The following is a 128190-nucleotide window of genomic DNA, read 5'->3' on the forward strand; positions in this document are numbered from 1 at the left end:
ACTGTCAGAATTGCTAATGTGAGTCTACATGCTTTTCTTTCAACACTTGTGTGTAACTTTGAACCTTGTCTTTGAAAGGCTGAGCAGTCTCAAATGATGATGCCTTGACATCTTATATTAAGATCAGACATCGCAGGCTGAAGTTAACCTTCTGCCATGCTGCTGTGGGGAGTTTTTCCTATGCGTCTTGTAGTAACTATGGCTTAGTTAGACCTTAGTAAAGAAGCTTGTATTGGAACAACTTCAGCAATAAATTGTACATCTGAAATAGCTGAAAATCAAGCCTGCCTGCTTCCTCCCTACTCTGTCCTTTTGTTCTAAGATTTTGCTAAGGACCTGTGATGGATGGCAGCATTCTCAAGTGATGCTTGAGTAAGACTTCCATTGGGGTCTGCCACTTGCATTAGTGAAGTTCTGTGGAAGCATTTGAGTGTTGGATTCCTGAAAATATTTCATTAGGTGCCTAAATAGAAACTGGATTATTTGTGTAAGTCCAGCCTTCTACCCTTTGTTCTGTGCTTATAGATGGTACTGCTGTGGGCCTTGTGTACGTCCCCTCCCGGGCATGCACTTACTTTTTTTTGGGGTCTTGATGAAGACAGGCCATCATAACACAGTGATGATAATGCCTACTCAATTTGAATGATTTAAGCATCCAGAATGCTTACAATCAGCCAGCAAATTGAATGGATACAGGAGGAGACCATTACTTGTACACAGACCTCATTGACTTTTTTCAGCAATGAATCTTGCCTACCCAGGACAGGAAGAAAACACCAAGACCCAGCAACCTTCTACAATAAAAGGCTTTCTACTAATTAGACTTCAGGAGGTCTAAAAATAAGACTTTTCAAATATATTACACTTTACACAAGATTACCATATCAATTACAGGGAGGCCTTTCCCATCCCTCTTTCTGCAAACTTTCTACTCTTGTGTTCACAATAGGGATTTTTGTGGTTCAGGAGTGAAGTTGAAGAGGGGAAAGTATTCTTTGGTAGAAATTCTTGTGTAGTTTGACAGTAGCTCCATGTTTCAGTTTTAAACTTTGTGCTGATCAATGTCTTGTGACCTAAACAATTTTTTATCTATCCCTTAGACTTCTCATGGGTAAAATGATGTGAAAAACTTAATTTCATCAGCTGTATCGTATAGCACATGGTTATCTTATATGTTGCAAGCTTTTTTTCTTCTATGAAACCATGGTTTACTTCAGCTCAAGTAATGCTGGCTGGTAAATAGTTTTTACCATTGTCCAGCACAATTTGAGTTATTCTCTTAACCACTAACTTATAGTGAAACTTTTTAATGCTGTAGAGGTGTATGACAAACTGCTTTTGGTTCTTGTTTTGAGATTCAACTTAAATTTCCTCTTGAAACTTGCTTATGATAGCATTTGTCTTAAGTGTGGTTCTAGTGACTGGTTTTATAACTTACTGCAAAGTGGTCAAATAGTGTAGAAAACGTGCATGACTTGGGTTTTTTTTCATCACTTGTATGTTTATGCACAGCATGAAGCTTCAATAAAATATCATGGTAGTCTTTTTTTTAATGACTTAGGGTTATTTTTTGTTCTGTCCAGGTTTCTATTCCAGAAAACATCTAATTTCTAGAATCAAGACAGGACAAATTAAAGCAGATTTTTAAGATTGTAGAATAATACATAAGAAACATTCTCTTAACAAGGAAATAGAACATATTCAACTGAACATAAAGCCCTTGTTATAAACCATTGATCAGAAAGGTCAAAGCAGTTGCTTTTAAATTAGCATAAAACTTAAGATTCAGACCAGCATTGTAAATAACTAGGTGTTTAGCCTGGCCTAAATAAGTGCTGTTCTATGTAAAAGGTAATGGAACTGATGTGAAACCTCTAGTCTGGAGGAGATGAGGCTTTAGATAAGCCTGAAGTGTGATGCTCAAGTTAAAGCTTATTTGAAATAGCAGAACTTCTCTATTACCCACCTTCCACTGTTCAGCAGCCTCTTTGCCAGCAGTGCTCCAGTGCAGCACTGTTAGGATCTCACATTTCTGTCTGCACTGGAGATAACATACCATCCTCTAGGCTAGCACCCTTCCTTGTTCTTAGCACAGGCTACAAAGGTGGCTGCAGCTTAACAATGATTTTACCTGTAACCAGTATCTACCCAGAACTGTGTTGCAGCTGGTTAAGTGCAGGTGCATCTATCCAGCTTCAGGAATGTTTGATTTAAAATATCTGAATAGAGTCCTGACCTCATAGTCATCATCAACATTAACTTGACTGTTTGTTAACAAGTAAAGATTCTGTCACAATTATTTATGAGAAAAATAGCCACCTTCTGCATTCCAAGCAATTTAAGATGAATGTTTCAGTAGGTAGGCATATTTTTCAGTTCAACTGGTTTTGCTGTTACCACTGTTCTACTTCTTGCATTACTCTCAAACCAGAAAGCACACAGCTGTAATTCTGCAGTCAGGAAAAGGTAACCCAGATGAAAACTCAGAAAGTTTCAGGAACCCAGCTTCAGGTTTTTCAGCACTACACTGAAAGACAATTCTCTGTTACTTTTAAGTCAGTTTTTACACATAGTTTTTACACTATCCATACATAGTTTGACCAAGTTACAGGACTGGTTTCCAGGGCCCCTGGCTCCCTGTGAAGTTTCCTATTGAGAAAGTCTTTTGTTTTTTGCTTTGTAATTCATACTTTGTACAGAATGTTTATCAGTGAATTACAAGAGTATAAAATATTCATAGAATCTTCCTTTAAAGGTCACCTAGTCCAACACCCTTGGAGTGAGCAGAGATATTTTCAACTAGATCAGGTTGCTCAGAGCCCTGTCCAACCTGACCTGGAATGTTTCCAGGGATGGGGCCATCCACCACCTCTCAGGACAAAAATATATTGATCATTTAATACCTCAGGATCTGTCATTTAAATATACAACTTGACATTTTTATAACTAAATAGAAAAAAAACCACACCTTCCCCCAGTTGTTCAATATAAGTGAAACCTCAAGATGTCAAGGACTGGTTTTTTTTTTCTTCCTATAGCCAATCAATTAAGTTTCCTATAAGGCTGCATGCTTATTAAACTTAGATTTATTTCAGCTATTTCTAAAAAGATCCCAGTGAATGCTACCTATATTTAAGCTTTTAGAAGTTTAAGAAGTAAATTTTAAAAACATAAATACTTGCCTTACTGCAAAGGTATCTTCCTTTGGGAGTCCAATCTTGCAGCCTCTGCCCTGACTACTCTAAGTAAGCTGAGGGAATTCCCTTCAGAAGTATTTAGATAGAAGTGTCTACAGAGAACCTTTGTAGTGAAACATTATTTTCAGCTCATTATAAGATGTCACACACACACAAACTTTGCATGAAGCAGCACACAGTTCTCTGAGAATAATCAGTTTTACTATGATTTACAATAAAAACCATTTACAGCATCTCCATGAAAAATAATGCCATTTTGAGACTGGCACAGATGTTTTCCGTTATCAAAGAGGAAGCTAATGTAAAATCTTTTCTTGTGCCTTAAAGACTTTATAAAGTAATTTAAAAAAAAAAGTCTCTTTAAAAAAGTCTACTTTACACAACACTAACAAGTCAGCATGCAGGCAAACTTAATTAAACTGGACCAGCAGTGCTTGAATTAACCTTTTAAAAAATAACAACAATCACATGAAGAGAGAAGGCGAAGGTAACTACCTACAGAAAAAGTCCTTTAGATATCACCGTTCAATAAGCCTAAACTCTGCTAGCAATGGCAGGTGGTCAGAAGAATTATTTTCATTGGGAAGACCATTAACAGTCCAAAGATCTTTCTCTGTTAGAAGTGCCAGCCTGCCAAGAAGTTTGAGACCTCCGTGAAAAGAATCTTCTGCTCCTGGTTAAAAGGAAAAAAGAAAGTGGAAACTTTTCATCAGTGTGGGCTAAAAGTAACACATTCATACATATACAGAAGGAGGAAAACAATGTGGCAGAAATAATCTTAAGTCATTATTGTTTCATGCAAAATCACCAATAAAGTGGTTTGGGAATTCTTATTTACTATTACACTCTCACAGCAGGACTTCTAATCAGTAGAGCTCAAAGTATGCAGGAAGACACTACCCCTCCATTTTGCAGAGGGATAAATTGAGGTAGGAAGGGAAAGGGATTTACTTGTTCATTGTAATCCCCCTGAAAAAGCCTCACACAGCCCAGTCCTATACCCTAGCACAACAGCACTGCTAAACAGAGCTGATGCTTGCAAAATTAAGGATCATTTGAGAGTTACTGGTTCACATAACATTTTATTTCTGCATCCTCAAGCACACAGCTCTCCAGCAGAGAAGTCATACAGGAACTCTTGCTCATAAGGATGAAAGCCCTCTGGCATTTCCCTTCCTAACTGTTCATCATAAGAAGTGGATCTTCCTCCATTATTTCCTGCTACCTATTTCTATAATCACCTAAAGGAAAAAAAGTGAAACAAAAAACCAACCAGACAACAAAAAGATCTGCCACTGCACAGGCAGAAAAAACACCATGTTGCTCATGGAAGAGGGGAAGATGACTCACAGCCTTGCTATTACTACACTGTACTTAAAATACTTGCGTTATTAAAAAAACAATTATAAAACAAACAGAAAACAATCAGCAAAGAGTAACAAGCTTTTTCCAATTCAAGTAGAGACATACCATACACTGACATACCATGGAAGGATCTCGTTCTCAAACTTTTAGACTTTTTGAGCAATCTACTTCAGTGAGATGACTACTCAGCAACCCTAGCTATTGCTTTCAGAGCACAGAGATGATACTGCACAGGTTGAGTGCTTTCAGGACCAGCACAAATGGCAGCTGTAACTTTGACAAAAATATCTTCTGTATGAAAGAGGCCAGCAATTTCAGAACTTCCTGCCTGAACCTGGTACTGACTTACCAGTAGGTATATTTTAAAAGATTATCCAGCAACTGTTAAACTCCTCAGATAGTTCAACAGCTTCACCTCTTTGCCATCTGCCAGCTTTCCAGCCCTCTAACAACCCAGCAGCTGTTTATCGCTGCTCTGAAGAAAAGCTTTTTTACTGCAAAGATGTCCTGGTAGCTCTAGAGCACATGGCCACCCAGCTCTTGAGCCAAATCTATCATTTGGCACAGCACCTGCATGTCTACAGAGCAGCAGTTTGTTGCTGCAGAGAGCTTGGGCTGCATGCAGTGATTATTTTCAGCTCAGAGCACTCTGGGAACCGGCAGAATCGAGTCCTGCAGGACTTGGGTAGGTACTTAACCCTGCTTTCACAGCAATTCCTGAATACCAAGCCAAATACTTGGCTAAGCATGACACAGACTAAAGCACAAAAGCTTTCAAAAACACCCCAAAACCCTTTAATTGGGAAAAAATGTAATCAGTCAGCCTAGACCACATTTAATATTAACTTGTTCAGAGTTTGACAACTTCTAATACAGAGGCCCAGGTCATCAGAAAACTGAAAAACCAGACTATTACTTCGTTTCTAAGAACTAATGAATAAAAACCACACCAGTTTAAACTACTTGGAGAATTCAAGTTTGGTCCCATTCTGTACAATGATGTGGGGAGAAGAATCTATCTGAAAAATAAGTGCAGAAAGAAGAAAGTGCTACAGCTCTGCTGGGGCAATGATAGTGCAACGAAATACATAAGCAGGTGAATTAGGATTAAGTTTTGCACAGGGATGCACTCTGAAATCACACAGCATTCAGAAGTCATTTAGATACTTCTCATATCCTAGTTCTTCAGTCAAAGCTTTTACTTCTGTATTGTGAGGCTTTTATATGTGATATTTTACACCAAGATAGCGTTTACTGTGCATGTTATGACAAATGTGACTTTTGTTCGTTGACTCAATGAATTTTAGCAATCTAGTCTCAAGGTATGAGGGATGGAGGTGGTATTTTCATTTCACATACTGAAACCAACGTTAATTTGTAAAAATTGGTTGCCACCTACAGTGGGAGCAGGAGTGGAATCCAGGTTTCTGTTTTCTGAGTTCTGCAGCGCCATTCATCTGATAGCACCGCACCGTGTGATGATCTTTGACGACGGCATAAACGAAAGAACTAACGATGGCATGGAAAGCGTACTGCTCAAAAGTATCGATGGTAAGAGCACAAATGCAGTAAAGGATAACGTTTGGTTACCCATCAAGAAATACACCCGCAGAGGTACCATGTCTGTCTTGCCCCATCTGGTGAGTTTTCGCTGCAACTGCAATCCAGAGAGTGACAACTGGGCATGTGCAAGTGACAGCTCTTAGAGCAAAAGCCACAGAGGTCATTTACTTCACAGACATTACATCAAGACTCTCTGAAAAGAAACTTTCTAAGAAACAGTTCATTTATCAGTTTTAATGTACATCATAAACTGCCGTTCCCCATTTTGTTGATAAGGTGATTGGAACTACTGCTTTGTTGTAGGGCCAGCTACTAAAGTCCTGCACGAGCTACTGACAGCAGTTAACTTCTCAGGTGCTACTTACATTGCTGCTTTTCTGCAGCCTCAGTTCTTGCCGCCATGCTGAGATGGCAACTACAGGAACGTTCAGTTAGGTGAAAAAGTTTGCCCTGTGTGGCACTACAAGTCCAACTGTGGCAAGCTGACACGGCCAGCCACGTTTCTTGGATTCAAAGCACCACCACAAGCCTCTGAGGTACTTCATATGGATTAAATTATCACTACACTTCCCTTAGAACAGCATCCAAATGTTCCCATTTAGCTTTTGTGAAAAATAATTAAAAGTTGCTTTCTTTACCTGGCTGGGCAGCAGTATCATCATTTGCTGCAGAATAGAAAATATAATCCACAGTGACAGCACTTCGGGAGTGGCAAGTTGTTACTTCTGGTATCCCAGTGTCAGGAAAGTAATGAGAATAGACTGAAGACAATTTAAAACGGTGCTGCAATTTTGAAGATAACCTAAACATGAATCAAAGAAAAGAATTTTGTTTTCCTCTATTTCCTAGAAAGAATAGGCAATGAAGAAATACCAAATAGTTCTTGGTTACAAACAAAACGATTTCTCTGGATATGCAAACTAGCGTTTCTCTCATGCAATCAATCCCATCACCTCTTGCATTAGGGACCTAAATCTCTGAAGGCAAAATGCAAGCAGCTTTTTTTCAGTAAAAGGCAGATACCTAAAAGCCTATAAAAAAATGGCTTAACTGACACTTTAAATATACATAGCTTTCACCTCCTTCTACACTTTGTAAGATTCCACGTGTCCTCATTCAGCAGTCTCTCCCTGACACATGGGTAGAAGTGTCCAGAGAGCATCTTTTATGAAAGCAACAAACTATGAATTCACCAATCTAACCAGGCCCTCCAGCATATAGAGAAATTAAAAAAAAAAACCACTAAAAATCTTCTCCCCTAGACTAAAGCTAGTAATTGTTTTCAAGTTAGTCTACACCTAATCTTCTTTCCTCCCTTCAGGTTACCATTTTGTCTCTCCCCATCATCAGTCTGTTCCTCTTCAGTTCAGCCCACCTTGTCTCACCTGTTTTTTCAATCTTGAAAGCAAACTGCAAAACCACACCTTTCAGCAAAGGAACTCCTCTCTCCCCCCCAGCCCTTTGCTCCCATCAGTGTGGCAAATCATCCATCCCTCAGCTGTACCTGCCTCACCTTGCATGGCTGCATTTTAAACCTCAGCTGCAATGTGTTCTGGTTAAAACCCAAGCAATTAAAAATAAAGTATCAGCATGTCACCTGCCCTGATTTAGAGAAGAGACAGGCAAACATGCCAGTTGGTACAACACAGAAGGGTAGCAATTTCTGCTTGTTACATGACATCCTTTTTAAGAGGAGGCAAAATCCCTGCAAGCAGCATTCAACATGTGGCATGCTATGTATTTACACCATAGAATAGGGCTTCCTGTCTTGTTATCTGCTTCTTTCCTCAGAAATGCCATTACTTAGTTATATTAAAACCGCTTGGTGATTCTTGGTGATCAAAAGTGCTATCTGCAGTGATACCAAGACCTCATTTCTGGTAAGAAACAGCTGACTTGGAGCCTGACATCACAGATACACAGTTAGGGCAATTTCCTTCTTCTGTGCCTTAACTTTATATGCCTTTACCAGTTTGGTAAATGCAACTATCTTCTTCCTTTCAAAAAGCAGGTGCATCTTCCTTCTCAGCAGCCTAGTGGTAGCTTCCTCCTTCAGTTTAATAAGCAAATGTTTTGATCTGAGTAACAGTTGTGGTACCAAATCCATAATATTCCAAGTTTCTGGCATTCAAAGAAGTTAAATTCTCCCCCAGAACTTCTGGCAAGGAAGATTTTATGATCTTTCCAGTTCCTTTCCCTCCTTTATCCCAGCTGCACATTGTATTATAGGATTTTGTTAGCATCCATAAACCAGTATCTCAAAAACAGTAAAAAGAGAGAAAAGTGCCAACACTTAAGCAGCTGGACAACACTGGGGTTTTTGTTGATTTATTTTTTTATTTCCTCTCAAAACCAACATGGTTTCTGCAACTGGACTGAAATTCACAGCTTTCCTATGATGTCACTACAGAGCAAGATGTTCTATTTATGCCAAGAAGTGACCAAAAAAAAAGTCAAAAGCATTCTTTTAATAAGCAGACAGAAAGTACCCTCTAAACAGCACTGACACCTCGCCTCTGCATTCTGGAATAATATCTGAAAGTTCCCACAAGAACACGCACTCCTTCATTACTTCCAGTTCTACTCTTTTGCCGTCTGATCAGCCTTTTCATGTTTAAATGGGAGTTTATTTTTTTGCCAGATGAGTTGGGTAAGCATCTTGTATCCATGTCTGGAATCAGATAAAAGTTTGGTCTAAAACCAAAACAAACCCCCAAAACTAGGAACCAGTCAAGGGTTTCCATTTCCCGCCCCCCAACACATACTTTTCAGATGCTATTACAATCTCCTGAGTGTTGTCCAGTTTTGCTGCTTCCAATTTTTCTCCTGCAAAATAAAAATACATTCAATCTACACTAAAATTAGGATGTAGGCAAGACCAATATTAAACAGCTGCAGAAAAGAAAAGGTACAGAAAAAAAAAATCTTTAAGTGCACTTATTTTTTGCAACAGGCAAGACACAATTCATAAAGCTGGATTAAGTTCTTCTGTTCCATTAGTAAGATCCCCTCCAAAGACTCTTTCAAATTATGTGCCATTCATTTAAAACTGTTCTTTTTTCTGTCCAAGAAAAAATGGCAGATGAAAGTTGCAATAATACTCGGCAAGGAATCACTTGCTTTTCCCATTTGTTCCACAAAGTGCTTGCACTATAATATATAAAGATTGAAGCGGAATGTAGGTTCATGCTACATACATGTGCTGCATTCCTCCAGCTCTCTTTTTCCAGTCACAGCACCACCAGTTTTCAAGATGCAAACACAGTAGTTTAAATATTAGACACCAGCTCCTGCATGGCAATGTCTAACTATTATCTTGTAAATATACAAAACTTACATAAACAAATAACTTTACACTCTAATGAGCACAGCAAGGAAGTTTTGCAAGCTCAGGACTTACTGTTTTTCCCCCACTAGAACAGAACATCTGTGTTTCAGTGCTACCTGAATGGTATTTTCAAAGGACAAAATTCATCAACCCAGAAACTGACCTGCATTTTCTTCTTTTTGTTGACGTTTTATTTCATATACACAGTTTTGTGAAATACCTAATTTTTTTGGCCAAATTGGAATAGATAAGATTCTTTGTCCCCTTGGAAACTGTTCTTGTCCAGAGACCTAAGACAGACAACATGAGCTTTTCTCAGATGGAAGTTCTGTTTAAAAAAAAACAAACCACCCAAAAACCCAACAAACCACAAAAAAAAATGCAAACCTGAAATGAGTGGACATTTTTTGTAAAGTTGCAAAGAAAAGCCCCAGCCCCTTAGAATATTTTTTTATAATGGTTTGTCAAATCTCTGTAAAAATAGTAAGACCCCTTAGTCCTTTGCTTACTCTCATCAAGTTTTTTGCAGTTACCCGATTTTTCAAGATAGCTCTTGTGACACTAAGCTGAGACTACCAAGAACACTTTTACCAACGTAACTGGACTGAGTATATAGAGCTCCCTAGCAGACACTGACTTTATCTTCATGATGCTTATTCTCTTGGGAGCAAGGCAAGTCAAAGCAGGGATTGAAACAACTACCCACTAGCAACAAACATCAGTGGGGCTTTTTTTTCTTATTTTCTCATTGTATGTACTCCAGTTACCTTCTATTAAACAGCATTGACAAGTTACATACAAGACCTTACAACAAAAAACAACTAACCTGAAACAGTTTAGGTTCAGCATCTAATTCAATTTTTGTTTTTACAATTATTCTAGACACTGTAATCCAAAGTTTATCTAAAATAAGAGTCATCTTTCCATAAAGTACACAGCAGGCATTTGATTAAGTAGTTGTTTTATCCTACTTTAAAGACTGGGACACTTAAACACAGTGATACCATCATCCTGTGGATAACTACCTTTCAAGAACAACTAATTTCTTTGCAAGTTTTTAATTTCAGAATGCTAGAAGTGGATACAATATTCTGTAAGGCACAGCTGATATACCCAAGCTTATTTTAGTAACTCCATAGTAACTTTCGTTTTGCAGACTGCATAAAGGGCTCTAAGATCGGTACTGCAATGGAAATAAATCACAGCTCTGGCATGCTAATATTACTCAATTAAATATTTCTCTTTAATCAGCATTAACCCTTTTTTGTGAGAAGTGAAAAGCATAGCCTACCTTCCCTATAGCAAGTCCTTCATAATTTAACTTTCCTTCATTTATAAATCTGTACAATGGAGAACCAGGAACAGAATTGAAGTCACCACAGATGATAATCGGACAGAAGGTACCATCCTTCTGAGGGGCAACACTAGCAATCTCTGCCAGGAGCATTGCAAGCTGGGTCAGTTTGATGTCCCCTCGCCTTGGGTTATACAGCAGATGTGTATTGGCTATACAGATTGCAGCATTTGTTTTACAGTGAAATCTAGGCTGCAAAAGCAACACCAGTCCAACATTGTCCCTGTCCAAGAGTGGAATATCATGGCGAAAAAATTCCACAGGGTTTGATGAAATCAGGCTAAATTTGGAAGTTTTGAAGCAAATAGCACAGCCATCAGGTTTTCTTCCTGTCCTCATTTTATACTCACAGTGATACCCTGCAAGAAAGGCAATTAAAAACATAAAATACCATTGTATAGAGATTATTTTTAAAAAACATTAGAAAAACCTCACAATGCTCTTCTCACATGGCGGTCAGCACCCAGTCTGAAGGACTAAAGACTATGTGAGGTTCACATAGAGAAGTGAGCACAAGAGTCTCTCTGTCCTGTCCAGCTTCAGTTTGGAAACTACAGGAATCTGGTCTAATACCTTTTGTGATGTGTAAGCATCTACATACTTTAAGATACCAGGCATGTTCTTCTCTCCTCACATGGAAAAAAACCCAAACCAAAACAACAACAAAAAACCCCCACAAGTCACATAAAAGTGGACTTGTGTATTGAAGGTTTTTCTGGACATTACCACAATGGTTTAGGAATAACACCAGTGAAGCATTGCAATCAAAAGCAATGGTCACAATAAGTTATAAATCACTGTCTAAAATGATTCATAGAATAAAAGTCTCAAACATATTTACACAATTATGTAATTATCCAATTAGCAGCAAGCAGCAGGCTTTCAACAAGGAAACTGAGACATATTAAATGACAGTATCAGAGTTCAAACAAGTACATCTGAAAACAGTAATTTGCCAAGTTTTTCACTTTATGTAGAGGTGAAATGCAGATTTTAATGAGACCTTATCTATGTAAGAAAAAACTAATTACCTTGAAACTATATCTAGTTTTTGGCACTTTAAAATGCTTCTCTGTCCCGCCCATGCCATATGAATTCATGAAGTACAGCCCCATGAAGTGGAATGAGTGAACCTCTGAGCTCACAGCAGTGCTAGGACAGGGGATTCCCACTCCTCTCTCCCAGCTCCAGGCCAGGTGCTCCTGCCACTTGTTGTGGCACTTACTATTAACTCAGTAAGCCAATGGAAAATTAATCCAGGAAAATAAAATTAGTCTGCATAGTATGCTTCTGGACTGGTGGATTTCACGAGGGTAAAGGTCTAGTGAGTGCCAGAACTAGCCCAGAAGAATGGGCAAGACATGCATCTGGGAACTAGGGAGGGGAAGAAAGAGCTACAGCAAAGCTCCAGATCCCCACATATAGCAGCAGGGAGCTGTTACCCACACGAGCGTGGCCTTACAGTGTTATTTCACATTTCAAGTGGATTTAAATCAATACTGCTGTTACTCTAACCTTCTTTACAAACACTCAGTTCTGGGAGCTAGACTACCTCCAACTAACCAAGAAAGAAAAAAAGTATCACTCCAGTGCTGCTCCTTGAACTGGGTCCTTCTGGCATCAGACAAGTACCAGTCCAGGAAGAGAGCAGGGCCCTGGGACTGGAAGGAGGTATAGGGCACAAGAGATTTAGATCAGTTTAAACCACCATGGAATCACACCCCTAGCAACCCTTCCATAAATTCACATGGGAGAGGCTGACTGAGAGTACTACTGTAAAAACTAATGAATATAAACTGACCATGGATAAAATTTAGTGCTGATAATTGGAAGGTTTCAAGCCAGAAAAACATACCCTAGAAAAGCTGTCCAACAGGAATACTAGTAGAAAACAGTAAGGTAGTTTCAAGAGAGCACTAGGTGAAATTATAAAAGGGGGTACACAACATTGTTGCACGTGATGGCAGGAGACTTAATTCTATAATCTAAGAGAGGGGGTTTTTTAGGAAAATGGTACTGGGGCAGGGGAGAACGCAATGTATTGGTCAGAAGAGTTTCATCATACCCAGGGATTCCAAACTTGACTTGATCTCTGTTCTGTAGTGGTCTTCTTGGACTTCTTGTAAACAGAGCACCTAAGGCAAAGTTTACCATTAGAAAATATTAGTAAGTACACCAAAATATTACTGTGCCATATCTCTGCTGGACAGTCTGTATAGGTATTTAAAAAAAAAAAAAAAAAAAAAATCAGTGGCTTTTCACCTCCGTAATCCCACAAAAGGATTCACTCTCCTCTAGAAAATGCTCCTTCAGATTCTGAAGGGGGCCCCAATTCCTCCCACTCTCAGACATACAATTTTCAGATGTGAAATTTAATTAAACTAGTCACCTGCTAATACATTCTCAGCAGTTTAGGGGAGGCCTAAATGCCAGAGCAGTGGAATGAAGAGTCCAAGGGCACACTTTTCATCAACTACAGAGTGGACAACAAGCTTCCAAATTAAAACAGCTTGAACCAAAGATCAATCTCGAAATACTCCATTATTGGAGTATCTTGGAGCCTTCTCACAGAATCATTAAGGTTGGAAAAGACCTCTAACATCATCAAGTCCAACCATCAATACAACACCACCATGCCCAGTAATGTCCTGAAGTGCCACGTCCACACATTTTTTGAACACTTCCAGTGATGGTGACTCCACCACCTCCCTGGGCAGCCTGTTCCAATGCTTGACCACTCTCTCAGTAAAGAAATTTTTCCTAATATCCAATCTAAACCTCCCGTGACGCAACTTGAGGCCATTTCCTCTCATCCTATCACTAGTTACTTGGGAGAAGAGACCAACACCCACCTCAACAACCCCATCTGGATTTAACTCCATTCACCACAACTCTCTGGGCTCGTCTCCCTGCACACTGCAGTAACACACAGACTTATAGCCACCTTGTTAGTCTGACAAAGGACCGAGTTCCTGATGGGTAATGGATTAGCGCTGCTTGCTGAACTGCAGCAACAGACTCCACTTATCCAGCTGACGCTAGCACATTCAAGGCCTCAAAGGAGAACCGAATCTCAAGCAACATTTTGAAGTCTCTGCTGTGCTTTAAGGTTACAGTTCAAAACAACGAATCAGTTAAAAGCCTATGTCCTTTAGCAAGAATTCCTTTGCACAAAAGGGCACCTGCACATACTAGGGTCTGTGCGCAGCTGCTCGCCATGACTCAATACACACAATACAAGGCATCACCTCTTTACCCCAGTGCTGCATTGGGTGGCTCTGAAGACTTTAGAAAGTACCCTGAACTGAACTGCTCTTTGCTAGAGGGGCTGGTTTTGGCTCCAACCCTTCCATCCTGGAGAACCATCTGTTACTGCTAATAGCACCAGGCAGATCCTCACCAGAGTCCCTCGGCTGAGTGCTCCTCCCAGAAAGCCCACTAGTGTATCTCACTATAAAGATAAATACATACAGTATGTAGAACATTATTAGGAAGAAAGGAAGAGCTTGAAGGAGATTTTAATCTCCAGCTTCCTGGCTAAGTACTAATGTAACTGCATTTTTCAAATGGTACAAGGCAGGTTTTCTGTGGCTTCTCTAATACAACTACTTTGACTTTTTTTTCAGTACTGTTTTCTGACACAAACAGGTTGAATTCTATCAACAAACTTTTATTGGCCTGAACAAGGACTGAAGCAAAAAGTTTACTGACTTGACTTCCTGATTAACAATAAGTAGTAAGTGTCCTCAAAAACCAAACAAAAAACCCTACAACCAACCAAGAACACAGTAGGGTATTTTTTCAGACCTCAATACAAGCAGAAGTTCAGAGTTACGTCTCAGTAGAGAACAGCAAGCTTGTTCACATGTCAAATGGTGCAGAGTACCAGATGAAGACAGAAATGAACACCTGAGAGGAAGACTTTTGGATCAGTCTCCCATGAATGCTACTAACACCTGCATCTTTCTCTCAGCCTTGAACATTAATCTGAAGAAAACAGAGATCCACACAGAAGTCTCATTGCTGCAGTCCTCACACTCAAAAAAGTAAAACATTTGAGTCTGCCTTCCAAATAGCAGGTTCAGATGTGATCCTAAGTTCTCCATTACCTGGTCTAACAAATGGCTCTGAAGGATTAGCAGCCAGATTTTAGAAAGGGACTTTTGATTCATGGAGTATCCAGACACTGCCTAAACAAATATGAAGCCAAAGTCATACACCTGGAAGCTAGAAAATGCCAGTCCTGGAGGTTGCCTTAATTTGACCCTCCCATGTGCATGCATACTGTTTTTCCTCCACAAAGGCCAGGCATGCAAGATTAAGTGTTTGCAAATAATGATGAACTATTCAATATTGCACATCCTTTGCACTAAATAACTCATGCCACAGTTAGAGAGAGAGAGCCTCCAGCTTCACAGCTTCCTAAACCATACAGTCCCAGAAGCTAAGACTATCCTGGAGAAAGGTACCCCGTTCTACACTAAGCATCTATCATTAGCTACTACTACAAACATTACCCTAGATTAGGTGGACCTTTGGCCTATGCAAGTATAGCTGTTCTTATGTCCAATGCCTTATTTACAGCACTCTAGCCAGGTGTGCTCTAGGAACAGACTGAGAAAGATTTATGTGAAGGAAGAAGGTTTTGGAGTCGTAAAAAAATTGCAGTGTATCAGCAGAACATCAAAGTCGCGTCAAAAAGACCATTCCAGGCAGTTATGGACAAAAAAGGCAACTATGAGTGATATGTACTGTAAAGTTTGCCTTTGCTGTAAGTTCGGATTGCACAGAATACACTAATTGCATAAGCATAAATCAAAGCTACTGTGAAGCATGACATAACTAAAAGCTCAGTTGGATTCACTAGACAGCTCACCCATCAAAATAGAGAACAGCAAGAATTTGCTACTCCAGTTAATCAGTTCTTAAGAAGTATCCACATGCTCATTTTCTACTCACATCTGCATCCAGCTGTTTGATTTCTTGCAGAATGTTGGGAAATCTGTATGTCCAGATTAACAATCGTTGCCTGCAGTGTTTGTACAGGTGGGAGTTATCTTCTAACAAATTCTGTGAGAGGATATTGTAGGACATGACTGTAAAATCAAATTTCGCCTCACTTTCTGTATTGCTTTGGTCAGTTTCTTTATTTTCAAAGATTTTCATTGTTCTACTGTGCTGACAGAAATATTCCCAGTGTCTTTTGACAGTTCCTGTTAAAAACACATGAAGCAGAAAAAATTATGTAATACATCATATGACTTCTTACTGCTCTTGAGAAATCATTCTACTGACAAGTTACTGTCTTTCAAATTCCTTAAGCAATTCTAAAAGCTTATTTGATTAGCAGTGACTTAGACCTTCTGTTTTAAGATTAACTTTATATAAGCATCATTAAAAAAAACCCAACCCCAAAACACAGCAGAACACCATTATATGCCCTAGATTTCAAACTGCTTTGAAATTTGGAAACTGGCATGTTCTAAGGAGATGGTTGCAGTCAGACTACACCATCCTGCTCTCTGCAGAAAGGCTGGTAAACCAAATCCAGTCTGTAGACACAGTCTTACGCTGCCTTCTGCCACTACCTCCTCAGTGGAGATGGGGTATGTCAGTCTGGGATGCACCCTTTAGAGCAGCATATGGGCATCTTGTTGATCTCTCTATCTGTGACTAACAAAGGGTTGGGAATCAAATAAAGGGTTCACCTCTAGCCTGTCTACAGCCTGAAACACTCAGCCATAAGCTGCAACAGGGTCCATTACAGGGGTCCCAAAACCTGATTTCCCTCAGTGAGGTTGAGGAATTAAAAAAATTAATAAGCCTCAGAATTACCAAGAACTTATTTAAAGGCTTATTTTCTGCCATTCCTAGCTTCATAATTATTATTATATGAAAGTTTGTAAGAATGTATGTGCCCACCATTAAACATCCAATTATTTTTCAGATACATATTTTTCCACTTACAAAGCTCATGAACAAAGATGCCTTTCAGCCTTTATGTCCAAACTGATATGAGAGCATGCTGAGGTCCAGTTATCTGTGCTATCAACCACTGGCAGACTGCAGCTATAGCTGTATCTGCCCTATTTGGGGAATAAATTGCATCACTGTGCTTACATTATTCAGGACTTTCTCTAGTATTTGCAATGAATACAGCAACGCTTTAAGTACTGTTTCTATAGCGGGAGAGAGGCTGCATTGCTCCTCAGTGGGCATCTTTAATTATCACCTTACAATATGTGAACAAAAGATAGCTAGGAAGGACCACAATGCTAACCACGCTCTCAAATAAAGGTGTGTGAAGGAGGTTAAGAGAGGATTGAGTAACAAAGACATAAAGCAAACTTCAGCTCCTGAAGATGGGTATAATGCTTCTAAACCTTACGGATATTTGTGTCCAAATATCCCTTTGGGAAGCTGATGGCATCTGTCAGCCTTTTCAGTCATAATACAACTTCCAGTTTATGTTGTTAAGGAAGTTATTTATGCAAAAAGGACCTTAATTTTGATTATGCCCCTCTATTTGTTTCACAGTAGACAAAACTGTTAATATCCACAATACTCAGTAAAACATTTGGATGCTATGTAGAAGATTACATCTGTAATAAGCTTAGGCAGACACTTTGAAGTCTCATGAAAATCCATTACTGAGTTGAACAGACATCTTTGCACTTCTTGTTGCACTTATCTGGATAAGTACATTTGCTGTTTGCTCTGCCAGTCATGGTCTGACACAAAACTTGCTAACATGCCAGTGACAGAACACAGTTGCAAAAACAAAAACCGCACAATCACACTGGAAGCAAACACCATTAAATCTCAGTCCATTAATTCTCCGTTATTCTAGGTCACAGATAACTCAACCAGCTCAGAAAGAAGTCTATTCAGGTCCAGCAGGGCTTATGAGTTCAGGTACAGTACAAGGAATGAAGCTATAAAACTGCCAGCCCTGCTGAGCCCTACAGCAAGTTAGTGGAATCTTTTTGCTTTAAGCATTCCCAAGTTAACAGACATGATCTGGTGACAGACACCTGAGGCAGCATTGTCTGAATCAAGCTCAGGACTCCCCAGCTGGGCAAGCCCTCACATAATTGACTGTGTTCTACCACTGAGCATAGTGAACTTGGTTCCAGTAGTCTGTTTAACAGGACAAAATAGACGTTTACAGACTAAACAGCATTACAAAACTGTAACATTTTTAAGATAGATGTTTTCTTGAGAGAAGTGCCAAGAAAAACAGTAACTCAATAGGTGCAGGCAATATTGCTTATAACTTGTTAGTGTTTAGCATTACAAATAAACAAGGAAAATGAGCAAAGAGCATCTTTTACCTTTCCTGCTGCTATGTTTGTCTTCATTCTGTGCTACAGAAAGACACAATGCTTCTTTCTGATTAGAGAAGTTTGTTTCTTCTTCAGGAGTTGAAGTATCATGGTGGCCACCGAGTCTTCTCTTCTTTGTCAATGGTTCTTCTCCCTCAGATTTCATACTGGGGTTAGGTAGGTGAAAGCAAGAGCTTTGCATGAAGTTATCAAGCTGCCAGTTAGAGTTCTGAAATTGCCTCCAAGGTCCAAAAAATGGAGGGAGTCTCCAGTTTGCTGAGAAGTCAACTGGAACAGGAAGTGGAAACAAGGTCCAGGGATAGTGTCCGGCCCATCGCACACAGCTGGAAACTGGGCTGTTCAAGGCGAGTATCTGAGAACCGTTCCAGTGGGCAATCCAGTCTCTGCCCAGCCTCTGCATGTGACGGGGCAGCATGGAGTGTCTACAAAAGAAAGCACAGGTTTCATTACTTACACACAACTATATCCACCTGTAGAAGGCTGTAAGTCTTCCTGGTTGTGACTTACAGAATATATTCTCTTTCTAGAATTTAACACACACAAGACATTCAAACCTTTTTAGATATATACAAGATATTTAAACCTTTATATAAATAACATGCAAAGTGAGACTTTACAAAGCGGTGTCGTATCTTTTTTCTTCTTCAGATTTACAAATGCCATTTAATTTCCAAACTCTATCCACCTGAACAGCTATTTACAAAAGGTCATTTTTGCATACTGCATTAACTTTGTGATAAGGCTATCTGACAGGAATCAAAAAATCACTTTCCTTCAAGCAGTTGGAAATTTATTTGAAAAAGCCATTGACTTGGCTCAAACCACAATGCCAACAAGACAGGGAAACAGAGGTACTAACTCCCATGGCATCTCTGGCACCAGCTTATAGACTGTATCTGTATTCTCATTTCTTTTCCAGGTGGGAAAACTGCAGCTTAGTGATTAAAGCCATGAAAATAAGATGGTTTTTGCCTTTTTCCAGAAAAAAAACCCCCAAAAAACTGGCTCAACAAAAACGCAAGAAGGAAGGCCAAGTGACATCAGTCTGCCTCAGCTTCCTCATTGTTTAAATAAGGTGGCGTATTTTAAGCTTACAAGCAAAAGATACCAAAGCTTGGTATGCCTGAAGTTGAACTAAAGCGAGAACCTCCTAGCTGCCATTCAGCCTAGCAAATAAGCCTAAATACAACTTTCAGCAAAACGAGCTTGTCCCGAGACAGCACTTTGCACCACAGCGCACCAGAAGTAGCTCAACACATTCCACCTAAGTCACACACGCCCCTGGGCACCGCCGCGTTACGATGCAGCCGAGAGGAAGGGGCGCTACCCGTTTGCAAAAACCTCCTGGAATACCTATTTTACGGAAAAAAGCGCTGAGAAAGGCTCCCTTCCTAAAAGCCCAGCCCCCGGCGAGTAATTCCCCACAACCACCTACACCCGGCAAAGGAGAAGCCCAACCCGCGCTGTGTTTTGTTTACCGCGGTCCTGCTCTGGCTAATGGCGGGTACTGAAAACAAGTGACTGTCATTCCCCCCCAGACCCACCCCGCCCGGCCGGGCCGGGCCGGGGTCTCTGCTGCGGTGGCAGCGCCCAAGCCGCTCCCCGGCCGCCCCACGCCCAGCTAGGATGTGGGGCTGTCCATTAGCCGGCGGTTCCACGCACGACAGCGCCTAGGCGGCTGCCGGGCCCGGCCGAGGCCCAGCGCCCCCCGACCCGACCCCCGCGCCGCCGCTTTACCTCCCGGCGGGCCCGGATGCGGGCCCGGCCCAGGGGGGCCCCGCTATCGGCTCCGCGCAGCCCCGGTGCCCCCAGAGGGGGTCATTCCAGGGCAGCGCCAGCTCCGCCCGCCGACCGCCACGCTGCCGGCCCGCCGCTCACTCCGCACGGGCGGCGGCCGCGCCGCGTCCGCCCACTCGCTCCTGGGACTTGTAGTCCGGAGCCATATTTGATCCGGGAGGCCGGCGCCGAAGCTAGGACGCCATCTTGGGCCTGGGAGCAGTAACGCCCTGGCAGCCCTCTTGGCTGCAGGTGGCCTGCCGGGGTGCCGCGGACCCCCGGAGGGAGCTGTCCCGGGGCAGCGCCAGAGCGGGTTGTTGACTGTTTGATTTCAGACTTTTGAGTCTTTTAAATGTGCTAATGCAGCAGTTTCCATATGTGGTCTCCTCCCTGGCATTACCGTGTGTCCCCATAGAGCCAAAGGGCCTCAGTGAAGAGCTGCTGTGTGTTTCAAGGTGCCGTTTCAGGGCAGCAGCACCACGTTTACCGTTTGCAGAAAAACAAAACCCACTCACCTGAGACTGTTTTAACATTCTCAGGTTAAAATGCACCTGAAGACACTCTGCAAAGTGACTGCTGCCCCTACACAGTCTGAGGAGGGCTGGCCTGAGGGGTGGCTGGAAGACTTGCCCACCCCACAGATGGATCCACTGCTACTTACCAGCTGTGCAAACAACCCTCTCTGTTGATGTTGCTTGAATAAGCAGTTAAAACACTTTCTTGAGGTCTTCTGAGGACAGAGCAAATGCTGGATCTGTTCACTGTAAGGAAATGTAGTACAAACCATGAAATACGATAGTGCTGTGCAGGAACTGTAATCAAGTAAAGTATCATTTCTCTGCATTCCTTTTACTTGTGTCATAAAAGTGGCTTTAAATAACAATAATTTTCAAGTTTACCCCGGAGTGGTAGGGAAGTCTGGAACTGGAATAATGGAGTTATGTTAACAGCGTGCTAGCTAGGCAATGTGTCAAATCCACTTTGCGTTTTCCACTTCTTGGACACGAGTTACTTACTGGCAAGAGGTAAAAATACCCATCTATTTTCTGTTAGTTTCTTCACACTGTAATTAGAGAGCAAAGCTACTAGCTCCATGATACTTGGGTAGTAAAAGATCTCCCAACTATATTTTCCAGACCTATGTTATTTTGGTAATTTGCTCTTTTCTATATTTTGTAAGTATTCTTATGTATTACATATATTTCTAAGATAGAAGACAGTAACCCATAGCTATAGCAACAACAACAACTGCTGTTATTTTTAGGAGCAGAGGGAATCTTTCCATGGAATGCAGTTATTTTCTATATTTTGACCTGCATAAGACACCCAAGTTACTCTGTCACTTCAAAGGTTTATACATAGCCGTAATCTCAGTATTGATGCTGGAAAAAGGGAAGGATTGAAACTTCCAGGTTTTTTTTAAGATAAGCCTTAATGAAAAGTAAGATAAAAAGTTAATTGTGTGACAGACAAAATAGAAGATAGGAAAAAGATTAACCTATTAATATAATGCAAATTGTTTCTCATCTCAATGTTGCTATTAGTTCTTGCCTTGACCTAGGAGAGTCTTAATAAGCCAGTAATACTTAATTGCAGATTGTTTACTCTATTTACTATTTTGTGTATCTGGGTTGGCTGTACCATGTTAAGAGATATTCTTCAAAATAGGTATCTCCAAATCCTGGTTTGTAACTAGAAGCCAAATTATTTTATGAGTCATTTGAGCTTTTGAAACTCCCTAGTGAATGGAGGCTACTGACTCACTGAGGGATATTTTGATTGATTATGCTACACATATGAACAGCCATGGTGGTTCAGATCAATGGTCCACTGAGCTCAATTTACTGCTTTCTAAAAGCAGTTAGCAGCAGATGCCTAGAGATGTGCAGGGGCTGGGCAAACCTCAAATGAACACTTGCCCTGCCTTTAGCTGTTTTCAGCTCAGTAGATTTCCTAAGCTGGATGTGTTTGCCTCTCTATTTACTCTCAGGGACTCCCCCTCCCAAGTACTTGAATTTGCGAACTTTCTGCATCAGAAATATCCTTTGACAAGAGTCCTGCAGGCCTAGCAGTCATTATGTGAAGAACTATTTTATTATTAATTTTATGACCTCATTCATACCAGCTTCACTGGCCTCTGGTTCTTGTGTTAAGAGAGACTGAACAGTCCATCCCCATCCATCTTCTCCATACCACTCATGATTTCATGGACCACTATCATGTCCCCTCACATTATTCCTTCTCACATGCTGAAAAAACTCAAGAGTACTCCATTGTTCCACATGAAGAAGCTATTCCATATATCTGATCACTTTTATTGTCCTTGGTTCAGCCATGGAATTATACAGCTGCAATATATTCTCCTCTGTCTTGCTCTCTACTCCTACTGCTTTTTCTCCCTTCCTCCTCCCACCAAATTGCTAACTTTTGAGTTAGATGGCATTTCAAGATGATTTTTTTTTTTCAGAAGATGCCTCAGTTGGCTATTGAAATTTAAATGAGATCTATCATATAATTCACTTGGGATTAGTAAATGATGGCTTCAGTCCCATTGATCTCTGTTTATACCATTAAAACCTTAAAACTACCACATCTTATGAGATGTTACAAGAAAGTGCTGCTTCATAAGCAAATTTATACCAGAACTGGTTGTCTAATCACATTATTACACTAGAGGGTTATATGAGCTGCACGATGTATCAAATAATTAGTATACCATGCAAGAAATGTTCCTTGTTTACTTGAGCAAGTGTATTTTCAACCAGCTGTTTGTTTTTTGGATGTGATGCAACTATATCTGAGTAGCTGCAAGCTTCCTATAGCTAAAATTGGAGAAGATGAGAATAAAAAAGTATCCTTGATATCATTCTGTCCAACCCATCACTTCAGATCTAAACAAACCTTAGATTAGGGTCTCTCATTTGTACATTAACATGACTCCAAACAGAACATCTCTTCTTGAAAAGTTTCTTTCAATGAAACCTCAACTGCATCATCATTGGTATAAGAAAACAGTCACCATCTAATGCAGTTTGATGGGTATCTTACAGCTTTGGGACTTAGAAACTTACTTTAAAAGAATGATGATCAAGACCAAATTATCTCTGAGGTGCTCCTTTTGATAGTTACTTCCATGAAGTTAGATGTACCAACACCTTGTCAAAAGATGTGAAAGACACACTCTTCCTCTCTCAGAAGGTGAGACTGGCAAGTGAGCTTCTAACAATGTCCTCTCTCTTCCCCATTCCTTAAGAAAATGCTCTCCATGCAAAAGAGACTAGACCTACCAAGCAATTCTTAGTGATAAAAAAAGATAAAGAATCTCTCTAGTAACTTGATAGCTGGGAATGTCAAAGTAATGAAAATTGAGAGGCAGGATGCTATAAAACTCACATTTGGACTGTTTCTGTCCTATGACATGTTAGGAAGAGTCATTGTGTTCTCCCACAGAAAATGACCTTTCTCTGGGATAGCACTATTCAAAGGAGCAGCTGGATCTGGATGCTAGAGCACTTCTATGTGCAGCTCCTCTGATCTGACTTTGCTATGCTCTCCAGGATTGTCAAATCAACTGTTTTCTGTCAGACCAGCCTTAGGAAGGGAACAGCTGGTCCACTCATGCCTGTTTCCCTGACTCTGCATGTTTGCAGGACCACCTTGCCTCTGGCATGCAGGTTGGAATGCCATTATAATGAGATAGAAATTGAGTGAGGGCAATGTTGAAGTTAAAAGTAACAGTAATCTTGTAATCACTAGGAATAAGGACAAGGTGCAGCTGTGGCCATACTTCCAAACAGCGCCACACTGAAACTGTTTAGAAAGTCTCAATGGTGAGCTTGTGCTCCCAGATCTGCGGAAGTGAATCTTATCTGGAACTCAGAAAATGAACGTGATTATAGAAGATGACCTTTCATTTACATAACAATAATTGGAAACGTTGTAAAGGTTCACAATGCAGTTCAGTCATCCTTAAAGGAGAGACACTTGCATACTATGAGCTTCAGTACAAGAGTCTCTCATTTTTTACAAAGAAATGCTACTAAGTATTTTTCTTTATGTCAAAAACCTGCATGAGATCAGAGATATTAATAACCTGGTAGTGAAAAGCTGATTTTTTAACATCTGCTACTAAATGAATGAAAACACAGTGATAAAAACGCAAAATAATCTTACGAGTTTATATAATCTGAAATGTGATCTCTATTTGTATAGATCCTACTACAGCCAAGTAGTTGGAGGTACCTGTAAACTTGTGAAAGGAGGAAGTCTGGCAAGCGCCAAGTTGCGCTCCTTTGAGCTGAAGCAATGCACCTCAAGCCCCGGAGGGTTTCCTCACACCAAAGCGTTTCGCGGACCTGTGCGCGCAGGAGAGCCCACCTGCAGGGAGAAGTCCAGGTACAGCTTCAAGAGTCTGGAGGAGACATGAAACACAAAACATGGCAATCTAGCGACCATCAAACTTGCCTTTCTGTTAACATTGCTCTTTAAAATCCTTGAGTCGTTTCTGGGTTACAGGCATCTAGATTTAGGGCAGCGTATCTTAAAATAGCCCGCGGCAAATGCTGGAAGCGGTGTACCAGCTCTGTCAGTGGAAGGCCTTACTACAGGTTTGTAGGTGCCGTGGGGCACCTGTATTTGAAAGGGGCTGGGTGGTCTCTGCTGAGTGTAACTCCCTCACGGCCGTGCTCTAGCAGAGTACCTTGCACTGGGCTGGACAGCCGCAGGGCTGCGCCTAGGTGATATGATGGCGACACCTTGGCCCCACCCGCGGCAGGAAGACTTTCAGTCCCGGTCAGCGGCGGCCACATCCAAGCTGCCTGTGAGGAACGGAGGATACTCAAAACCGGCAGCTGGAAGCGGTGTTGGAGGGAGAGGGCCCGGCCCTCAAGCGGGCCGTCCCGCACCCAGGCAGCAAGCGGCGCCCGCCTCAGGCCCAGCCGCCAAACCCAGTTCAAGGACACCCACAGAGCGAGCGGCGCACTCCCCTCACGGCCACGGCCGGGCGGGGCGGGCCCGGCCCCCGGCACCGCCCGGGCGGGGCGGGGCGTTCCTGGGCGCCGCTTCCGCCTCAGTGGGGCTCCGGCCCGGCCTGGCCCGGCCCGGCGCGGTGGCGCTGGCGTTGCGGCGGGCGGCAGCATGCTGGGCCCGCGGGAGTGCGGCGGGGACCTGGCCCGCTTCTACACGGTTACGGAGCCGCGGCGGCACCCCCGCGGGCACACCGTCTACAAGGTCACGGCGCGGGTGAGTCAGCGCCCGGCCGGGCCCCGGCCTCTTCTGTGCCGGCTGCCCGGGCCGCCGCCCTGCCCCTCGCCTCCTCCCTGCCCCTCGCCTCCTCAGGTCCCCGGGCCTAGCCTGCCTGTAATTTGGTCTTTAAGGGCGCCGTTGCGTGCGGAATAGAGCCTGTGGCTGGGCTGCCGGTGGGGATCCTGGCGTGTCCTGGGCGGATGAGGCCGGTCGCGACGTGGAAACCCCCCTCAGGGACAAGGATGGGTGGGAGGGAAGGCAGGGACACGGCGGCTTCTCCTGAGCTGAACCTCGGTCCCCTTCTGCAAACTCGTAGCTTCACGTAACGTTGTAATTGCCTCAAACGTGCTTTGCAAATAACTGTCAGTTCCTTTCTTGTGGCAGGGCATAGAGAATAGCCTAAAACCAAACAGCTCTGTCTTCCCCCCTGCCTTCTTCCCAAACACCCTTTGGATAGGGTACAATGGAATTGCTCTGCCTTGCCGCCTGCCCCGCAGTGCAGTCGGCTCCGGAGGAAAACCGAGGGAGCAGAGTATGTGGGTAAGCCCACCTACGCTGGAAGCACAGGGCTGCTTGAATTGAATATTTAGACAGCCCCGTTCTTAAGGGCTGTGTGTGCCTAGTCTTCAACCCCGTTTGGGCAGAAGAGGATCTGGCTGAATAAGAGAGGCCTACTAGGAGAAGGAGGAAAGCTGAAGCAGATAATTAGGTGTTGGGAAAGCTGGCTTGGTTCTAGTTTTGCTGAAAGCTCCTTCTGTTCCCATAGGGAAATTTCTTGCTTTCTTTTCTCCTCCACTTTCCTGTTTAAGACAAAAAGGGAGGGGAGTAAGGAAATATGTGGACATAGGTGCAGGAGGAGTGGGAGTTCTGGTCACAAGTGTGGTGGGATATATTGAGAGCATCAGAAAGTGTCATAGAGGGACAGAGTTCATTTAAATGACCTGTGATCTTGTAGACGTTCTGCCTGTAAGCGCAATGTATGTTTATATGCACCCTTCCCTTAATTCAAAGAATGCAGCATCCGGTATGTGTACATATATTGTAGCACTCAGGTTGTTCGATTATGATCACTTTGTGTGACTTGTGAAATTAAAAATTTTTTTAATTCTTTTTTGTGAAATATATCTACACAAGTCCACCAAACACAAATATGGGACACGTTTAAAACATACTTTTTAGTCCAATAAAATGTAGTATTTGTTAAGGGAGAAAAAGAAAAAAAGAGTTGTTTTTCCCTATGATGATTTAATCTAAAAAGCCTTTCCTGAGATAGAGGCAAGGAGGAAAACAGCGCCATCACATCTTTCTTCAGTAGCTCATGATGGGCCAAGTCTGTGTGTATGTTTTAAAAAGTTGTGTCAGTGCAAGAGAGAACCAAGACTGATGCTTATTTTATTGTGTTGACTTTGTTCTTATCAGCTAAAGCCAGTTAAAATGCTCTGTGATATGCTGGTTTATGCAGAATTGTTCAAAAGCAAGTTGTGGCTAACTAGTGAGGAATGTCCCTTTCTCTCCATGTCCCATAAGTTGTAGATGCTCTGGTGCTTTTCCAGGTGAAGCAATGTAGAATCAGGCGGTGTGCTGACTGAGTGTGATTTAGTACAGAGCAAGGAGCTGATCAGTCTGTGAGCTGTCCAAATTAACCTGAACTCGAGCTAGCCAGAGATCATCGTGTTTTGATATCTAAAATTCTCAAAGTGAAAAACATATTTCTCTCTTATGCGGCGAAGGATGCTTTGGATTCACAAACGTACAAGTATAAATAACTTTTGTTTCAGTAGGGCAATGGTAATCTGTCATGTAGTACTTGAAGTGAGGATTTGTGAAGTTAGATGCTGAACAAAATGATTTAAAAATAATTCAATGTACATATCTGTTACCCTCCCTTTTTCTCTCCTCCTATTCCTCCCTCCTGTTCCTGCAGTGATCTGGCTCCATGGTTGATATCGCAGCACTACAGCTGTATTTGCTGTTCTGATGCTCAGCAACTTTGGGGGACCGCCAGGAAAAAAGTGAGGTGGATCTTCCTGTTGTGTTGCATACCCTTCTGTCTGAGATCTAGAGTACTTGGTACATGCTAGTGGAGATTTTTGGTTCCTTTCAGTGGTGCATGAGTGAATTCTTTGTGAAACAAAGCTACAGGAACTTTCTGTTCCAATATAATGATAGACTAATAATCATGGATGAGAAAACACTTGTTTAGTGTGTCATGAACATCTGACCCAAAGGCACAACTACCTGTCCAGTCTTTTCTGAGTGCTAAGGTGGTCTGTCCTTATTGCAGCTTTTTCTTAAAAGTTTTGTTTGTATAGCAGAGAATATGTATTTTATTTACAATTGTGAAGTAATTGTAAGTGTAGACAAGATTAAATGAATATTGTTTTTTTAATATCCATTTCCACAGGCTAAAGAACAGAAAGAGGTATCAGCAAGTTGCAAAACTAGGAGTGTTCTTTAATGATATCTGAAAATATAGGCCACTAACAGAAGTTCAGATAATTTAGAAGATTACAATTATTAATGATAACTAAAATTCTGATGAGTTATGTTGGATATCTGTAGGTCAGACAAGGAACAGGATAATCTGAAATACTTTGTTTTATGGTGAGGATCCTTGTAGGATCTCTGTTTTCAGAGCCTAATGCAGTAATTGTGCATTGCTTAGCTCATCGGTGGATATCCTAATGATATTTTAAAAAATAGATTAAAGTTTCATGCATTACAGATTTGCAGAAGGAGCTGACTGCAGTGATCCCTGTGGGAGGGTTGAAAAAGTGCACTGAAAATTTGGGGGATTGGATCATCTTTGCCAAGTCTCTAGGTTGATTATAGGTTGGATTGAAGGAGCAGACTTCTTCTGAGGTTGACCTTCAGAAAAGGATATGAAGAACAAAATAGGACAACACATAAATTATTACGTACTGACTTAAAGTTGGCATGGCTGGTAGATATAGAAGGCGATGTAACATTAGAACAAGTGTGAAACAGGGCCTCTGGGTTTTATTCCAGATTCTTACTAACTGGCTGGGTAATTACTCATCTCTCTGTGTCTCCTTCTGCCCATCTGGTAACTTACCTAGCTGCCAAAACTGTTGCAAGGCTTTAACTAAAGGTGAACTGCAAAGCAAAGCAGTTGGTGTGTGCCCTTTGGTGTTCTTCTGTGATGTGTAGCCATGCCTGTGATACCTTCTTCCCCCAGCTCTACAGGCTCCTTACATCAAGTATGCCAGCTATTAGAAAAGAAGGTTAGAAATATTTCACCAATTGTACATATGAACTGTCTGGTAGTGAATGAAGGAGCAACAGCTGCCAAGGTTAAGATTTGGTGAAGTTGCCAAACGTTAGATTACTCAAGAGTGAGGAAAAGTTGAGGAAGGTTTTATCAATGTAGACTACGTTGGAAGAAGAGGACTTTGATGTGCAAGGTGAGAGAAAGAACTTAGACTTCCAAAGGAAAATGTTTTAGGTCTTTTGGGAGGTTGCTAGAGAAGATAACACTTCTCTTTTCTGTCTCGTCTCCTCCAAAATGCATGAAAGATTACAGTGGCTGGGGTGTGTTGTAAACTGGTGTTACAAAGTCTGGGAGGCTTTGGCAAGGATTCTTGAAAAATGAAAGGGAGGAAGAGAGCTAGTTTGTGGGGAGTATGAGGGATATGTTATTGCCAGTTAGCAAGAGGAAAGTGTAGATTCAGCGACTTCCATCTTAGAGCAACAGCTGACTGGCGCTTGCAGTACAGCGGGATGGTGTGTTAGTCTCTGGGGTGCAAGTAGTGTGGACTCCTTGTGAGTGCCTGTATGCATCACCTGTTCACAGCACTAATTATTCTGGGATGTGTCAGTGTGTGGATAGTCTCAGTTTGAATTGAGAATGCCCTACTTTGCTTTAGCCAACAATAGGCTAATTATTTTGTTAAACAGCTTTGGCTGGGTTATAATGAAGAATATACTGATTTGCACAAGATAATTGCAGTTATGAATTAAAGGTGTCTTTATTTGATTTGTTTGTTTGTGTGGATATGCTCTTACTGCTGTTTATAAGCCCAATACAGAACTTGGATTACAAAGGCTTTTGCAATCAATATTTATTTAAAGAAGAAAAATCCTGACAAAATATAGGCTTCTTTATAATGTGTAGCCAAGCCTCATTTTCACTGCAATTTTCCTTTGGACAAAGTAATTTATCATTAATAAGCAAAGAGTGTTTAAGGAGAAACAAATACACAAGGATAGAGTCAGACGTGTGTGCCCATTGATGGCTGCAAGTAAAGTGGAAATACTGTCTTTAGTAAATGCAAAGCCTCTTATTCACAGTGAGGTTGTGTGCAGCTTATATGAAGCCAAGTAGCCTTAATTAGCTCTGCTTATTGGGGATAATGTGGCCCTAATAAGAATTAATAGGAAGAGACTGGAAAGATGATGGGCAATGTGCTCTACGTAGCTTTGTTTTGTGAGATGCCTTCTGTGCCCCCCTAGAATGTATGTCTATTTTTAATCACAGCAACTGACTCTCCTGCTAAAATACCTCACCGTGTTGTATTTGCATATTAGAGTTCTATAAGACATTATAGAATGTCTTAAATTAAAACATTTCTGAGCACAGAGGAACATGCAACTGTGTGCCTTTTTCCAGATTTTTCTCTTCAGCAACAAATCATTGTGTGTTACTCTTTTTAACCTCCAAACTGAAAATCCAAGTGCTTATATGTTTGTTTTTTTTTTTCTTTGTTTTGTTTTTCAGATTGTTTCAAGAAAAAATCCAGAGGATGTCCAGGAGGTAACAGTTTAAACTTGTGCAAATGTCTTTGTGTATCACACTATGCCTTTTGAAGCATCTTTGATGTAATTTAGCAATTTCTGTGTGTTTTGTCATTGTAATTGAGCAGTTTTTGGAAGTTTCCATTTGTCTTTAGCTGTCATAGTTGAAAACAGTAGCTAGTGTAACATGTTGCAATTCATTCCTCAGTAATGAATTGTGACTTGAAACAAAGTCTTGGGGAGTAAAGTGTCTTCTGATGATAAAACTGCTTTGATAACTTTGCAAGCTCTTTTCTCAGGGATGGAATTGGCACATTGATGGTTACTTAACTCCTACTGGTAAAATTAGAGATCAGTCCACAATCCAAGTCTTAGGTCTCAGCTGTAGGTACTCTTTTCCTCTTTAACCAATACTTCACTGAAAAACCTACATCATTACTGTCTATTAGTGAAGAGGGAAAATGGAGGAGTGTAGGAGTAGTTGAGAGAGATTAGTCTGCAAGTAATATATTATTCCTCTCTCTCTCAGGCTTCTTAAGTGTTTTCCAGTGATATACTTTGATAAGACTTCAAAATTGCTTACTCTTTGCCTCTTCCGAAAAGGCTCTGAATAAGGATCTGCTGTATTCTTGTGCCTCTTTAATACCTCGAAAGACTGTCAGGAACCATTTTATTGAGAAAGAAAAATACATCATGTGTTTGTGCGTTGTGGGGTTGGTTTTTTTTTTTTTTTTAGATTAAAAAACCTTTTTTTCTCTTGATTTTTTTTTTCTGGCCTAATGACTTGACATTGATACTATTCTACTATGTCCATGCAAAATCTTCCTTCAAAAGCACAACCTTAGGGCTTCTCAAACGTTATGTAACATATGCATATGTTCAATTTCCAGTGCAGTCTCTTACTACAGTTGAGGAGAACCTGTATAGTTGATGAAAGAAGAGCCCATAAATGAATTAATTGCATCTCTGTGTGGTCAAACATGAGTTACTGATTAGTGGCTTGGCAGAGGTGAGAATTAGCTAATACACCTAACACCCCTTTGTTGCATCCTCTTTGAAATCTTGAGAATCAGACAAACATGAACATTCATGCTTTTTGCATTTTTTTAATCTCTGGAAGATTAAAACAGCCTATCAGAATCAGATGATCATGGATCCAGTTTTAGAACTGCATTACTGTAGTTTGTAGCTTGATGTTCACCTTTTCCAGGGAGACTCCTGAATTGAACCTATCCATGAGCACATTCTGCCATTACCTTAATCTTCATTTGTGGGAAAAACACTATATAGCAGCTGTTGATGAACCATTCATCAGAAAAATATATTGTAAGTGTCTTTCAGCTAGAGTATTGCATGAATATAATATGTTAAGTAGTTTTGAAACTGTAGCAAAAGCGTATCTTTTAGTCATTGCTTTGGTCATTGCTTTGTTTGATCTGTGGCTGTAGGTTAGCCATGCAGGATTCCACTAATTCTAGTCTGTAAGAAGACTTAAATGTTCTATGAACTTGATGATTGCCCTTTTCCACCCTTCACTGTATGAAATTAATTATTTTGCATGTGATAGCATGTTAGGTGTGGTGTGATTCTGTTATAAGCAAGCATCTAAAAGTTCCTAGTTATTAAAAGGAATATCCTAGATGGGAGTTGCCGTAAGGGTGAATTTTAGTCAGAAAAACATGTAAGTTGGGAGTGTTTCTGTTATACTGGCTTCCTATGATAGAAAAAGAATTGTGGGCAGCCTTTGAAAGCAAAAGAATGTGCTCCTAATCTGTTCCCACTGAAAATACCTCAGTTTTCCAAAATGTTCAATTAGAATTTCAACAGACAAAATTTTGCGCACACAACCACCCTCTTGCTTTATGATCTGTCTCATGCAGATGAGCCCTTCCTGCACCCATACAGGACCACTTAACTGTGCCTGCCTACTCATTCAGAAGTCTCTTTTAATGTCACTGATGTTAATACATATGTTACATATGTACAACTGTACATAAGGCTGTGTACTGTGACCTCAAGGCTACTTTGCCAGTTCTCTGTCACCTCTTTTAACTGCTCTTTGGAATACAAGCCTTTAATGCAGGATCTCTCCCACTGCACCTAAATACCGTTCAAGGTATCCTCAACTGTTGTTGTGGTACAGGAGGATAACCTTGTAAGGGCTTTCTTCTCAAAGGATGAAATAAATTAATGTGAAGTTGTGCATGGAGGAGTTAATAGGTACAGAAAGGCTAGCTGACTTACCTCTAATTTCCTTGCTTCTGGGGATTGATGCTGGCAACATGGTGTGTGAGGCAATTGTAGCTAGGGTAGTGGTGTGGTCTTTTTTTTTTCCCCCCTCTTACTCGTTCATGGAGGAGAAGGGGTTGTTCGTTGTGGAACAGATGAGTCACATGAGTTAATAGAGATCTACTAACTCTAGCCATGACAAGTACCTTATTGTGTTACAAGTCTAACATATGTTTTATGATATACTTGCTGTGCTTTGTTGGGCCTCAAAGTACAATGTATTCTTCCTCCAAATCTGATTTCTAACGAATATGTTAGAGTGGGAACTTTGCTAACTTTGAGCTGCACACATGCAAAGGCATGATTTCCATGAGCTTGTGAAAGGTTTTAGGATGACCTTGACTGCTTTTGCTATGCAAGCTACTTAATGGCTATTTATTTTTTTTCCTTTTGGCTATAGGGAGATCACTTGCAGCAGTAAAAAATGATACTTTTTTAGTGAAATGGAATCTCATGTTCTTATTTTCTGGCAGCTTTTCACGTTGTCTCCCAGTACTGACAATACAGTAACTTCATGTTACTTCACCATCTTAAGTAATTTTATGTTCTATATGCACAGTGCTCAAGAAGTGCTAATCATCCACTTTCTGGATGTTGGATTAGATGGAAGTACAGCACTGAAAAATTATTGTTTCTGATAGCAAAATTGCTAGTTGGCCATCTTGAGAGATTTTGATTTTTCTTCCCACATCTGTTGAACTCCACCAAGTACCAGTTGTAATTGAGTCCTGGATGTCTGTGCACAATAGGTGGGGCTGAATCAGGACTGCTAGTTTCAGTATATCTAAGTTTATAAGGTGGATAGAGTGGTTGCTGTATTAAAGCTTTGCACACCCATTGTTAACAGTCCTGTTACCTCATGCCTGTAGGTAGGACTTGCATCTGCTGAAAACTTAGGCGGCCTCTGACCTTAGTGTTGAAAAAAAACAAACAAAAGCCCTCCAAAAACACCACCAACAAAGCACCCCTGTAAAATTAAACCATTTACTTATCTCTAAATCTGGTTTGCTTGAAAAGAGTAGTTTTTTTAATTATGATCACTCACGAGAAGGCAACCTGTTAAATCAGTCAGAAATATTTGGAATCTTTTAAATTGTGTTTAGTTGTATTAAGCTAATTGAGACATTTGACTGATGGAACACTGCAATCAACTGCTGAATGCATTGCAGTCTTTTTTTCCACTTGTTTTACTTTAATCACTTTACGATAGTGTTGAGGTTTATTATGTGGCTTAGTGAGTCTGACCAAAACCGAGGCCAAGATATAAAATGTCTTTGTTCTTTTTTTTTTTAATCCTGATACCAAACCTGTTAGCAGTCAAGTGTAAATTTTATTGCTCAGTTCTTTCCCTGGCTTGATTTTCCTGTTGGGTTCTCCTCCTTCCTTGAACAGAAAGAATACAAAGAATGAGATAGAAGAAGGATAAGGCAGATACCTGGCTGGGAGGAACCTGGCTGGCAGATAACTGCTTCTGTCTGGAAAGGATGGATTGGGAAAGCTGGTGTAATGAACTAATGCTCTCTTTGTGTTCCTGAAGTCAGAGATTTTGTCTAGATTACAAAAGGAACGTATTTAATTTTTGGTCAGGGTTATTAGTAATAAACCATTTAAAATATGGGCTTGCATTTACATGTGATTAGCATTTTACATCAACACACTACAAACTGGTTTGTAGTCCTGGGCGCTTAATGTGCTGTCCTTAAGAATCCCTTACTCGTATTGATTTATCTTCCCTCATTTTCTCTTTTGTTGTGTCTCTTCCCCATACCTGCAGCTGTGCCAAACACAGCATGCTATTGAGTGTTGGATAGTGCAGCACTACTGTTTGGTGTTGTTTCTTCTCTTACTGGTTGCCTGTGTAGCTCTGGATTGCAGTGTGACTGAAACAGTGCTGCCTTTGCCCTCTCTGTTTCCTCTTTTCAGCTTGTACTTAGTATTTTTTTTTCTATGCACTGTGGTCTTGTTAGTCAAAAGGGAGGTTGAGGACAGATAATGACCATTTTCTTAATGGTTGTTACAGTTGTCAGTTCAGATTGTATATTTTTGAAACATATTTGCTGAATGTTGTGATTTGATTTGCTTAAAAAAAATCTGTTTGTTGTGTGATGCAATGTGAACAATGAACCTCACTAATGCTTCTCTCCTCTCCCCTTTCTTTGCCTCAGATAGTCGTTTGGAAGAGATACAGTGACTTTAAGAAACTGCACAAAGATCTTTGGCAAATTCATAAACACCTATGCAGACATACAGAACTCTTTCCACCTTTTGCCAAAGCAATAGTGTTTGGTAAGCATAATTTCTTTCTGACTTGCTGAAATTCTTTGATAACTCAGTATTTACAACTGTGTCTTGTTCTGTAGCTGCATGGAACTTCTCCCTGTGCTTTTACTACTCAACTTTTTGGTTTTTTGGTCTTACTTGTAGGTGTGCTGGTATCATAACTTGACACTTTTATTTATTTTTTACCAGGAGTAGTTATGTCCTTGCTCCCATATTAGAGATACTACCTCAGATGTTTATTGATTTATATGTTCTGTATCTTTACAATGTACATTCCCTGTTTTCAGGAGCATGAAGTCTATACTAGCGTTGTGAACAGCACTTGAACAATCAACAAAGATTTTCATATATGAGCTGTCTGGGATTTTTTAGTGATGAGTTACAGTAAAGTACCAGGCGGTTATTGCAAAAAATAATTTTTTATTTTAGGAATTTGATTGTAATTATAAATTTTATTTAGGTAGGCTTTTGAGATCAGTTTTACATATAGCAGTTAACTGTTTCACCAAAACAACCTGTAAAAGGATTGTAACTCTGCATGAGAAATACATGGCAGAAAGTAATTCACTCTTAAAAGCCAAAGGTCTTAACTTAATCCTCACGAATGAGCTATAGGTGGACTTCCAGTGAAGTGGTATGACTCCATATAGAACTCCACCAACCACACTTTTTTTTACCTATGTGTTTTGTTTATTTTAGCAATGGGTTTTTTTTTTGTTTTTAGTGTGTGTGCTTTGTGTTTAGCACAAACTGTTGCTGGTTTTTTTTTGTGAGCATATATATCACACAATATCCAGTGTTTTTTTTTCAGCACTTTTTTAATGTGTCCAGCATGTTTGGCTTCTTTCTTGCATGCATCTACTATGTGTTTTGCTTGTGTTTCTGAGGTGTTGCTAACTGTCCCAAATGGGTTTGGTGCTTTTTGGTGTGCATCTACCACTTGCTTTCGAGCCATTTTCCAAGCATTTGAATCTTTTCTTTTTTTTTAAGGTGTCCAGCAAGTGTTTGTAATTTCTTTGCATGCATCTACCATGCGCGTTTGGTTTGGTTTTGGATGAGCTTTTCGTTTTCTAAAGTGCTTTTGGGTTACTAAGGCATTTCTATGGCATTTAAGAGTTGTTCTACTGTATTCTTTTTTTTAAAGCATCCAGCCTGTTTTTATGCTTCTTTCCTGTATGCATCTAGCATGGTGTTTGGTGTTTTTGGCATGCATCTCCCACATGTGGTGTTTTGTGGTTTTCTTTTTTTTTTTTTTTTTTTTTTTTTTTTGGCAAGGTTTCCTATGTGGATTTTGGACAATATTTTTGTTGTGTTTTTTTGGTTCCTAAGGCGTGACTGGGGCATTTTTTTGTGTTCAAGATTTCTTTGGTGTGCATATAGCACACAATTTTCTGCAGGTTTTTAAGTGTCCAGCATGTTTGGACTTTTTTTGGCATGCATCTACTAATTTTTTTTTTTTTGAATGTTTCTAAGGCATTTCTAAGGCCTTGCTGACAGTCCAGGATGTTTGGTGTTTTCTGGTGTGCATCTACTATGTGTTCTTTTTTGGTGTGTTTTTTTGTGGGCTTATCAGTTACTAAGGCATTTCCATGGGTTTACAAGTTGTTTTAGTGTGGTAGCTTTTTTTGTTTGCCTTTTTTTGGTTGTTTTAGGCATACAGCCTGTGTTTGGTTTGGGTATTTTGTTTTTTGGTTGGTTTTTTTTTTTTATGTGTACCTTGTGTGGTTTTGAGCATCCATAGAATTTTGGACAGCATTTTTTGGCAAACACCTACCATGTGCTCTCTCTTGGCAAGGTTTCTGGTGTGAATCCTGTACTTTTTTTGGCATGGCTTTTGGTTCCTGAGGCGTCATGGCAGTGTTGTGGTTTATTTTTTCCTCTTTTTTGGTGCCCAGCACTTCTTAGGTGTCGGGTTTTTTTTCATGTGTATATTGCATGATTTTTGGTGGGTTTTTAAGCATTTTTCAGCATTTTTTAACACGTTGAGTATTCTTTCAGCATGCATCTAACCATGTGCTTTGTGAGTGTTTCTGAGGTGTTTCTAAGGCATTGATAACTGTGCAGAACAAGTTTGGTACTGCTTTTTGGTGTGGGTTTTTTTAAGTGTCCAACATGTGTTTGGCATTTCTTTGCATGCATCTACCACATGCAATTATTGGTCATTTTAACAGTTTTTTAAGCATTTGACATGTTTGGCTTTTTTTGGCATGAATTTACTGCATGTTCTTTTTTGATGTCATTTTTTTCTCAGGCTTTATGATTTCTAAGGTGGTTTTGAGGGTCTTTTCAGTTTGTGAGGGTTTTTTTTTGGGTTACTAAGGCATTTGTATGGAGTTTGCAAGGTTTTTTTGTCTTTTTTTTTTTAACTATCCAGCCTGTGTTCATGGGTTTTTGTATGCACCTTGCATATGCACCTTGCATGGTGATTAGTGTCCAGCACGTTTGGTGTGTTTTGGCATGCATCTACCATGTGCTCTGTTTTTTGGCAAGGTTTCTTGTGTGGATTTGGGGCATTTTTAGGTGTGGTTCCTAAGGTGTTCCTGCAAGCATTATTTCTGTCCAGGATTTCTTTAGTAGTTTGTTTTTTCTTTTTTTTCATTCATATACTGCATGATTTTCAGCACGTTTTTATAAGAGGTTTTTTGTGTGTCCAGTATATTTGGTGTTTTTTTAGCATGCATCTACTGCGTGCAATAATTGGGTGTTTTAACAGGTTTTTAAGCTTCTGACATGTTTCTCTCTCTCTCTCTCTCTCTTTTTTTTTTTTTAAAATGAGTCTACTGTCTACCACGTGCTTCGTTCTGGTGTGGTTTTTGGCAGGCTTTTCAGTTTCTAAGGTGTTTTTGGGCTGGCTTTTCAGTGTCTAAGGCATTTTGGGGTTATTAAGTCCTTTCCCTGGTGTTTACAAGTTGTTTTAGTGTGGTGTTTGGTTTTTTGTTTGTCTGTGTTTAATCATCGAGCCTGTGTTTATGGTTTTTCGTGTGTACCTTGGGTGTTGTTTAGTGTCCAGCCTGTTTGGCTTTTTCTTTGACTGCATCTACCATGTGCTCTTTTTTTGGCAACGTTTCTGGTGTGGATTTTGTGGGGTTTTTTTTTGGTGTGGTTGCTAAAGTTTTGGTTGCTAAAGCGTTGCTGCGGCACATTTGGCATTACTGCGGTGGTGTTTTGAGCATCCAGCATGTTTGGCATTTTTTGGCATGCATCTCCCATGCAATCTTTTTTTTTTTTCTTTTTGGCCAAGGTTTTTACAACTTTTTTTTTTTAACTTTTTTTGCTTCTGAGGCATTGTTGTGGTGGTGGTGTCCATTGCCATGGTGTTTCTAAGATGTTTTGATGGGTTTTTAAACAGAGCACACTTATGGCATTTTTTTGAGTGTGCATCTATGATGTGCTTTTAAGTGTTTTTAGCATCCAGCATGGGTTTGGCACTTTTTTAAAAAATCCTGCTACCATGTACTTTTTTTGTGTTTTTTCTGTATTTCTTGCTGAACAGTGAAAATGCTAGAACATGTTTAGCATTTTTTGGCATGCAGGTAATGCTTGCTTTTGTGTGTTTTGCCTGTTTTCCATGTTTATCATGCATGTTTTTTCCATGCGTTGTGCACATTTTAGCATCCAGTCAGTGTTTTGTGTGTTTTGGCATGCATCTAGTGCCTGTTTTTGCAGGTTTTTAGTGTGTAGCATTTTTAGCAGTTCTAGCAGCATTGGGCCTGCATCTAGTGCACATTTTTCCACATTTTTCCTGTGTGTTGCACATGAGCATGTTTTAGCGTCCAGTGTTTGTTTCGCATTTCTTGGCATACGTCTATTGCATGCTTTTACATTTTTTTTATCTTGTGTCATGGTTTTAACATGCCTTAGCATCCAGTGTGCTTTTGGTGTTTTTTGGCATGTTGACTACATGCCATACATGGAAAAATGTGCAAAAACATTTTTAGCATTGTTGCATGTGTTTAGTGTAAGCTTTTTTGTTTTTGTGCACCCTAGCTTTTTTTGTGTGTTTTTTTTCTGCATTTTTTAGGTTTTTTGTTGTATATAATTTTTTTTTTTGTATTGTGCTTTTTTTGGTGTATTATGCTTTTTGATGTGAGTTTTTTTGGCATCTACTATTAGTTTGGTATAGTCAAGCCTGTCAGTTTGGGAAGTGCCAAAATTGAGGTTGTTTAGTCAGCCTTTTTTCCACCACTTTATGTGACAGCGTTATAATACTGCCTGGGGTTATGGTCCTGCAGCAGTATTTGCTGGCTGCCCTCCTTTGCCTTGAGTGCTGGAGAAACTGTATGAAACTCCCCTGGAGGCAAAACCTCAGCCTGGAAATCGCAGTTTTTCCTTTTGATATTCAGGTATTCAGGACCAAATACTGCCACAGACTTGTAATTTTTGCTACTTAGTGCTACGGTGCTTATCCTTGATGACTACTGCATGTAGGCATGGCACTGAGATGCTTTAAAGAATATACTAACATAAACAGCTTTGAAGAGTTGAAATTAGCTTATAACTCAAGTCCAAACTGCCCCTACAGCTTTGGAGGAGCTCTGACTTAACCCCTTCTGTGTGGACACACAAGTGAGAGTCAAGGAACTGAACTCTGATGCAGATTTTATGGTTCTCTGCTCAGAGCTGGGTAAAATTCCTAGTTTAAATAGTCTTTCACTATTCACGGCTAAATTGGATCCAACTTTTATGTCTTTTTATTTTTGCTTATTTGTGAAGCTGGAAGTGGGGTAAGCTTCGGTGCTATGCCGGAACTTGTGCATTAATGGTTAAATAGAGAATGTAATATTAGTTTTATCCTGGGATGATTTTATATCTGATTTACAGAGTAGAGTGCTCACTGCACAAGTTACTTAAAAAGCTAATATTTGCAAAGCATAATTTAATTTCAGGTAGAAGCTATTCATAGGGGAGGAGAGAGAAGGGTAAAAAGAAAAGAAAATCAGGATGGAAGAGAGTATGGGTTTCTAGTATCTTAAATAATTTTAAATTGCAAGAAATGCAAATTAATTGTTTTTACACTAGCTCTGTAAGCAAGGGAAGAATTGAGTGAAATCCCTTCTGAAAGACTTCCTTCTATTGTATGTGGTGAACAAAAGTGACTGCAATCTACATTATTAGAGAATCTACAGAAATATTCAATGTAGTTATTTACAAAAAGCACTTTGAAATAAAAAAAAAACTAAACCAAAATCCACTACGTAAGAATGAAGCTGAGCTACAGAAGAATACAGGAAAGAGGAGGTAATGTAAAAACAAATTTTAAATGATTGATACATAGCTGAAAGGAACAGAGATGTATTACTTTTCACTTTAAGAATTATTTTTCTATTTAAAGCATAAAATTTTACCGTTTATCCTTCCATCTCACTCCTACACACAATAGTTGCTGTGTGTTTTATTTTAATTTAAAGCATTTACTTCAGATCAGACCTAGTGTTTTTTTGTACTAGAGGAAAAATGTAGTTTTAGGAGATTTTAAGTTTTTGACAAACTTAAAACTTTAACTTAAACAGTTAATAGTGAGCTGCAAGATCCATCTCTGTTAAGATCGTTAGTTTTCAAGCTGCTTTAATGGAGCATTTCTGCAGTGTTTATTTCCTGTGGTGATGTTCCACTTGTTGAAGCTTTTAAACTAGTTAAGTTCACATTGCCAGTAGTTGCTGGCAAAGTGTAGATTTGGTGGTGTTTTGTTTTTTTTTTTTTTTTAACTATATGGGTGCTTTAAATAATGTGAATTATACTCTCCACAGAACAACATGTATACAAAATGAGCATTGGTGGTTCTGACAGTTGAACTTACGTGTAGTAGAATTATTAAACCGGAGCAGAACCGCAAGTTCAGCATTCAGAGTTTCAGGAGATGGTGTGGAAAGCTGAGATGTATTTAAAAACGAATGGGTCATGCTGTGCTTCCATATTTGATGCAACCAAAGACTTGCCACATCTGCAGAACTAAACTGCATTGCATGTTTTACACCACAGTTTTTGATAATTATAACATGAAAGTGCATGTATTTTTATGTTGTTACAATAGAGCTGCTTACATGAAAGCATGAAACTTGTTGGTGGGGAAAAAGAAATCACTTTTTCTGCACTTCACTTGAACCTTTTCCACCCATCTTATGGAGAAAACTTAATGTCCTTGAGCATAGGAATCTAAAATGTTGTAACAGATCCAGCTCTTAAAGCTTCTCTGAATTGTGATGCAGCAGTTATTTCTGGGAAGTGATTACTTTCCTTCCCTAATATGCATGAGCATTTCTTCAGTATTTTCAAACTGCTTTTTTCTGTTGGACACTTTAAGTATTCCCGTGTGTTTGGTATATGTGGCATTTTACCAAAATGGTAAATCTGTACTCAGCATTTCTTGTATCTAACAACTGTGGAAATGTACTCTAGTGTAAAAAATACTCTCCTTCCTGAGGAAAAGAAACCAAAAAACCCCAGATACTAATAACTTGCTAACAGTGACTCAGAAAGATGATTTACATTGTAAAGTTCAGATAAGAATATATTTGGGATTTGAAAATACCGAATGGAGTAGCATATTTAAGAATTTGATGTCGTGTACAGTTGGAAGTCTTGTGAGAAACTGATACATGAACACAAACCTTGGTAGGTGCTTTGTTGTTCAGAACTGCTCCAGAAAATGAAGTGTGGATTCTCTTTACAGGAATTTACATTTTGTAAATGTATATAAGAAATTTTGAATGGATCATTGCTGGAGGAATAGCACAACTGTGCTAATGCATTGGTTATATGCTAAGATTGTAGTTGTCACTTCCTACAACCCTGGAAAGACCTGATCCTATAATGAAGTTTCCATGTGTCTGAGAGATTTAAAGAATAGCAGAAATAACATTGATTTAGATGCAGAAAGACTTCCTGATAGAAATGTCTGAAGAGTCAGCTGGGTATCTAGGCACCTTTGAACATCTGATTGAGAAGGGTGATAATGAAAGTGTTGAGCAATGGAAGATTGCTTGAAAGTATGAAAAAAGAGAGAGGGGGAAGGAGTTAGGCAGGGTTGTCTGGGAATGAAATTGCCAGCAAAATGCCGGATAGTCTGTAAACTAATACTGAATTATGTTCTTCCTTCCCCCAAACTCCCCTAGTTCTGTAAGTGGTTGTCCTGAGAGTGTATCATGATGCTGATGAGCTGGAAAATGTGACAGTGACTAATGTTTCGATGGCTCTGTTCAAACATGTATTTCAATCTTTTTTTTTTTTTTTTTTAGCTCAGCTTCCTAAGAAAATAAGACTTATGTAATTGTGCTGTCAGAACATCAGTCCTCTTACTCATGTGGCTAATATCAGCTAAATTTGAGAGGGAAGGTGTTTGCAAATGTGATTATGTTTCTGCATAGTATGTGAAATGGCAGCTGAGTAAGAGGAGAGTGCACGCCGTGGTGCTACCAAGGGCCAGCCAGGCTCCACTCATACCTGTGAGGTTTGCAGCTGCCTGGGCGATCGGTGAACGCACGCTGGTCAGCCTGGCAATGCTGCTCCTGACACGTCCTGTCTGGTGCCCAGTGGAAGTACTGAGAAGATGTGGATGAGGAAAAATAGTTTTTATTGGATTTGATGACAGAGTAGATTGCGGAGAGAAAGATCCCTTGGAAACCAGGGAAAATGTCTTATAGAACTACTTGCTTGCAAAAGTTACCTGTTTCTGGCCTTGTTAAGTGTATACTTCTCTGCAATTGATTTTCTGTTTCATTATAACAGTGTTCATGTTATTTTTTAGATTCATTTAACTGCCCATGCTGCTGCGCTTTACTGAGGGATGTTTTTTTTTTTCCATGATGTTCTCTTTTTGTGTGGAATGAAACAAAAGCCCTAATGCACCTACGGTGTTGCTCTGAAGACATAGGAAGTTTGATGAACAGTTTAATAGAGCCTGATTTCAGTTGTCACCACTCAATGTGGTAGCATTGCCTCTGCCTTCTTTCTGCTTGCTTGTTGCTCGCTCTTTTGTATGGCTGCTGTTTGTACAGCTGAAAGGGCAGAGTGAACAAGTCACGGAACTGATGCAGCTGAAAATTAGCCCAATGATGTCTTTCCTTTCCTTTCATGGATGAATAACCCCCAAAAGCTTTGTTTGTGATCTTGTGAGTATGTGTGTGTCTTTCTAGTTTTATTTTCTTTTTTCTGGTACCACATGGGCAGGAGCTATTTACTTGAAGAATTTCTGGAAAGAATCCTGCTTTGATACTTTCTTCTGGGATTATGTTTTTGCTTGCTCTGAGTATAAATGAATTTTGCTTCTGTATTCAATGTTTCTTTTGTCCTCTTCAAAGGTTAATGCCACAGAGCTGTCACAGGTGGTTCTTATTTTTCTGCTCATGCTGTTACAGCAATACTGTGTCTTGAACTTGTCTTCCCAGTCTTTTTTTCCCCTCTGTATAGCTATTCCAATATCTGTTCCATTCTCCTCCAATTATTACTGTTAACCTCTGCTCTTTTCCTTTTGTAAACTTGTAACTATTTCAACAACAAAGTGACATTGATATGAAAAGCTAAAAGAAGTTGCATGCAATTGTGAAGAATGTGAATTTAAGGTAACAATCCAAGGGTTCTTTCTCCTGAGAAGCAAATCTCTCAAGTGAACTGTGGGATTGTTTTTTGAATACGTTTTTTCTAATTGGAATGTCTTGGGTGCTGGCTAGGGAAAAGGGAAGGATCATAGGTTTTGTTAAATGAGCTGCTTCCCAGCTCTGCTTACACCTTGAATCCAGGAGGAGTGGAGACCCTGTCTGCATGGAGCTACTTCAGAGGAAAGCTTCAGAGCCTTGTAGCAGGGCTTCACCATCTCCCCTACACTCTGTCTTCTCCATAAATGGCACGTTGGAATTGATGATCTGTTTGGGGGCTTTTAGCAATACTTTGTTTACTATCTGCTCATACTGTGTGTTGTTCATGAGAATATGTGAAGAATGCTCAGCTCCTTACAGGATTTGGGCCATAATCAAGGCTGACACTGACTGGCATATTGTCAAATTGTGCATGTATCATTTGTTGTTAGATAACACTGGACACCCGTTAGTGTCTCTTGGCTAATCAAGAGTGTTGCCTCACATATTCTTACAATGAGAGGGCGAAGAATTCTTGTCGTAGCTGCCAGCTTTCATCATCCGAGTGGATTGCAGAAGATGGGACTCTAGGGACAATTGAGACTAGGAAGTTTGAAGATTTACTATGTTCTCCTGAAGCATGGGATGACTTTCATGGACTCAGGGCATTGTCTCCAGAAGGTTGCTTTTGTCTTGATTTTTTTTGTGGTGGTTATTATTGCAGAATAAATGTGTAGTTATTTCTAAAACTGTCAATCTGTGTGTCTGTTCCAGGGCGATTTGATGAAACTGTGATTGAAGAGAGAAGGCAATGTGCTGAAGATCTGTTGCAGTTTTCTGCCAATATCCCTGCTCTCTATAACAGCAAACAGCTTGAAGAATTTTTTAAGGTTTGTTAGTATTTGCAGAAGTATTTGCTTTTTACTGATATGAATAAAGTGTAGTGTTGATTCCGCTTTATAAACTGCGGAGTGACAGTGAGCTGATCTGACACGCTTAGTGAAATGGCTGTGAGTTTTCCATTCACCCCAGAAATGTGGCTTTAAAAAAAACCCATACCACACCTCTGCATGGTAGAAAGTTTTACAGGAATGTCAGGTGGAGGGATTTGGAATTTTTGTTTCTTGAATGATGAGCAAAACCTGTGGTATTAAAGCCACGTGTTCAGTGGGGAAGCAATAAAAATATTCTCACTGTTTCTATATTTTATGTCAGTATTTATAGCTTCAAACCAAAGGATGGAAGACTGTCTAGACTGTTTTCTTATGGCCTGTTATGGATTCAGGTCTGTGACAACAAATTGGGCATATAACTAGTCAAATGCGCTGCTTGTACAGTGTTGTGAGAACCACTCTCCATAACATAATTTAGGACAACATGTTGATTCAGACTTCTTTATTACATCTGAAGCAGTTTGTTTTCAATACTTCCTTCAAACCTCTTTTATTTTCAGTAGCTTATTCGAACATTCTGCAAACACGTAATCATAAATCTACATGTAAATGTGATAGTAACTCCCTGGAATTAAGGAATGCTCATACGGCTGAGATGGGACTTAAGTGTATTGATGTGTTAAGTATATTTAAATAATACATATGTAAAGGCAAAATTACAGGGAAGCTTAAAAATCTTCACTTATTTTCATGATGCGGTTATTACAGAGCCCTTTAAAGTACTTAAAATAATTTCTTGAAGCTTTTGTGGCAACAATGAATTGGAGGCTGAGTTAGAATATTTTACTTTTCAGTTTACTTGCATTTGTACTTTTTCAGTTCTTTGGAAATACTTCTGTTGTTTTGGGTATTTGTTCAGAGCTCTTTTTCCCTCCTTTGCTTAACAAAACTATTAGTTTTAGCCTTCCAGTCGACCTTTTCTGGCTTTTTAAGGCAATGAATAAAACTAGAATGGTATTAATTTTTATAGGAGCAAGTATGTCTATAAGGGGAGTTATGCAAGTGTAATAATTTAGGCTTGTTTGTTAGGTGACGTTGTATCATGTTTTCCTGTAAGAAAGCCTTAGGTTTTGATCAGTCACCAGTTCAGCCCGTGTCCTTTAGCTCTGCTCACAGGTGGTTTTGTTCCTTTTCAGATTTTTGTGCAACTAGCCATGGAGAGATAGCCTTGGATAATGAAGTCTTAGAAACAGCTGAAGGGAGTACTGTGTGTGCCTGTGTACTATAAACTACAGAAAAATGGGCTGGCTAATGTGAAAATGCGCTGGGCTTGTTCTGAGATGTGAAGCAGAAATAACTAAAAAAAAAAAAATTAGGTGGTTTCTGGTGCAGTTAATTGTTCCTGTTGTTACTTTACTTTACCTTTGATTCCTTCCAGGCTTGGGAGGGAATAAGGTCCTCCTTATATGCTGTCCTGGACTTATCTTCCCTGTTTGTCCAGTCTTGACTATGGCTGAGCTCAAGATAGTGTGTCATGGGTAGGACATTACTCTGATGGACAAACGCTCCTATGTGAGGGAGCTGCTGAGCTAGGGACTACCACTGAAGGGCACAGACTGTATGTACCACAGGAGAGCAGGAGCATTGCTGTTCTCTCCCTGTTAAACTCTGGGATTTGCAGGCAGGCCTGCTGCAGCCTGTATGGTTCAGGACTCTGAAGCTGCAGTAGGCTAACTGTTTAGATACCTATACAGGCTGTGGCAACCAAACATGGCCTAACCAAAAGCCCTTGTTTAATTTGGCAGGCTTATCTAGTTTAATGGAGCATTCATTGGTTAGGAAATTTAATTTTGACTATCACTTCTATATAATGAGACTTTTCATAGAGCACAGCAGCTAAATAATTCCTTTTCCTCTTTTTTTTTCAGGGTGGAGAGGTGCATGATGGGTCTGAACTGATCGGTCCTGTTGAGCCTCTTTCTGACTCTCTGACAGACAACCTGTCTGACTGCAGCTCTGAAGGTTTGCTTACTTTTCTTGTGTAACCTTATAGTGTGATGTGTTTTGAAGCAGCATGTAAATGACAAGTGCCGTATTTGTAGGAGTGTTGGCATCCAGTTTCTGTTTGCTTGGTATGACAGAAATGCTAGAGCTGGGATTAATAAAAGACAAGTTGGGCTCAGCAGAGCTCTGTCTGAACTGCTGGAATTTTGCCTCTAACAGGAAACTTTCTAGGAGTTTGTCTAGTGCATTCTAGAAGTCCTAGTGCTCTATTGCTCAAAAAGAACTGCATTTGGTGCCAACTGAACTGTTGCCTCTGGTTTAAATGTACGTAACCCTGCCTGCTTCCAAAAGGTTGGGGAAACAGTGTGGTAGTGTTCACAACTAATCATGACCCAAATTTCTAGCTGTAAAAATTTGCTGAGAACTTTAAAACCATTTTGAGATTGACTAATAAATACAGAGATGACTGCCTGAATTGGCCTAGAGCATGAAAAATATGTCTGAGATTTGAACTGCCCCATTCATTTTGGGGGGTTCTCATTCAGCTGTTCATGCTCTGGGTGTCACCATGCTTTTAGTGCTTAGCAAAATCCAGAAGAGAGTTGATACTGTATTTTAGAAGTTTAAGTATGTCTTCCGGATTGAGCATATGGGAGTGGGGAATGTTAAAGCCTACTGCAGGGCTCAGGGAGATAAGCAAGTTGTTTAAGTCTCTTAGAAAAAAGTGCCAGTATTTTTTTTTTTTTTCTTGAAAAGAACTCCCTGTTCTTGAAAGTCTGAGGTGTTGCATGTTAGAGCCAGTGCAGGCTATGCTCAGTTGAAAACTGGAAATCCCTCCCTTAGTTGATGTTTTCTGGTTGTGCTATGCCAATGGAGGGTACGTCCCTTTTCCTAAGGTTGCGTTTTCTTTGCACCCTGTAGAGATGCATGTGCTGGCTTGGATACCAGATAGAGAGTAATTTGTGGCACTTCACTTGCACTAAAGCTGTAAGGTAGGGTCAGTCAGACCAAATAAATACTGTGCTATGGCTTCTTGTCTGCTTCTGGAGGCTTAGCTAGCTTAAGCATCTCTGCTTATAATCATCTGCCAAGTACCATGCAATCTTCTAGATACTTAGGTATTTCTGAGTTGTGTTTGGGTCCTTGTGACTTCTAAGAAATTCTTTTCCGAGCCTTCAGTTTTTCCTTTGCAACTGTTTTACGCTGATACATAAATATGCAATACTATGCAAACACTTGTAAAGCTTATTTGGGAGGGCTTTTTTTTCCCCTGAACTACTTAATTTCCTCCTCTGGTCTCTCTCTGGCATAGAACTTGCTTTCCTAAAATTCTGCTCAAATAACAAGAACTGCTTGTGTTTTCTAGTAGTAGTTTGTTTGTTTATTTTTTGCTTGAGGTTGTATGACTTTCCACTGGGGTATCTTAATGTCAATAACTAAGCACTTAGGTATATAATATGTTCTACATGTGCAATGAGTTCTGCAATTTATTTTATAGTACCTGCTGTGATGTTAATGAACTAATGCAACCACAATACTTGTTCTGTGAAGGGAAGGTATAAAGCTGTTTAGTTACAAAGGGTGATTATCATAAATACAGGTAACTGGTATTAAAGGGGCACTATTTGTGTGAAATTTAACATTCCAGATTTTGACAATGCACACATTTACACTGTGCCTCATAAAAGAAAAAGTTATTCTAAAAATGCTTAATGGGAACATTTCTATTCATTATTCACAAGGGCCTCATTTTCAGAAGAAAAACACTTCCTTTCTGTGAGAAAAAATATTGAAAAGAAAAAAAAAGTAGAAACATTCTTTGATACCCTTCCTCTAAATTGGCTGGAGTACTTTTAAGGGGGTACTTTCAACAACTATGAGCATAGGATTTCCATGCCAAATGTGACTTTTGTGGAGTTACATTTTTCTAAAAAGCTATGTGTCTTCCAGCTCATATTTTCTTACGTTCAAAACCAAATTTTGGGCAGGCGGGAGAGGTCTAGGGAAAGAAACATCTGTTTTTAAGGTCTCTAGATGGCAGTGGCAATACTGGGCTCTGAGTCCTCTCCCTGCCTCTCCTCAGGCCATCCTGGCTGCACCTAATTTTTCTGCAGTCTGATGATCATAGTTAGCGGTGACTAGTTCATTGTGTGTGTTTTTGTGAGCATTCAAGGGCCTCTGCATGGGTGCTGCTCCTTCAGGCTGTTGTACTGAGAAGTATCAAGCCCATTCCTTAACAGGGTGCTGGTGTTTGCTTGTAACGGTGGGTTGTGTTTTTTTGCTTTTATCTGTTTTTTTTTTTTTCAGACAAAGTTCACTCTGCAGAAGGTGTGCAAATTAATGGTGGAAGATGCAAATTAATGGTAGTGGAAGTGTTTTTTTCACCAAAATAAGCGCTGTCTTGCTTGTAAGCGCAGTTTGGCAGTTCATGATTTCACAGGAATCTGTGTGCTCTTCAAGAGGCCAGGCTTTCCACCAGTTTTTGGAAACTGTTTTTACTCCTCATATAACTGATGAAATTGCACGAGGCAGAGACAAGTACAGGAATTTATGTTCAATTTCATGATACTCATCCTGACAAACAGTCACTCTGTTTTCTTGTCTGGATACACGGGATATCAATATTCAAATACCCAGTGTCCTCTCCAAAAGTCTTACCATACCAGTCACCATATTCTTTAGAGAAATCCCCCAAGAAGCTAATCTTTTTTTTTTTTTCTTTTCTTCCTCCTGTTTTACCATGTTCATGGTATCTCCCCAGAAATAAGCATATGCAGTTCAGACTCTGTCTACCCCTCAGGCTGATAGGAAGCCTCATGTCTGTTGTTGTGTGATGCCAGACCTGGGCTCTAAACTTGGCCTTAAGCAAAGTTTATTAGCTCAGGCTCGGTGCCATGCTAGCTGTGTTCATAGAGCTTCTGGTTAAGTGGTCTACAAGAGCAAATGTGGTTTTGTTTGGACTGTAGGGAAGGGAACTTCGGTCTGTCTGAAATCTGTTACTTGCATGTGCTTTAATTCATCTAGTGTGGGTGGCCAACGTGCTCTTCCCACAACACCCCAGCTTTTCCATTCATTATCTGCACCCTTTGTCCATCAGTGAGCTCTGCCTCCACCTACACATTCCCTAAATAGCAATTTCTCTTCATTGAACAAAATAACTTGAGTTCTCTCGATGTTGTTTCATAAATGTTCAGTCTTTTGCACCCAAATTTGACATTGCTGTCCCTAAATTGGGCAGGTAATTGTCCCGTTATTAATACATTAATTATGTCTTCCTCCAACTGTTCTGTTGTGAGGTTGCCTTCTTTCTTGCAGAACTTGGGGCTACACAGGCAGTTTTCTTCACTGCATTGACACCTTGCTTTATGTCCCTCCCCTGAAAAGGCCAAGGAGCATTGTCTTCTGTGCACCCTGTCCCCTCCTCTTGAGTAGTCTTGTGTCACTAAGTATCACTATCCCTTGCTTTTCAAAGAGAGTTACTGGTAATCCGTTCTCCTTCCTGTCTTTCTCCTCTAAATCCCATTAAAGGAACTGCTAGCTTTTAGAAAAGCAGTATCTCTACAGTGCCTTCTTACTCTTCTTCCATAAATTATGAACTCCCTCTAAGTCTAGAGTTGCAAAATTGAAAGGAAGGTTTGAGTTAGTTGCCTTTGAGTCAGCTCCTTGCTATTGCCACATACTTTTTGAAGATAAGTCAGAATGCTTTACCTGATAATGTGGATAAACTCTTGACTGTTGATAATACAAAAGAAAACAGGTTTTAGCTCAGAATTTACTTTCTCAGTGTGTACAAACAGCTAAATGTCTTGACCTTTTTGCCTGTTTTATTGCCTCAGTGGGTACATGTGCCAAGGTGATAAAACAAACTGCTACTTGATATCCAGGTGGCACTGCCAAATTTGTGGCTCACTCCATATGTCTCATGCAGGGTACTCTTCTGGAATGACATTTTTGAGACTGAAAGCTGGCTTTTTTTTTTTTTTTTCTCTTGGTTTGTAGATCCCAGCTTTGAAGGCTCTCCTGTTCTAAGTCTCCTTAACTGTAAATCATCAGAGCAGTGAGAGTTAGGGATTAAAGTGCTGTTGCTATTGAAATGAGGTGAGTTGGAGCCCTGAGGTTTGAATTAGCACCCCCCTAAGCAACCACCTGTATTCTGGTTTTTAACCTCAGAGGCAATGAGAAATGGCAAATCTAGTATCACTTTCACAATTTTAATGGTGCATTACCAAATGGGTATCTCTGATAGCCGGTCAAAGAGCAGTTTCATATTATGTACTTTTACCTGTAGTAGGGTCATGCCCTTTCATTTTTATGGCAAGTGAACATATAATCTGTTGTACCAAAGAATGTCAGAAACATTTTTGTCGTTCTTGTCCCTTTCAGTTCGAAAGGATTTAAGTGGGCTTGATGATGTGACACTTATGAGCCAATCGGAATGTGGAGGTGAGATCTAGAAGTCGTTTCCATTACATTGTGGAATTTAAATTATTATAAAGTCATAATTATGAGTGAATGCTTTTTGTGAATGATAATCCTTACAGAACGAAATGGTGTATGTGTAAAATACTTTTGTTGCCATTTATTTCCAAATAACCCTGCTAAGTTGCTGTGATTTAGTTACTGAAGGTTGGCTTGCAGTAAGTATATATGCTTTTAGATTATGGCAAATGTAAAATAAAATGTGTTAGCTCAAATTTCAGTGAAAGAGGTGTAAGGTAATTTGTTTTACCATGTGTTAGCAGTGAAAGAAGAGTATACATGGTAGATGTTAATGCTGCATGATGCATAAGCTGACAGTGTTAATTCAAACTCCTAATTTACTGTTTTGGGGATGCTTCATCTTACTGATTTAAAACATTATGTTGGGATTTCTTGCCACAGTAATCTGGCTCCTGCTGATTGACTTTTCTAGGAGCACTCACACAGAGAGGGTTAGCTTTGCAATTTCCTGGAGTCCAACAGTGTGTAGGCTTTGAAAGTTTAAGTTGGGTGTCATATGTTGGTCTCTTCATTCCCAGTATTAAAATGAAGTCCAGTTGCTCTGTGGCATTCGTAGCTAACTTTAAAAGCCCCAAAATAATTTTTAAGTCAACTTTACATGCAGGGAGTTCCTGTGCACAAAGTCTCAGGAAGCTGCATAAGTGAAAAGCAAGCTAAAATCTTTGGATGGGACAAAGAATTTTGGAGGTTCCTGAGTTATATGAGCAATCTAGAGTAATGGGTATCTTTCTGACTGTGCTTTCAGGCTTCTCCAGCGACAGCGACCTGATCTCTCTGACAGTTGATGTAGACTCTCTTGCGGAGTTAGATGATGGAATGGCATCCAACCAAAGTTCTCCCAGTAGAGCTGTTGGCCTTTGCCTTACTTCTGAACCCCTGGTACAAAGCACACTGGCACCTGAGCAGGAGTGGAACAAACCCGAAGGAGAGAGGGAAAGCCATAGTCTGTTTACTGGAAGCTTAAAACCCAAGCCTGGTAAACAAGATTACTTGGAGAAAGCAGGCGAGTTGATAAAACTGGCCTTGAAGAAGGAGGAGGAGGAAGATTATGAAACTGCCTTCAGCTTTTATAGAAAAGGAGTTGATCTGCTTCTGGAAGGTGTTCAAGGTATGGGTCTTCCCACTATGTTTGCCTTACCTTTGGTTAAGGGTAATTGTTTATGGTGTTTCCTTAGTTAACATCAGCTTACTGTGTTGCAAAGAGGCAATACAAAATGCAGAACGATGTGTGCCTGGCTTTTATGTGCCTGATAGCTGCTGTACCTATGAGAGGGAGAAATCTTTCTCTCCAAGACAGAATGGTAATTTAGGGTCTCATCTTCCAAGTGCCAAATATCTCCTCTTTTAAAATTGCGGCACAACCTCCGACTTGCAGGTAAGTAGCAAAGTGCTTCACTTTTGCCTCTTTCCTTTTTATTACCTAGGCATTAATTAATACGTGGCACTTGCAGCACTGTTGAAACATTATTTAATTTACATGGTTAAGTGAGGATTAATTATCCCCATTTTACGCATGGGGAGAGGCAGACTCAGGTTAACTTCCCAATCACAACAGGATTAGAACTATTCTTGGCTCACAGCCTCTTGCTTCTTCCACTAAACTGTTCTCCTTTTTCTAGCTAAAGTATGCATACAAATTTACATGCCTGCACTGCTATAGAGGAGAACAGGATTTTTTTTTTTTAAAAGGCTTTGGTGTGTCTGTCAGTATGTCTGCAAAAGCTGCTGTTAGCTGACCAGATGCAACTACATGCGAATTTCTATGGAGTCTCCTTGCACCTTGTCAGTCAAGGAACAATTTTTTTCCCCTTCCACCTCTAGTTCTTGAGAATCTAGAGTGATAACCTCACATATTTCCATTTTGTCCAACAATGGCTTAAAACTATAAAGCACAGGAAAAGATTTGTTCTTTCCTGGAGTGAATCCAGGGTCTGTGCATTGTGCTCCCGCTTCACACAGGTCAAATGAGCAAAATTGGAATTGTGGCTTTGCTTGACAGTATACAGCAGAGATGCATTATGCTGCTGCAGATCTGAACTTAAATGCTAATGTACCAAAGCACATATAAGCAGAAGCCTTTGCTGCATCTCAGTAGGATGCACGGCAGTGGTCCAGACCCTCTGAACAGTTTTAGAAATGGAAGCTACCAGCTGAGCTGCTTTGACAGGGCCTGGAAAAAATTAATGCATGGGTTACTGATGAAAACTAGAGGTGTGGGCCAAGATATGTGCATAGCCTTCTCTTAAAGTGTCTTAGACTTTTAGGCAAAAGTAAATCCACCTCTTTCTTTTAAAGTCCCAGTGATGTCAGTAGGGTTGCTGCTTTGCTGCTTGTTGTGGCTTTTCAATAGCATCCTATCTTTCCTTGCCCATGCTATCAAAATGCTTTTCATTCTTGACATCGAATGTGCTGGCAATCCTGCTGTTGGAAAGCCCAGCTAGACTTTCTTTACTAATACTCTTCTTCATAGACCTGTGTGCCATTCAGTTATGGTCTTCTGAAGAATATCCTGTTTTGTCATAACCACTTCTCTCTTCTCACTGTGATGTAAGGCTGCCATGATGCAGTTTTAAACTGACAGTTAAAGTTTCAGCTTCAAAAAAGTTTCTTTATTAAACAGTTTCAAGCTGTTAGGGCATGAACAGGAGTCAGGCTGTTCATCGCACATCGTATCGCACATCAGTTGAGCTGTGGTAACTATGCATGTGTACTTGAGTTGTGGCAGTGGTTAAACATGTTGGCTTTGAATCTGTGGTAATCCTTATGGTAATATGTTTACCTTGAAGTTGTGAAAGGCTGTTCTTGCATGTGTTGTAGATGACTTGCTCAACTGATGCGTAATAACTTGTTAAACCAGAGTGCGTTGAGCTTTTTACTTATGTTTGCTAGCATTTCCTCTAAGGATGTTTGCTGTTGACCAACTACTCATCCAGCTACCTCAGACAACTGCTAATCCTTTTCTCTCGCCCACTGGTATCTGTGCTTTTCAGGCTGGGAAAAAAATCAAGGAGTCTTATAAAAGTGTGATATTCTGCTCTTTCCCTGATGACACTCAGATAATACAGTAGGGGCTATTAATACATTTATAGTGGTGGTACCTCTTTGAGTGGGTAGGGGTGTTCCTGATGGGTGAAGAGATGTGTAGCCAGCACCTGCAACAACTTCTGTTCAGTCCCTGACATTGCATTGATACAGCACAGGGGAGGGAATAACAGCAGTGAGTTGCTTTTTAACTGCTATCTTATACCTTGGGAACATAAATGTACACAGGCTTGTTCTTCGCAATCAGCTCTTCTTTCTCCTTTCTCTGTGTTACCCTGCATGGCTGTGGAGGTGGAGAGGAAATAAGTGATCATCCTCTGCTGGGCACTTACAGTAGATTTGGCTAGATCCAGCTCATTTTGTATCCTTTTTCTCTGGAGCTTCTGCAAGCTGGCAAGGAGACGCTGATGTCCTTCTCTGTAATGATAGGCCTGATTCAAACGCCTTCTTAAAAGTACCTGCCTTCTCAGGATCCACGAGGACAGGAAAAAAAGAAAACAAAAAACCCCCAACAAAAAACCATGAATAACTATCTGTATCATGCTTTTTGATCTAGCTACTTTATGAGGGTGATAAATGTAGTGTTGATATGTGAATGCTCGCTGTATGTTGCAATGAAAAACCCCCCAACCTTACCTAATCAATTCAGCTATTTAAACACCCCTGGTTATGTATTTCACATGGATAATAACACGCTCCTTTCAAAGATAAGGATGGTTCAACTGTTATGAAATGCCTCTGGTCTTCTGCCATTCATTATTTTTAGCCTATTTTATGTAAATTAGCTTTTGTAATATCTGACATTGCCTTTCTGTGTACAGCCATTGCAGAATGTGTGGCCTCTCTTTAGAAGGGGCTGAAGTGGCTTTTGCATGTTAAATGGTAATACATATTTTTGCCACGTGGTGGCACCAAGAAAATAGAAATTGATACTGAAGGCTTTCAACCAGGAAATGTAAGCGATGTACTGGGGAAAAAAGAAACATCATCCATCCTCCCTGTTTGAAACTTCTGTCAGAATTACCTCGGAAATGTAGTGCCTGTGTAATTTGATTAGATGTATCTGAAAGATAAGGGTCTCCCTGTTGCCAGCTGCTCTTTCAGGCTTGGTGCAAGAACTACTTACTACTTAAGGCTGCCTCATCAAAGTTGTGTACGAGTAAGTTTATTACTGTGAGTTTATAGGCTTGTGGTTTTTAGTTTGAAGTGGCTGGCTTCCATAAAGGTAGTTAGAGCACCCTTGAGTTTGTTACTTTCCTGACAATTTTCCAGTGCTCTGACCTCACGGCACTAATGCTAGGTGAGGCAGGTGTTGCATATGCTTACACCAAAGAGATGTCCGTCTTGACTTTGTTTTCAGCTGCGTGTGCATGCTTGCAGAAGTATAGTGTTGTTATTTATACCATGCACAATGCGTATGTATTTTCCTCTGCTAGTCTCTTGCAGAGTTTTAGGCCATTAAAAGATTTAGTACTATTCATAGTCCTGCCAAAAGACCTGATCTGCATGTCACTTGGGGAATGAAGGCAGTCTGCGCTCTGAGAGGCTGGTGTATACCTTGAACTCTGAGCATCTGCTCTTTATACATCTTGGGCCTAGTTCTGCTCCCTACATGCATTAATATTAAACATCTTTGTCAGTGGGAAGGAGAACGAATTCTTGGACTGGCAGTAGAGCCCTTGGACTGCCACTGAATTACCTGTACCTCTTGCACCTCCTTGTTTCATTTATACCAGAGCTCCCTCGCATGTGGTGAGAGGGAATAGCTGCCATAATTTCCTTTTTCCTCCGAGTATGTACTGATTCTACTGCCCCTCTTGTGTTTTCTGGGCATTGCTGTGTGCAGGATTTTGGAGCTTTTGGAAGGCAGGTCTGCAAGGGTTGTGTAGGATGGTTAAACAATTCTCCAGGAACTGAAACCTTCTGGAATTCAAATTTTCTGCCTTTTTTAACAAAATAAGTGTACTAACTGATAGAAACTTTGGCTCACAATTACAGCTGTTCCTTTGTTTTATTAGCATGTCAGAGTACTTTGAGGTCAACGCGTTGCTTCAGGCCTCATGATGGAAAAAATGCACTAATCGATAGCAAGCCACCGACTTCTAGGCTGGAAGTTAACTGTGTTTTGTGTGAAGTAGTGCTTTCCCTGACTTTGATGTAGGGCATAGCTTATCTCAGGAAAAAATAGATCAGGAGACTGAAATTGTGGAAGGAGTTTTTTGTAATAAAGGAGGGAGTCCTGTTTGTTTAAACTGCTCCTGTTTTTCCAACTCCAGCCATTCTGAAGTTGTATTCATTATGGATCTGAGTAGTCTGAGCTATGTGATAAACACAGAGTTAACACTATTGCTAATTGCTGGGTTTCAGTAATTTCAAGGCACATGATGAAGCAAGAATGCTTCACAATATGGTCAGTCTGATTTATGTAGAAAAGTACAGGCTCTGTTGCATGTGATTTAGAAGGCAAATGTGTTCGTTGCTGGTCTGTTACATACAAGGCTCCATGTTACACATTAACATCTGAAGGGAGATGATCCATTTACTCTGTCAGAGATTTGGGATGTTTGTTTTCACATGTGTAGCAGCTGTGGCTGGGCACAATGAATAATTTGTTTTAGGAGTCTGGTTCAGCTAGGCAACATGGACCTTGTTGCGTGAAGTATGTGATGCCTCTTAAATCACAGCAGCCACAAGCTGTTTTCCAGGTATCTGTGTTTTGTGTTAAGTATCTACAACTTCTAGATAAGCTGCTGGTGTCTTTGAAAGCGGGCTGCGAATGTCAGTTTTGCACTGCTTCATGCTATTTTAATGTTTATCCAGTAAAGAGAGCTGGAACAAAAATTACACGAATTACTGGAACCTTGCTAAAATGACTTTGACTTTTAACCCAGAAATGCATATACAATGAAATGCTGGGAATACTTTGGACAACTAGATGATATTTTTGGATATACTGAAAACAAACCAACTTGTGTCTAATTACTGGGATTACGATGGGCTATGATTTGAACTTGTGATGGAGCCAGGGATGCAAACAGGAGCGTGCTTGACAGAATGCCAAGAAGACAGTGTTTTATGAAAAGGGGAACAGCCATGGCTGTTCCACGAGTGCGTTTCTGGCTTCCAGAGTGAAGCCATTGTTGAATGGCACTTATGAAGACAACTTCTGTTACAACACAGTAGCTATTTTAAGTTCCTTTCACTTGTTAAGTCCTCCAAGTAGTGTTTCTCATTGAGAGTAACAGTCTCTTAGGCAGTTTCTGAGCTACCCAGCAGCTGTGCCTGATTGGAGCAACATCTTTGAGGAAACAACAGACCTGTTTTCTGAGAAGAGTCATTGGGGCGTGAGCTGATGTCTGCAGAAAAACCCTTGGAATTGTGCTGGGCCCCACAGGGAAAGGTTAATGACAGGGTGACTGACAGAACTGTAATTCTCCCCCATCTGATCTCAGACCTCTGTGTCCCTATGGTGTATCATCACTCACCTTATTTGCTGTTGTAGTTTACGCTTCCACTGAGGCTGGAACCAGTCAAGACAGAAACCTCCTGCCCCGGTTCCTTCCAAAGGAGCTGAAAACAGTCTCTTTTTCCTGCTGTTGGACTGTGAAGATGCTGTAGGACTGTTTGGGTTGGGCTTTCTAAGCAACCATATGAAGTGCTCCTTCTCTCCTAGTGCTGCATGCATCCTGGACATCACAACTGCTGTTTCAAAAGGTTGAGTGTGTGTAGAAGGACTTATTTATTGACAAGCAGCTAGATTAAGAAGGGCTTTAGATACCTCATCGTGGCAAAGCAGTAAAATACTGCATCTGCCAGTAAAGTGTGGTGAAGTTGGTTAATGTACAACTATGGCCAGATTCAGCTATGTAAAGGAATACTCAAGGCAAAGTTCCACTTAAACTGCAAGACTTCTCTGCACCAAGAGGCTAATAAAGGTCTGCTGCGCAGCTTAGAGCCTTACAATACATGTAGAGGTGAATTGTAGCAATACCTGTAAGCCAACATGTAGGACATGATGCAGAGATGACAGAATGTGGTTGCTTAGCATGTGGCTGTTAAAGAATGAATAAATATGTGATGAGGGGAGCCTTAAAAATCTATTCTTTCTCCCTTCTTCTGGGGAACACAGCTAGCTGCATGGGCTTGGTGTTGATCTGACCTTTCCAAGATTCCGGAGTCTGTCCTCATAGCAGCTCCTTGCCAGGTTGCTGCTTGTGTGGAGCCTCTTTGACAGACATCCCTGCCTGCCTGCACAGCCTTTTATCTCAGCTCTTGTTAGCCAGCACTTAGCTGCAGCTAAGTGCATTAATCTTTTTTTGACTGTTGCTATGTGGGGTTTCTACCTCCCATCAGAAGACCTAGTAGGGTTGCCACACCTCTTCCAGCATACAGTGTGGACAGGACAGGCTGATCTAGGTTACAGTGCCGCTTCTATCCATAGGTGAGAAAACTGAAGTGTCTGGCTGCAGAATTAAATGCCTGGGGCAGTGTAGGTGAATTGAGGCAAATTACTAGCTGGAATAGAGAAATTGCATAGATATGTTTAAGGGCATGAAGCTGCATGATAATCAGTGCTCTGATTTCCACCCCATCTCTCCTAAACAGTTCTTGCATATACAGCTTCTCCCTTTTCACATCCTCTTTTTCTCGTCCTCTTTCCCTCTTTTCACTTCCAGTATCTTAAAATAGCCCCTCCAGCTTCAGAGCTGCATAGGAGGGGTAGTATAGATTTGATCTCTGTGGGGCCTGCTGCTGGCTCTTCTGGTTTAGAGATTTTAGTGATTGCTTATTGAAAGAGACCATTTCCCATAATACTATATAAAAGTACATAGGTATGAATACTATTAGACCGTCAGGATTGATGAATCTCATAATTGCAATAATAATCTCATAATAACTGTATTTGTAATTAATTGTAATTGTAATAATAATCTCAGTCTCTTTTTCTTATTTCTGCAATACTTCGTGCTTCAAACTGCAGTAACTTGTTCTTACTTGAAGGAGTAGGCATCTGTGTGTCTGGGTTCCCTCTGCTCTGAAACAAGGAATGTTTGTGGTTGCTAATTCTAATTTGAACTTGGCCTTTTAATTAAGAAGGAAGAATGCATAGAACTTGGAAAATCTTTTCCTCTCTTCTGTGGTGGTGGCCTGTGTAACTTCTTTCCTTGCACAGACTGTCAGTGCTCTTCTGTTCCTGTGGTGCTTGTTTTGGAGGACCTGCTGCTGCTGTCACCATTTTGTTTCCTCATCAGTGCTAGGATGCCACTGCTTGTCCTTCTGTCTTGCAGTGCTCACAGGGCTTTTTTTTTCCCTTATTCTTAGGAAAATGTTTTACAGGAAAATGTTCAAGACTGTTTCTCATGTTGGAAAGTCTGTCTTTGGTGAAATACCTTGCAGTTGAAGACTACAAGTTGTACCAGATGGATGGAAAGTTAAGATTTTCCTCCCTGAAATGGTTTGTGCTGTGTGACCATTCGTTTTAGTTTTTTCCAGATAGTCATACATGCACATGAAAAGCTACCACCACCTTGTGGATTTAAGAGGAGAGTTTCTGTATAAACAGATGTTTGTTGATTAGTGTTTCTGGAAAGTTATGTTGCTTATTATCTTGAGTGTTACTGACTCCTGTTTTACTGGTCACACAAACATATTTCACTCACACCATTCTTCTATGTAATCTTAGCTTTGGCAGATATGCCAACACTTTTTTTCCAGAGAGGTGTTTACCTAGACATTTACACCACTGGTGTGTAACCTTAGGTTTTCTACAGGATGCAGAATTGGTAACTTCACAGGAAATGTAGATCTGTAAGTGTCTCAAGCAACCTGCAGTGAAGATGATGTATAAAATACAGACGTAATAGTCACGAGCACACTGGAAAGTTTGAAGAAGAATTCTTAGGTGTTCGCTCACTGTCATGCTTTTGTGCTCCAGCATGAGACGTTTAACTTTCAAGTGGCTTTTCTTCTTGGTTGCTCAAATACAGTACTGTCCTGAATCTTCAAAAAGCAAGAAAGAATGTTTCTGATAAATGTGGTGCATCTTAATAAATTTTGAGTCTCTCAAAATGTTAAAAAAAAAAAGGGGGAGGGGGGACTGTCACTTCAAACTGTTTTACCATAATGGACTTAACCTTGGTCTTATTTTTTAATATTTACACTTTTTTTTCAGCTGCAGAATTTGGTTACCACCTCAAAGGAACTCATCATTAATATAATATATAGCATAATAGAGATGGTAAGCTAGTGGGCTTATTTCACAATTCCAAAGTGCCACCTGCTGCTGAAATCTATAGCACCTTTCCTTGATGCTGAAGTGTCCATCTACCCCAGCACCTGCCACATTTCACTTAAGTAATTGTTTGAAAATTAAAGGTTACCCACTCTCCTATGAAAGTTGGTAGAGACTAGTTCCAAAATCAGCAGCTCTTCCCCTTCTTGAAATAAATTTTGGGGTTATAAAACTGTGTCCAAAGTGGTCACAAACCTGTGCTGGATTATGAGTGGCATTGTCACTTATGCTGTGCCTGAGCTTTTGTTTGGCTAATATGGACAAAGGAGTCTGCTTCACATGATGTAAGAAGTGTTTGCCCTAAGAAGAACAGAGGTCCTCTTGAACCAATTAGGCAAAAATAACAGCTGGGCTACCCACTAATAAGGAAGGTGCTGCTAAACCTCTTTTCATTGTGAGAAGAAATAAATCTTTTAAGGCTTACTCCCTTGCATTTTTATAGAGAGCAATTCTTTGAAAAATTCAGCAATCCAGCTGGGTGATACGTGCAGGAAGACTGTGAAGAAGATAAAGAAACTTTTAAAAATAAAAAATGGTATTATAGCTGTTAGATTTGGCAATTATAAATGTTTCATTGAAGATTTCAGTATTTAGAGAAAGTTTTACTGTTTAAATTGTTAAGAACATGGAGTTTGGGGTTAGCACAACAGGCAGTCTCCCACAAGTTCCTTGTAGCCTGTTCTGCAAGAGGACATTCCTTCCTGGAGCAAATCTCTTCTGATATCTTCTTTAAATAAAGGCAGCCCACATATATTTTTAGTAAGTCTGAGAGAAAAGCAGGAAGACATGGAATGTGGAGGTTGCAGAGGATTGGGACAGGTAATGCTAACTTTTTAGCCTTACCTTTTCTGTGGAAATAACCACATCCTGGTCAAGCAGCTAGTTAGGTAGCGAATGCATTAATGCTGTCCTGACAGTTTGCCCTTCCTGAGGAAGGCCTCTAATGCCCAATAGGGGATGATTTGGAGGTGGTCAGGCACAAAGGAAGGTATCTAGAATTCCTGGGTGGGTGCTACCTACTGTGATTTACTGAATATGGTATATTGTATATGTTAGTGGCAAATGACAACTAGAGCTGTCTTTGTTACCATCCGGTAAGATACGCATCTTCCACATGACTTCATCCTGGATCTGTGGAGGAGAATAGTCAAGGACCAGAGCAAGTTTGACAGGACTTCTGTGCATCTGAGATGTGTTCTGTTGGTAGTACCTCAGATTATTTTGGGGAAAAAGACAGATTCTTTTTTTTCCAGGATCCTTACTGCCCAGATTTTTTTTGTTTGTTTGAGTTTATTGGATATGGGCCCCTTTCAATAGCTTTTTGCTATTACTATTTGAATATAAGTCATTTTCCTATATGATAGAATTACAGAAGATTTGATGCCTGAATAAACAGTTAACTGAGATGAACATTTAACACTTCAACATTGAGTTAGCTAATCTCTCAAAGGTACGTACTCTTCTGAGGTGCTATGAGGTGTGAGTAGAAGACAAACAAAAATACTGCTAGATTCCCAGATGCTACCGCTATGTACCTACTCTGGAAATCCTGCTTCTCTGTGTTTTTCATTCAAATCAGTGGACTATGAGAAAACAAGCAGGCAAGTCATAGATTAACTCAATGGCGCAATTATTCTGATATTTGTGGTTTTCCTTTATCAAACCCTCAAGATCATTTGAATGTTGTTAGGACCGTCTGTTTTTGTAAATATATTGTAGCGGAGCTGTCCTTAGAAATAAAAATTAAAGAACAAATTTTAAATCATTGGCTGCTGTCCTAATGTTCTGGCTACTGTTACTTTGGTCAGCGGGTGGCCTGGTCAGCCTTTCCAAAGCCAATTTTCGTTTTAAGATATTTTTATTTCTTTGAAATAGGCAAAGCCTTTGGAAAATGAGGGAGCAGCCTGCTTGTGTTTGTATAGATGAAGGCTTATATGTGCAACAAAGTAGCTGTAGAGTTTTTATATTCTGTTTGCAGTAATAGTAAACAGAGCATCTAAAATAACCACTTGCACATTGCAACAAACACATCATCATTTGCTTAAAAAGAGTTATAATTACAGTTGACGAAGCATGGATACCATAAAAAATGCATTAGTTTGGCTTGACACATTAATTACCTGTTTTTGCAGATGTTTTTATATATTGTTGTGTGAACAGTTTACAAAATAATTACAGGAAAGTCATATGGAAAATAAACTAAGTGGGTGGTTTCTCGCCTTAATATTTTCATTCATGTGAATCTGTGTGAGGCACAGCTGCTCCATAGCAAATGCAGAGGGAGAGAGACGGGGAATCTTGAGGGGTTTTTATTCTAAGGTCTCTGTGATCAGCCTTGCTACACTTTTATATTTTGCTTTACCAGTGTAGTTTTTAAACATGGAAAATGACATTGCTGATTTAATCCCAGTGATCAGGAGGGGGGAGAAGCTTTGATCCTGATCAGATGAAATGTAAATCTTCTAGTATCTAGGAAAATAAATGAAAAATCAATATTATTTTAAGCAGGATGATCTTTTATGAGCAGTTGTAAAGATTCATCAAAGGCTTTGACACAGTTTAAACATTTCCTGTTTGCTGTCATTTAAAGAAAAATGCCTTTCAAGTTTAAATTGTAATTAGAGATACCTTTTAGATTATTGTGGGGTGACCACAGAATGGAAATAGGACCTCAGTATGCTCACACAATGTTTAACTCAAAAGTTCTTAACTAGGAATAAATTACTTGATTCTTTTGAGAGTACACATTTTGCATAACTAAAAATGCTATCCCATAACAAAATGTAATATTGCATTAAAAAAATATACATAAAGTCTGCATCAGAGCTTTAACATCTGTCAAATAGAAGGATTTGTTCTAGTACTGTGTTTTAGTGATTTATTTGAAGTGAAGAGTTCTATGACCTGAAATTTGGCATAAATGTTAAAGATTATTTTTAGTTTCTTGGGGTCTATGTTATTACTCATCACCCTGTGTTTAAGGCTTTTTAAGTAACGTTTTTAAAATTTATTTTTTAAATTCATATCCTGTATTTCTTTACAGATTTTTGTGAGATATTGGCTGTTTAAATGGTATTGTTTTGGAATGTAGCTTTTTACGTTTTCTTGGTTAAACTAATATAAAGAATGAAGAGCAAAAATCCTACTTCCATAAATCCAATTCTCAAACATCCACCTGTTAAAGTATTTAGAGACTGAACTGTTAATGATCTTATTCACAAATAAGATGCAGGAACTTGTTGCATAAATATTGTTTTGTGAATCCACACCCTCTTTTATGGCTGAAGATTTTAATGAGTGAACAGTTTGCAAATGTTACTTAACAAATTACTCAGGAAGGAAAAGTAGAAGGAAAACTGAAATTAATGTCTTGTGAAAGTAGGGAGAACAAAGACAGCTCTAAGGGGACATCGTAGCTTGTTCGCATTAATTACTGTAAAATTACTGAAGCATTGAAAAAAGGCAATAAACATCCAAACTAAATACACGTAACTAACAATTAAGCAGTAAGCTTGACTTTTATGATAGCCTTAGACACTAACCTAGCAGTTTTCTACCAGTCAGCTTGAAAAAAATGCTGGCTGAAGAGTTTGTTGTTGCTGCGCAGTTGACTTGTTTTCCCTGAGCGACTGCCACTTCATGTGTTTAAGAGAATGTGGGTGATCACCAGTGGATCTGCACAAGAAAGTTTTATGGTGCCGTAAGATTTAAGTGTAGAGATGAAAGCAAGAGTGTTAATCATGTTTTAAGAAATTGCAACACACACTTATAAAATACTGTGTATCTATTCTCTTCTGATAAAGCCAAATCCAAGTTCAAACAATTGAGTGTTATTTTTTTATCTTAGATGGGAGTAAGACTGGCAATCTGATCTAGGGGAATTTCACCAGGAGTTTCCTACCAAGTGGAGGCTGATATTAGAACAAAATCCCCTGTGTCTTTAGAATAAGTGAAATTACTGAGAAATTGGTACATATCCGTAATATTGTATGCTGAAAGTGCACTGAATTTCTGACTGTCCAGATTCTACCCGAACCAGGTATAGTCAAAGGTTTTTGCAGAGCAAGGCTCTGTGTCTCTGTCCAGGGAGGAGACCATCATTTTTCCCTCCTGCTGTGAGGTGGATAGCAAGTTACAACAGCTCACTAGCAGCAGAGCGTGAAGTAGGTTGTAAGTCTCTTCTACGTATTCTTGATGGAGTCTGTGTGACGATTCTGTGTGTTTAGGTAGTTTGTAGTCATGATATGAAAGGGAGGGGGAGTTTTTATTTTATAACAGGGTTAAAATGACTGGTAGTAGACCATGGCAACAAAGTGGAAAAGAGCCTCTGCCTTCTTCACACTCTTGAGTCTAAGGATTGTTTAAAGCAAGAGCAATGATTAATTTTCTCTTGTATGGGGCAGGGAGAAAACAGCAGCTCTGAGAGCCTACAGCAGAGGAACTCTCTATGACCTTTCTGAAGAGACCTTGTATTTAGTTTTTCATTATTCTTGGCCATCTAGAAAGTGTTTTGGGAAAATTGAACCATCAGACAACCTGCTCCTTCTCCTTTATTAAGGAGTTGGTGTTAAAGCTAGCCAGATCTGGCTGACTGAAGGATCAGACAGATTCCTCCTGCCCAGAACTGCTGGCGAGATGTGGCTACAGCTTGCCCCTTCTTTGGGTCCTATCAGTAGTGAAGCTGAGCGCAAATTTCTGAGGAGCTTGCATGTGTGCACACATGCTCTGTATGGACATGGTTGACCACAAACAGATTGACACAGGCAGAAGGATATCAACTTTACAGACACCTACATAACTACAGGTGGTGTGAATAGCCCAACCTCTTTTGAACTATTACTGGTCAGGGAAAGACCTGCTGTCAGGTCTCTCTGGTAGCTGGCCTCAAGGTCCATGGTCCAGCTCTCAGATATTTTGTCTGACTTGCCTGCTTATCTGGCTTGAGGTTTGTTGGCATATTTTATGCACAGAGAATAATGAGCACACTAATGCAGAAAATAGTGAGGAATAGAGTTTCGTAAGAAGGTAAAGCAGACGGTGGTCAGGTACAGGGCTCACTCAGACAAGCATATTGACCAGCAGCCTGCTTATACACAGTCAACCCATGAAATTCCCACCTCTGTTTTCTCATGCTTATGCCCCACCCCGACCCCGACACATCCCTTTCTTCACCTTTAATCCTTCTCTTAAACATCTCTGTCTTACACATTGCCACCCCGCCCAACCTCACACAGTAAGTTTTGCATTACACAGTAAGTTCTCCCTCAGACAACCCTTAATAAGTTTGCTCTCTTTTATGAGATTTATTCTTGATAACCCACAATAATCCTGGTTTTTCTTATCAGTTACCAAGTTTCTGGTTGAACTTCTTCAGGGTTACACTCAGACGTTCCTTTCATGGCCCATTGATCAGCGTCTTATGAGTTCTAGTCTTTGTTATTGTCTCTGTTATCTGTTGTTGGTTAGGACTTGTGTATTTGCACATTTAATTTATTACCTCTCCTGTTCCTTGCCTTGTCTTTCATGTCAAGTAGTGGTTAGGCAGATATCCGTGCAGTTCCTTGCCCTGTTTTGAGCATCGGTTTGTGAGAGGTGCTGGCTTGCACCTGTTGGTGCAGAAGCCCATCACAGCCAAGGCGGTGTTTCTGCAAGTCTTGGATGGCTTCTGTTTTGGGTGGGAGAGACTGTCAGGACCATATGAAGTCTCTGCTATTGTTCAGACTTCTTATGGGACAGTTGTCTCTTAACTATTTTTCAGCATAGTAATCTCAATTCTCTGTTATAACAATTGTGGCTCTCAGTCTTTTTATCTCTCCTTGGCGGTTGACTGATTGGGTGTTGCCATTACAAATTGAATCTGTTATAACAATATACTGCTCATGATGTGAACGCCAAAGCGTAAACTGTTAAGTTTTAGAATGAGTACAGAATTTGCACAGTATCATGAGGTTGTTGCCTCTTGCAAGAGTTTGTGTAGATTAGACATAACACAGTGGTGGTTCAGCCACCTAAGAAGTGAAGTAGTTGGTGCAAGAGCTTCTTCCTTTCTTCCTGTCTCACCCCCAGCCAACAGGCAAGGAGCAGCTAGCATCAGAAAGCTGTAAGCAAGAGTTGTTGGTGTCTCTTGTGTTGCCTTCTAGCTATTAATAGCATTTCTGGTGTTCCCTTATACTTAGGAAAGCCTGTATTAGAAATGTGAGGAAAAAAACCATTTTTTTTTACTGTTTTATTGTAAACATCATATCTTGTCTTCCCTAATTGAGGTTTTTTTTGGAGTACAATGTTCGGATCAGTGGTTTGTTTCAGTTCTTTCTTATGTTACCATAGGAACATATACAAGATCACAGAAAAATGAGATAAGATTTTTTTATTTACCTTAGTCTATAGCAAGGCTTAAATTGTTATTTTTGTTGAACTCTGAGATCATAGTACTTGCTTTTTATAAGTTGCATATCTACAGGTTTGATTATGAGTAACCCAAAGGAAATAAAAAAAGTAGAATCAAAATAGTCATGTGCTTTGATTACTTAGTACCTCTCTCTCTAGAAAAAATAACTTTCTTTTTCTCCATTGAGGTGAATCAAGTCCAACTCGTCGAGAAGCAGTGAAAAGGAAGACTGCAGAATACCTTATGCGTGCTGAAAAAATTTCCAGTCTCTACCATAAGTCCTCTGAAGATGCACCTGTTTCTATGGTAGGCTTTAATTTCTTTTTTTCTGAACGAGAATTTGGTATAATTAAATCGTCCTGTCTTTTAGCAAAGCATATTCAAGCTTGAGGTTCAAAAAGTGTCTAGAATTTCTCTTTCAGGAGGCCTGAGGAGTATTTTGACATTATGTTTCTGTTAAGTTGCATTTCATAGCATTATGAAGAGTGCTTGATGTAATACAGGCCTGTTTTTCTGTATGCTTTCCTTCTGCTCACAGTTGATGATGTAAATGTTTTTAATCATGCTAAAGAACTTAAAGGTAATGCAAAAAACCACACTAGAATGTAACATTTCTTTTGATTTTCCCATGAGAATATTGCTCAGTCATGTAGGGAGCAAGAAGGCTGTTGGTTTCTTTAGCCTAACGCATAATGGTGTATCAGAAGAGAATCAAGCACGTGAAGGGGGTGAGATGAATTTCCCACAAAATAAGTGCTTAATTGAGCAAAGTTTCTTCCTGATCCCTTCAAATGTCTCTCTTGGATATGCTTGAGTGATCAGCTGCTTCTTGATTTTTTTGAGGAGTTTCTGTAGTGATTCCCACCTTCTTAAGCAGAAACACCCGTATCTGTACTTGTATAAAAGACAAACAAAGCTTGTTCCAAGATACCCTCAATAAATTTCTACTTTGTCCTTCCCCAAACAGTTCCTTTGGGACTTACCGGTTCTTACTTTAGACTTTTACTGCAGTCATGCTAAACTGTGTGTGATTGTTGATGACAGCACTATTGCAGTAAATATAAAAGTTACCAATTTACCGTCTCTCTACATCTATATCAAGTTAGGACAAAAGGGGCAGAAGATTATTGCTTATTTTGCACAGATCTAAAAATGCTTTAAGGAGACCACTGCTGCAAAAATGGGAAGACTTATAAAATCCAAATGGCTAATAAATAATTAAAAAAGCAAAATCACTGGTTTTGAAGGGTAGCTTTTCACAAATATGATTTTGAGGATGTTCCAAATGGGATATATTTTGTGACATTTGGAGTCTTGCTGCTGCTATGAATTGTACTTTGAACAATTTAGTATTTTTGGACTGATATGAACTCCTACTAGGTAGTCTTTCTTTGGGTCAAACACCCCTGAAAATGAGGAAGAATCTGTATTGAATGAAAACCTCAGTATGTTTGGAATCTACAGAACAAGAAAAAAAACCCATGAACCTATTTTTGCCTTTTTCTAAGTTTAAAAACTAATTGTCATTGGGAAGGAGGAAGAAATAGGTTGCATTTTTGTATGTGAACTTGAGAGGTAAGGTATTTTGTCTTTTATGCTGTACTGAATAAGGCACATGCCTTCTTTGCAGATCCAAAGGAGAGCAGGATTAATTGGGATAAGACAAGAAAAAAATGGTGAGAATAGAAAACCATTTCCCTTCTGTGTTGAAACTCAAAATTGACAAGTTAGGGCAAATCTGACTTTGCACAAGCAAAATTTTGCACCTGGCTTATTCTCCTTTTTACAGAAAAAGTGATGTTTACACAATTTTGCATTGTTTTACCTAAGTCTGTATGTGTATTCTAATATCCTTTATTTGCTGCATTTCATAATACATAAATTTGACTTTTATCTTAGAGCTTTGGAATTTGCTGGCATCAAGGGCAGATAGTGCTGGTGGGTTATGATGGTTGTGGTAAGGAACAGCTTGTCTCCGTGTTGATAGCTGAAAGTTAATTGGGAGGAGGACTTACCTCCCAAAGTTATTGTAAGGGTAGTGGTAGGAACCACTAAGAATGGGCATGCTTTGTGCTTTGGCTTAGTGTCTTAAGGAGAGTGAGAAATGTGACTCTTCCTGCACGCTGGCTGCTGAGCAGACCTGAGTTCTTGCACCTAGAGGCAAAAGCCTGGCATTTCAGAGCTGAAAAGCAAAAATTCTTTGATGCCATGGAAACCAAACAAAGAACAGCAGTAGTTTGCTACTTTTTGTGCCTCAACAAAAAGCCAACAGTGTAGCCCTCAAGGATAGCATCCTTAGCAACTTACCTGGCAGGTCTGAGTGGTGAAGAGAGGAGCACAAGAGGAGGTGTTTGGAGAACCCTTCACACTGTTAAAACAAGGTTATGGATAAAGGGCTTAAGGATGGATAGAAGGTTTCTTAAGGCTGAAAAGAACCACGGGGAACTGACGCAACTGTGACTGACCATGAACTGGGAACTCACTTGACAGGGTCTTGTAAACATTGAGAAAAGCCTTGCTGTGACGTGTAGGAGTAGGAGATGTGGAGACAGCTTTGGAAGGTTATTAACAGGCATGTAGACCTTCTGGGAAAAGTAGATGCAGCAAATGCTGCCCTTCTCTTTCTCCTCTGGCACAGCACGGCAGCCTCAAGGGCCTTCTTGATGATAGACCCTCAAGAATGCTGTGTAATGGCAGCAGTAGGCCATTTTACAGATTCTCAAGCTGTATTTGCTCCTCTGCCCATTTCTAAGAAGCAGCTCTGGGGAGCCACCTCCCAGCCTGAGTGGGAGCTGCGGCAACAGCCTTCGAATCGCACTGGACTGACCATCAGAAAGCTGCAGTCTTACATAGCTGTCAGCTGCAAGGCCCAACACAGCTACACGTACAGGCTGTGGGTCCGTTTTAACTTTGTTGGTATTTTTATAATGCATATTTTTTTCACTCTCTGAAATTCTTTCTGATTCTACTTATGCCCAATTTTTCATATTCAGAATTGTTTCTTTTTGCACTATTATAAAAGCTGTTGTTTTTTAAAATGTCAATTATTTTTGATTTTCAAAGCAATTTAGTAATGAGATACATGCAAGCCTAATGCCCAAACAGGAGAAGCAGTCTTCATTCTTTGTGTTTTTCATAAGGTATCTTATTTCCTAAAATTCTCATTAAATGTGCATGAAAATTACATGATGTATAAAGAAAGTACATTGCTGTTGTTCTGAGAGATGCAAATTTAACATAAAATAAGAAATTCAGTTTCAAGGCTTCCAAGATCACAACCAAGGTGTGTCCCAGCTTCAGGGAAGATACAGTCCCCAACTGGTCATCACTGGGGGCTTTCTGAAGCACACCATAGCCCTGTCTGGTTCAGATGCATGCAGAGATGCAACCTGTTTTTCTTCTGGTGCAGTGTGAGGAAGAGGCCAGGATGTTCTGTGAGACCAGAAGAGCTGGAAGCTCTTTCACACCCATGGCACGGAGCCTTGCACCTCAGGCCAGCCATATCTGCTTCAAAACAAGGCATCGCCTTGCTGCACTTGAGCGTCTGGCCATGCTACAGGTGGATAGTTGCTGAAGACATCAGACACAGACCATTCAGTGAGGGGAAGTTGCGTTTTCATGTGCAGCTCTGCACTGGTGTTTGTGAAAGTGCTCTTTTATCCTGAGGTTCTGTAGTTACTGCTGTCAAAGGTGTCAGCATCAGCAGTAAAATAGTTTCCCATCAAATGGTGGTTGTGTCACTGGGCTAGGGATTAATACTCTTGTCTTAAATGAGGTTTACATGAGAGGCTATTCCACTTGCTGATGGTGTACTTCTCTTTCTCCCCCTGCTCTTATAACTGCTGGCAGTGATGCCAAAGCTGGGGCAAGAGCTATTGCCGTATTTCATTGTGTAGCTTGCAAAACTAGAGCCTTCTGAAGGCAAGTGGTAGCCACAAGCTGCTGAGTCTTTGCAGAGGCCAGCATCACAATTAGCATCATCCTTTTCTACTTGAAATTAGTACACACTAGCCAAAAGGTGACAGTGGGAAAGGAACTGGTGATGCCAGTCCTAACTCCAGCTGTGCAGCTCAGTGTAGTCTGGAAATAGTTTCAAAACATGTAGGGTGTAGCTACAGCAGAGAAGATCCTGGAATACCTGAGCAGCATGCTGAGCATTTGGACAGGCTGCTGAAGGTTTTTTGCAGGCAGAGATAGCTTGCCACTTTCTTTAGAATATAAATGCTTTGTTTCTAAAGGTAAAATGAAGCTTTTGACTTTTTGTTACCTTCCTTCCTGTATTTTTTTTTTTGTTCCTCTATTTTTGATGAAAGCACTGGTTTTTAGTTATTTTTCTTATTGTTGGATAGATGCTGAGCTTGGGTTTTTACTTTATTCAGAGGAGCATACAGCTTCGTAGAGTGCTTAATTGCTGTAGTTCTGGTAATTGGGTTTTTAGAGTTTGCTTCCGGCTTGCTTTATGACAGTGTGTGATACTTCCCCATCACTGGGCTTTGCTATTAGAATTTGCAACAGTGATACCAAAGTACTGTAAAGAGCAAAAAATAACCCGAAACTGATAAAAATGGAGAAGGTGCTGGGAGCTGTGGAGGTGATTGTAAATAGTTTTAAGGTAAGAAGTGACTGTAGAGTGCATATATGAAAAACGTGTGTACACAGTATTACTGAGTATGCCGCCATGGGTGATATTGTAGACAAGGACCCAAAAATATGTGCTGCTTTTTTGGGGCGGTTGCTCTTCAGACATGATGGGTGCAGAAATCTGATTCTATAACATTATTAGACAACAATTAACTTCTGTAGAAATATATGAACTTAATTTGTGGTTGAAAAGTTGTGCAGAAGAGAAAATTTTAAAAGCTTGATTATCAAGGAATGGCTGTAAGACATAATAGCATGCAGATAGAAGTGGAAATTTTTTATAGTAGTCTAGAGGATTTGGAAATATTCTCTTACATTAAATGTATTCCTTAGAAAGCTTTTGAAATCTTGTCATGAATAAACTCTATGTTAGCACAACTCTTTGTTTCAAAGCAAATATTTCGTTATTGCAGAAAAATTGCACGCTCTCGAAATATAATCCAGCGAAAGAACTTCCTCGACCTTCCAACAGCTCACTAGAATGTGGAACCTAAATTAGGTTAGGAGAAAAAACTTCATGTAGATTTTTTTTTTTCTTCTTCATGCTAAAACCTTCAGTGATTTGTAGAATCTGGGCTGTTACCTCTTAACTGCTGTTGATAGTATTGCTTGGCAATGTTTGCATGACAAAACAGTTGTAAGACTCATACAAATAAATGAAGATAAATAATAAACTTTTTTAAACATTGACCCCAGCACATGTGCACAAAAGAAAAGCACACTTTTCTCCGTACTTTTTGAACATGTGTTTATGACCCTTTCTTTTGAATTTTGCGGGCAGTGCTTAAATAAGTGTTGATTTTTGGGAAAGAATTTGAAAGGAGAGAAGGTGGTTGACTAGCAACATGAAGGGAGACCAGTTTTGGGGAGGGCTTTGAGGACATGCTCTGGCCTTTGAGGATAGCACAGTAAGGATGCCAGAGGGGAAACACTAGCAGGGTTTTTCTGGGAGTTTCTGATCATAAGAGAAAATTTCTTGATTTTTTTTTTTTTCCCCCCCTGATACTTGAACATTTCATCGACAGTTTTCCTTTGTGACATAGTTGTTAAATGTTGCCTCAGGATGCTGACAAATTAGATAAACAGCTTTTGCCTCTTGGAAGCCTAAAAATCAAGGAGGTTTACCTTCTTCTTCCTTTACCTTTGTGCAATAGAAGTGTACTTGGGGAGGCCAGGTTATGCTTAAAAGGAGTTTGACATTCAATAAACTCTGCAAATGAAGTCACCTTATTTGTGAGGAAGAGATCCAGGTCTGTGGTTCTACTAGGAAGCTGCATGTTGAATTTTTGGAGGAGGATCTAATGAATTCTCTCAGTTGGCAACTAGAAACTTCTGAAAATGTTTGTTAATGTGCCAGAGGTATATGTGATGCTTTAGAGGATGAGTTTTGTCCCAGAAGACTTCCAGTTGAAATGTTGTTCCCTCTTCTGACATGCAAGCTTTGAGTTTGCCCTAAGAAACTACAAAACATAGCATGGACAAAAATCTACAGGCATTAAGTACTTGAATAGTTGGCACCTGCCAATTCTCTTGCTATGGTGTTAATTTCTAGATTAATGATACATAGCTAGCTACCTTTTTCTAAGGCAGTTTTAGGATTCATTTCTGTTGTGCACCTTGTTATTAAAAGGATTTCATAAAGCTCACCAGAGAGCAAGAGAACCCTGTTTATAATTCTGTATTTTATGTTCTTTAGACTTAAAAAGCCTCTAATTTACTTTCTCCTCCTCAGTGATCTTTGAATTATTTTGTATCCAGAACACCTGTAAGGCTTTGATTGATTATTGTGATGGAGTAAGAATTGAGTAATCTATTGCCAGGTTCCATTAAGCATAGAAAGTATAAAAAATCATTATTTTTTTCTTTTTAAAATTTGTTTTCAATGTTATCTCAATTTTTATTTACTTGCAAGTTGTTTTTTTCCCCCTACTAAGGACAAACAGGAAACTTCTCCTTTCATCTTCACTCTCTCTGATTTATGATAAATTTAGTTTCCTTCGGCCTGGCATTTGCTTCAGCAGGCAGTCTTCCTTCAAGTACCACCCTGATTGATGTATAATCTTTGATATCTTCCATTAGCCTCCAGGATCACTAAGTTCAAGGCCCTCTTGGAACCTAAGGAGCCCTGCCGAGGAACTGAAGGCCTTCAGAGTCCTTGGGGTGATTGACAAGGTAATTCTTCAGTGTCTCTTCAAGAGTTCAGTCATAAATCGACTGCATGCTGACATTTTGTCTTTGAAGCTGTGGATCTTAAGGATATGAAACAAAAGGGGAAAATGACTCAAATGCATCTGCACTTTAAAATAACAAAAGTAGAAGAAAAAAGGCTTTTATCTAAGCAATTCATGTAAGGTCATGCAAAATATATTTGAGCTAAAGGATAAGGTACATGTTTGGTGGCATTCAATAGGATGAGGCCTGTTTTTCAAAAATGAAGTCATGGTTACAGTACTGGGGTAAGGACAAGTTGATGTGTTTTCAGTTGAATAAACTGGTGGATACTTGACATATAGAAGACATAAGCAATTCCTACTTTTGAACTGTCACTGTAAATGGGGGCTGGGGGAATGACAACTGTTTGTTCTCGGAGGAGAATTTGGAATTGCAATCCCCAACCAAGACAGAGATTAAGCAATGAAGCCAAGCTTATTTTTGACTCATGCAAATAATGTCTTCTAAAATCCCATGGTAATACTCCTCTGTAAACAGTAAAGGACCATACAGATTTTTTGGAAACCTAATTAAGAGATCAGAAGAATTGCTGCATTGGTTTGATGATGGTGATTAGTTATCACCTTACCAAATACTTTTAAGATGATGCATTATTCAGCAGTGTGGCAATGGTTAATGCAGACTGTAAAGGCTCATTTCCTTCTTGCCATGCCAATTCCCGTGTGCCTTTTGATAGTTCCTTATGTAGTCCCTGGTTTGTGCATGATGTACTGATGCATGGTCAACTTACACATTTGTAACGTGCATCAGAAAACCTGTAGCTGGTCTCTTAAAGTCTGTATTTCTCAGTTTCTTTTTCTTGTTGGACTGAACCTAGCTATTTGGACTGATTTTTGGTTTTCTTTGCCTGTTTTGTTGTAATTATGTGCATAAGTTGATAACTTCTCCTCAGAGGGCTATATACATTAGGTATTAAGGTTGTTTTTATAGCACAGAAGGATTTCTCAGCTCTGACTTCATATTCACTGTATCTTCTTTCCTTGGTTGTAAGTACAGAATTTAGCCTGTGGTCCTCTCTGTGTATGTATCAAAGGGGTTGGAAAGAGCACCCATCTGTTGGATTAGTAGCCATTAAATGGATGTGGTAGGCATGGGGTTTGTGAATTAGTCTGACAATGTGAAGCTGTAGAAATGTTGGAAATGAACCAAGAAAGTCCTTTTTGGTGCCTTAATTCTAGCATAAGAATAATGAAGAGCAACTGGAGAAGGTGCTTGATGAGAACGGAGCTTTTGGGGTCCTTGGCATTATCAGATCTCTTAGATCTCTCTGAGCACAGCTCTAGTAAGTGTCCCAGGCGTGAGCTGAACATGTCTAGATCTCTGAGGCAGAGCTGGTAAGAATCGGGGTTCTGGTGATGACAGAAATACAAGATCTTAATGTTGGAGATGTGTGAGACACATAACAGGCCTGTGTATACAGCTGGCACGTTCGTGTGTAAACAGTATCATAGGGGTCACAGTTAATGTTTAATTATTGTATGAAAAAGGGAGCAATATTCTTTCGGGTGTCTTCGTAACTCTCCGTACCTGCTTCCAGATTCTCCTTATTGTGAATTTAATTATTTTGAGTATGCTGCCTTTATGAACACTTAAAATATAGGAAAAAAGTTGTGAGGTAAACTAAAAGCTTCTCTAAGCCCAAAAGTTCGGAGTGTTTTGTAATGCATACACAAAATGTATGTGTGAATATGAAGCAGAAGTGTGCGCATGTACCTGTGTGCCAGAGGCAATGTCCTGGCCTTTCGTTTAATACACCATCTCACTTCCTTCCTCACCATTGTTGTTCTTCGCCATCTCCTCTGCTTGCATATGCTCTGAAGGGTCAGATCACGGAGAAATCCAAATAGCTCTGTAAGTATCCTCGATGGAGCCAAGTGTGTTTGTTCTTGAAAATGGATACTGATTTTCAGGGCCAGCGTTGAAGATACCGTGCTTTTGGGCACAAGTCTGATTCAGCATCACACAGAGTTTTGCCTGAAAATACTCTTCTCCTGTTCTAACCCTGAGGTAGTTGCTTTGGTTTCAGCAGAAAATGGGTGTGTGGATAGTCATGAGCCACTGGCATTTTTACTGTTGCCTTGCCTAATCCTGTGCAAGACTGGCTTAAACAGACTGACTTAAAAATGGTGGTGGTTGGTTTGCAGACTTACTCTCCCACTGCTGCCTGAAGCCCAGAGTGGTGTGTCTGCTACAGTGCTGCCTCCAGAAAATCAGCTGTTAACCAGCACTTCATCAAGTGCTGAAAGGTTCGGTGCCTTCCCTTAGAGTAATGTCAGTCTGTCTCCTTCTTTTGAAGCTTCTTGAAGTGTTTTGAACTGGCTTTATTTTCACAGACAAAATGCTTGTTACTACCTGAAACTCTGGGTTTTTCAAACTGTTTTAGGCTAGGCAGAGGATTAGACATTTAATTTTAGCCTAGTTTATTCACAGTGTGCCATCTTTCCCTCTCTGTCTGCTTTTCCACCTTTCTTCTCACCTGAGTAATTTTTGCTGTCTTGACCCTTTTTCTGCTGAATCTGAGAGAGTTAGAGATGTTAGCATTATTAAACTCCTTAAAATATTGTGGAAATTCACAGAAGAACGACCATATCTGTCCTCACCTCCCATCCTTCTGCTTCTGCTCTCATACGAAGGCTATGGTATAAATCTGACTATTGTAAGAGATCCAAGAGGAACTACATTTTGCTTGAGGAAACCAGGTTTCTTGAATTCTGCTGCTACTGTGTTTCTCACTTCATGGCGTCAAAGGTTAACTAGGTGGTGTTTGCGGGTATTTTATGTATTTATTGGGGAAAGAGTCTACCTGTGAGTAGGTTTCTGAAAATAGAGGTTTAATCTAAGTATAAGGGTAGCTTTTGTCCTGCAAATGTTGTGGACTCTTAGATGCTGCTGACTGGCAAGCATAGCTCTTGTTAGTGTTACCAAAGATACTGCACTGAAAACAGGCTAATATCTCAGTATTTTAGCTACTGTTATCAGCAGCTAAGAATGATTAATTATTTTATTAGTTCATATACCTTAAAGTAGAAAACTTCTTTTTGGAATACAAGATTTTTGCTTTCAAAATTTGCCTAATTAAAAATCAGGGCTGCGGATTCTGTGCTGAGTTTCTGCCCTAGGCAGATCTTTCCTTTGAAGTTACAACTGGCCTCTAAAGAAATGACTTTGTTATGGTGCTGCTGGATACCTTCACAATGCTGTTTCAAACCCAATTTCTTATTCTTTAGAACCCTCTCTTATTTAGATTCATTTAATTTGAAGATTCATCTTGAAAGCAGAGTGCATTAAGTAATAACTATACCTCTGTAACCAATGACCATCTTTTCTGTCTTTTCTATCCCCTCCCTTGGTCCCCCATCAAACCACATTGTCTGTATTGGCACTGGTATGACTTGATCAGTTCTTCTGCCGATGTCTCTACACTTGAGCTTGTTGTTCGGTGTGCTGTTTGTTAAGCTTTATTGTACAATCTGAAACCTTATAAAATAAAATACTCTCATCAGGGCCTTGCTAAAATTATTTTGGGAGTTTCTGAAGAGGATTCTAGAAGTAGGTAACTTCTTTGCTGAAGAACTGTAAGCAATTCTGTTAATCTCGAGTATAGGTTATTTTCTGTGCCTGTCGTGCTATTGTGAGAGGTCATAACTGACGGTAGTACATTTTGATGAATTGACCTTAGAAATATGTAGAACCACCAAATCGATATTCATTATTTAGAAAGTGTGATTACTACTTATCTACTTGAAGAATGAAAGTGCCAAAATCCACAAGTATATAGAATATATCTAGAGTTTGCCTGCGTAATATGCGGACCTGTAGTTGAATTCAAACAGGTTATATTTGGTTTTAATGGAATTTAATCAGAGGATAGGAGAAATGGGCTCTTTCTATGGCAACCTGTGTGCTGTGCACGAATAACAGGACATATAGGTAACTATGTTCTGTTAGCGTTTGTTAGAAACTTGAATATTTGGCATTTTATTTTGAGGTGAGGTTAAAGACTGTTGCAGTTGTGAAACAGAGTTGACTGTAGCAGATGTTTTCTCTCACCTGGCTCTCAGGTGCATGCTGCCAAGTGTCTTTAGGATTTGAATGAGTGGCTGTGTGTACATAAGTGTGGGGAAAAGAACGCTGTAATAAACAGTATGATCGAGTTCAGACATTCTTTCTTGTTTCATTACGATGGCTGGAAAGAGAAACTGGCTGAAAACGTGTTAGAATGAATTCAACCAACTGGCAAGTTTTTCTCATCCAAACATGCTATAATGGAAACAGCAGTGGCAAAAATGGTTAAAAATCTGAAACTGAGTAATAGTGGTAATTATTAATACAAATAAAGAAACTTCTAAGAACTTGTTTTATATTTTGATAACCCTTTAGTTTCCGAAGTGACTTGCTAAGTCCTACAAAATCAAATTAACTACAGAGTCATTGTCAAAACTGATTTCTTGGCTCGTTACCTTCCTTTCCCTACTGCTACAGGATTATTCCTAAGCTACTGTCAGGTTTGAATCCCCAATAACAAAGCTTGCTCAACTTTAAAACCCCATCTCTCTCCCAGCTAGAAAGAGTCCTGTCCCTTCTTCCCTGCCCTTAAACACCTGCCACCTGTTTTCCTGAAGTCTTTCCATTTATACTAGTCTGAACATTTCTGAGTGTTTTGCTGTTATAACCCTTAGTCTCTCTCTAGTTTCTTTTGTGTTTGTCTCACTAAAATTTCGTTTGACTTCAGTGAATGTTTTGTTTCATCTGACATAATAGTCCTAAGTGACAAAAGTTACACAAATTTTGCCCTTCCCGTTATAAAATAGAAATCAAATTATTGAATATTCCAGTGCAGGCTGAACTATATGTAACTTCTGGCCTCCGGAAAGAAATAATTCAGAGATACTTTCTTTTAAACTGAAATTAAGTTTGTCTTCCTAAATATTACTAAATTGCTTAGTAATTACTCTTAGCAAATACTCTGTGATGCCTAGTGGCGTTTCATACTGTCAACTGTAATCTCTAGTGTAGCCTGCCACATACATTTTCTAGGTTAATATTTCACCATTTGTCATTTATTGGCCAGTTTTTAGTTTGCTCTAAGAAAGTGGACTTTCCTCTCTGTTACTGACCAACTGAAAGTATTTAAAAACTTGAATTTGAATACATGCTGCTTTCTTAGCATTTGCATTATTTAAATCTGCACCATTTATCTTTTAAGTACACTATTATTGCAAGTCATAGAATATACGAGCCGTTAGTTCCTTAGAATAATGGTTTGAAAGGAGGAATAATTGCAAACTGAAGATAATTCATATTGCACAGGTTCAAGGATAAGCAATAATCGCATTTTTCATACATATTAGCCAAATGTAATCTCTTTTTATAACGACAGAGGGAGACGAGTGAGAGTCCGGGTGGTGTAATCTGAAAAATGACAAGAATAAATCTGTGTTAAGTAGATCTTTTAATCCTGGTAGCCTTGACAGCCGGCACAACTGAGGAGAGCGGGGGGAACTGCATGCCTGCTTCAGCTTCATCGCTGCAACTGTGCCTCGAGTGCGGCACCCAGCCGTGCACCAGCCCCTGCTAAGGTTTTCTTGGAGTCCCAAGTACTCATGCTGCTAGGGTCAGGTGAACAACTTGTCTCCTTCCTGGTTGTCTGTCACTGCCTGTAATGGGATTTTTCCAACTAGTGAGGTAAATGCAAGGAGAAAAATCCTAGGTGATCATCTGATACATCTTCGAGTTTGCAGGACTTTAACTAGAGAATCTAACCTATGGTAAAGGGTGCATTTGTGTAGGTGATAAGGACCAGAATTAATAGATGGCCTACTGGTGACGTGATTACATGATGTGTTTTCAGTGTAGAACGGCAATTTAATAACAAAATGGAGCTGGTTTTAAAGTAATCCCCTAGCTCTGATGTGTCTTCAAAACCCTTAAGGTGTCTGGTACTGCAGTAGGACATCCTATTCCATTTATTTTGATCAGGCACAAACTATTTTTCGACCCATGTTAGTGAATAAAGCCACATTTTTGTAAGCAAACATGTTTGGAGGTGTTTATTTTGATCAGTGTTAAAACCTGCTCAAGTAAGTAAAAAGCACAGGTTCTGTGCCCCATCCTGAAAGTGTGGAGTCTGGAAAGAAATCAATATTAAATACTGTGGCGGGGTGGGGAGGGAGTTAAAAAAAACAAACCCCAGAAAAGAAAGGGGGGACTGGGGAAGCAAACGTCTGCATTGTGACAGAGGACTGCATTTATATTAAGGCCACCTGCACGAGAGCAGTGCATTTAGAGCAGTCCGTAGTTCTTCCAGTGTTGTCCCCCGTGACCTTGGTTGGGTGCTTGGTAGGGTGACAAATGGTTCACCATGTTCTTTTTTCCTGGTGACTTGCCTGTTGCCTGCCTCTGGGTTTGTGATTCCCCTTATGCTGACTTCTGCAGTATTCCTTCAGTCTCTTATCTCAGGGCTTTGATGCATATGTTCTGAAGGTGGCCACCGTGACTTTGGGTGGCAGCAGATGGTAAACCTTCAGGCTGCCACCGGCTATACTGGTGTTAAGTTGGAAACTTAACGTTTGATGAAGAATCAGTAGTGCATATGAAAGAGCTTTTACTGCAGAAATATCTTTTAATTAAAAAAAAAATTAGCATACTGAAACATTTGCTAATTTCCGTGCATTTAAAGGATCCTAAAATTAACTGTTTTCTTAAAGCTAGACTATGATTATTTACCAGGCAAGTTTTATCTTATTTTTCTTCAATTAATTGTACCTACTATATTGAATTGAATTTAATTTATTTTCCACTAAGCTGTTGGATACACTGTAAATCAAATCTAAGAAGCTAATTTTTTTAAGTAGCTGCTGTCAGCATCAGAATTAACCCTTGACTTAGGAAAAAAAATTAAAATCACAAGTAGAAAATCCTATTTGGCATCACGGAGGGTTATTGCTATCTGCCACTTTACTGAGATGCTGCCATACAACACTGCTGTGTGCGCTTGTGTTTTGTGATGTGCCTGGGAGCCCAAGTGCTTGTACAAAATGGGGTTGTCTGTGCTGCTGAATACACTTATTTACATTATATATTTATTTGTGGCAATTGCTATTTGCCTGTCTGTTTTTGGCCACATTGAGGTTGTCATCAATGTAGAAAAATAGGGAAAGAACGAGTAAGCAACAGTGCTGCAAAAGCCAGCATGATATGTAGACCTTGACTCTGTTCATACATTAGTACTACAAATAGGATTTTGCCTTGTCTCCTTTTGTGTCACAGGCTAGTTGCTCAGTGCCCAGGAATGCCCTGCTGTGCATTTTTCTCCCTCCCCTCTGAGATAGGATGCTGAATGTTACAGACGACAGCTCATTGTTAGGAAGTGTTAAATATTACAAGTTACACAGGAGTCATCATCAGTGAAACGGGTTCCATCAGCTTTTGCAAGCAAGGAGCAGCCCTTCTAATGTGAGCATCTCTGTGTGATCTGCTCTGGAGATGGACAGAGTTATGCAGTAGGGAATGCTATGTGGAATCCTGTTTTGTCCCATTGTGCCATCGTCACTTTGCATTTTAAAAAGAAATCTCAGAAAAAGAATTACTGAAGAACTTGCAAGCACTCCTTTTTGCAACAGGGAGGAAGTGTGAAGGAATGCAAGCTGAACTTGTTGGAATAGCACTACTATCCAGAAATTTGCTCTAAGGCATGAGGTGAGGAGAGTAAGTTGGCATTTGTGTCAGCGGCAGGCTTACTGTTACTCACTTCTCTGGCAGCTTGGTAATGCATCCGAGAGCTGCTCACCTTTCTCTGCTCTGGTTGTGTGATTAAAAAGTCAAGCAAATACACTTGTGATAGTCTCTTTCCTGGTCTTATCCCTTCCTGAAACCTCAGTTTTCTGATAGTGATCTATTCATTCATGTAGTCCTTTAATTATTTGGGTGAATCTGGTTAAACCAACTTTTTGTAATAAGCATGCAGGCTACCTCCCCTTGAAGCAGATTTTTGGTTTGGTGGGCCCATGTAAAGTAGTCTGCCAGGGCCAAATGGAGCATCACTAGGTGGATTTCTAAAGTTAATTTTGTGGTTGTTCTTGGGCTTCTTGGAGTCTCTTGTGAAGTAATCTTGCAGGAAGGTCAGTATTGAATCAGCAAAGAAATAATTTTCCACGAAATGAAGTGGAGCTGTAAATGATCATCACTGGGGGAAGGTAGGATGATGGGAAAGAAGAAGAAGCTGGTTAGTAAAACTAGTTAGTCCGTCTAGGTAGTTGACCTCAAAGGCACACAAATATTATAATTTATTACTGTTGTTATACAACTGTAGCTGCTACTTTCATTTTGATGTTTTAACATAACAGATGAAGTTAGCCCTAAAGGGACCCGTTGTCTGCTTTATTCCTGTTAGTGGTAGTCATTCTATATGTCGTCTTATAGGGCGAGGGCTCAGTAAGCTCTTCTGTTACACCATATGCTAATACAGTGCTGATAAGCAAGTGTGAAAAATGAAAGGGAGGAATGCATTAATTGTATTTGTGCAATAAGGTATGCTATCAAAGGTAATTATTTCATGACAGTTTTAGTTATAGCAGTTGTTTTATCATGGAATAAAAGATGGCTTTAGGAGCCTTTTATTGGAAAGACAATTGTATCAAATTAGTACCAAATTAGATTTTTGTCTTTATAAAGGTGAGCAAACCCATGAGCAGTTTTTAAATTGGTGTCTTCTACTCTACAAATGAATAAATCCTGTTTGAGGGTTAAAGAAGCTATTATTCTGTCCTTTATGCTGACAGCTTCATTACTGATTGGCCTACTGTTGGTATTAAAAAAATGTTTGGCTCCTTATGATCTTTGTGCATGCAACTATAATATTAATACAGACCACGGAACTGTTCATTAAGAAATGACTTTAAATGAGGTTGATGCTTGTAAATCTGGAGAGATACAGATGTTAAATGCTGCCATTCCTTTTCATATACAGCCGTATGGCTAATAATTTCCAAGTGGCTAAAGCTCTTGTTAGCAAGAGTGCTGGTGTGTTAAGAATGGCCCTATAAATAACTTTAAGAACTGAAGTTGAAGGTGCTTCTTTTAAAGACTATTGTTAACTAAACATTATTGCCAAACAGATGGAAAGCATTCACCAGCCTGATGTTTTTAGGTCTAATTATATTATCGCCAGTCCTGTACGGCTCAGTTGAAGAGGTGTATCCAGAGGCCAATTTATAATCATTTAGCCAACACCTGTTTGGGAGATATTGACAGTCAAAGGGCACATTTAAAAAAAAAAAAAATCACATATGTTCTCGTATTTATTGCCTCAGTGTGAACAGTGTCTAGTTACGAACAAACTTGGGACAAGAAGGAGGAAAGTGATTGTAAACACATAGCTGTTTCCGAACCATTTTTACCTTCTTTTGGCACCTCTTGTAAAGTGACTTTTATTTTTATCTTGTTCTTTTGGTTTTCTTTATCATTTTCTTGGTTGTTGGTTTTTTTTATTTTATTTTAATTTTACGCCTTTTGGTTAAGCAAGGAGAACAAAACCAGTTTTACAGTTAGTTATTCAGCTGGTTTCCACTGGAAGCCTCAGGTGAAGAGGCCCAAAAAATTGTTCGGCAAACTCAGTGGCGTGGGGGCATTTGCCTTTTCTTACCGTGCCCTTGACATGGAAACTGGGTGTCATTCCTTTGTCAAAAACTCTCAGTAGCACCAACTTCTGTTGATACTTTTTTCACCAGAAGACGTAGAACAGCTTTTAAAATTGGGTGCAACCCTAGTAGAAGAGGAGGTCTTTGAGGTGGAGAGGTGTCTCTCACTTTATTTCTTTTGGTGAAATTCGGCGAGAGGAGAATTCTTAGAAAAGGCTCCAATTCTCCTCCTCTTGCTTGAGACGCTCAGGGGTGTGATGAGGTGAGATGAAGGGCAGTGTTTTGAATGCACATCCCGCTGCATGGGACGGCTGTTTCCGCAGTTCCCTTGGCATGGGGAAAGTCAACATGTCAACCTGGTAGACTTCACCCCTTCAGAGACGGTGGGCATGACTACGTGGCTGCCCCACACAGCAGGGAGATAAGGTAGACTGTGTGCTGCGTTGTCCTTCTCCTTTCACATGATGAATCCAACGCCATGTTACTCCTGACACATCATTCCTCCGCACAAAGTCTTTTTTTAATGTGAGCTGACTTGGTCTTCACTGCATCTTGTCTATTGAACTGGAAGTTTGGTAACCCCAGTGCTGGCATTTGCAGCCCTTTAGATGTTTGATTTTGCAACCTAAATATTTTGATATAACTGTATGTGAATATTTATACTGGAAGTTTACAATGTCTATTATAAATAAAAAGTGAGTGCACACTCTTGTTCTTGTTTCTAGAGGAGGGTTGGGCTTGTGCTTTTGCTGCTTGTGTGGCTATCTTGCAGCTGGTGCTTTTCAAGTACACTGTGTTCTTGAAGTTTGAAAACAATTAATTCCTGAGCAGGGTCATTTGAAGATGGAGAGGCAGAGGGTTCCAGCTCCCTAAAGATGCAGTTTTCCAAATATATATTTTTGTTTGTTTTGTTTTCAACACATAAATAAATGGAGCTTGCTAAGAGGGAAAATGTTATTTAGTACTTCTCTCATTGCTCCGCTGTGTTTAAAGTGCTTTCAGTAGAGGTGATGCACTCCTAACAGAGATGCTCTCTGCACTGTAGGTGTTCTCCTCTCTTGCAGTGAACCCATCCACTCTTTTCTCCCTAAATAAATCCTCTTTATTTTGTTGTTACCTTAATACTAGTTAGCACTAGGTAGCACAATGGGATTTCCTTGCAGCTATTTCTGTTGTGGCTTATGAATGCTGCAAAACAAAAATGGCAGCGGAGTAATGAGACAGCAGTGACTATACAGTTGATAAAACATTTTATTGTGGCCTGGGCATGTGTGTGGCCAACTTTTGTTTAGCTTCCTTGAAAACAGTTATGTAGCCACCCTGCAAAAAAGAAAGAAAAACACACAATACCCTCTGGTAACCCACTGGTAGGCAACAGATTTGATGTATAGGAAGCCTGATGGGGAAAAGTGTTGCACTAGGAAGGTAGGATTCATTCTTGAAATTAGCTGGTTGGGAATCAGGTGACATTCTGGTAATTCTCTAGAAATCCTCAATTGTATTTCTTTCCTAAAAAAAGACTGGTTATCAAATGTATGCTGCAGGGCTTTCATTTTTTTAATCATTACTTCCTTTATAAGAATACTCAACATTAGATTTAAGGACTGTGTTTTGTTAACTTACTCGTGTGAATCTTAAATGTTTCTCTGAATACTTTTTGCTTAGGTTTTGCTTGTAATGGACACTAGAACACAGCAGACTTTTATATTGAAGGTGAGTAAAGTCTGTTATTACTTCTCTAAACAGTTTGTCCTCCTAAATTACACCACCTCACAAAGATCAATTTACAGCTAATGTATAGAGTTATCTCTGCGATATATTGTTGTTTTAATACATATATCCCTATTAAGTGCACTGGAATTGTTTTTTGTTGGTATTCAGTTGCTTTCCCTTCCTTTCTCTGTAACTCTTTAGTGCTCAGATGTGCTGGTTTACTCATTTGAGTTGCCACCGGTTATTGAGGCCAACACCTTAGCAGGCTTCAGTAAAGAACTGCAGTTTCAACGTGCTGCTTAAAACTTCTGTAAAGCCCTGGTGGCTCAGGACGTGGACAGGTTGCTGATGAAGGTGAAAATTCTCCTTAGCCCTAGTACATCCACAGTACTTAGTGTTTGGCCTTCCCTTAGCCGAAGAATATGATATTGGCCGAAGTGGATTCTGGATGACATAGACAACTGGTCTTATCCAAAATTGCTTTCCTCTGTTTTAAATCAATAGGCTGTGAAAACTGAGTGTAATGTTACTAAACGACTGAATTAATGACTAGTTAATTGGTCAGAATAAAGTTTTTCACGTTACTCTCTTGTGTTTCAGAAAGTGCTCAGATCAAGATCCCAATATGCTCAGAGCATCTGTGATACTGAGAATTAGTTTAGTACGAGTATCGTTATTGTGGCCATGATTTCGGGCTCCCCTTGACATGAATTCCACTGCTGACGGGAAGAAAGGCTGCAAAACTGTCTCTCAAACATGGAGCTCTAATTAGTTGTTGACATTTTGTAACTTCGCTTCAGGTCTGGCTTACAACCCTGCCTTAACTTTGTGCATCTGGCCTTTGAAAAATTGTTTGTTTTAAGTGTGTGCAGGGTACAGAAAACCTGTTTGTTCCTCAGAAAGGATTATTTGTGAATATTGTACATTAGAACCTCACTTTATCTACTGGCAGATAGGCTAACATTGAATTTCCCATTTAACTGCTTATGTTTATCAATATTGTAATAGGTCACACTATTGACATAATTTTTTTTTCCTCTCTTTCTCTCTCCCCTCCCTTTTTCCCTCCCACATAAATTTTTTCACTTCTGGCAACTTCGTCTCTGTGCTACTTCCCAAAAATCATTACCTCTCAAGGAGAACAATCCTTTCGTTTTTGTTGTGGTGGTTGTTGTCTTTAACAAAGTACAGTGGAAATGTGAGGATTACCTGTAAGGCTAAGGCATTCTTTTCTCTTTAGAACTGGAGTTGAATTTTTTAAATAGTGTCTTTTGGTCACACATAAAAATAAAATTTTAAAAAAAGGTCACAGGGAAATAACTGAGTGTCATCCTGATGACTTAGTTTGAGAGAGATTCTAATAAAAACATTGACCCATGTAATTGATTTTAATGGCAGCTTTGTGCCATCTTCTGTTCTCTGGAAATACGCCAGATGCCATCAGCACAGCCTCGGGGGACCGAGGGGCATAGAGCAGCAGATGAGTGGTTTCTCTGAAGCCCAGAGTAACTCGGATAGATTAGTTTGGTTGATAAACACAGAGCACAGCAGGCTCCAAAGGCAACTGAGGGTACAACTGACCTTTTTGTTCTCTGTCAGGGTCTAAGGAAAAGTAGTGAGTACAGCAGGAGCAGAACGACCATCATCCCCCGCTGTGTGCCCAACATGGTGTGTCTGCACAAGTACATCATCTCCGAGGAGTCTGTCTTTCTTGTGTTACAGCATGCAGAAGGTTTGTCTCTCGTTTAAGTATATTGCTGAAAAGAGTCAAAGGTTTATGTTTTAATCAATGGTACATTTCATTGTCAAATTAATATCATACATCTAACTGAAATATTTTTAGTGTGCCTAAGAGATATAAGGCACTCCCCTTACACCGATGAGGTGTAAGACACCTCACTCCCATTCTCTATCCCTTCCCCTTCCTCCCCTCCTCCATTCTGCGGTGGATCTGATTCTTGTTTCAAATAGCCTCAAATCTTGATGGGTTACTTGAATTTTATCAATATTGAAAGCTTCCAACTGTTTATTTTCTACAGGAGAGTGAGTGCTTTGACTGCAACAACTATCTGCAGTGTTTACAGTCATCTCTGAGAGGTGTAGTTGTTGGCTACTTTTGTAAACTTTGGCAAGTAAATGTTTTAGCATCTTATAGTTAAAATGACAAGTATTCACACACAAATTTAGTAACTCTCTGCTAAAAAACATGAACATTTGCCTGTTGGTTAATATTGCATAGTTATTCTGATCTGGATTTTTAAGAAAATAGCTAGTGGCATCACACAGGAGTTCAAAGCAGAACCACAGAGTTGTGCCTTCAAACTATTTATGAAATTCCTGTTAAATGTACAGGGAACAGGTGGCACAAAATAATTACATTTTGATTTTTTTTTTTGGTCTAACACCTGGATTTAAATATTCCCTAAATGTAATTACCCATATTTGTTTAGAATGAGTGCAGAATATGAATTTTGGGATTGCTAATAGTTCTTTCTTTAGGAGATGTTAATAATTCAGTCAGAATGGATGATGTGAAGGAACTAAGCTAACTGATAGAGAAAATAACTATATTACATTGAACGTTATTTCTTTTTTTCCTAATAACTTAGATTTTGGCTTTTTCATGAACAGTATGTCACGAGGCCAGTTAAGTTTAACTTTACAACATGAATGACTGTTTCTGTTATGTGTGACTTAATTTTGCCATGAGCAGTGATGTGCGAAGAAAGGCCTCACATTACAGTATTGTCTGGTGGTCATCTCAACGGTTTACAGTGCTGCTCTGTACAATGCTCCCTTTTCTTGAAGTGGATGTAATTCAGCTGAATAACTTGGAGACTCTCACCTGAACGGTAATTTCCGCGCAAGCTGGTACGTTTTGTTTGGAGGAATAGTATTTAAAAAAACCCACAAAACAAAACCTCAATCCTTGTCAGATACCAACTGTGCTTAAAACTAGCATAATCAAAGGATTAGAGATAGGATAAAATAAGAATTTAAAAAACCCTGTCTCTAGTATTTCTGCGATTTCTGAAGACCTACAGTTTTGCTTTTCTCTTCAGGAAGAATGTTCCTTCTCAAGACAGATGGAAAACTGTGTGAAGAAGTAGTGGAATTTGAGAGGGGAGCAGTGGTCAGATGGAGAGAACAAAAATTTTAAGGAAGGCTTAATGTGACCAGTTGACAAAGATGATCTCCTGGAAGTGATAATTTTATTGTGACAACAGGGAGAAAAATGGAGACATTGCATCATCAGAGCTCTTTAATTAAGAACAGAAATCTCAGCTTAACATTTGGGATGGATGGGGTGGTGTTCTAAAAAGGAATGAGACTCTCCTGGTCATCTTTGACATGGTCACAAATCCAATGAAATGTGCTTGGCCTGAATGTGTTGCTCTTACCAACATTGGCTGTAACATGTTTTGAGTTTTATGGGGCAAGGACCTTTAATTTACTAAGTGCCTTTTAAACCAGGTTCGTGCAACACACAGCGTTGTGCAGCACCCCTCACCATTTGTTTGATCTGCCAGCGGTGAAGGTGGTGTCTGTCACGCATCCTCAGGGGCAGCCGCAGCTCATGTTGCCTTTCTCCCAGCTGTGGGTCAAAGCTATTCAAGTAGGAGGCATCAGAGGGAGACGAGTTATTTTGAGGTGGAGTTGGGAGAGGAGGTGCTGACGAGATATGAGAGCTCTGAAGGGGAACAAGGGGTGAGGAGCATGGGAAGAACTGGGGAACATTGCAGAGAGGATGGAGGACTGTCAGACTGTGCTTGGGAGGAAGGGGGGAACTGCGGGGACCAGAAGGGATTTCGATGTGGGTGAGGGCTGTTGTTGGTAATACGTGATACATGGATTCACTTGACTTGGGCACTTGTGGATTTAAGTTATAAACTGCATAGGTTTTTCCTTCTTTTTGTGATAAAGCAAGAGGTTTGGAAATGGATTCACCTCTATCCTTGTCTGCAAACCATTCAGAAATGATGATGTGCTATAAGGACTTTTTCCTGATTATCAGAGAATTAACAATGTTAATTTCTTTTAAGGATAGCTCTGTGCTTTCATGAACTTACTGTCTGGGCTCAGAACAGGCAAAGGGAGAGGAAAAAGAGTGATATGTTCTGTTCTGAAGAGGGATAGCTGGGGTACAAAGTGATGAGTACATTGCCTGAGAATGCATATAAAAACTGTATTGGCAGGTGTAAGGCCTGATCCCCAATCCCTAACTAGGGCAATAATTGTGTTGCTTTTAGAACTGTGTTGCCTGTGCACCTCACCCTGTCCCAGCAGACTGAAGCTGGAAGGTGATTGTGGAGAAAGGCTTCATTTTCTAGCTATACATGAATAAAAAAATAATAAAAAATAGGGCTAAAGTTATGCTGTACTATATGCAGGGACTAGTCTTGCTCATGCCACTAATGATGGTCTTGATTGCATCAGTCTTACGTTAGTAGCACTCATCCTTTAAATTACAAGGATAATAATATCAGGAATGCCTATAGATAAAGCTAATTTTAAAATTTTGTCCATCTCAGTCCAAATGTAAATAGGGAAGGTGCTTGTTGTTAATTTTGGGAAAGGATAAAAACTTCTAGGATGGTACTTTTTAAGTGATAGTCTCTGAAATTTTATTCCATGACTTTATGAATGCTCTTAACATTCATGCTACAAGTAGTTCTATTCCAGTAGTAAAGAAGATTCTACCAGTCAAATTTGTAAGTGGTGGTGATTTATTATATTAGGTATGTTAGCTATACCGTCGGGAAGTTCAAGATTAAAATACTAATTTTAAGTGGGCAATGGCTTGAATTCTAGCAAATTCAGAGGGGGTTTTAATGTTATATACAGACATGCATTGGCAAAGCAGCTTGCTATTTTCTGTTTGTGGTAAATTTTAACTGTATTAAGTGCAGCACAACTGGGTTTTGTATGTAATTCTGCAAGCTTGACCACAGACTCTTGTTCAGGATGAAGACTTTTTTTTTCTTTTCGTAAATCATGATGCCATTTCACGCTCAGAATTGAGTGAGTGAGGTCTTGGGTTCTCTTACAGGCTTTTCTCATGGCTGCAGTTGGAGGCTTCAAGGGTCAATCAGAAGCATGAAAGTCCATAAAGTTATCTTGTAGCTTTGTTGGAAAGCACTTGGCAAATTCTAGTGTGGTAGAGAGCCAATCTGATGTTAATAAGGCCTCGCTTCTTCTTGGCACCACTAACTCCAGAAATTTTAGAAACAGATGCTTCAAAAATAGGCTGGGGGGCTTCCATGGGACATCAAAGTTTAAGTGGCTGTTAGAAGCTGTCAAATCTCTTTAAGCATAAACAAGCTGGAGTTCCTATCAGTCTGGAGAGCACTCAAGAAACTTCATGCTGAAGAGGCTTGCTGCACACAGGAATTGATAGACAACATCACGGTAGTGTTCCGGCTTGCAAAGTTGGGGATTTGTCTTTAGGAAAGGAGATAGTACTAGCTGTAAATATTTGATGGCAATTGGAAAATGTAGGAAGAGTGATATGGTTCTTGGCAAGTGACTTTTTCAGGAGATGGCTTTGAAATAATAGCTTTTGCTCAAAGTGCATTGGGAAGTGGGAGCTTTGCATAAACTAGCAAACTTTGTAGCAGAGGTTCACCAGCAGCAGTGGAAGCAGCCATATACATAAGACTCCGGTGTTTGTAACTACTGTCATGTTAGAGATTAGGTTGGAGATTAGCTTCCCATTCATGTGTACGCTGCAACCCTACTGTGGCTGCCATTGGGATTCTGTGAAACATTCTTATTGTATCATGGTAGTGCCTACATGTCTGATTCCCTTTTGGCCTAGATACTGTACAAGCATAATTTTATGTAGTCATTGTATTAACATGATGAAGTTTACCAGTAGGCATGTCTGTTGAAAAGGGGGACAGTGATTCTAAGAAAACCGTTAAGTTTGCACTTTTTCCAGCAAGGAAGAATATTAATTTGAGATGCATGACTTATGATTGGTATTCCTGGCCATAAACAAATTCTTATGCAGTGATGTAGACAGTTGGGCAGGGTTTTAGGGAATAAATGAAGCAGATGACTTTCAGTACTCTGTTTTTCTTCCCTATCCAATCACAATTATTTGGAAGTCTGGATTGTTCACTTCCACTTTGTTTGGGATTTCCTAAATACAGTGATTACTGCATTCTTAGCTGCATTCCAGTTCTGAAGGAATTGGGAGTATATTGCCCTGCTAAGCTAGCAAAAGCTATTGATTTATTTTGGAACATGTCTCCTTAGTCAGTTTTTTAGGATGTGAAGCTGAAATGCTAAGTGTCTGAGCACCGGGTGAGGAAAAATCCAACAGGTCATGAATTTTTCTTTTTGTCAGCTGGAACAAAACATGTTTAGGAGACTAAATTTGCTGATCTGTTAGGTTTCATTTTATCCTATGGTATGTACTATATAGTCTCTGTACCTTCTTCTCTTTGATGTTCCTGTGTCAAGTGCTATTAATAACAAAAAAACCCTGCAGAAATGTTTGAAAGAATGTAAAAATATTTTGGACCTAATGAGATTCCTAGACAGCTTCATCACTTGGTCACTTTATGCTGAAAGCTTCCTGTTGATTATTTTGGACACTAACTTTTTAGATTCTGCCTCTCGAAGCAGAGGTATAACCTCCAGAGTGCTGGAAATGTGTAAGGCAATTCTAATAAGTAATTTTACATTGAATAACTGCAGAAGAATATAGAGCTTGGTGATTTTCACGTGCTAATAAAGCCAGAAGGAGTGAACTAGGCTGGTTGTAGAGTCAGTTCATGGTAGAAGAAAATAATCTTAATAATTAGTTGTGGTAATACTGTACTTCTGAAATTGTATTAAATGGTAATAAAGTTTAGCTTAAAATGGTAGCTTTTATAGTTATTTAGTATGTTAGACTATTTGACAATGACTGAAGCTTACTTGTTTAGATTGATTTCTGTAATTTTAGTTTTTATAGATTCCTGATACTGTATTAGCATGGCTTGCTAATGGGTTTTCTTGATCTTACACAACACATGGAGAGGGGGGGAAAGATTATTAGTATGTCATTCATAAAGGCATAATTATATACCCAGATACAAATATCACTCTTGTTTGACCCTGGATTGCACATTTTCAGAAAGGAATAAAATTGTTGTTTTGCACTATAGAACACAATTATTGAATAGCATTTATTTACGTAATTCCACTTGACCAGGAGGCCAGTCTTGAAATAGTTGTATGTAAACATATTTGGACATAAGAAATTGTTTTGTTTTTTTTTAAATTTACTTGCATTTAACTCTAAATTGGAGTTGCAGTAAGTGGTCATTTCCACTGATTTCTAAGTCCAAGTGATTATTAATAAGCAACTTCTTTTTTAAAAAGGTAAGATAATACATTTACAAATAGAAAAGGAGTCATTGTTGCAGTTCTGTCCATTTTCACAGGTGGACAGTGGTGAATTCCTGAATAAGGGTAAAGAGGTTGGTTTGTTTTTTTTTTTTTTTGTCTTTTGCAAATTATAAGTTTGCTGAAAGCATTTGAAATTGAACATTTTTAAGAATGTAGCCTGAACCTCTTGACTCTTCTACTGATTTTTCTGTGGGGTTTTGAAGGATTGATCTCAACACATTTGTTTTCCTTCCTTAAGCCTTCTTGGGTCTCCTGTATTCTTAAGCTACACTCAGACTTTGGGTAGAGGCCAAAATCTAGTGGAGGCTACATGAAATCTTGCATAAAGTGAGGTGGAGGGAGCAGAAGACAGGAGTTGTCCTGAGGGCAGCTTGACGTGTCTATAGATGAAAAGCTAAATTGTGTGAGGGTAACTCTTGCACTTTTCGTGCTGCTGGGCAGCCCAGCTCATTCTTACCTTAATATAGGGGTACAAAACATTTAGGTCAGTGCGAGCTGTTCAGCGCTCACACGTAAAAGCACACCTGGTGACCAGTAATGACACGGGGGGGAAAAAAAGTGACAATAGATCACAGAAATAAGGTTTTGAGCTTTCTGCATCCCTGGGTCAAAGCTCAACCCAGGCCTCCATTAAAAAGACCTCTTCTTACTACTTGTATCTGAGGAAGGACTGATCATGCTAGTATTTGCCTTAAACCCATACCTGGAGTCCTGAGGTGCTGTTGTGCCAGGCACCGTCCAAAGCTGCAAAAATGTGATGTGGGTCTTTGTGGGTCATGTTCTCCGAACACCCTTTGAAACATGAGAGTTGTGTTTTCATAAGAAATTTGTGAAGCACAAATAATAAACACTAGTAGAATGAAGATTGAAATATTTAGCATTTGCTTGTACTAATTAATGTAATGCAGGTGGGATGGGGAGACGTTGTGTTTTATTAAATGCAGCAGGAGTGTGGTTGTCAAATGAGATTTTATTGTTTGGTGTGAAACGACCTTAAATAATTCCATGCCTAGTTAATACACTGGGCAAAGTTATTTTGCAAGCACTGTTTACTTTAAGTAGTTTAATTGAAATTTTTAAGAAAATGAATTGTTATAAAAGTATTCTTCCATCAGAATCTTGGGGTAAAGTTAAACTTTTCTGTTGCTTCTTTTGTCATGGATGAAAGTGTGGAAAAGAGGAGAGAGTCTTTCACACGTATATAAAAATATGTATGTTTTTACTGTCATTCTCTTTTCTGTTGTTTTCTCTCCCTGCCATTCCATAGCAAAAACATGAATAAATGTACAAATGTAATATTAGAAAAAGATTTATTGGTGATTGTGGCATGAACAACTTTTATTTCTATCAAATCAGTTTAAAACCGGTAATTCTGAAGTCCTATGCAAGCTGCAGGGCTCCAAAGGCATGGCAGTGCCCTGGCTCTGCCTTTGCACTGCTGAACAGCTGCGCAATGCGTTGTATTTACGGCAAGTGGCTTCATCTTAAGAGTCTGCATGGAACCACTGCCTGTTGCGGGGGCAAGGTCCTGCTTGTCAGGCACTTCTGGCAGGAGCAGGGCCCTTGCTCTCACCGATGCAGCGCTCACGTCCAGGCAAGCTCGGAGTCAGTCGCTGCCCAGGGAGGCAGCCTGCCTTGTAGGGCTGAGGGCTGCTGCTCTGCTAGGAGTGACTGATGAGCCAAGCCTTGCTACTGAGGTATGGCATGCATGTATTTTGAACGCATCTTTAGGTAAGTATTTAAAGTGCTTATGCAATACAGCAGTCAGTATAGCTGTTCTTGTTCCCTTCTCTATGAGTGTTGCTTCTGTTTGCTCCTGTTCATTTACCTGGCATCCTTTCTCATCATCTTCTAGAAGGTGGCAAGGGTCGTTCTGACCTACTAAGTCCATTTGTAGCTTATGGCAGAAACTGTGTGCATTAATAGACCTAAATTGTCATTTTTACCATTGAATTCAAGCTGTTAGAATTACCTCTTAATATTTTTAATATAGTTTCACCACAACCAGCAAGATTTCCCCCCCCCCCCCCCTTCAAAAACAAGTCTTGTCTTAGCCAGGGGGACGGTGGGCAAGAAAACTCCACATTATATTATTCAAGTTAATTTTTAAAGTATCAAGGTTTTTCTGCCTCTGATAAGTTATTTTTGAAATACCTGGGAATATAAAAAACCTGTTCCTAGGCAATGAAAAAATACTTTCTTCTTTCATTGTACTTCTAAAGGAATTTTGCCTGATACGGAGAGTGTTTAAAAGTAACTATTAAAGACTGTATTTTGGAAAAATACAAAACTCTGTTTTTACCCAAGTAAGTAAAAAAGACAGATACCATGCCCCCCCCCCCCCTCAAAACTTTACAGATGCCCAGTGGGTTGGATACTTATTTTTTTCTTCTACAAAGATTTTGGTAGAACTCTTTCATTTTTCAGAATTGCTGTACAATCTTTTACATTGAAATGTCTTGACTCTGCCTTTTTCCATAAGTTATCAAAGGTGGCTTTCTAGCTTTCAGCCAAATTTTTTGGCACATGCAAGAGATGCAGCACCTTCTTGATTTGTTTTGCACAAATTGCATTTTGTAATCTGTAAGCTTTTTTTTTCTACATGCAGTATTTGGAAACATAGAGTCCTATTTTGTATTTTTTAAATTTAACTGTTACTTTTGGAGGTGTAACTTTCTTGGAGTCTTTGATGTAAAAAAACTGGTTTGCCAGTGTAAATTAGAGTACTGATAAATCCTTGTGTAATGCAGCAAGCCATAAAAAACTATCTTGAATTCTGAAGTTAAAGGGAGAAATACATCCATATTTTACTAACAAAAAACACTTCCCCAAGGAGAGAAGCATCCTTAAAATATCTTGCTAATATGAAGTAATTCCCGTTCCCTTACTGAACTTGTTAATTATTTTTTAGCCCATCTCCCCTAATGTTGCTCATGAGCTTGGCGCTGTGATACAAAAGTATTCAGTACAGGCAGAACTGGTGATGGGCACTAAACCATTTGATCCTCTGTAGTTTTTGCTTTCTTTTGGCACAGCAGATGGAGAGTAGTCACCACCATGCAACTTGAGACAGACTCTGAAATGAGACTTCACTGAAGTTTAAAAAAAAAAAAAAAAGCTTAATCTCAGATGCAGCTCTTTAAATATTTATGTATTAATATAAATCTTCTTGAAAAGCACGTTGTGGTCCCTTTAATTGTTTCCTCCTCAGGTAGCCGATCCAACTTGTTCTGTGGGCATAAGGAGGTAGTGTATTGTGACAGTGAGGGTATTTTCCTGTTTCATAATGAAACCGATTCTGTTTTGAGTGAAATTAAGAGATTCCCCCCCCTCTTTTCTTGCAGGAGGAAAACTCTGGTCTTATGTCAGTAAGTTCTTAAACAGAAGTCCTGAAGAGAGCTTTGACATTCCTGAACCCAGAGCATCTAGTTCAACTAAAATTTACCTGGAGCAGCCGACACCTAGTCCTAAAGAAATCAGTAGCAGCTCTGATTCCCAAGAAAGCTATGGGGAGGGCACGCTGAAGGTGGTCCCGCTGAAGAGCAGCCTGACACCAAGCTCTCAGGATGACAGCAGCAACCAGGAAGATGGCCAAGAGAGTTCGAAGTGGATGGACTCAGGATCTAGCTCAGAAGAAGAGTGCACTACTAGTTATTTAACATTATGCAATGAATATGGGCAAGAAAAAATTGATTCTGGCTCTCTAAATGAGGAACCGGTGGTTAAACTGGGGAGCGATGGTCTAAATACCAAAGAGAGAAGTTGCTTACAGAAATGCAGTGTCGTTGGCAGTGATAGCTTCACCTCTCAGATTGCATCTCAGGAACGAAAGCTTTTCATTGACGATGCCGAGTCAGAAATAGCTAGCCCTACTAGGATATTGGACTCATTAACTAAATCAAAGAACAGCCCCATGGAACTCTTCAGGATAGACAGCAAAGATAGCACTAGTGAGCTCCTGGGGCTTGATTTTGGAGAAAAATTATATAACCTGAAATCAGAATCTTTGAAGCCATTGTTTTCTGTCCCAGATCATGACAGAAACTTGGATGCCCTAGAGAACAAAATGGGTGTGATAGCTCATGACACTGTAAGCAGGGGTTCAAATGACTCTGTGCCAGTTATCTCCTTTAAGGATGCTGCTTTTGATGATGTAAATAGCGTTGATGAAGGCAGGCCTGATCTCCTAATAAACTTACCTGGTATGTCTGATGAAACAGAAGAGGCAGCGGTGTCAAGGCCGATAAAGTTTACAAAAACTGATAGGGACATGTTGGAAGTAAAGTTATTAGAAGCACCTGATGTCTTACAATTAAATAGTTCTGCAGAGCCATGCAAAGCATTTGATCAAGAGCCAAATCATGTGGCACCAGCAGTGAGCAATCCTTCCCACAAGGAGGCAAATGGACAAAGCGGTGTCACTCAGGGAGCTCTTGGGACCCTCTTTACGTCTGACCCAGAGGTAGGTAGTTCAGAAGACGGGGCTCTGTTTCAAGGGCTTGGAGCCTGCTCCTTAAACGTGGCAAGCAAAGAAGAAAGTTTATTTGTTTCCAACCCGCTCTCAGGTGCTCAAGATGTTAGCTTGGAGGCAGACGCGATAAGTGAAGCAGTGTTGCTGTTTTCTGATCAAACTGAAGACTTTGGGAAAGAGGAAACAGACCTGGCTTTGTTACCAGCAGCTGAAAGTAAAAAGACAGCACCAAAGAAGGAAGACAAAATAGCAGTAGCAGGGGAGAAGGAAATACATCAAATTTTTCAGGACCTCGACGAAAGATTAGCGATAACCTCCAGGTTTTATATCCCAGAGGACTGCATTCAAAGATGGGCAGCTGAAATGGTTGTAGCCCTTGATGCTTTACATAGAGAAGGAATTGTGTGCCGCGATTTGAACCCAAACAACATCTTATTGAATGATAGAGGTCAGGAACTTTTGCAAATGCATTTCTTTTTATTCGCTGTTGCTTCCAATTAACTGAGTAGGCGTTTTATCTTGTAATTAGTATCTTCATTTCCTGTCTAGAGCTTCATTATCAGTGCAGCAAATTCACCCCTAGTAATAGCTTCTAGTACTTAATGATGCCATTATTCTTAATGATACTGTTTTTAGCTACAAAAGGAGTAATTACAGTTCACTTCTGCAGAAAATGGAAGGGAAAAATGTTTTGATTTCTCCTGTCGTTTTGTTTTTAGGACACATTCAGCTAACGTATTTTAGCAGGTGGAGGGAGGTTGAAGATTCCTGTGACAACGATGCCATAGAGAGAATGTACTGTGCCCCAGGTTAGAGCAATCACCTACAATGTTTCACTTGGAAAGTAGATTAGCAGCTTTCGCTTTCTCTCGGAGCCTCTATAGCATAGAGCTCAAGATCATGCGGTATCTGAATTTCCTTTTCTTTTTCCTGAATGTCTTAAAAAGCTAGAGAGTTCATAACTGCTTTATTGTTGAACTGTGGTGGTGTTTGTTAGATCATTTCCATAAAGTGTATTGAATGTCTTGCTTAAGCAAATTTAAGGGATGTTTTGTTTTCTTGCAGTTATTTGCTATGTGTGAGTACATTCTGACAGCTGAAGAGAGCAAATAAGGGAACGGGCAGACTGAAAAGATGACACTAAGAGCCTTAAAAATACAAAAATTTATACATGCAAAGAACATGGTGAAAAAGAATATAGCAGTTTGAAAAATAGAGCCCTAATAGTCTCAGAGATGCCTCTGACATTTTTGATGAGCTACAGTGGGCTTTGAAATAGTTTAGAGAGCTCTTTTCTTAGAACTGCTTTCATCAATCATGAGGGTGATAAAATCAATAACTCATGGGTTTTTATAGCAAGGATGGCACTTGAAACTGAGCCCTCCCTCTTTTCCTTTTTCCAATTTATTTTCTGCTAATATAGTAGTCAGATGGTAGTGACAGCCAAAAATCAGGTGTTTTACTTATAACTTCATATTTTAAAAATTTCGTAGCTAGCTTAAAAAAACCTACTTTTAGAGTTGAAATGACTACTGGGAGGCTATTCAGATTTTCATTTTTTCTATTTTATTCTTAAGTTGAAATGCCAACGTACTCTTTCCGCTGAGTGCATGGTCTGGCTAGGCATTGCAACTTGGCATGCAGGTAGTCATCAAGCTCAGAGTCTGCAAATATGCTCAGAAAAACGTAGCTAAAGAAGAAAAGCTATCAGCAATGGAAGAATGAAGTTCTGAACTTAGAATAAACACCTGATGCCAAACTGTGACTTAGACCCCTGACTGAAATAAAGTAAGGAACTTGTTCTCTGTGAATAAAGGTGCTAGGATCTAAAAAAGATTTGATGCCCGCCTCTTAAGATTAATAGTAAATAAAAAAATCTTTGCTATCCAGGTGCAAGTCAAAAGGGAAATGGCAGGTCTTACAGAGAAACAGGAAAGAAATTCTTTTTACCTATCAAAGCAAACTGGACACCTTTTTTCTACCCTTGCCCCACTTTAATTCAAGAACAAGAAAATTGGGGAATCCCTGCATTTGAGAATCCTGCAATTCTTGTCGTTGTGAAATAGAAACGTGTCCTGGTTACCAACATGCATGACGTCATGTTAGAAAGAGGCGTTTTTCTGCCTCCCTAACCCAGCTTTGTACAAAGCTCTCCCTAGTTGAGTAGTAGCAAAGATGGAAGTGCAGCCTTTTCCCATCCTGTCACCATTAATGAGCTGTGAAAGTCAAAGCTTAATTTTTCAGTATTTTAATGAGGATCCAAAGAGAGGCTTTTTTGCCCCCTAATCCCCAACCAGCCAACTCCTGTAGTAATTAAGTGTTTAGGGAGCAGTTGAAATAATATTTAGAAGTCCCCAAATGCAAGAAGAAAGTTTTCTGTGCCGTCATTATTTCCACCTCACAGCACAGGTGTGGTATCCATCCGGGCTTTTCTTGGTTAAGTTGCCCTCTCCTCTCTGCCCTCTCTGCCCTATCCCAAGCTGCAGTTTGCTTTGAGTGTCCCTAACTGGTGAGCTACAAGATGAAAACTTGCAAATGCAAATATTAGATATATGCAAGATGGCTGAATTGATACTGCTGTATGATTCTTACCTTTCATATTTTTTGATCTTAATGTTATCTGTGCAAAGTGTACTCATATCTTAGTGTACCTATTTCACACTAATTTTTGTGTAGGAGAGTAATACTTGGTATAACTTAGTAGTGCAAAATATGTTTTGGAGCCAAGTGCCATTCTATTCTGAGCAATGATTTAATAGCTGTACCTTAAATAATGCTGTATAGATGAGTCCAAAGCAGCTTTCTTAGGGCTACTGCTGCTGGTAAACCTTGCTCCAAAACTTCTGATCAGTATTAAATAAAAAAATAATCATGTTAGTGGGCTTTCTTTAGACTCTGATATTATAGGAAAAAACCCAACCTTATTTGGATGATCATTTTTCATTTTCAGGACTGTACCATGTTCCTAGAACCCGTGTCTCCCCTTTATCATGGTAGTGTTGGTCTGCAAGCTGCTTCTTGGAATAAGGATTTTGAAGTTATATTTGTGCTTCAGTTCAGTGCACTAAGAGAAATTGGCAAGTTTAGGTTTTTTAAATTTTTAAGTTGCTTTTTAAAACTGATTGTAACTGTTTTTCACAGCTTGTTTTTTTTCCTGATGAAGGGCTGCAGTTTTGTAGAGATGAACAAGTGATCTTCACAAAATTTAATCAGGTCTTATGCTTTCTTATCATACTACAACACAGTGACTAAATAAAGTGATGCGAAGTGAGTCTTTATCTTGTTTTGAATTTTCCTGGTGTTTCCAGTTTTGTGTGCTGTGTTGCCCTACCTCTGGGTACTCAGCCTTCCCTCTCCTTTTCTCTCCTAACTGAAGGATACAGTGAAACTTGGCTTGTAAAATTTTGTCTCCATAAATTTATCTTGGTGTGTGTTTTCATCAGAGTTTGGGATAGAATAGGATTTGGAGATAATAACTTGTATGTTACGCGATTTCAATGTTTTGTTATTTAAATGCACTTGTTAAAAGTCTGCAAGAAAGAGAAGATGTTTCTATCAAAACGCTGTCTTTTAGGGTCTGGTGTTGGAGACGGAGAACAGATAGTGAGTCTTGGGATGCAGTTCTTTTTCTGCATTGATTTTTGAGGAGCAAATTTTGTAGGCAGGAAAAGGAGAGGATGAATGTGAAACTTAAACAGATTGCAGGATATCTTCAATTTAAAATAGGTAGGAAATTGTACTGCGGAGTTATGTGACAGATGTAAAAATGTATTTGAAATTATTTTATCTTTGATAAGGTTTCAGATATTACTTTTTTTACAGCACAAGTTATAAAGTGCTTAGCAGTGAAGTGCCTGATGACATCTTTAAATTTCAGTTTGCTTTATTGGTTGAAGGAAAACATGGAGTCTAAATTCTACAATTTATATATCAGCGTCTAATTCCAGGAGGGGCTAGGAATAATGATGTTGAAGCTTTTCAAACCCAGGGGAGGATAGAGATCCAACTGCGTGGAGTTTGCTGGCAGGATCTAGGATTTTGTGTTTGAGGCTTCCGTACCGCGGGTTGTAACCGTGTATTAAAGCAAAGCAAGGTAGTATTGGTACAGCAACAGCGATCAGATCTGTGCCATGGTGAATAGCAAGGACTTGCCCAGCTCTTGTTATCCTACAAAAAGCGGAGAGGCAGTGTGACTGCTTATGTAGGAAAGAGGTTATGCAATGTGTATATAAAATAATAGAACAAATGCAAACATTGTAAATGGAGAAGTGTCAGAAAGATGAGGGAAGAGATCGTTTAAAAAGCTGCATACCATTCCCTGCTAGCAGTATAATTAATTTTGTGTGAAACAGCGGTTGTCATTTGTATCGTGCATAAATTAAAAGCAGGGCTCAGTCTGTTGCAAGAAGTGGCACTTGTGCGCTGCTGACGGCAGGTGGCATCGTACCATTAATGGATTTTGCCGTTGCGCTTGCTGGCTCTGGTTTGCCTAACTTCACGTAAGAACCGGCGGCGGAAGATGTAATTTATTTGGAATGATTCGCATCAAGGATTGTACTCGCAAGCTCAGAGTCGTTGGTGTGTTACAGTGCTGTTGCATCTGTTGATAAAGCTGGATAACTCTCTTTACTCCTGCATAGTTCTACGCAGTAAAAAAAGTTCGTGCTGAACCAGCTACTGCAACAACAAAGCTATCCGCAGATGCTTAAGAGCAGCGCCTGTGCTATACTTTGATTAATGGCCAAACTAAATCTTTGCTGTTCACCTATGATAAGTCAAATGTTGTTTCTCTAACCCACAAGGGAAATGATGGATTATAAATCATCCCCTATAAACTCAACACCACTTCAAGTAAAACTGGGGTGGAGGGGGTTGTCCAAGAATAACCTATTTGCTTTTAAAGACGAAATTAAGCCCTTGTAACCGAGATATTCTGCTGCTTTAATAGGGTTAAGGTGGCTAATGTGAGGTTTATGTGGTGGGGTGTTTTTTTAACTTTCCTCTTTATGGTAATTTTGTTTTCTGAATGTTTTAAAGTGTGCTAAGCAGCTGATGTCTGAATACAAAGTTATTAGCAGATCAGATGAGAATGATTCACTTCTGTTTAAACAGCCCTTTGCTCTCCATGCCCCCTGAGAACTCTTATCACATATTTGTCCAAAAACCCCCACAAAAACTAACAAAAAAATCCCTCGCATTATCCACCTGCCCGGTGTCTGATAGTATCAGCAATGTATCTCTTTATCTCTTGGTTAATGTGCCTTGGTATTCTGAAGGGGGGAAAATTCCAGTAACAGATTCAATTTACACGGACAGAAACTTGAGCAAATGCCAGCCTAGCAGGGGGGCCATTATTCTGCTCTATAAATAAGTTTAAAAAAGAAACAAACACACACACAAACCTGTGAATCAACATGTTTTGGTCTAATTGAGGGAAAAGCAAGATAGATGAATTTTGAAATGCAAATGATCACCTTCTGTATTTAAATATTGGGTTTGCCAACTTTGTGATCTTAAATATAAAGAGTTGTTACCTTTTAAATGGAGTAGTAATTATATTCCATTCTTGATAGTCATGAGTTTTAAAATCAAATTGGTAACTTTTTAAAAAAAAGCTCCTTCATAGTATGCTTAGTACTTGTGAGAGACACAAAAATTGTCTACAGCCACAGCCTAGTCAAGACTGTCTTCAACTAAAACAGATTAAGTTGGAGATTTACTCATGAAGAGAAATCTTTTAGGTATTTTTTTGATCTAACCTGTGAAGTGTCGTGTTGTAGAATTGGCTTGTTGATCACGTGTAAATATGATATGTGAATGAGATGTTTTATTTACACTCTCCCAAGTTCTCGTTCCAGCAGCGGGGATACGTTCTGTCGCATCCCTGTACTGTTATCAGAGGGCAAGATTTCAGAAGTGGGTTGTCTTTGGAACCTTTTTTCTTTCTTGTACCAACGATGAGTTTTCACCAGACTGTGTGTACTAAAAACTGGAGATTTGCTTCTTGAGATCATAAAGCCAAAGGGAGCTTAGCTTCACAGAAAGTGTAAGTAGGAAACTGGCCATGAGTAATGCATCATCTTATTCTGATGCTTTCATAAGCTGTGTGCTATAATCAAGTCTTATTTATACAAACTAGCCTTCACAGAAACCCACACATAAATATATATGGTATATTTGGTTTTATCTAACCTGCTACTAATTGTACACAATGCAAAACCTAAGAAAAAGAAGGCTTTGTGAGTAAATTATTTTGTCCCAAGAAAGACCAAAGTGTTTCAGTGTGCAACCTGATTTTCATACTGGCAAATGAAGATGTCACTTGTGCTCTTTGGCGATTGAAAATACAGATGCGAAGTGCAGCTGATAACCTAAAACATATGCCATGAAAATAAAAATTGCTAGGTTGCTATTATTAGCCTCTATGCTATAATTTTTACTTACTGAATAAGGGAAAAATGGTCTGCTTCTGTTTACCAAATAGATATTTAATGCTGGAAAGCCTGCATATTAGTTGTGTATGTGTTTTTCAGTAGGAGTTTGCAGGCGCTCATTAAATCTGCTATTCTGTATTATAGTAATTTAATTTGAGTAGATTGTTTAAGAAGCAAAATAACTGTGGTAGATTAAAGTGCCATTGACCCTGAGAGGTGTCGAGGGGTGGGCTGGTCTCATGGTTATAGTGTAAGACTGGACTTCCTAGATTTTATCTCTGAGACTGTCCTAGCTTTTTCTGTGACATTAATGTCTCAAGATAATCCTAACAAGGAGATGAAAAAACAGGGCAGATGAATGAGCTTTGAGCAGCAAAGACAGAAGGATGGGCTAGCTTGATTTGAAAAGTCCCGGCAATAGGCAATGGGACTAAACATTAACATGAAAAATATATGGCTGGCCCGAATAATGAGGAAAGATCTGGAGCTGCAGAAAAAGTACTGATTATTATGAAGCTGGGAGTAAGAACTTTACAACAGCCATTTGGAGTGGTGCAACTCTCCAAAGACAACCAAGTGTCCCACGGAAAACAGTGACATCTCCAAAATAGCAAGATGTCATGAACCCGGAGTAGGTAATTGAAAGCATAGGTTTGGGGAGAGAATCAGGTATTTTCTGAAAATAATCTGATGTGGTTTGGTACTCAGGCTTGTTGTAAGTACACTACATGCTTCAGGTGAAGTACATGTTCTTGTGGCTTTTCGTAGACTTTTGTGACTAGAATAAGCAATAAAATGTACCGAAGCTGTTGATTTGTAAAAATCTGGTATTTTAGTTTGACATAAAAGCTAGTTAGTAACACTGGAAGAAACTGTAATTTACCTGTGTGGTGTGGTTGCTTTTACTTTTTATTTATTTTCTTTTTTAATTTTTTTATTATTATTATTATTACTACAGATGGGGCTAAAACTTGAAGATAGTATAGAAAATGCCTTTTGAAAATAAATGGAGCTAGCTGAAAGATTTGCTTTGATAATAGAACAGTAAAAAGTTTCTTTGTCCCTTTGTCACCTAATTATTTTAGAGGAAGTTTTAATTCCATCTTGGGCTGCTAAAAGGAAGAAAGAACACAGTACCCTCTATTAATTTTTTTTTTTCTTTTAGTGACATGAGGAAGTTCTTTTCCAAAGAGGAACATAGATGCTTATATATTTTTGAATATCTTTAAGATGAAACTTCCTATTTTCATACTCCATTTGATCTTAGTAGATGTTCATTGGACTTGCCTCACTACCTTATTGTTTAAAGACCATGATAAACTTTTTATACTTAACTGTCGATGTTTCAATACTGTGTTCTATAAATGGCTAAAGCATTTTAGGCAAAGCATTATGGCCAGATTGCTTGTGTGACTTGTTATTTAGTGACTGTATCTTATGATATCTTGGCTGACTGAACCTGCCTACAGTAAATTAGCTTGGACTCATTTTACTTGGTTCTCTGCAAATGCTTCTTTACATATATAGATATTAAAATATGATAAAAGAGTAAGCTTTTAAAATTAAATGAGTGTAAGGTAAATAGAATTTCTGAAGCGGCTCTAATGGATTTTTGTGCAATACTGTTTATCTTAATGGCTGTGAAAGGGGAAAACATTGTGTCTGATGTTTTCAGGATGTTGGACAAGTCCATTTCCTCCTGAACAGTTTCAGACACCTGTTGGTCGTTCACAGGGGTGTCCTTGTTCTCTTGTCAGCTGAAGCGATACTTGAAGGTACGTTTTTTCTGCTTGAAACACAGAGTAAGGGAGAAGGACTCTTCAGGTTTTGAATTAATTTTTTTGGATGTTACACTTACCCTACGAAGTTTTTGACTGAGTTTTTGTTCCTGGTGATTTGTGAGCAATCTGGCCTGAGTTGCACAGTGAATGTCCAAATCCACCTTTAAGCCTGGCTTCTTTTCTTTTAACTGGTGATTGTGTGTGCTGCTCAGGAGGCCTTATTGTCAGCCGTGGAGCAAACTGTATTTGGCAGAAAATGTAGTGGTAGTAAAAGCCTTTGAAATCCTTCAGCATTGAAGGGTATATTTCAGGTTAAGGTGCTGTAGAAAGAATGAGAAAATCAGTCTTGGTGTTACTGTTTAATAGCTTTATTGAGGATGTGTGTTCAAAAGAGGTGAAATGCTACTTTTCTACTTTAGAACTGGTGCCTCTTTTTTAAAAAAATACAGAGCGTTGTCAGCTGTGTGTCCCCTATCAGGAAGTAAGGTATTACTGTGTGTAATGCAAATATTGAGGTAAGTATGGAAACCATAAAGAAATGGCCTTTCAGTTGAGACCAGCTGCTCTGGAAGGAGGACAGTGCTGGATAGGTAAGGTGTTTACCTGTGCCATCTGTATCTGAACCTGATAGCGTTTTACAAACCTCTTTCCCTTCAGTTACCCCAACAGCTGCTGTTGGAATTGCTTCTGTGCAGGAATTTAGCATTGCTGCTGACATGTGCTACCTGGCGCTAGATGTCATATGGGCATGCTTGGGGGAGGGAGAAAGAAGAAAGCTCCCCCTTTAATGAAGTTGCAGTAAAGTTGGAAGAGCTAATGATTTTTTTTTTTCCACCCTACTTTTTTTCCACCCTACGATTTGATAGGGTTTTGTATTTGAGAATGATACCAATATTTTTTCCTGCAAATTTTGTACTGCTAGTCCTAGAAACACCAGCAGTGTGCACATGTGTGTGCGTGTTTGTTTGTACAAATGTGGATAAGGTCCTTGATTTCAAGGTTCATGAAGTAAAGAATTGGCACAAATATCCCCATGTTATTCGCTTAAGCTTATGGGTCGCTACCATTTATTGTCTAAATTACTTTGCTGATGGATTGAGATGAAAATGTTTTCTTAGTGAAGGCAGATATTGTAGTTCAGATTTATTGCAATATTAAAGCTTTAAAAAAAGCATATGCCCTGTGTGGTATATTACATTAGCTGGCTACTCTGTATCACTTGAAAGCATTTCATAGTCTATAGTTTCTAAATTTTCCCGTGATGTGTGGTCAAGATAAAATGCAGTAATATTGATGTGATATCCTGAACTTATTATGATCAGCGAATTGCATCAGAAGTAATGTGACCTGTTCGAAGTAAGGGAATGTAAACAACACATGTTTATTTGTAGTATTCACAATGTTTTTTTTAAGGAAAACATTTATTTTAATCTGAAGTAAGGAAACTTTGGGACCTAGGGAAAGCAGCAGGAAAGCAGACAGTGGGTAATAGCAGAAAAGTTGAGCTAAAATTTAGAGGTTTTTTGTTTTGTTTTTTTTTTAAAAGGATACTCAGATTTTTGCCCTCAGCTGTGTTTTCCATTTTCTGTTCTGTGTTGGTTCAGATGACTTGTCACACAGTGTCTGCTGTGTGCATGAGAAGCCAGCCAGAGCTCTTCAGCCCAGAGAGAAATCTGTGTCACGTGACTGTTCTCATTTTATCCCACTTGTGTCCTTTTGGTCACTGTCAAAATTAGGTGTAAGAGTTCAGTGCTGCTGCTGTGAGAGACCTGCAATGACATTTGTTTTGACTTGGCATATATTGAAAGTGTTGGATTTTGGAGAAGTGAACTCTAGTTTACTTTTTGACTCTCTTGACTCTTACTCTGTATCCATTTTCTTCATCAGTGAAGTAAGTGAGGTTACATCAACTTCCTCTAATGAACAGTGAGCGATTCTGTGAAAGAAGTCAGTGTAAGTTTGAAACTTGGAAGAACTGAATTAGCATCTGTGATTGCCAACACAAAAGGAAATAATACCAAAACTCAGAAATGATTTTTTGGTAATATTTCTTTTCCCTGTGGTCAGAATGATTTCCCCCCCCCCCCCCCCCCTTTAGAATATATTTTTATATTGGGCTGTAACTCAAGAGGCCTGTCCCCACTGAATGTCTTTGGGGAAGAATGGGTTATCTCCTTTTGTGGCATTATTCTAAAATTTAAGATATGTCAATTTGGGAAAGTTAATGGTACTACAGGAACTGAGAATGTAGTAGTCAATCCTAATTAACTCTTGGCTTTACTGTCCTTATTCTGCGATAAGTGTGGAATTTAATTGAAATGTAAAAATCTTCATGTGTTTGGAAGAAAGCTCTCTTATCCACGAGATTAAAGCCACATGGGGAAAAAAAACCTCTGCTCTAAAGAAGCCTGAAGTATTTGGTTTTAGATTTTACTTTCCATTCATATGATCTTGGTTTTGAATGTACATAATTGGAACATACAGCACTAGGAAATCACAGTCAGACTGGAAAGGCATTTCCATTCAGTAGGTTTCACTGAGAGATGCTATGAAAACCTTTTGCCAGCTGGTTCACATGGAAAGGCCTGACTTTGTTTTTTTGTTTTTTCTTCTTTAAAGGACAGTTATGCAGAAGCTCTGCCTTTCTGAAGGGATGTAAAATTAAATTTCAAGAATAGATTTTGGTTTTTACACTAATTTTCTCAATTTACCATAATTTCAACTTCATCTGGATGCTTGCCTGGGACCTTAAAACATATTCAAAATGCATGTAATTATGCTGACACAGTTCCTCATGTGGCTACCATTATATCTTTGTAAAAGTTTCTCAATACTAATAGAAGTATTAATCTGTAAGGAATGGAATAAATTCAGATGCGTGGCACCTTTATAGTGATGTATTGGGCATTCAAACGCCATTAACTGTAATAAACTTTCCAATGTGAGGGATGTCCTACCTAAAGAAACAATGTCTGAGCCATCCTTCCCTGTTGCTCTTGCAACAGCAGCCTCAGCCGAGTCCTGTGGGGTGCTGAGCCTCTTCCAGCTTGTGCAGCAGCTGCCCAAGGGAGGGAGCAAGCAGCCCTCCGCACATCCCTGTGCCCGGCGTGTGTAGGCATCTCTGCATCTGGGGAGGGCTGGGGGTACTGCCTTCCTTTTGCTGACCCTGGAGTGTGACTCATCTGTAGTTCTCCTTGGCCGTGCTCATGCTAAGCTCCATAAAATGATGAGCAAGATATTTCGAACAAGCCACAACGCTTTTCACAGCAACGACTATGTGACTATATGCTAATTGTTGTCCTCTGCTGGGAAGCTGGTGTGGCTTTTGCCACCGAAGCTATTTTAGTGCAGTTTCTGCATTTTTTTTGACAGTCAAAATGAAGATTTCATCTTCATTGCAATCTGGTTGTCTGCCTGTTTTAGAGCAGACAGCGTGGTGTGTGTGTATATATTTAATAATTTTTGTAGTTTAAAGCCTGAGTCAGTGAAGGCCAAGTTTTCTGCATGCGTCATGCTACTGAACACGTGAATGTGTGTGGCAAGGGACTCCATAACTCCCATCTTACTGTCTCCTGTGCATGGACAGCAATAAGAGTGTTGGGTGCTGGCTGGATGCTAGGGAAAACAACTTTTTGTACCTAGGTACTATTTGGGCTGAACTGTGGCAATACACAGTTGCTGGCTGTGGTTAGGTTATGTGAAGTAGATGTAGCATCTCTCTCTGTTTCCCAACAGACAAGAGAGGCTGTTGTGAAAAGCTTCCCCTGGTGATCCCAGCAAAGGGTGTGGGTTAGCCTTGAGACGAATCCTGCTCTCTTAAGACAAAATTAAGGCATGGAGTCGACTAGTATAACTGCTCTTGTGCAGCTTTTATGGATGCTTCAGGCCACTCTGGTCAGTCCAGTTCTTCTGGCCAGGGTAAATTCTCTGAGTATGTTTTGCTTTGCTCTCTGTCACTGTCCAGTTTTACTCCAGTATAGAAGAATCCTAACTGTAATGCCTACATATCTTGAAAATGCCTATGTATGCATGGGAAAGGCAAATTATGCATGAAATGTATAGCGTTGCTGTGTTTGAACAATGCAATCTGTAGGTGGCTAAAGGGCTGACTGAATTGCAGGCATAATGAAAGCTCTGTGGTATTTAGTACATGTTCTGTCAGCATTAAACAGTCACCTTGTAAATATATGTTAATTTTGAAGCTGTAACTGACCTTTTTAATATTGATTGAAATGTCTTGTGTTTAGAGGTTGGCGCTATCCTAGAAGAGACAGAAGCCTGTGACTGGTGGAGCCTGGGTGCCATTCTTTTTGAACTCCTCACCGGGAAGGTAGGGCTGGGGGCAAGTTACTTGATGAAATGGACCTCTTGGCCAGGAGTTCCTCACAAGTGGTGTGCCCCGTTGTGATTTCCTTGCTTGTCTTTCCCAGGTGTACTTTGCCAACCTGAGTATCCTCAGTTTGCTTGGTCTGCATGGGACCAGAGAAACCAAATATGGTCAAACTTCAGCAGAACAACTTGATAAAGCCATATCAAACTCACGACTGAAAAAATAATCACAAACCATGCTGCCCTCTTAACCACAGTGAAATCAAAGTTCTCTAACATTCCTTCTGTACATTTACACAATTTTTGTCCTGACAGTTTCAGTATTATTTCCTGGGACAGTGTAGAAGCCATATGTTGCTGTTACACATTAATTCAGTATTTTGAGACAGAGAGTGCTCAGCCAAATCAAACTGGTGGTTAACTGACAGTTCTGCACGAAGAAAGCAAAGTGAACCAAATTCCCAGACTCTTCAAGTTCGGGCAATAGAGCACAAGCACTAAGACACAAATATTCTAAAACCGTGTCTCCAGGGCGACATCAGTGCCTGTAGACATTCATCCCAGAATGAGTACTTCATATAGGAAGCACTGAAATTTTAGCTGTGTGTGTTAATTTGCATTTATACTAGGACATAATCCAACACTATGATTTTTTAATTAATAAATGTATCTGACTGCTTTGAATTCTTTTTTTTTATTATTTTTTAATTTATTTTTTCTTCTCCAGACTCTGGTTGAGTGCCATCCATCAGGAATAAACACTCACACTTCTTTGATTATACCAGACCATGTATCAAAGGAGGCTAGATCACTGATTCAGCAGGTAATTGAGGGGAAAATTTGTTTTCTATAGGTACACATGCAGACTGGACAAATACTTATCTACCTAAGTTGTTCTGGTGAAGTAAATGTAAAAATAGAAAGCTGCTGATAGGAACGTGGATGGGTCTTTTGTCAGCGCTGATGGATTTTGCCCAGCTGTCTCGTTACATGTGGAAACTTTGTCTTCTGCTGCCAGGTGTCTCTAGAAAACTGGAGTGCTTTGCCATTTCTTCAAAGTTTGGTCAATGCTGAGGGCTTTGGAAACACCTGCTGGTCATGTATGAATATTTTGGGAATTCTGCCCTAATGTTCATGGGAGCATTTGTAATGAGTTGAATTGAACTCAACTGTTGACACTAATTCAGCAAGTAAGCTCTAAGTACTGTGAAACCTGTAACACACTGATTAAAAGTTACAGCCATGCTGTCCTCCAGGAAACCTTCTGGATCCCGTTTGTTAAGAAAAGTACTTTAAATTGTGAATACAATGACTTTTGTAATAAGAAGATAATTGGTAGGTTGAACAAAAGGCCGAGTGGGAAACCTTAAAATACAGACAACCTTACAGACTGATACACCGTTTCCAAACTAACGGAAGTAGTATTTACTGCTGGTTTTAGTTTACTCTTAGCTTTAGGTACTCAGAACAGAGAGAGTAAACTTGTAGTACAGGGTCTTGAGCTTCAGGTAATGCTATCTTCCTTCTTCTAGTTAATTTTGATATAACTGAGGAAGCGGAGCCTGGATCTGACCTATTCCCCTTGAGTAGAATAAGTGATATATGTGAACTGTGTTTTTTGGCTTCGAAGAGTATCTTGCTAGTGGCTGCCTAAATAATGACATCACTTAGATGTAGATTTGAACAGCAGAGTAGAAAGAGTAGTTCTTGAAAACGAAAGAAAGATTTTTGAAAATTCAGTGAGTTGAAAGACCCAATGACAGATTGATTTCTGTGCCACTACTGGAAGATGATTAATGGAAATGGAACTAGGCATTTGGATGTCCTATTTTCACTAAGTGACATGAATTCACTGAAGATGAAAGCATGTGTCTGCGTTTCTGTCAAAGGTAGAACAGGAAGTGACTAAAGAAAAATCCCATTTTTATATAATCTGCATTTATGTTGTTAGATGGTAGCAAATTGTTACCCTCACCCACAGGTGCTACAGGGCTCAAATAGCTAAGGGAAAGCAAACCCTTGATGAAGGGAATTCCTCCCATTAAGTCTAGAAGTGAAGACAAATGAAGTTGTCCAGTTGACTTCTCCCTGCCAGTGTAGGATTGTTCTTCGCTGCAGACTAACGTATTGCCTATTTTCAAATATGCCAAAGAGTGGCTCTTTTGCCACTTGCGGTTTAAGTGGCTAATATATCTCTGCCACTCGCAGATATATTGCAAGGCCATATCTGTTCAGAGAACAGTCACCCCGGTGCCTGTTAGGGTAAGCCTTCTAGTGTAGGGTGGTGACTTATCTGGTGGAGGTTCAGCTATATGAGCTAGTAAATCACGTTTTTGTTGTGTGACTATCCAAGGAAGCTGCCATTCATTGTTGAGGAAGCCTTGTCAGGAAAAGGAAGAAAGCTCTCTTGGCATGGATAGCAATTTGTCATTGCGACTTTCCTTCCCGCCACTGCCAAGGGTAAACAGGTCAAAGCATCACAGAATAACTCTCTGGGATCAATGTTCAGCTATACAGAAAACTGTGCAGACGTTGTCTCCTGCTGTGGCTTCCAGTGCAGGTGACTTTGTTGTAAACACCTCCTTCATTCAGCCAGCTTCTAAGAAAACAGAAATCTGTTTCTTTGTGGTGAAAGATGAAGTTGTTCTTTTTATGTTGGTTTGGTATTTTGCACTCAGTATTTTTTTTTCAGGCACCTTCAGGCTTTACTACCAGGAAAATATGCAACATGACTTTTAAATAGGTATCTATTGCAGCTTGCGTTGCATCTGCTTTCTAAGGTTAAAGTTCTTCTGGAAGGGCAAACTCCAGAAAATAAGTGTCTGTGCTTACTTCCCCTGTGCTGGTGGCTGGTTGTATTACAGCAGAAGGCAGAGAGACCCTGGCTGCATCTGGTTCTCCTGGCTTGTGGAAGGTATCAGAGCAGCACTATTCACTGTCACCGAGCTACCTTTACTCTGTGACATTATGACTGCAAATAGCAGAGCCATCTTAAAATGTGTAAATTCCTATGTTTATGGATGTAGACTCACTTAGATGTTGAGTGCATTAAGATATGAATACACATTGTGCCAAGTGACAACTGGGAGAAGTTATCCTATTAGCTGTTGCAGAAAAAGCAAGAAAGAAACCATGCCTTTGTACTGGCTGTGATTGAACAGAGTATAAACAGTTCTCTAAAACTGCAAAATATTTTTGTGTGTCTTTATTAGTCTCTTTGGAGTGTTACCTTTGCCTTCCCTTTTATATGAATTGGTATCTTTAAACAGATGTAAATATTGTGATTTCCTTTTCACACGAATTCAGCATGTGATGTACAACTAAAAAGCAAACAAGGTGCTGAATTTTAGGAAATTTCCATGAAGCCATTACACTGTTTTGTTTCTTTCACTGAGGTTTTGATTTTTCAGTTTTAGTCCATTTGTAGGAGACTCTAAATTTTTTTTTTTTTAAATGAAACTGAGAAAGGGCTGTAATATCCTGGTGTTTTAGGACCAACTCACAATTGATGAAAGGGAAAGTTACAGACCACTGCCCCTGATGTAGCCCTAATGCCGTGGTGTGAGCAAAGGTTAACATGAAGCAAATGCAGTGTCCAGAGTTCTACCAATGCAGGCCCTGGCTGCTGCTCTCTTTTTTTAAAATGAGGTTACACTTAAAATGAAGTCCCAATGTGCAGTGCTTCAGGGAATTGCATGCTGTGATCAGTAGTCTCTGAAGACTGTAGCACTGAGACTCAAGGAAAGGAGAGTCTTCTTCCATTTACTGGATTTTAGGAATTTCAAATATGCTTTCGCACTCTTGAAAGTAATTCATAGAGCAGGAAAACGGTAGGATGTCCCTTACCTTAGACCTTTCTGGAACTTTTAAGTAGTTGTTTTTGTTCTTACTAACTGAATCATATATATGTTTCTTTTTATATTAAGCTTTTGCAGTTTAATCCTGCGGAGCGTCTTGGTGCTGGCGTTGCTGGTGTTGAAGACATCAAATCTCATCCATTTTTTGCCCTTATAGAATGGGCAGATCTGCTGAGATGAGAGATGTGTGCCCTCTGAACAAGCTCAGGTCAAGGGGACGAGTTTCTCTGGCACAGAAGCACCCTGACTTGCTTCCTTTGGATGTTGCAAACCATTTGGACGTAAGGACTAAAAGACGATGGAGGAATCAGGCCAAAAGTGAACACTTTTAACAGGAGTCACTGATTGTACAGGGTGCTAGCTTACTTTTACGGCATCTGGTTGCTGCGTGTGTGTAAGTCTTTTCACCAAAAGGGTGGTTTGTGATGAAACTTCTGGGCAGCATGTTTAGCACTGCCAGCTTGTCGACTAAGTAGAAACAGGAATGTGCTCCTGGTGCTTTGTCTGATGATGGAAGTGTCTATAGGCTGTGCCAGTGGAAAGTATCTTTTATAGTGTCAATGGACCATTTCCCTATGCTAAGTGCAGCTCTAGGGGTTGGGGGGAGGAAGGAATACATAATTTATTAATGGTATATGCTGAATAAAATACAAAAATGCTTTATGCAAAAGTTGACATGTTAAAAATAATATATCCATTAAAAATTAAGAAAACTGTTGCATAATACTGTGGAATGTGTCTTGAAAATGGCATATCATTTCCCACTGTGGAAAGAGCATATAAAAGGCAAATAATGCTGTCAAATGTTGTACTTTGTTGGCTGGCAACGTCTGTTTAAAACTCTTGACTTCGTTGTATTTGATGAGCTACATGTTAAAATCACTACAGAAAGAGAAATCTTCTTTTCCTCAGCTGGATAAACACTGCTTTAGCACTCTAATAAGGAGCAAGAAAACGCAATGCTAAATAATTGTATAGATTAAAAAAGGAAAAACTCTTCTCTCATCACTGCAGCCACCACTTCATCACTTAATGAACTTTACTTCCTTTAAGTGTCCTATTTTTAGCTGCTACTTCAGGAAAAAACCTTTCTGCTCGTGCTCTTCTGCTTGAGGAAGCTTCTGAACTCTCCTGTTTGTTAATAGTGTTTATAAATCAAAGAAAGCCTTCACCCACTCCGCCGCTGAAACAGGAGGAAGCCTGGGATTTGCTCATGCCAAATGACTAAGTGACATCTCTGAGCAAACCCTAGTGGGTAAGGCTTGGGCCTGAGCCAATTAGCTGACCTGTTTGTTTGTTAGAAAGGTCTGGAGAATGGGAGAAGAATATATGACATGCAGGATATTTTGCTGTGCACTGCTGTTGCTCCTAAGCAGCCGTGCTTGTATGGGTTCCTGACGTACAAATGCTGTATGCTGCGATACTTGCACAGGTTATGGATCTGTAGGTTTTTTCCTAAATGTTCCCTTTACTCTCCTTTTTCTTTTTTTCTTTTTTCCTTTTTCTTCTTCTCCCCAGCTTTATCCGGAGAACAAAGGGCAAATTCCTTTGGGAAGGTGAGGTGACAGCAATGATTATTGAATTTACAACTCAAAAAAAAAAAAAAGTATCCCTCCATTTGTATTTTAGCAGTGTATTTTATGGGCACTCCCAAAAGTGCATCTGCACAGTCTCCATCTGTTAGACACCAGGTCGGTGCATTCAAATAAAGTGGAAAAGGAAAACGCTTCACTTAAACAAAGGAAATCTGGAAACTTTTTTTTTCCTTTTTAAATTATTCCACTCCCCTCTTTTTTTCTTTCTTCCCTTTCTTGTGATCACCAGGCCAGCAGAGGGGCTGTAACAACACTGCAGGTTGTAACCAGGTCACTAGTATCACTGCCTACGGAGTGCTGTCCAAGATTACATCACTCTCAGAAACTGTGTTTCAACCTACCACCCTCTGGCTTCATAACAGGAACTCCCTCAGGTGAGCCACAGGAACAACTTCCTGTGCCGAGCGGGTCGGAAATCTCTAATGCGGAGACCAAGCTGATCCAGAGCTTCCTTCCAGCGCTGCCCTGGCTGTGACTTTGGAGAGGGCTCGTTGCTCAAGGGAAGCCTCCCTTCCCTTGGCCACCTGACTCCAACCCTGCCGCGCTCTAGCCCGGCCACCAGATAATGTCGTTGCCCGTGTTGATCTGTCCCGTTGCATTTGCCTGGCGATAACTGTAAAAACGTGTTTTCCAAGTTACTTTGAAATGCTGTCTTGTTCAGGTTGTGCCGCATGCCGGCTGCAAGTAAAGGCAAGGTAGGATAGCACAGGAGCACAAGCTGGTTTCTAGGAGCAGCAGGAGGAAAAGGCTGTTCTAGCAGAAACCAGTCACTACCAGGACCAGTCACGCTCACTGCAAAGCATTTGGTTTAGTTAATGACCCAGAAATACTTCTTTTTCAAGTATGTTAGTAGTGAGGAAGTCTTAGATCACGGAGACTAGCAGGAGTGGGGCATTTGGCAGGACGGCTTGCCAGAAATAAGCCTTTGAGATGTTACAGGTTTTTGTAACCTTACCACTGACTCAGATACTGGTTTTGCTAAAGGAAGCACAGTCTGGAGTTAACTGCACCAAAAAAATCTGCTTCTATCTTTTTTTTTCTGTTTAACATGTATTATGTTGTATTGGTGTTTACATGTATTCCTTTAATAAACAAAACCTTTCAAGTCTAATTCAGACCTTGTGTTTCTGAACTTTACATTCAGTTCTTGAAGACAATCCTCCCTACCTAATCAGTGCTTTTTGTCTGTGGCTTTTATGACTTGAAATATTCTAGATACCTTCTTTTGGTGCCTCTTATGAAGCCCTGTGGTTCATGTCTCTGTTTTGCTGACTTAGGTAGTACAAAGTCCCTTCCACCTTCCTTCTCTTACACCCAAGGTCTGATAGCAAAACAAATCGGTGCCATTTTGTTCACAGGAATTGGTGAGAGTCTATGTAAAACACAGTAAAATAAACCTATAGATTTTCCTATTTTCCTGCAAGTGTTCAGGTAAGGCAGATAATTAGCACATCTCAAAGTGGTAATTTGTTGCACCCTGTTGAACCACTCTGAAATGCTTTTTTGTGTCCTACTGAGAAAAGCTGGGAAACAAAATGCTTGAAGGCTTGCACTGGGTGGCATTGCTGTGAGGTGAGCCAGGGCCCCTGCCCAGTCCTACGGAAGAAATTGCGTCTCCTGAAATACAAGGGGCATAACTGTGTTCGCTTTTAATGGCTATTTTCACAGCTTCTGTGCCTGTAGCACAGCTCCTGTATCTCCTGTGAAAATCACCTCTCGGACAGCAGTCGCTGTTGCGCTGACTCTCCGCGCACCTTTGGGATGCTGAGTCGGCAGGGTTACCTGCGCCGGAACATCCCCCCGGCTCCTCTCTCCAGCGCTAAACCTGTTCCTTGGTGTGTCCCTGCAGCGAAGGGCACTGGGATGAAGAAGGCTGGGGAGGTCAGCCTTCTCTAAATGAAGCACTCAGCATAACAAGGTACAGGGAAGTACGGAGTAAACCACTATGGGATTTTTAATTTTTTTTTTTTTGAGTGTGGTGTCATTTGTTTTCTCAAGGACACTGAGTAGGAAGCTGGAGAAACAGAAACTTCCTCTCTGGTGAGATTTATGGTAGGGATTTTAGCAATAAAATGAAAAAAGTACATTTGTTCATTTCTTCGGGTTTGTGCTTTCTGCATGGGCTTTGCTGTGAGCTGAACTCAGTGCTTCCCAGCTGCTGCCCGGCCCCGCGCTCTGCCTGAGGGGGCCTTCACCCGGGCCCCGTGCGTGCCGGCGAGCCAGCCTGCGGCCCACTCTGTCCGTGGCCGGGCGCCCCGCAGCCCTCCTCCGCTCGCAGCATCAGCGGCTGAAGAGCACCTCTCGCAGCCGGCCCTCTGCTCGGTGTGTCTTCCCCGAGCCGCCCGTGGCTCTCAGGTCGTGGCCCCACCATGTTTTGGCAGGGTCGAAGAAGTTGCGTGGAGGGAATTTCTTCGTCTCGGCAGCGGACTGTTAAACGCTGCCCCTTCCCTCGTCTCAGCAGCTCGTTACCTCGGGCCTGCCCATCCTCGCTGCGTGGCGTCCTCGGGGTGCTTCTGCCTCGCAGCCTCCGGCGCGGCAGGCCCGACCTCCCGTGGGCTCTCGCTCTGCAGCGGTACGTGGCAGCGTGTACATTTTAAGGTTACGTAGCGTGTACCCACCAACACCTGGCAGGGCTGAGCGTAGCGAGGACCGGACCGGGCCCGGGTGCGTGGCCACCCCGAGTGCCTAAGGACTTTCCGCGTGATCTCGCACCAGGGTCAGCTCCTGCTTACGTGAATGCGTGAGCGGGGTGAGGCAGGGGCGAGGGACTTGGCCAAGCAGCAGCAGGGATGCTGGCAGCTGTAGCTGCGGCATGGGGTGTGCATGAGGGGCTCAGGCAGCCCCACAGGACAGGGCTCCGGCTGCAGTTTGGGAAGGGGTGGCAGAGCCAGCTCCCAGAGGGGGAATGGGGCTTGCTTAAAAGGTGCCGAGCAGCTGCTGTTGGCAGCAGTGGCTCAGACTGGCAGCGCACGGCTGTCTCCTGCGCCGCAGGGCTGGTGGCAGGCTGGTGGAGGGCTGGTGGCTGCCTGAGCCATCTGCAGGAGCAGAGCCGGGGAGCTCTGGCCCAAAGGTGAGTCGTCCTCAGGAAAATCCCAACTTCTGGGGTGGAAGCGGTCCCGCTGCCTGCTAGTGCCGTGCGGTGCAATCTCTCGTGCCCCTGCTGCCGGGCAGAGGAGGCTAATCGGGGCGCAGCAGAGAGAATGCTCCAGACCCCCGGCAGCGGGTGACGGTTTAACGCTCTGCCCCCACAAGACCTCACTGCCTCTTGGCAGACCAGAGGCTCTCCTTCTCCAAAGGCAGCTCTGCCTCCATCTTCTTGGCCCAGGAACCCGTCAGGAGGGATTAGAGCTGCTGCTGGAGGGCTGCAGTGGCACCGTGACGGGCAGGAGGGCTGGGGAAGCATGCAACGCCGGGCATCCTCTTGGGAAGGCTGCAGGCAGTCGCCTTGATGATTCTCTGATGAGATCCTAAGGTTTGCAAGTTTGGGGAAAGTCCTTCTGGGGGCAATAAACTAGACAAGCCAATTGGCAAGCAGTGGAGCTGGATAAAGATGGGCCAGGCAGGGCAAGAGCAGATGTGGGGGTCAGCAGTCCTCCTCGGCACAGCCTTGCTAACCTTGTTTTGCTTTGCCTTGGAGACACAGCTGTTTTGCCTTGGTACGACCTCACCTCTAGCACTTTCTCCCATCCCCTTCCATGAGCTCAGCCATTTATCCCCTGGGGTATTTTCTAGGTTTGCTCAGCTGTCTCCATCCATGTCCTGTGTTACGTCCTTCAACCCCGGTTGCAGATTTTCTTGCCCTTTCTGTGCCTTTGGTTCTGAAATGTCACCCCAAAAGGCTGGGACCCAGTAGTGGATTATTAGATGCAGCTGTTATCCCCGTGTACTGAAGAAAACAGGGAGAGGATTACTCCCACAAAATGAAAGCACAAGGGTTGTAAAAGGGTTAGGAAATTGCTTACCCCAGCGGCGTGCAAGTAACGAGAGTTTTATGGTGCCCTGCACAGTGGTGGAATAATGAGGAAGGAGCCTTCATGAGCGGGGCCGGTGCTGCACCATGATTTAGAGCATGGCGCTGGCTAGCTATGCTCCGCTTGCGGTCTTGCCTGTGCACTGTGGTCTGACGTTTGCCAACTCGTAATCTTCCTTTATGAACCAGGCATGGAGAAGAGCTTCTTCAACAGTGTGGACCATGAGCCAAGTGGCCTATATAAAAAATTTGGAGAAAGGATATATCTTTTTTACATCCTTCCCCACTACTCTGCCTCCCTGGGCTCCTTCCTTTCCAGCCTCACGCCTGCTTTGACCTCAGAAGTCCCCCGCAACCAGCCCCTGGTCTCTCGAGGTCCTGCCAGGCGCAGCAAAGCTGAGATCCAGTAAAGCTAAGCGAGAGGTGAGCTCCCGAGAGAAGGACCTTGGGGGCTCCAGCTCCTTGCAGGCACCTCGGCAGGTGCTCTGTGATACTGCAGAGTCCTGAGCTAATCGGCTTTCTAGGGTAAAGTAAGTGCACGGTGTGAAGTGCCAGCCCCATTAACATCACTGGGAGTTTTCCTATTGACTTTGCTGGGGTCAGGAGTTTACCCTTCAATTACAGAGAGAAGCCAATTTCATGTAAACAGGTATAGAGCGCTTATTTGCTTTCCTACTTTAAGCATACCCGTGTAGTTTCAGCCTCGGTGCTAGAGAAATAAGCTATTTATTTTATTTTATTATATGCTATTCTGGTGGGTGCAGTTAACATGGCTATCCAGTTACTGGCCCTGGCTGGGGTGAGGCCTGCAACTCTTCTCCCTCGGCTTTTGCTGTGCCACTGCTTGACTGCGTGAGCCTCCCTGTAAAACAGGGAGGGCATTTTGCTCCGTGGCAGAGATGGGAAGAGTGAGTTAGCGCCTGCCCTTCGTTTTAAGGCCGAAAGGCCTTTGAAGAGCAGCGCTGCACATGCCCCGCTAGGGTGACTGGGGCGCAGAGGGCTGAGAAAGGCAGGCATCTGGTTTCCTCATTATTTTTTTTCAGAAATAATCCCTTGTCCTTGCACCCTGGACTCTGACAACATTTAGAACATGCCGGGTGTGGGGTTTTCTTTTCCCTCCTCTGAAACTTATTCATTTGGAGAACGGTTAAACAATAGGTTTTTGTCTAAATCTTTACCGTTGAAATTGTGAGGAGAGATTTCCACCCCCCCCTCTCCCATCTATCCTCCTTTTGTCTCCTTCAGTCGTCGGGGTCAGGATCCGCCGCCAAACGGAGACCGCGGTTGCTTTTCCAGGCCCCAGATGCCAATATGTGGCAGCATCTGGCTGGTTGGCAGGCGCCGGGGCAGTGGTGCTGGCTGCGCCGCAGCCTGTCATCCGGCGGCGGCGCTTGATGGGCGCCCTGCTTCTTTGAGAATACGGTCCCAACCAAGGAAACGGATTATAATTAAATCTGCTGAAGGACGTGAATTATCGGGTAGGGCGGCTGCCGTCGGAAGCTGCACCGACTCCCGACCCTGGGTTATTTTGTCCTCTTCAGCAGCATCTCGTGTAACCTTACCTTCTTGTGCTGTGAGCGTTTCAGGTGCCTTAAGGCATGGAGCTCCTTGAAAGAGAAATACAAATCACTAAAAATGTAGAGATAAAACCCTCTCCTTAGAGGCCATGTGTTTGGCATGGGAAACACATGATAACAGCTTGCTTTAGAAAGGTGACATTTCCACTGAAGGCTGAATAATAAAAAATGCATTCTAAAAGCCGAGCTTTTCTCTCTCTTCTGATATATTAGACTTTTGTAATGAAGACAGCTTCTGGGACTGGGGAATCTACTGCTTCCTTGAAATGTATGCGTGGGAGCTCTCCCTGGCCCTAATGGGTGTTGCATGTGGCTCCGGCTACGTTAATGTTGCAAGCTCTATTAAAAGGGACTGTCGGTAGCCCTTCACGTGCCGTGAATCAAAGCTGTCTTTTCCTAACTTTGCTTTAGCTCAGGCTCGCCCATGTGGGCAGACTTGCCCAGGGTTTAGTCACTTTTAATATTAAGATGGATAGAAAAGATTCTAATATGTGGGGGGGTGTGTGTGGAGGTTTTTTTTCTTCTTTTTTTTTCTTCTCCCTTTTAATTCAGCGCTTGCTAGTGAAGGACTCTGGAGGGATGGGGAAGGAGGAGACAGCCAGGCAGCTTAAAGAGGCCTCTGAGGGTCATGTTGAGTCTGTGCTATTATGTTCCAGCGAGGAGAATAGCTTTATTGACAGACAGCTGTTTGACTCCTGCAGCCATACAGTATTTGCTGCAGATCCACATAAATACTGAGCCCATGTTGACAAATTCCTCGTCAGTGCAAGATAGTTAAACCTGCTTGTTTAATCATTTGTGTGTTCTTACCTCTGCAGCTCTGAAAAGAACGAGCTGCTGCTTTACAATACGATGCATGAGAAACCTGTAAATGCTCAGAGCTGTTTCATGTGAATCTACTTTTTCTTATGGTTAATTAATTTCTTCTTCTTTATTTTCCTCTAAAAAACATGTAATTTTTGTTTTTCAAATAAAAATTCTGGCAAGTGCTCTTTACAATACAGGTAACAGATCTCTTGGTAGAACTTAGGTCCTGTCTTCACTATCCCACCAGCCCCGGCACAGCCCCTTTAGGAGTCCCACACCTTGGTTGGCAGCACGTGTGCAGGGGCACGTGAGGATGTGTGTTTTGGTTTGGCTTTTCTGGCACGGGCGTATGGAACCTGTGCTACCGGTTGCCTCCTGTCCGTAGCTTGGGGGGTGGCTTTTTGACCTCCCTCCTGTTTCACAATAATATCCGCCTTCATACCAGAGTACTATCTTGTCACATTGTTGGCCTCATCTCTGGAAATATAGTATCTAAAATTAAAGATTTGTTTCCATTTTGGAAATTTCATATTGACCTTTGTCGCTTAAATAGGGAGAGGGTGGTGTAAGTCGGGGATCCTGCCACCCAGTCAATGGGAAAAAAAAAGAAGAGACTTCTTTTGAGACTTTCTTCAAACTGTCTTTCCAGTGTAGTGTCTCTGCGGTCCTTTCAAAATGTTTCTGGTGTGTGGTTAATTTTTTAAGCAAAAGGTACATTATTGAGGGGTGACCAAGAGGGAAGGCCTCATTGACAAGGGAACCTTTTTTTTTGTCAGAAAAAAACTTTAAAACTAAAATGTCAAATCTGTAGTTAGAGAGACCGGTCACTGTATGTTTATGTGGCAGTGAATGAGATGGAAGCTCTTTGAGGAGCAAATATAAAGATGTGGATGCTTGAAGATGTTGGCAAGTGGCAAGGTGTCTATCCTAAGGCTATAACTGCTGATGGAGCTGAACTTGATGGTCCTGCTAGTTTTTGAGACTTTTTATCAGTTTCCTAGTAAGTGCAGGAAAAGTCAGTGTTATCTGCCGTTTTTGTTTTTAAGTACTAATGTCAGTGCAAAATGATAGTTATAATGAGGATTCACACTTGTGTGATGCAGACTTGCAAAAAATCCTGTGTATTGACGTAGCCTGGCCAGCTGCCTCTGATGGGGCTGCAGAGATCAGCATCCAGATGAAATCAGGCTTCCACTGATTTCAGAGTGTACAGGTACTTTTTTGCACTGACATAACTAAAAAAACCCAGCATAAGTATACCGTCACAGAATCACAGAATCATTAAAGTTGGAAAAGACCTTTAAGATCATCAAGTCCAACCATCAACCAACGCCACCATGCCCACTAAACCATGTCCTGAAGTGCCACATCCACATGTTTTTTGAACACTTCCAGAGATGGTGACTCCACCACCTCCCTGGGCAGCCTGTTCCAATGCTTGACCACTCGGTGAAGAAATTTTTCCTAATATCCAATCTAAACCTCCTCTGGCACAACTTGAGGCCATTTCCTCTTGTCCTATCACTAGTTACTTGGGAGAAGAGACCAACACCCTCGTTGCCACCACCCTCTTTCAGGTAGTTGTAGAGAGCGATGAGGTCTCCCCTCAGCCTCCTCTTCTCCAGACTGAACAACCCCAGTTCCCTCAGCTGCTCCTCATATGACTTGTGCTCCAGACCCCTCACCAGCTTTGCTGCCCTTCTCTGGACAAATTCCATCTTACGAATATGGCACAGCTTTTCCTATTGACCAGGGCAAGCAGCCTCATTTGAAGCCGTCGGAGCCTGGACAGCTCCTGCATTACTTCCAAGGGAATTACCTCCTCCTCCTCTCTCCATATGTATGCTTCTTGGGTTTTTTTCCCCAATTATTACCCAGGTAATTAATTGAATGTTGTTTTTATAATTCATGTGATGGCAATTTTGATTCTCAATTATTTTTCAGTCTTTTTCCAAGGGGACTCTCTTCTTACCTGCCTCCTAGCCACTGAAAGGATGGTTTGCTGTAGAAATTTTAGCTTTCATTCAAGCATTTTAAAAGCATGTTCCCTCCTTTTTAGTACCTCCACATATCTTGTATGTTAAGGCCCAAGAGCTGTACAAGTTTACGTGGCTAATGAAAATATTTCCAGACGTATAAGAAATATTAAAAAAAACCCACCACAAACCCAGCCTGAACATAACTAAGAGCTTTGGCAGTAACAGAAACTCTTTTGGCTCAGAGCACAAGCCAACCTTCAGCCAGAGGTCTTTTTAGACAGAAACTTTCCTTCTGTCCTTCATCTCTCATCATTATAACAGGAACAACAACCTATCTTTACATATAATTAATAAAATAGCTTAGTTACTTGGCCACTTAAATAATTTTTAAATGCATGGCAGCTGCAAAGACCAACAGACAAGTTAGCCTTTCTGGGAGACCAAGGAAAGGTAGCCACAGAGATCTGGCATAGTTGGCTGAATTTGGAGTCGACCTTCAAGGCAGAGTCAGCAGAGCTTCCAGAAGGTGAATGAAAGCAGTTCAGGTTTCTTCAGGTTTCCACCTTTCAACCCTGCTGTTGGTATGTGGCTGTTGTCCCCAGTGCTTTTTTAAACATGATTTTGGGCTGCAGGCTAACTCTTTTTTGGTGTAAAAACCAAAGCAGCAATGATCCCTGCCAGTAGTGGGGTTGGCATAGTCCCCATCCCAACAAAGCACTAAATGGATCTGCCGGAGAAGGACGCCAAGCCACAAGGCTGGTGGATGAGAGAAAGAATCCTGCTCTGTGTCCAGAGAGATACCACTACTTTGTCTTTATGTTGTGTTCTTGTACAACTCATCTGCGAGCCTGAAGGAGGGAGCATCCCCAGCCTCAAAGAACCGGCAGTTCAAATAGCCTCATGTCAGAGGGCCTGAAAAAACAGGGCTGAAATCACGGAGTTTTGTACTATTGATCATGCTGGGATTGAGCACTTCAGTCTCTTTTTTAGGTGCTTGATACTTACTATATGCTTCCCAGCCCAGTGCCACGGTCACCCTAATAAATAAGGTGTAGATAATGTATATCCACGACAATTTTCTCACTTGTTTTCCTTGTTCCTGAATGACGAGCAACCTGAATGCGCTGGTGTCCAGGTGTCTCTGTGGTTGGTGGGAGTCTCGGAGGACAAGGTACAGCAGACCCACCCTGAGCAGTGGGTGACCACAACCGCAAGCTCCCTGGGGAAGACCTCGAGATCGCCACCATGTGCACCTCTGCTGTCAGGAAGTCTGCCAGGTTTTCTAGCGCCGAGTGGGACGGGGCTCTTCTGCAGCCTCTGGGGAGCGAGCGTTTTCCTCGGATGTGCGCAGCTCATCTGTTAGGAAGCAAGCTGTATTCCTGCTGGGCATCTGTATGCACAACGCTGATCTTTTACAGCCCTTGATCAGAGCTGGGCCAAATCCATCTAGGGAAAACATAAATGTGTAACAGTGGAATTTTTTTTTGTAATTAACATTGTAACTCCTTCTCTGAAGTTTTGATTAAACAGTATTAAATGTCACAATGCTGCGAGAAATAGCCATTATCAACAAAAATCAAACCAGGTATATGCTGCTAAAGGAATTTTGCTTGGAGCGGTCAAATTTCAGTGCAAATACAAAGGGTCAGCTTGTGACATTTGGCTCCTGTATTCTGCTCATAAGCATCCCGGCGTATTTGCTTTGCTCTCCCTGTCTTTTTCCTCCTCTATTCCCCTCGCCATATATCAGTGTCGGGGAGTTCAGACATCACAAGGGCTGGTGGGTTTTTTATTATTATTGTAGCGCCTAATGTGGAATTTCATATGAGCAACACTCCTTCCTGTCGGTACTTGGAAACTCTTTTGTGTTACGTCCGTCCTTTCTCTGAAGTAATCGCTCAACTATTTCTAGCAATAAAATATTCCTCTCTAGCCCCATCGGATATGTTAGAAAGATCAGTGCAAGATCTGAAGGCCTTGTCCAGCTAAGCTCAACAAAACTGTGGGCTTTAATGTTCCCCTTATATTTCACTGCAGATACCGCCCGAGGACACGGTATAGGAAAAAGGCACCCAGACACTCCCCGACAGAGGCAAGCAATATACTCGCCAGGGAGGCTGCACGCCATCTGAGTGACACAGCTCACACGAGCCACCTGCCAAGGGATGGGGACGTGAAGAACAGGAATCTGTGCGTACCTACATCCTTCTTCTCTACGTTTTCAATTAACTTTAAAAACACCAGACCAACAATTTGTCTAAAGCTTGTTGGGGTACTGGGAATGGGACCTGCCTCTCCTGTTGGCTGAAAAGGCAGCGCGGTTCCTGTCTCTCCACAGCTGGGGAACCGAGGAGAGAAACCATTCTCAGTAAGGTAGTTTAAAAACCTTATTTGGCCTCTAAAATGCATTTTGGGGGAGGGAGGGTTTTTCTAAACTGTTTAAACATATACCCGACTAACGATGGGAGAATGTTTCCTTTGCTCCCTGCTCAGGGACCAACACTAATTGAAGTAGGGCAGAAACTCCTGACAATTATTAAAAAAACCCTAAAGAATGGAGAAGCGGTGCCCATACCGCTTTCCCTGTCACCAGTTGCACCAGCTGGAAGTACACATGCAGAATGAACTTATTTTCAATGGTTGCTTTGACCCGATGTCGGGAAGCGGGGAGTGAGTCTCTCAGCACCTGCTTGTGGAAAAGAAAACAGCTCCTCTGGCTTTCACAGGGGAGCCAGCTCCTTCCATGAGGTGAAACACGGGGGATGAAACTGCTTGTTCCTTCAGCCTTTCTTTGGTCTTTCTTCAGCTGATGGAGGATGTCTGGGGAGGCTTCCCCCCATGCGGCAAAGTCTCTGCTCCTGGGGAAGAAGCCACGCGTGGGCAGCTGCCCACGGCACGACCGTCTGACTGCCCCACTCGCTGCCTCGCTCCACACTGCCGTCTCCTGTGGCTTCGGCTCTAGAAAAAAGTTTACTTCAGTTTGAGGGTATTTTTGTGCACTACCTTTTTTTTCTTTTTGTTTTGTTTTGTTTTTGTTTGACAGCCATGACAGCCTCTCCTCATTATTATGGAAAATATAGGGTTGGTGGTAATTACTATCTGAGTATGAATGGGAGCAGAAGTGGGCATAGCCTGCACTGGCCTTTCTTTGACAAGGTATAACTTTCTTCTGAATTTCTGTGTTAATTAATGCTTATTTAAAAGCCACTTTAATTGGCAGTAAACACCTCAACTTTTTGTACTCATTAAAATGCACCCATTCATGTGTGATGGATTTTTTTAAAGCTTAATTAACTTTCTTCCTGTATATATAACCTATAATAATGACAAATACTGGAAACTGCCTCCTCCCCCCCATTTTTGGCCCTCCCCCTGATATTGCTATCGCTTGAAGAAAGGCTATAAAAATGTGTCCTGACTTGGCCAGGATGGGTGACTGTCCTGGGGACAGTAATTCAGCCCCTCTCTGAGCCCCCACGGAGGCTGGGGCCGCGGACGGGAGCTTCGGGCAGCTCCCCTGCCTGCCCGTGCCCTGTCCCGCACCTGAGGTGGCAGCCCGAGGTGCCCACCCTGCCCTCACCCTTCTCCCTGGTGGCCAGATCCTTCTCCCATCTTCACTGTCTGTCGTTGATGACTTTTTTTTTTTTTTTAAAAATAAAAAATGCTGTGCGAAAATTTTCTCAGTTCTTTTTCCTCTTCCCCCCAAACCCCCAAATCTTTCAGTGAAAATTGAAGCAAAAATGGATTTTTCTGGTCCTTTTGCTGTTTTTTAAAAAAAAAAAAGGTTCAGGTGGGTTTATCTGCACGCATATGTGTAAGTGCCAAGTCAAAAGAACCAAGGAGCCTCTGTCTTTCTTCAATTTTCAGCCCACATCTAAGCCAAGAAGCAGCATTTAATGTAAAATTTTCTAGCGCGATGAAGTGAACGATGGTTTCAAGCTGTATTTGTTAAGTGTCTCAGCATTTTTGACTATGAAATTAGACTCCTGATTCACTTTTGAATGTGGTATGGTGTGGTATGGCACTTTTTGCAACTGTGATCCTTCATATCCAATGGAAATTACCAACAAGCAGAGCACATTATAGTAATTCATGCAAAATATGCAATTTGCTTGGTTCAGCTATTACACACAGATCATTTCCCAGTTTTCCTTTGCAATTTCTAGAATGTTCTTGCCTAAGGTGGATAAATCAGAAGTTTTAAAATGGGGAATCTGGTTTGTGAAGGCACTAATACTGAGTACATTTTAAATGCATGAAGCAATGATTTAACTTCCAAAAGTGCTTCCTTTCCAAAACCAACTTCTATCTTCAGCAAAACATAATCTTTCTTAAAATACCTTGTAAAATGCTCTTCATTCTTCTTTACTCCGTGCGCGTTCTCTAACCCAGTCGATAACCGTACTGCTGCCCAGTTCTTTTCCCCTGCCCTGGCTTGAGGAGCGATTAGGCTGACCGTCTAAATTCCCTGTTGCAATAATAAACACGCCGAGATATTGCCTCCTGCTTTGTAAACCGTTGTGTGGCTGAGCTAGCACCGACATTTAATGGCCACTGCGTCTTGTCTGCTTTACAGGAACCTGCCACTCTGTGGTGACGGACACAAATCTTTACAGCTGCAGCTTATCGTTCAGTAAAGCACCTGCTTTTTGGAAGTATATAAATAGGTATACTATTCCCTGGAGGAAGACCATACGTAAGTATAGATAAATATGTATATTGTATATATATTTTTATATATGCATATAAAATATTAACATATATTAAAAAAGTATATAGAACAAGCAATCTTGTTCAACAACTGGTGGGCACTTTTGAGATACCCCCCTGGCTGGTGGCGTTCAGATAAAGATTATTTATTCCTGGCATTTGCATGCCCGCTTGCCTGAATTTGCTCCTTCCAGCGGGCAGGAATCAGGCCTGTGGCTGTGCACACTTAAAACTATGAAGCTTGCTGAGTTTCTGCTGCTGGGTGGTTTTTCTGTACAGCCTGGTAATAGGAAAAACAAGGTATGCATTTTTTAAGAACTTGATTTGCCTCACCTGCTCAAGGTAATGTAATTAGGGTGACAATAATTAATTATTATTTTAAAAGATACGTTCATGTGGTTAAATGTGGATGGCGTGCAGTTTCTGAACATTAATGCTAACTTTTTTCCTGGGCTGATTTCAAGGCTATCATTAAAATAAAATGCTGCTGCCTGTTAATTTGACCATGTCAATAAATAAAAATGTCCATAACAAGTGTATGAGGCTAATTAGGATTTTATGGCTGTGTTGTTCTGGTTGATAGCTGTGCTGCCGGCTTGCTGGGTCTTTATGTTTCAGTGATGTACACCTCATTGATGCATATCATGTAGCACCTGTTGATGCGTTAAATGTTTAGTCCTGGCAATTGGCCCTCACATCATTTCTGGGTACAAGAGCTCGGTGTAGCAGACCGCAGGTCTCGTAATTAGGCTTCCTCAGTGTAGAAGAGCTTTTCCAAAAGCAAAAACTTTAAAGCGTCTGTAGCCCTGGTGAAGTTTCCTGAAGTTTGTGGAAAAAGGCCAGCGTTATTTTCTGTCGCAAAGGCGCGA

The 128190-nt window shown here is 40.5% G+C and overlaps 2 protein-coding genes across 3 annotated transcripts; one reads left to right on the forward strand and one right to left on the reverse strand.

The window, feature by feature from the left end:
* Positions 1 to 3715: 3715 nt before the first annotated feature.
* On the reverse strand, positions 3716 to 18568 carry ANGEL2 (angel homolog 2; the record flags this gene model as incomplete). 2 transcript variants are annotated; one of them, XM_081997510.1, is made up of 8 exons in its annotated part: positions 3716 to 3870; positions 6764 to 6927; positions 8891 to 8951; positions 9674 to 9743; positions 10745 to 11166; positions 12873 to 12942; positions 15767 to 16020; positions 18142 to 18568. In XM_081997510.1, the coding sequence occupies 8 exons, from the start codon at positions 18566 to 18568 to the stop codon at positions 3716 to 3718; spliced, it is 1623 nt and encodes a 540-aa protein (XP_081853636.1). The 2 variants fall into 2 exon arrangements, with proteins under 2 accessions (XP_081853636.1, XP_081853635.1); XM_081997509.1 differs by having other exon boundaries at positions 9617 to 9743.
* A 6395-nt stretch (positions 18569 to 24963) lies between these two features.
* On the forward strand, positions 24964 to 112863 carry RPS6KC1 (ribosomal protein S6 kinase C1; the record flags this gene model as incomplete). The annotated part of the gene is given in 18 exon segments (XM_081997737.1): positions 24964 to 25170; positions 29912 to 29947; positions 34383 to 34503; positions 43233 to 43289; positions 43292 to 43336; positions 43842 to 43957; positions 45889 to 45982; positions 50348 to 50407; positions 51210 to 51572; positions 66374 to 66492; positions 72907 to 72999; positions 84363 to 84410; positions 86010 to 86142; positions 95156 to 96730; positions 97002 to 97091; positions 108745 to 108827; positions 109554 to 109649; positions 112753 to 112863. Coding segments are annotated over 18 exon segments (3345 nt in total). The 5' UTR covers positions 24964 to 25065.
* Between the last annotated feature and the right edge of the window lie 15327 nt (positions 112864 to 128190).

Source organism: Phaethon aethereus (genome assembly GCF_964289735.1).
Source record: "Phaethon aethereus genome assembly, chromosome: 3".
NCBI lineage: Eukaryota > Metazoa > Chordata > Aves > Phaethontiformes > Phaethontidae > Phaethon > Phaethon aethereus.